The sequence below is a fragment of the Hyperoodon ampullatus genome (genome assembly GCF_949752795.1).
Source record: "Hyperoodon ampullatus genome assembly, chromosome: 6".
Classification (NCBI taxonomy): Eukaryota; Metazoa; Chordata; class Mammalia; order Artiodactyla; family Ziphiidae; genus Hyperoodon; species Hyperoodon ampullatus.
Window position 1 is genome coordinate 1,350,224 of NC_136919.1, and position 121,896 is coordinate 1,472,119.

The following is a 121,896-nucleotide window of genomic DNA, read 5'->3' on the forward strand; positions in this document are numbered from 1 at the left end:
CCCGACCCCCAGCCCAGGTCCTGGGCTCCTGAATCCCCGGAGACCGACTCCCCTTTCAGGCCCAGAGACCAGGAACCAGGAGACTTTCAGAGGCTCAGGGAAGTATTTTAATGTCTTTTAAAATCAGGAGAAAAAAACTGAATTTTTAAGAACAAGAAAATGCTTTCATATATAATATTAATATATTTGTCTTTAGACCAACACATCCATAAGATCTAATTTTCACTCTTTTTGTTTTTTACGGAGGAAGGGACTTGGGAAGGCAAAGGGCCTGGGCTCACCCAGGTCGCACCGCAACCTGGTCCCGGAGCCACCTGACCCCGGGCCGGCCATGCTGGCACCCTTGCCTGGGACCAGCCTGCCTGCCTAGACCCGGGCTCCCCTGGGCTGGACGCGGTGACAGCACCGTCCGGGTGCCGCTGTCCCACTGAGGCCCTCGAGGAGGCCAAGGCTACCAGCTACCTCCTTGCCTCTTCCTCCTGGCCCGTCCCCCTAAAGCCCGTGAGGGCCCCCAAGAGCAGCAGGGGGGTTCCCATCCTCAGGGGGTGGGCTGGAGGATTCTCCAGGCTGCTGGTACCAGGCAGGCTTTGAAGCAACCAGAGGTCCCGTAAACTGGGTGATGAGGATGATTAACCCCCAATAAACCCAGAAAGGAAAAGGGCCTCATTGGAAGCAGCCAGGGAGTGGCTGAGGGTGCTGGAGGAGGCTCCTGCTGGCCAGCAGTCCCCCAGGCTTGGTACCTGGGTGGGAGGGCATGCCCAAGCCCGCCTCCCCTGGGGCCTGGTCAGCCTGTGGGGTGATGGGGGGCGATGGCCCTACTGGGCCCAGTGTGGAGGCGGGCGGTGGTGTGTGTGGGGGGCTGAGCATCTCATCCATCTCCCCACAGCTCTATGGTGTGGGACTCACGAGCACCCCGTTTAATAGCTGGAAACCGGGGCTCCCCAAGTCACACGGTGCCCAAGCGCACGGAACCTTCGTGTGCCTTAACCACCAAGCCACACTGCCTCCTTCGGGCAGGGTCTGGGCACCCTGCCGTGGACCCTGACTTGGGGCTGGGCCTGGCCTCCTGCGGGGCTTTGCTGTCCCCAGCCTCAGCACAGCCCCTGGACACTCCAAGTGGACTTTCCCACGTCCCAGGTGTGGGCTGGAACAGCATGGAGGCAACCAAGCCCCGCGGGGGGGTGAGCAGCTGTTTCTCGGGCTTTCCTATGAGAAAGGGCTTCTCCGGCCATGCCCTTGTGCGCCGCTATCGGAAGCCAAACTCAGAGCTGGGGAATGTCAACACCGCAGGCACACCACCTGGCATCTGGTGCCCGCGGGAGACCCCTCCGAGCTGAGAGGCTCGTACTATTTATAACACCACCGGGAGAAGCGGGCAAATATTGTCAGCCCCTCCCCACTCCGTTGTGACCTCCAGCCATGTTTGAACTCTCGATGGGCAAACAGGCGGCGATAAGGCCCAGAGATTAGAGCTCCAAATAAACACAGCTTCTTTCCCCCCAGGCTCGGGATGCCCAGGCTCAGCTCCTGGGAGGCTCAGGGAGCCCGAGTTGGTGGCTGCAGGGGCCCAAGAGCCCAGGCTGGCACCCCTCCCACCTGGGGGCCCAGATCCAGCTCCGACACCCCAGCTCGGTGGTCCCCTGCCTCTCCCCCTGACGTCTCCCCCCGCCCCCGTGAAGCTGCCCCATCCACTCAGGGCAGCCCCCACCCCATAGGCTGGTGGTGTTGGGATCAGGTTGAGGTCTGTCTCCAGCACGGCTGACTGGGCTTCGGGTCAGACTGACTCGGGTCGTGCTGTGTACGTTTGGGTATCACTGACCCTGTCCGGCCCGGTTCCTCGTCCACAAAGCAAGGCGGGCGCGCTCCGCCTTTCGGGGCTGGCTGGAAGACAAGGTGGTGGAGGTGACACGCTGGCTCACACGCTGGAGGTGACATGGGTCCCATCAGGCTGAGCAGGCCTCCTGCCTCCGCACCAGCCAGCCTTGGCCCCCTCGGCTCCCCCAGGCCTGCACTCTGGTCTCCCTCCTGCATCCGCTCCAGCTGGTCTGCGGACCTTTGAAAGTGCAGGACCAGGAAGGGACACAGCATCCAACAGAGTGGACCGTCACCTTCCCGATCCCGGTGGCTGGCCTCTGCTAATGCAACCCAGGATGGTCTCGGTCTGGGGTCTGAGGAAGCAAAGAGCCAGGGGTGGACAAAGCTGGAGTTGGAGGTCAGCAGAGACGAGGCGGGTCTGTCTGGAGCTGGGCTGGTCTGTGCCTGGATCAGGGGCCGATCTGGTTGCGGTCAGGGGTTGGTCCAAGGCTGGGGTGTGTGCTCAGTTCACGCCTGTGTCAGGGCTCAGTCTGGGGCTCGGGTGAGCCGTCAACCTGTAACTGGGATCAGAAAGCAGCCTGTGGCTACAGTCAGGGGCATCTGCAACTGGGATCAGGGCTCAGCCAGTGCTGGGGCTGGAGCCCCGTCTGCATAGCCTGCGTCTGCCCCCAGCAGCCCATCTGCTCTGCAGCAGCTGAACTTTGCTTCCTCTTTGGATCAGAACGGCCTTGGCCGGCGCCCAGCCGCTGATTCCTGGGGGAGAGGCCCTGTTCCCGCCAGTCACATTCCCACGCCTGCCTGGGGGGTTGCCAGGGTGTCAAGGGGCTGCCTCCCGGGGGGCCTGCCTCCATCTCCCCAGCCTCCGACGGCAGCTGGTGACTTGCAGAAGGAGCTCTTAAGCTATGGGGCCCTTTCCCCAGAGCCCCACGCCCCATGCCCTCCAAAGGCCTGCACATCACGGCCAGGAAGGCCCGGGGGCCTCCGGGGGCCCAGCTTGGCTCACGAACCCAGCCGTGGGCTTGCACCTCCCTGGGCCTCAGTTTCTCCATGTGACCGCAGAACTGAGGAGGGTCTGTCCAGGGCGCCACTCCAGCCTGTCCCATGTCCCACTCTACCCCCGCCCCCCATTTCGCCGAGGCAAATGGGACAGGCCAGGTACTCATGCCACCCTCCTGGGGACCACCCTCGGCCTGGGTCCCCACTAACCCCACAGGCGCGGTGCCCAGAGAGGATCCGGTTTTGTCTTTACAACCAGAGGCCCACTCCAGGACCTGGTGGGTTGAGGGGACCCACAGGCCGGCCTGACCTCAAATGAAATGGATTTGCTCAGGGGCCAGAGTCTGTCACCAGGGGGTTAGCCCCTGAAGGGACTGGCTGGAGGCGGGGGCCCTGCTGGAGGAGGGCCTCCACCCAGCTCTCAGCTGGAGAGTGAGCCTCACCAGTTCTGGCCAGAGAGATCCGAGGTCTTGTCCCGGGACTGAGTGAGGCCTGGGAATCGGGGGCCATCAGGCCTCTGTCCCCGCAGTGCATCAGCCTCAGGGGCCCTTAGGAATTCCTGGCTTTCTGTCCCAAAGTCACAGCCGTGATGCTGCAAGACCCAAGACTCCCAAAGTGTGGATTTCTTGTTGGAGCCTCCCAGCAGCCCTGAGGTAGCTATCCTGACATCCCACTCTCCAGAGGGGAAAACTGAGGTCAGCACTGCTGACCACACCCCCAGGCTCCGACAAGGTGCTGAGCGTGTTGGTGCACATAGGTCCCCCGATGAACCTTTATGATCCTCAATGTCCTCAGTTTCCAACTGAGAACCAGAGGGGGGCAGGGCCTTGGCCCAAGCCCCTGGGTCCACCTCTAGGAAGGATGGGAACCCGCCTCCCCGAGCCCACCTATGCTCTCTGCCCTCCCCAGCTGGGGGTAGGTGCCAAGGTAGGCGGACGGACTGGGACACGGGCCAGGTGTGGGCTGGGCCCCCTGCAGCTGCTCAGCCGGTGTCGCAACCCGGCTCCACCACTCCAGGCCGCGTCTTGACTTGCAGTGGCCCCTGCCCCCAGGCCCAGAGGAAAAGCCTCGCCCACCTTCCCGGGATGGGGTGACAAGTCCCAGCACGCAGGGTTCGCCATGCCAGCTCTGAGCGTGAGAAAACGCTGGGCCGAGAAGGAAGGTGTGGCAGGCAGTGGGGTGTGGGTGTCAGCTGGTGTCCACCTTCTGCTGCCCGAGAGGAGGCCAGGCCACCTCCGGCCCCTTCCCTGGCCCTTCCCGGGACTGGCCTGGAGACCACGCCCACCGCTGGCCCCTCCAGGGCTGACCCCCGGCTGCCGCTCCCTCCCACCCCATCGGTTGTCTCTAGCAGGAGCCTCAGCTGGGCAGCTTGGCCATGTGGCCGGTGGGGGTCTGCAGACAGGAGAGCTGCTGGAACACTTGCTTCAGGGTCACTAAAGCCCGAGCCATGCCGGCCCTTGGGGACAGGTCTGAGAGACGCCCAGAGGCCCTTCGAGAGACTGTTGCTCCCCGGCACAGGGGAGGACAGTCCCCAGGCTCCCAGCAGTAACCTTGAGGCCCCGGCTCATGGCGGTCTGGTTTCTGGGTCTCTAGTTTGCCGGAGAGAAGGAGGGAGGAAGGAAGCGGGGGCCCAGAGCCAGGAGGGTGTGACCTGTGGGTGGGCACCTCCCTGACCCTGACTCCCAAGGGGGCATGAGCCAGCGGCGGGGCAGGAGTGCCATCCTCTGAGCCGCCAACTGCAGTGGGCCCTGCCCGGGCATGTGCCGGCTCTCAGCACCTTGAGCTGCGTGGTGGGAACGGGATGGGGGAGACCCAAGTGCCCAGCGGGGTCAGCGAGCGTGGGCCCCCCTAACGGGCCTCCTGAGTGTCCCGGGTTTCAAATGTCCCGAGGGTCCAGCCGGGACCCACAAAGGCCCCTCAGGGCTCCCTCAAGGCAGGTGGGAGATGCGGGCTCTTCCCATCTTCCCAGGACCTCTGGGGGGTGGCCCTTGAATGCCAGCATGACTTTCGAAGGGGGCTGAGCTGCTGCGGAAGCAGAGACGCACCTGAGGGATGGGGCACGGCTGCACCAGCGGCTGGGGATGCTACCCGGGCGGGGGCACGTGGAGGGGCTTGGGGTCCTGTGCAGAGGGAGGGGTAAGGCCCAGAAAGCCTGGGCTTTGTGTGAGGTGGGAAGGCGGGGTTCAGGGCGGCGGGGCAACTGGGGGCTACATGGGTCCTGGGGGCTGGCAGAGGGACACGGTGCCCTCAGTTCGCTGGCCCTGGCACTGAGCCCCTGACCAGAGGCTCCCCTGCGCCCGCCAGCTTACTCTATGCCCCGGTCCTGGGTGCCTTACCAGCAAAGCCTATCTCCCACGGCCCCAGGCCCCTCCCGCCCCCCTGCCTTCTACAGACCTCGGTGGGATTCCAAAGTGGTTTGATTCCGGCCCTGGCAGAGCCCACAGACCAACGGGCCGGGATGGTGGAGAGAAAGGTGTCCCAGGGACCAGGAAGTGGCAGCATGGTGTGACCAGGGTGCCAGTGGGGAGGGCAGAGGCAGCAGGAGCACAGAGCTCGCAGGGAAGGTGAGACCCAAGCTGAGAGCCACGGTGGGGGGGGGCGGGCAGCGGAGTCAAGCTTCATCCCTTGGGGTGGGGGTGGGGGGGGCATGAGAGGGTGCGTTGCTCCGGGTTTAAGCCAGCCCTTGAGGAGGGGCTCCCATCCGAGCTTTAGGAAGATGCCTCGTGTGGCAGGACCACTGCCCTGACGACTCACAGCCCCTTAGCAGTGCCCAACCTGCACACACACGCAGGGCGGCCCTGCCCGCTTCAGAGCAGGGAGCAGCCAGAGGGGCCTGGTCCTGGTGCGGAGAGGAGACTGCCTGCCTTTAGGAGGGCTCTGGCCGCAGAACCAGCCCCCTCCTCCGCTGAGCCCACCCGTGAGGACCCTGCTCTGGCAGCTCCCCACAGGGAGGAGGCCCGTGGCTTGTTTATCCCCCGTCACCACTGCTCCTTCACCATCTGCTGCAGAGGAAGGAAGGCCCCACCTGCGGTGGCCAGTGCTGGGAACAGGAAGCCAAGGGTATCAGGCCACCTGCCCACCTGCCCTCGGCCTGCCCACCCCCCCACCGCCCAAGAGGAGCAGAGGGGGAAGACGGCTGGGCCTGAGGCTGGACGGGCCCGGGGGGCGTCCAGCTAGAATCTAGGGGCCCCCAGTGCCCACTCACCCACCCAGACCTGCTGCTTCTTCCCAGCTCTGATCACGCCAGTCCTGAAGAACTTCCTACGGCCTGGACATGCCTGAGCAGGACCCACCATCTCCCCGTGGCACCCAGGGTCCCCTTCCCACAGACCTCACGGAACCCCTCCTCCCAGGAGACAAGAGTGGGGCCAGCACTGGAGAAGGCAGGACCCGAACACCCGCCCAGCCCCGGGGCAGCCCTGGGCTCCTGGCAGAATCGGGACAGCTCGCCCCTCTCACCTGGGGAGCAGCGTGGCCCCCATTCTCCTGCAGGAGGCCGGGCTGGGGGTGCCAGCCCCAGGCATCTGACGAGGGTCTTGGGCAGGCGTCCCGTTTCCGGATGGGGAAACTGAGGTGCGGGGACTGGGTGGACTTGCCCAGCTGCCAGAGGGTCAGGGGCTGTTTCTTCCACAGCCCTGGCCGGCTGGCGGGACAGAGGCCTTTGCTGGACGGCTCCGTGCAGAGGGTCCCGTCTCGGAGCCCCCTTACCTGGGAGGCAGGGCCGGGGCAGTGCCCACCGCTGCCCTCCTGAGAACCTGCAGGCACGAGCCATGAGTCTCCACGGGGTCTGGGACCGGCGGCCCCACCACGGAGAAGAGCTTAGTGGGATGGGTGGCGGGGGCACGTCAGGGCCTGAGCCCGAGATCGGATTTCTGCGCAGCCCGCACGCAGTGTTGCAAGAGCTGGCAGGAAGGCTGGCCGCGGGCGCTGGGTGGGCCTGGGGTGGGGGCCCTGGAAGGCCCTTCGCGTGGGAAGAGGGGCTTTCTGGGATCCTATTCTCCCAGGAACCCCTCTGCCCTCACGAGGCCCAGGCCGGGCCCCAGGGCCCCGGGTGGGCGTGAACAGGTGTCTCCTTCCGCCCCTCGCCCCAGGCCACAAGTCACGCGCTGGGCCTGGCACAGGGTAGCCCCTGCCTGGGGCACGGGCTCGGACTGGCAGGTCCCTGGCAGGGCCGTGCAGCCCTGGGAGCCCTGTGCAGGGGCGCGCCCGTGGCGGCGAGCACATCCCCTCCGTCCTTCAGCTCCCTCCAGAGTGGCGAGCATGCAGCCAGGCCTGCAGACCATGTGGCCTGCAAGGCAGAGGCCATCTGAGGGTCCCGGGAGGAGGGCACTGTGGGCAGGAGGCCGGAGTCCGAGCCCCAGTCTAGGCTCTGCTCAGACACACGTGGGCGCCAGGCAGTCCACGCCCTCAGTTTCCTCTCCATCAGGACCCTCAGACTCACCCCGACAGCGCCCGCTGGGCTGAGCGTCTCCACCAAGTCCAGGGCCACCTCCCGCTCCCTTCTCCATGGCCACTGGGAGCCGCCCTGCGGCGCGTTCCCAGCATCTATCTCCTCTCTGGGCAACTATCTCAGGCCGGGCGAGGCCGCTCCAGATACTGAGTACGGGGGCGTGCTGGGAACGCCTCAGGCACCCCCGCCCCGTGCCCAGCCTGGGCCTGGTGAGGTCAGGGCTCAGTGGCCCCTGATAACTGGCCTGGCTGGGGGCTCTGGGCTCTGTATCCAGCGCCCTGCCAGGGGATCCGAGATAACCAGGGTCCGACCAGCCCCTCCCAACCCCAGATCCGAGCTGGCCTGGGCCTGGGTGTCCTGGGCGGGGGTGGGGTTTGCCGCCAGGAGCTGTGGGAAGAGCCGTCCTGTTATCCCCGCATCGCCACCCCTGTGCCTCCCGCAGCCCGGCCTTCCCTGGCACACGCTGGGCCGAGGCAGGCCAATTCCTCACCTGGGCCCATCTCCTGTTGCCCTGGCCTTTGCCCGTGGCGCCCTTGGCCTGCAGTGGCCTCTGCGGCTCCTCCCATGCATGGTCCACCCAGAGACACGCCTGACCCACTCCCAGCCCGCCTCTCCGAACGCAGCCCCTAGGGCAGTCCCGGACCGGTGAGTGGAGCCCTTTGTGACCCCCGTGTACAGAGCGGGGGAAGGGTTTTGCTGCAGGGTGCACTTGGAAGAGGTGCTGACCAGGACTGCAACCCAGGGCCGCTCGGAGACCAGAGCCTGGCTCTGACTGAGGGCCAGGCCTCCTGCTCTGTCCTGGGGGATCGAGGGCCCAAAGGGCAACATGATAGGGACCGGGCTTGGACAGGCACCCTTGGAGGGAGGACAGTGGCCACTTATGCGTGGGTGGGGAGGGTGGCCTAGTCCCTGGGAGCCCCCAGGGAGAAGGCACTGGAGCTGGGAGGGGGATGGTAAGTGTGGGCCTCAGTGTTCAGAAGGCAGTGGCGGCTGGGGTCCCATTGGCCGGCTCAGGTGGGGGACCTGTGGTCGTGGCTCGCCTGGGCCACCTGGGCTAGAGGGCCGCCTCCTGGGTGACCCCTCGGCCTGCCCGTTGCGTGCGGCCACAGGCAGCCAGCTTTCCGGACCCCAGGTTCATTGCACAAGCTCACGAGGTCATCGGCACCACGGACTGGGTTGCACCACTCGGTTCCCAGCCTGGCTTCCTCTTTGCTCTGCTGACAGCCTCCCAGAGGGTCAGCGGCTGTCCCGGCCGGGAGGATGTGGACCTCCGAGCCCTTGGCAGGTCCCAGAAGCTGCTTCCTGGGCTCCTGAGACGGGAGTGGGGGGGGGAGGCGTGCAGAGCACGGACCGGCCTCGGTCTGCCCAGGGCTCAGCCTCCAGGTCACCAGGGTTTACCAGTGAACCCTGGAACACGACGACTCTTGGGCCCATTGTGCAAACGGGAAACAGAGGCACACAGAGGGGGCAGGAGCCCTAAGACCTTCTTGTCCGTGAGCTCATCGGCTCTGTTCTGAGAAAAACAAACAAACAAAAATCTGTTCAGCCAACGAGACAAGCATCTTCTCTCCATTTCAACGAGCGGGGGAAACGGATGTCAAGAGAAGTGCCTAGCCTCCCAGGGCCCCTGAAATTCTTCTTCCTCCTCCAGGAAGTCTTCCTGGACTACTCCACCTAGAAGGGGTCTCAGCCTCCTTAGGCAACAGGGAGTCCTGCCCTACCTGCTGCTACCCCCCCCCCACCAACTCACAGCCACCCCTGGGCCCTCCCAGGTCCAGCAGTGGCCCCTTTCGGGCTGCTCAGGGACAGTGTGTTCGTCCAGCTCTTTCTCTTTTTCCTCCACTGGACTCAGCACGCATTAAGTGGTCCCTAAATGTTTGCTGGTTGCCTCAGTTTCTTTACCTGTGGGAGGGGTGATGGCTTCCCTCGAGGGCTATGCCCGTCTGTGAGCCATGGGCACCCACTGAGGCCAGGCCCCAGCCAGGCTGGGGTGCAGGGGGAAGGCTCTGGCCCAGGAGCCAAGCCTTGTTGTCCCCGAACACTGCGCCCTGAGCCCTCAAGGGGAGGGGTGGGTGGCGCCGGCCTGCGGCTGAAGCAGGACAGGTAGCACTGTGTGGGTCTCGGCCTGCCCTCAACCAAAGGTGCCTTGTTTACAAAACAGCCAGGCTGTACTGCTCAGCGCACACACACTGGCAGGTGCACGGTAGGGAAGAACGGAAAAAACGTGGTCGGGCGGGCAGGCCTGGAGCTCCACGCTGTGGGCACTGATGGCTGCTCGGGCCCCCTCCTCCCCCCAACCCAGAGCCACCCTGGAAGGGACACTTCACAGCCCGCTGCCTTTTTCCCATCCTACGGCAGGTCCTGCACATCTTGTCTGACAATAAAACTGTGTTCACATCATCTTGTCCTTTAGAAGGTTGAATCCTCGTTCAAACCAGGCCCTACTCAGGCTTCTCCCCAGAATAATTGGCCAGGCAGCGCCAGTGCCCCCATGCTCTCTGCCCTCCCGCCTGCCCTGTCCTACCTGGGAGCCCCGACAGCAGACCGGCTCCCCCGCCCCACGCAGCTTCTCCGCTCGCTGCCCGTGGGCTCCAGGGTGGGCGGGGCTGCCCCAGAATAGCATTGCTCGGGGCCGAGCAGGCCTGGGCATCGCACCTCCTTTCTCACATCCCTTTCTCCTGGTTTCAGCTGGTGGGGAGTTTACTGCCCTGAAGTACAGGTTCTAGCCCTGGCCTGCCTGTATCTGCACCTGTCCGGGGGCTCTGCTCGCCCTCCACATCCAGGGCACCCCCAGAGCAGGTGAGTGCCGGGGCCCAGGCTCCTGACCGCCCCAAATCTGGCAACGCCCTCACAGCTGCTCCCAAGGCGCAGCTCATCCACAATCTCCTTTCCTTTCTAGCAACTCAGCGTTCTGTTCCCAGTTCACAGGCGAGGCTCTCAGGACCGGCGAGGCAGAGACTTGCCTGAGATCCCCCGGCTGGGCGGGGCTGCCTTCTCTCGGGAGCCCTCCCCACCCAGCGCCTCTGCACTGAGACTCACACCGAAGCCCTACAGTCCAACAGGGTCCCCACCTACCCGAAAAGCACCTTGACAGCCGGCCCTGGGACCTTGGGCTCGCCCCCCCTGCAGCTGGGCCGTCGGGCACAGGGCCATCCCACAGCAGGCCTGCAGCGGGGCCCGATGCCACGGGCTGGGAACCTGGCCAGCCGGGCTGCCCTGGGGCGACCTCTCCCTGCCACCCCACCCCCGAACGTCCCAGCTGCCTTGTCCCGTCTCTAGCCTTTGGCTCAGGAACCTCCTGTCCTGGCACCTTGGGTTCCCCCACTCGTTGCCCCAAGCCTACCCCTCCCAGACAGGACAAGCCCTCTGGCCCAGGTGCCTGCTGAGGTACTTCTGCACCAGCTCGCCTTGGTGAGGACTCCATTCCCCACCCAGATCCACAGCCCCGGGCCATGTGCACTCTCCCCTCGGGACCATCCTGAGCTCAGAGCCACCCCCCCAGCACTTCGGCCTCCCCGCTCTGGCAGTTGTGTCTCCTGGACCTGTCTGGGCCCAGACCCAGGGCTCGCCTAGGTCCCCACCCTCAGGGCCTGTTGCACCTCAAGGCTGAGACTCACTCCCAAGCCCTCCCATCCTTCCCCTTCCCCCGCACCCCTGTGGTGGCCCACGGCTCGCTGACGTCTCTCAGCGTCCGCCACCCCTTGCACCCCTGAGGGTCTCCCCAGACCACCCTCTCCGGCTACCTCTTAAAGTCCAACAACGGTGACAAACCCCTGAAACAACAGGGCTGGCGGGGGGCTCCCGGGCAGGATGGGTCCCTGAGCCCCCTGTTTGGGAGCTGGGTCAAGCAGCCTCCCCCGTCCAGGTCACCCTGCAGGCACGGGGCGTTTAGACAGCTGGGAGGGCCAGAGCCAGCCCGCGACCTGGCCCCGTTTCATTTTTAATTAGTCTTTTTGGAAGCGAACATGGGAGGAGGCCGAGCAGAGGAAGTCACCTCCATCAGGGAAGAATAACTCAGCTGGAGGTGGAGGAGCACCCCCCATCCCGGGGGCTGCGGTGGGGTTGGGGGGAAGGGAGGCTCTGGAGAAAGCTCTGGAGCTGGCTGTCAGCCAGGATCCAGGAGAACTCCCTCCTCAGGAAGATGCTGGCAGGGGGCAATGTTTCCGTGACCCAAGAACGAACGCCCCCCCATCTTCCCCACGGCCCTCCCCCCGCAGGAGAGCCAGGACAGACACATGTGAACAGCTGTGTGGCTGAGAAACTCCTGCTCTTAGCCCTGGGGTGTGGCAGAGAGAGGGGCTCCTGGGTCCCCCGCTTCCCGAGGCCGGGGTTCTGCAAAGCAGCAGGGGGTAGGGATGCTCAGGGGAAGATGTGAACGACCCTGCACTCCCTCCCCCCAGCCAGGACCCAGCACCCGCCTGTGCCTGCGCTGGTGAGGCTGGCAGGGGTCAGTTCGATAGGGCTGGAGGGTGTTCACTGTGTGACCACCACTCTGACCTGCTGTGCCTCGGTTTCCCCTGGGTGCACAGAGCTCCCTGCAGGCTCAAGACCTCTGTGGGTGCTCAGGGCTCACCTTGCCCCAGTGGGGCCGGGTCCCTGTGGGGAGACGGTAAGCACTGTGACCTCTGTCTCCTGGTCTGGTGACAAGGCCCACGCAGCCCACCCTCAGGTATGATGCAGGCCAGGCATGACTTCTGCCCTGACTGGGGGCGACCCTGAGGCTGGCATCCCCCGCTGCCCCAGACAAGACACAGCCCACGGGGCACGTGGCCCAAGCAGCTGCTGTCTTCTCAGGGCGGGGACAGTCCTGATACGGGCTCACGGCCGGGCTGACGGGTGACTTGATGTCCCTTCCCAAGAGGAGGCAGGGGCCATGGTGGTGGCCGGGGTCCCTGGGCTGAGCAGGGGCAGGACAGGCTCTCGGAGGAGGTGGGGGTGGGTGGGATCGGAGTAGGCTGAGGTCGGGGGGGGGTCTCTGCCAGGGAGGGCGTCCGCAGGGGCAGGCGAGGGAGGTAGCCAAGCTGGCACCCCTGCCCCCGCTGGCCCCAGCCTCTCCTGGCTCAACGGGAGCTTTGTTCCAAGAGCCTCTGAGGTCCCTCCGGCTCTGACAGTCCAGTGGCTGCACTTCCTGAGCACCTGCTGTGGCCGGGCAGGCAGGAGCTGGTGGGTGACCGTAACGCTCCCACCACGGCAGGCGCCGCCCCTGCCCTGTTCATCCTCTAAGTGGCATTTCGAGGCAAACAGCTCCATCCTACCCCAGGACGTCTCAACTCAGAGAGGTTGGGTAACTTCTCCGAGGTCCCACAGCCCGCGGTGGCCGACTTCCCAGATGGTCCCGGATCCCAGAGCGGAGGTGGACACAGAGAGGTGGAACAAAGCCAGGGCTGAGGTGGAGCCGGTGGGCACTGGCCTGCAGGACGGATGTGTTCCCAGGGAGGGGTGGCGGGACAAAGGCTCAGAGGTGGGACTGGGCGAAGGAGGTCTGGGGAAGCTCAGCCGGACGGCAGGAGTGGAGGGGATGCCGGGAAGGCAGGGCCTGTGCACCGCTCGACTCTCCTGGGCCGACGAAGCGCCCTCAACTCCCCTCACAGCCTGAGTCTGCCAAGAGCAGCTGCTGGCAGGGGAGGGGTGCCAGGCTCCGCCCTGGCAGCCCCTGCATCTCAGGCTGGGAAGCTGGTGCCAGAGGGTGAGAATGCTGGACCCAGGGTACACCCCTCCCCACTCAGGACGAAGCCTGCCAGGCCCAGCCTTGTCCCCAAGGCCCCTTCCCCAGACCCCCCAGCCTTTACAGGGATCAGCAGGGCCAGTGTCATCCGGCCTGCTTAGCGCAGTGTTCGGGCCCTGCTCACAGCCTGGGCCAACCCCCAGAAGGCGGAGGAGCCTCATTTTTCGAGGACCTGGGTTTTCCTGCTTGCCTCTCCTGAAAATACCCCTCAATTAGCATCTTCTGCTCCCTGGAAGATTCCAGCACGCTGGCAGGAGAGGGGCCTGGAAGCTGCTGGATGGGATTTAGATTCATGGGGCCTGATCCTAGGTTGCTGTGTGGCCTTGAGCCACCTGCTTCCCCTCTCTGGTCCCTTTGGCACTCACGTCCAAGGCCGTAGTGGGGGGCCAGCTGGGTGGTTAGGGGATTACAAGCTGCTTCTCCCCTGCCTCCTCTTGGCTTCCTGGGGTACACCCTTGGCACCTGGGAAGCCCCTGCTCTCAGTCCTGTGGCCACCTTGACCTCCGAGGCCCAGCCTGGCCCCTCCTGCTAGCTCAGCCGCCCAGCCTCCTTTCCAGGCTTGTCTGTCTGCTCTGACCTCAGGGCTCCCCACGAGCTGCTCCCTCCGGGAAGGCCCTTCCTGCCACACAGGCCCCCGAGGGGCCTCCCTCCTCCTGCCCCAGGCCCAGCAACCCCCTCCTCCCCAGAGCTCCTGTCACCCCTCCAGTTCAGTGAGGGCTCTGTTGGTTGCTGATGGGGACCTGCCCACCGAGCCCCTCCCACCGAGCCCCGAGCCTCTCAGGTCAGGGCACAGAAGGCACTCAGTCAACGCTGAGGTCATGCGTGAACGGCTTGCTCTGTGGTTCAAACTGAGGCCCAGTGGTCAGCTGGTGCGGCTGGACAGGAGGCAGCCACTTCCTGGGCTGGCTGGTGACTCACAGTCCCATTTCTGGGAAAACTACCCCCCCCACACCAGATCTGATGGCGCAGGGCTTGGCCTCGTGGGGGCCAGCTGTGGGAAATGTAGCTGTGATTAGGGGCCGGGGTCTGGGGGAAGGGAATTGGGCCCGGGACAGGGATGAGATGCTTGTTGGGATGCCTCCCACCCTCCTAGGCAACTGGGCTGTGCTCCCCAAGCTGCCAGGCTGAGGCTGAGCTGCCCGGGCCTCCCCAGCCATTTTTATCCTAATGATAAAAAAAAAAAAAAAAAGACCACACACACTTGGGGGTGGGGGACGTCAGGCCCTGGACAGCCGATGAGGCTAGTACCCCTGGGATCCCCCGGCTCAGAGAGGCTGAGAAGCAGCAGAGCAGGCTCTGGCCAGGTCTGGGTTGTCCGGAGGAAACAGGCGGCTGCTGAACGGGGGTGGGATATGAGATCCGTCCCCATGAGGCTTCCAGGCCAGAGACTAAATGCCATTTGCTCAGCAGGTCCCTGGAAAAACATCCTTCTGGGAAGGTCTGACAGGGGCGGGACGGGAGGAGGGCTCTGGGCAGGTCAGGAGCAGGGCCCAGGCCTCCTGAACAAACAGCTCTCGACCCACGGCAGCCCGGAGCCGGGCCTGGGCCTCCGCTTCCCAATCCCATTTGGCCCCTGTGGCTACCCGCCCTCGTCCGCTGCAGGGGACACAGCAGTGGCAGAAGGCACGGCCACTGCTCCTTTGTGTGGAGTCCGGGCTGGCACCCTGCCCAGCTGAGGACCCTGGGCAAGTCTTTGTTTTAACAGCGTGCTTGGGATAGAATTCACGTGCCATCCACTCTACCCATTTAAAGTGTACAATTCAGCGGTTTTCAGTGCATTCACAAATACGGGCGGCCGTCACCACAATCAATTTTAGAACGTTTCATCACCTTCAGGAGAAACCCCTCATCATTTACGTGTGCCCCCCCCAGGCAAGTCACCCTCCACCCTAAGGAAGCCTCTTTCTGCTTCCATGGATTCCTCAGTTCTGGGTGTATCCCATGAGTGGAATCCGTACGTGACGTGGTCTTTGAGGCTGGCCTCTCACTCAGCATGACGGCTCCAGCCTCATCCATGTTAAGCCCACGTCTGTTCTCACCCCTCTTTATGGCTGAGTGATGTTCCACAGTCTGGATGGACCACGTGTTTACCTGTTGACGGACACTTGGCTTCTGGCTGCTGTGAACGTACGTGTCCAGGTGTTGTGTGGACATGCTGTCATTTCTCCTGGTATGTATCCACCCAGGAGTGGACCTGCCAGGCCGTCTGGCAGCTCTGTGTTTAATCCCCCGAGGAGCTGCCACCTGATTTCCGAGCGGCTGCCCCATGTCACCTTCCCAGCATTAGTGTCTGTGGTTCTGATTTCTCCACGCGCTCACCAGCCTTCCCTGGACAATCTGGGCTGCCCTCCTTCCATGGGCAGCCCAGCTGGTGGCTGGTGTGAGCGCGAGGGCCCGACACGCACACGCACCGGCGGTCACTCGACGCCCGTGAGACTGGTCCGAGGAGGGTCGGCCCTGGGAGGCAGGAAGGCCGGGTCCCCATTTCGCAGCAGCGCACGGGCTGGGAAAGATGGCCCGCCTCGAGTGGGGGGCCCCCGGCACGGGGGCGCAGGCCGCCTGGCCCGCCCCTCGCTGGGCAGCATTCTCCAGGCTTCTGGGCGAGGCAGGAGTTCGGGGAGCACCGGTTCCCCCACCGCTCACCCCGGCCCTGAGCCCCACGCTTCACCTGCTCCGGGCTCGAGCCGGCCATTGGGCCTGAAGCCAGAGAGTCCGGGACCAAAGCACATTCAGGCATGAGATACTGGACGGCCCTCGTGGCCCCCAGAGCTCCCTGCGTCACCGTGGCCAGCCCGTGAGTGGCCGCCCGGCGGTGGTCCACAGCCCCCTGGGCTCTCCCCTCCCCCCCAGGCTCCTGTGGACATGCACAGGGTGTGGCCCCTCCTCCCGCTGCTGCTTCCTTTCTGCCTGACCTCTCTGGTCCTGCGGGAGCCCCCTGCCCGCCCTGGCCCCTGGTGGCCCACACTCGGTCCGCTTGCCGCCCCCTGGATGAGGCTGGCGGGTGCCGGGGGCGCCGGGATGGGGACGCCCAGGCCCGGACGCCGCGCTCACGGGGAGGGACCCTCGCCACCCTGCCCTGGCTGGGCTGAGCTGTGGCCCCGCCCCCGCAGGAAGTGCCGGTGACCCTTCGGGCAGCACCGTCTGCCCACTCGCTTCCTAGAAACCGCCGTCCCTGCCCCAGGTGGTCTCAGGGTGGTGGTAAACGGCCAGAGGGACATGCCAGGCACCCTGGCCTCTGGGTCCCTAGAAATCTCCGAGGGCTGGTGGAGTCGCCCACACCAGCTGAGCCTTCTGGCGGGCTCAGGGGCGGGATGGCACCCTGCCCCTCAGCTGTTCGTGGGGTCAGGTTTCCACAGTTCCCCGGTGAAGCCTTGTGAGGAGGCGTCCGCAGCTGAGGCCACAGCTTGGGGTGCGGGGGAGAGGTGCCAACCCCAAATGCCATCTGTTCCTCCCAAGGCAGAGACCGGAGACCCCCGGGACCCCGTGCGTGGGGCCAACAGACTTCTGGTGGTTCCGACCGCTGTCTGTCACCCCCTGCACCCTGTGTGCTTCCAGGCCTGTCAGGGTGGCCACCACCCCAACTCAGAGCCCCGTGGGGACAGAGTGCCCAGTCGCCTTGGCTTGCCCTCACCTCTCGAGAGGCCCGACAGAGCGGACGCTCAGAAGAGACTTGCTGAGTGAAGGTCAACCTCCTGGTGTCCAGGCCCCAGAACCCCGCTATGTCCCTGAGGGTGGCTCTCCTGGGGTGGAGCTGGCCCCCGTGCCGTCACCCCCAAGCCCAGGGCCAGCACACGGTTCAGGGACTCCGGGCGGTTGGTGACAAGAGGCCCCGCGAAGAAAGCCCCCTCAGAGGGGAGAAGGCTCCAAGAAGGGATGGGCGTGTGCGTTTGGGGCCACTGCCCCGAGAGGAAGGAGAGCTGGGAGCGGGGCTGGGGCGAGGCCAGCCCGGGGTGGGGGGAGAGGGCGGCTGCAGGAAGGGGCCTGGCCCTGCCCGGGAGGCCTTGGGCTTCCCACAGTGGGGCAGGGAATGGGCTCCATCCAGGCGTGGCGACCCCGCCCATCCGCAGGACCCCCTCCTCAGGGCGTGGGCACCATCGGGCCTGCCTGGCACCGGGCCTGACTCCGTCTCTGTGCCCGCAGCCCGCTGCAGCCCAAGGGGAAGCCTGCGGCATGCCTTTCCGGCCCCCCAGGAGGAGCTTGTGTGGGGCGGGGGGCGGGGAGGCCTAACCACACACACCATTTGCTGAGGCTGCTGCCCAGCTGTCGGGCCTCACCCCCCTGAACCCCCCCGCCGAGAAGACAGCCTCGGCCCATTTGGCATTTGTGCCCCCGACCGACCGAAGAGACCCCGTGGCTTCTGGTTTCCCAGGGAGCAGGCTGATGCTGGGAGGGGGAGGGGGAGAGAGAGGCTGGGGGAGAGAGACTGAGTGGAACAGGACAGGGGCCGGCCGGCCACGCCCCACCCCCCCACCCAGGACGAGGCTGCCCGCCGAGGGGAGGGGCCAGGGCCAGGCCGCACCTGCTCCCGGCCCTGCCCTGCCTGACTCCAGGGGAGGGACAGGTGAGTCAGGAGCGGCCAGGCCTGCTTGCCAGCGGGCAAGGGACAAAGACCCCTTTGAAATCGAGATCAAATGCTCAGAGTTTTATTTGAGCTCCTGGGAGAGGCAGCGGGTTTCGGGGCCTCACTGTATAATGGCGGGGGGGACAGTTGAGGCTGGAACTGCTTCTGGAGGTCCACTTCAGAGGCCTGTAGGATCCTGGGAGGACTTCCGCAGACCCGTCCCTGGCCCCGGGGGGCCACCAGGCTGGAGGGAGCTGGTGCTTCCACACACAGGGCGAGGCCAGCAGGCAACTCCCGGATGGGCAGAAATGTGATGGGAGCAGCGGCTCGGAAACTGCACGTGGGGTGATGGCGCAGGGCTTGGGGGAGGGCTCCCGGGTCAGGTTGGAGCCGGGAGCACAGGTGGGGTTTGGCCTGGGGGACCCTATCAGTGCAGCGCAGAGACGAAATCACTTCCCCAGTTCTGGACGCTCAGGGCAGGCCCTCCCTCCCTGGCATTCCCGGCCCACAGCCACCTCTGCTTGGCATCCCAGCCCCAGCGAGCTGGCTCCTGGGCCAGCACTTGCATCTCTCCCTTCTGGCCTCCTGGGAACCATCCAGCTGCGTGGTCCATGGGGGACTGGCCAGCCACCCCCAGGGTGGCGACGTCAACGTCCCAGCCCTGCCCACAGAGCCTCTCTGGGCACACACTGGCTTCCTCTCTCATCGGCCACCCGTTCCACCTGCCTTGATCCCTCTCCTGGGAACGCGGGCTCTGCCTTCCCCACACCCCTGGGCAGCTCTGGGCATCCTGCCCCCGCCTCTTGGCCCCCTGCCCCCCTCTCTGGCGTGGCTCCGGCCTGGAGCAGCACTCCCCCCAACTCCCCGCCACCAGCTCAAGGTGGCTGCATGGTCTCGGGGGCGCCAACTCTGTGTGTCTGCCGCAAGAGGGCCCTGAGGGCAGGGCCTGGGTAAGGGGCAGCCCAGGGCAGCGTGTAAAGCAAACTCAGGATGGACCGAAACTGGCAGAGCCACAGGCAGTGGGGGGCCCGCTGCATGGGGCTGGGGGGCAGACTCCGGAGAGCAGAGCTTCTAGGGCCTGTGCATCGGGTGGGGCTGCTTGGAGGTGGGCGCTGCTGGGAAAACAGCAGGAGCGGGGGTGAGGAGCAGGCCAGGCTCCCCCCTCACCTGTCTGGGCTGGAGCATCCCACCCCGCTAGGGCCAGAGGAGCTGGGTGGACAGGCTGGGCTGGGCTCCTGGGGTGAGCACCCACCCCATCAGCATGGCCCCGGCCCAGTGAGCTGGGCTCTGGGTCAGAGCCCCCGGGGCTCACAGAAGGATGAGGCTCCCTGGCTGCACCCCGACCTCCACCCTGGGACTGACGCTCCTGCGAGATGCCACCCCCAGGAGGAGGGGAGGCCATGAGGACACCCAGAAGCTTTCCCTCCCTGCCTAGGGGCCAGCGGCCTTTGAAGTGGGGAGGTTTTGGGCAGGGAGGAGGAGAGGGGCCAGTGCATAATTAGAGACGGAGGTTTCACTCTCCCACACGCGGAGGAAAACCAGCCGCCGATCCCCAGGACGGAGCCTTTTTGCCCAGACAGGACCCTGGACAGGGTCTCTCGGCTCCATGGCCACCTGGCAGGCAGTTGGACCTGCTCCCCTGAGGACTACCTACCTGTCCCATCGTTGAGCAGGAAGGGAGCCGGCAGAGGGGGAGGGGTGGCTCCTCGAAGCGCTTCTTTCCCTGCTGCTGGGGTCAGCGGCGGGGGGCTTCCTCCATCTCTCAGCATCCTACCACCTGGGTGCCCCGATCCTGTTTCTAGAAGAAAGCTTGGTGGGGGGAACCCCTGGGACTTTCCATGCATCCATCCATTCACACTCATCCACCCATCCGTGCCTCATGTATCCACTCATACACTCTTCCACTCACTCACTGCAGGTTCATGGGGCACCTACTCTTGGCCAGGCTCCGCTCCGGGGAAGAGATACAGAGGAGAGAACGAGACAGCACTGTGGGAGAGATGCTCTCAGGGGCCTCCGGCGGCAACCCTTCCTGGAAGGGCCATCTTAGCTGGGCCTCTGCAGGGGATGCTGAGGCTGGGGCTGGAGAAAGGGCTGGGGTGAGGTTCCCGCCTGTCCCAGCGGCCACGGTCTGGAATGCTGGGCCTGGGCCATTGTTCCAGGGACAACGGGGCCTGCCAGCACAGAATGTGAGGTCACCTGCAGTACACCATTTCAGGGAATGACCTAGTTATGGGTGTGGGAGGGGAAGTGCACATACACACACACACACACACACACACACACACACACTCCTAATTTCTTGCACCTCCTCCCTCCCAGACCCAAGCCCAGCACCCAGAACTGAGTGTCCAGAGCTCTGGGGAGGCGTCTAACCACGCACTTGGTGACTGGGCCCTTCAGATCAGCGTAGGGGCAGGGTGAGGGGCAGGTTGAGGGCCAGGGCTGGGGCTCCTGTTCCCTTGAGGAAGCCCCAACTCCACCCAATGGCTGCGAGGGGCAAGTCACCAGGCGGTCCCCCTTCCTCTGACAGTACCTTCCTTCCTGGCCCTTCTGGCCTGTCCCAGCACGGCTGCCAGGAGTAGCGGGCACTGCACTGGTCAGAGCACGGGCACGTCGGGCGTCCAGAAACCCCTTGCCCACAGCTCCCGCAGCAGCCCTCCAGCCTCAGGCCCCTAGGGGGCAGGGGAGGGGAAGGGACCCCACCCAGGACCTGTGTAGCTTCTACAGCCTTGCACTAGGACATCAGCCCGGTATTAATCAGCTCGTTCTCGCAGGCCGGGGGCCGGGGGCTCGCTGGACGGCAGTGATGGCCTCCAGGCTCAGGGTCCAGCGTGGACCAGAAGAGCACAGATGGAGCAGGGCCGGACAGAGGGGTGTGCAGCACGGGACCCCCACTTAGTGGCCTCCCTGGGAAGGGGGTGGAGGAGGTGTCCGGAAGGCTTTGGTGGGGCCTGTCTCAGCTGAGGTGTAAAGAGGGACAGAAATTTGTCAGGTGAGCTGTCAGGGACAGGGGGAGGAAGGGGAGAGAGCAGCTCAGCGTGAGGACCTCCCCCCGGGCGGGTGGACAGAGGGGGACCGAGGTCCGCTGTGGGCGACTGGGAGAGCTGGGTCCCGGGAGGTTGGAGCAGCACGCTGTCCCCGGGCCTGGGCCCCGAAGTGTCTGCATCAGCCACCCATGCAGCCGGCCCCCAAGGCCCCTCTGTGCCTCTGGGCAGCCATCAACGGCCAGAGGTCCTGCCTGGGGTCCGGCTCTGACTTCCAAGAACAGATGTGCAGGGGAGGGGCGTGGAGCCTGATGCCCCTCGCTGCCCTCGGCTCCCCCACGGGCCCCGACGCCATGACTCCAGCCACACTGGTCTGTGGGGAGATACTCCCACCCCCAGACTCGCATCCCCGAGATTGCCCTGCGGGGGGTCCCCACAGGGGCCGATGCTGGCAGGGGTCAGCACCTGCATACAGTAGAGTTTTATTAATTAAGAAATATTTGTTAAATGAATGAATGCAGAACCAAGACGTGGAGATAGACGTGAACAGTTTGGGCTGAGACGGTCTGGGGTCAATCCCCCTGGAACCACTCAGCAGGCGGGCACCCGGGGCCGGGGACCGTTGGGAGCCGCAAGCTTGCTGGGTGCCCTGGCTCCCATCTGGGTAAGGTATGGGGCACCTCAAGGCCCTTGGGGACCGATGGCTGTGGCCCTGCTGACCCTGGTCTGACCAGGTTGCTGCAGCCACTCCCCGGCCCGTCCCTGATGCCCTCTCAGGCCCCCAGGGCAGCCGGCCAGCCCCAGAGGCACTCGAAGCCAGGGCCACAGTCACCGTTAACTGAGGGGGGTTGGGGGGTCTCAGCGCAGCCTGGAGGCGGGGGGGTCCTGAGCCCACTTCACACTGGGCACCCGGCACTTTGCCTATGGGTGCTGCAGCCACCAGCCCCCACCCCACGCCCTGGGTCAGCAGGGACAGCAAAGCACTGGGTGTCCCTGGGACTCATGCGCCCTGCCGACCCCTCCAGCCTGAGTCGTGTAATCCATGGGGTGGGGCTGTGCCTGAAGGGCAGGTCCCTGGGCCTGGGAAGGCCCCCAGGCAGGCGGCAGGCAGGGGAAGGAACTTGTAAGTGTGGCCTGGGGTCAGGGCAGCCAGAACCTGGAGATGGAGCCTGGGGGGACCCAGGGAGGGGAGGGCAGGGCAGGTGGAGCTTCCCAGCAGTGCTGGACCCCCAGGTCCCTCCAGCCCCGGGCCTCTCTCTGAGCCTGTCTGGGGCAGCAGAGTGTGCCAGGCTCAGTCCAGGAGCTCGGTATGGGGTCTGACTTGCTGGGAGACCCTCAGAACCTAAAATGGGAAGAAGGGCCTGGCCACGCCCACGGGTGGATGGTCAATCAGTGCCATCTTCCTGCAGGGGGAGGCATTTCCCTGGCCCTTTAAGATGACAGAGGAGGTGGTTCTAGGTGTGGAGTTGGGGGAGGCCAGACTCGGGGCGGGGGCGGGGGGGCTGACTTTCAGGCGGGGCTGCCTGGATCTCATGAGCCAAGGGGAGCCATGGACGGCTCCTGAGCAGGGAGGGCCTGGGGTTTGAGGCTGATAAGGCCCTATGGGCATGGCTTGCTCTCTCTCTTCCCAGGACCCGCCCAGCAGCTGATCCGGGGGCTTAGGAGAGTCCTAAGTGATGGGACAGGGGCCGCAGGGACGCAGATTTCCTGTCCAGGAGCCACCCTGTCGAGGGCCCCAGCCAGGCCCTGGCTCTGACACACACTCCCTCAGGAAATCCTGGCTCCGGGGCGGCCCCCACCTCAGGGAGGTCGGAGCCCCGAGGGATACCCCTGTGGGGAAACGTCCGACGGTCTTCCATCCAGCGCACCACAACTCCCTTGCCCCCTGCACCGCATGACCCCCGTCTGCCCACTGTCCTCCTGACCCTCCATCCTCCCTGTAGGTGCCTCTCATCTGCACCGTGCCCCCCACCACGGAGCGACTCCCGCCTTGAGGTCCCCCCAAGGGCCCCCGAGCCACAGCCCCTGCCCACACCTCTGCGCTGCCTCTGGGGCAACTCCCCCAGCTGCTGCTCCATCTTAGGGGCCTGAGACACCTCAGAACCTGAGCCCCTCCCTGGGGAAATGCACAACTGCACAGAATTTCATGCCCAGTTTTCAGAGTCAGAGGATTACAGACCCCGGGAAGCTCAAGCTCAGACCTGAGGAGTGCGTGGGCCTCAGGCTAAACCCTCACCAGGGGAGGAGGTGGCCCTCCCACCTGACAGGTGGGGAAACTGAGGCGGGGGGGACGGGGAGGGATGGGGACATGAAGGTTGTCCCAGGGGTGTGCAGAGCTGGGCTGGCTGGGCCGCGGCCTGCTGGCAGAGAGAGAGCCTTCAAGAGGGGCTGGAAGCACAGATGTTCCCCACGGCTACCCCACCGGCCAGCCAGGTGGGGTCCCCAGGCTGCTCAGAGGCTGGACTTGTACAACCACACCAGTGGGCCTGGAGACACCGGGCCAGAGGGCAACCTCCAGCGGGCGGGCCTTCCAGAGCCCAACAAGCTGCAGCTCAGGCTTCCCCAGCCCTGCCCGGCCCCTGCCAGCGTGCCCAGCATAGGTAAGAGCCTGGCTCTGGGACCCAAATCCCAGCTGCGACCCCCAGTTGTCAGAAGAGACTGGGGTCATGTGTGGTGTCCCTTGGCCTCAGTTCCCCTGACTCACAAGACCCAACCCCATGTACCTGCCGGAGCCCTGGTTCCAGGTGATTTTACTGGGGACAGTGAGTGACAGCCCCAAGCACACACCCTGGAGCCCGGCCCACTGGTGCAAACCCCACCTCTGCCTCTTGTCAGGTGGCTGCCCTCAGGAGCTGGCTGACCCGCCCAAGCCTCAGCGTCCGGCTATAACGTGGGGAGAAAATGCAGGCTTTTCAAGTGCGCGAGGGCTGGCGGGACTCCTGTATACAAGCGGTCGGCGCTCTGTCGGAGGGGCAGCCGGCCATCCCCGCATCCCCTTCCCCACGCTCTCCGTGGCCTGTGACCCTCCGCCAGGAGGCCCAGGGCTTTCTGGGTGAGGGGGCCACGGATGGGTGGTTCTGGGCACGACTGTGACTGTGCCTGTGCCTGTGCCTGTGACTGTGACTGTGACTGTGACTGTGACTGACTGTGACTGTGCCTGTGCCTGTGCCTGTGACTGTGACTGTGACTGTGAGTGACTGTGACTGTGCCTGACTGTGACTGTGCCTGTGCCTGTGCCTGTGACTGTGACTGTGACTGTGCCTGTGACTGTGCCTGTGACTGTGACTGTGCCTGTGACTGTGACTGACTGTGACTGTGACTGTGACTGTGACTGTGACTGTGACCGTGACCGTGACCGTGACCGTGACTGTGACTGTGACTGTGCCTGACTGTGACTGTGACTGTGACTGTGACTGTGACTGACTGTGACTGTGACTGTGCCTGTGCCTATGCCTGTGACTGTGACTGTGACTGTGCCTGTGACTGTGACTGTGACTGTGACTGCCTGTGACTGTGACTGTGACTGTGACTGTGACTGTGCCTGTGCCTGTGACTGTGCCTGTGACTGTGACCGTGACTGTGACTGTGACTGTGACTGACTGTGACTGTGCCTGTGACTGTGACTGTGACTGTGACTGACTGTGACTGTGACTGTGACTGTGACCGTGACCGTGACCGTGACCGTGACCGTGACTGTGACTGACTGTGACTGTGCCTGACTGTGACTGTGACTGTGACTGTGACTGTGACTGTGACTGACTGTGACTGTGACTGTGACTGTGCCTGTGCCTGTGACTGTGACTGTGCCTGTGCCTGTGACTGTGACTGTGACTATGACTGTGACTGTGACTGTGCCAGGAATTCGGGGGGGCAGCGGGGGTGCATCAGGCCCCTGGCAGGGGTGGAAACAAGCAGAACAGTTTTGCTGACGTGGGAGTGCGGTAAGTGTGCAGACAGAGCCCTGGGGAGGGGTGGCGGGAAGCCGGGGGCAGAGCGGCACCCCCTCCCCTGGGCCTCCGTGGTCGGAGAAGGGGCTGAGTCTATGGCCGCCACCCTTTCCCCAGGACAGATCCAGGGGCGGGGCCTAGGGGCTCAGCTGAGAAGGCCACAGGCTGGAGCTCAGGAGGTAGCAAGCCCACCTGGAGGCCTGAGGGACCCCTGGCCGCAGATGCTCCCTCCCTCCCTCCCCCCGCCCCCCCACCCCCCCGCTGCCCTGCCCCCACCTCCTCCTGCAGGATCAGACACCCAGGCGAGCTCGGTTCCCACGTTCCCAGGCTTCGGTGGCAGGTGTTCCTTTCCACCTGCACTGCCCCTCCCTGCCTGCCTCTCCCAGGGCCCTGGGGACAGCCCCCCCTCCCCGTCCCACCCACGCCCCTAAAATCACTGCCCAGAGACACAAGACGCTGCAGGCCCGGCGCCGGTGCACTGCCACCACTGCCGGCACTCAGAGTGCGCGGACAGAGGACAAGAGGGCCCTCCAGAGCCCCTGGCCCAGGTCACCAGCCACTCAAGTCCGCCTGAGCCCAAGGGGGCCTGGGAGGACTGCTGGGGGGTTCCTGGGGCCTCCCCCTCCAAGGCGACTCCTGGGCCCTTTGGGTCCATCCTCATGCCGGCTTCCAGGAGAGGCTCTGTCCCCACTCCCCCAGTGCCCATCTTAGGGTCAACCTTAGGCGAGATGTCCTGAAGCCCCCAGCCTGGCGGTGCGTCCAGGACACCTGGCAAGAGCAGGCCTCTCCCTGCCACCTCCCCTGGTCCTCAGCTAGGGGGATGCCTGAGGGTCTCGGGAGTCCCTGGAGGGGCCAAGCTGCAGCTGAGGTTCCTTACTGACCAGGGAAGCCCAAGGGGCTCGAGGTCCAGGGTGGGAGAGGAGGGAACGTGCCCAGGAACCGTTCGAACCAACACAGGACGCCAGGACAGGAGGAGCCCGCTGCGGAGCATGCGGGGGAGGGCCGCCCTGGCAGGTGTCTCCACACGGACCATCAGACACATTCCGGACACGCACACACCCCTCTGTGGGCGCACACACGCACATGCACACACAGAGTCCCTGCCCACCCTGGGCTCTGGCCTGCCCCCTTAGCCAGAGGCCTGGGGCTCCCTGGGCTGTGGCTCTGATCCCCGGGGTCTGGGCATTGCCCTGAGAGCACTTTGAGCGGCTGTGTCCCGGAGGAGGAAACTGAGGCCCATGGGGTGTGGCCTCCACCAGGCCCCTGGGCTGGCAGGACACGGGGTGTGGAGGGCAAGCCTGTGAGAGGAGAGCAAGTGTGGGCCTTGGACAGGGACAGAGGCTCGGTGGCCGGGCAAAGGGCCCTCTGTGTCCCCACTGCTTGTCCCCACTGCCTGTCCCCCTGCCAGGGCTACGGTAGCTGAGCGAGCCCCCTGGAGGCAGCCCCCCACCCCTCTGCGGGCCAAGGCACAGAGCGAGGGTTCAGTGGCCATACCATGCCCCCCACCCCCCAGCCACCCTGAGCCCGAAAGGCGGCTGGCACTGGCGGGCAGTGCCAGGCCCTGAAGCCCCGCAGCCAAGGCCCCCAAACCACGCTGGGCTCTTACCTCTCCTGACTCCCCCGCCCCCCACCAGTAGAACCAGTGCCAGAGCCCAAGGGTCCCAGGAGGTCAGGTCTCTGGGGCCAGAGGCTGGACCAGGGACACTGGGAAGCCGGCAGTCCCATGGGATTCTGTTCTGGGACCTGCGGCTGGAGGACTGCCCAGAGGTCAGGGCAACTCCTCCGAGGGGTCTTGCTGTGCCCCTGCTGAGATGGGCAGGCTCCCCGCGGCAGTGGGCTTGCACAGGGGGAGGCAGGGGAAGTGGGGGGAGAGAAATTGTGGGGCGTTGGGGAGGCCCTGTCTCCCAGGCTCACCCCGGTCCCCCTGCGGTGACCCTCTAGGCTGGGCGAGGCGAGGGCGTGGGTGTCCGACACCCCTTGGTGTGTCCTCCACTACTCCCCGCCCCTTGCCTCGTCCGCTTCTTGGCTTCTTGCCTGGAGGCAGCAGGGCCAGGCCGCCACAGCCTGCTGGACCCCTACGGCTGACCCCTCAGGACCAGGACGGGGCAGGCTGCATCTGGGGGGTCAACAGGGAGCCGGGAGCTGCCTGGAGGGGAATGTTCTGGGAGCACTCTGTGGTCAGCACTCAGGCCCGGCCTGTCCATCAGGGCTCATCCGTGGCCCCCATGCACCTCAGGCACCTCTGGCGTGCGCACCTGCGGGGAGGGGCAGAGGGGGCTGGATCCCCGGCCCCGCCTCTTACTCAGGGTCCAAATCGCACCGTGTTGGGGCCCGGGGCCCCTCTCTACTCAGTGGGGTAATGATGTCACTGCCCCCAGGCACAGCAAGGACTCATCAAGGACACTCTGTGTCCTGCCTGGTCACTGAGACAGACGCCCCTCCAAGGGACCAGCGAGGGCTGCCCGGCCAGGACTCTGGACATGTACACTGAAGGGGGTGTGGAGAGTAAAGCTGAGCAGAGCAGGGCCGGGCAGGAGGGAGGCTGCAGGTGAGCAACTGTAGGCAGAGGAAGGAACTCATCCTCTGTCCCCTCTGCCCAGTTTCAACCCAGCCTGGAGGTCCCCGGCCGCTCAGAGCCATCCAGGAAAGTGGGGAGACGGTCCCGGCCCTGGAGGCAAGAGAGCAGGGGCTGGGGCTGCCCCTCAGAGACTTCCAGAGGCCTTCAAGGCAGGCCTCCTGCAGCCCCCGGGGCCTCACGAGGAGCCCCAGGGTCATGAAGACTCAGCACAGCCCTCCACGGTGAGGGAGGAGACTCGCCACCCCAGTTCCCAGGTCCGAGCAGGGTGGGGGGACCCCAAGTGGCTGAGCACAGCGGGGACACCAGCAGGCCCCGAAGGTCGGTGGTCAGTGGAGACCGCCTGCAGCCCGGCTGGGCCCCGACCCACCAGTTTTGTGGCCACTGCAGGGCCCTTAAGCCCTGTGAGTCCAGCTATAAGACAAGGGCCACTGAGCAGGGTCAGGGCCAAGCTGGGAGCTTTGCATCCCCAGGAAGAGACTCACAACACGGCTGGGGGTCTGGGGGTCCATGATGGGGATGGGGTGACAGCTTCGGCCTCAGTCCTTTATCAGCTCATCCTGCCAGGAGGCCTGACCCAGATTACTGAGGGTCACAGGGTGTCCTCCCCTCAGGCCCCGCCGACAGGTGTCCAGCCCCTGCGGAGGGCAGGACAGGGGATCTGGAGAACCTACCAGGCCCAGGAAGCGTCCAGCTTGTCCACACCCCCGGGACAGCCCCTCCTGCCCAGGGGGCCCTGCTTGCCTGTGTGGCACCTACCCATCCCACACCCCCACCCCAGGCCCGCAGGCCTTTGCACCCATACACACGCACACGCACACACGCGCTGTCTCTGCTCTGAGCACTTGGGACGATGGTGGGGTCCATCCATGTGCCCAAAACATGTTGGGGTGTGAGCACCAGGTGAGGGCACCCACAGGCCCTGCCCTGGGCGCTCAGGGCAGCGGACAGACAGGCCCTGCACATCTGCCCGGAGCCACGCTGACCAACAGCGTGAAACCAAAGCTGCGAAAACGCCCTAGAGAAAGGCTCGGTCCGAGTTACGAGCAGGAGGAAGATGAGCAGCTTTGGGCTGCTCCTTGTCCCGCCGGCCGCTGTGGCTGCGCTGGGGGCTGGCGGTGGGAACCCTCCCTCACCACCCACCTCACCGGGCCAGCTCCACTCTGGCCTCGGCATCTGTGATGAGGCAGCAGCGGCGTCTCAGCGCCCAGGCCGCCTCCAGCTCAAATGGCCTGAGATTCTGCTTGGAAGTTTCTGGGCCTAGAAGTGAGGCCCGGGCGGCAGGGGAGGGCAGGTGGTGACCCAGGAAAGTCCATGGGGACAGCCCCAGGCCCAGCGGAGGGTTCACGCTCTCCCGCCAGCCCCACCCCTCCCCTCTGGTCTCACCTCCACAACCAGGAACCTTTAGGGCCCCAATCTCCTGCCACCTGGGCCTCCACCCCTTTCCTTCCCAGGGCAGGAGGGGACAGCAAGTGGTGCCTGCCAGGGGGCAGGGCAGGAGTGGTGCCCTCGGAGGCCCACCCTCCCAGCTCGGGGCCACCCTGCGCCCACGAAGACCCTCAGACGGCCCCGGGTTCCCAGCCCGGACAGAGATCCCTCCGGCAGAGAGGGGTTGAGGGGGGCGGGTTCCCCCACACTTAGGCCTGCTTCTCACTTTCACCTGCACTACCGGCCCGAGGTGGCCCCTCCCCCGCAGATGCCCACTGCCTCCCTGGGCCCCGTCTGGACTGAGGGCTTTGGGCTGAATGTGGTCCAGGCCCGTCCAGACTTGCCTCCATTCCTGGAAATGCACGTGTCCCCAGCAGCCCTGCAGACCCAGGAGCCCGGCCTCTGGCACCCCCTTCCCTGGGAGCTTTCTCAGGAGCCATGGGGGAGGGGAGGCTGATGCTGGGAGGGGCCACAATCTTGGACAAAGTGAAGACTGAAACTGGGAGTTTCAGGTACGAGGCTGGGGGAGGGCCAGGTGGGCAGATGAGCCAGGTGGGCAGGTGAGTGTTGCAGACTGGTTTCCTAATTCCCCCTCGAGGTTTATCCCCCGATGCCGGCCTGGGTGGCCCGAGCCCCCTTTCTCTGATGTCATCCCTTTCCCAGGGCAGGGAAGGCCCGCCTGGGACCCTGAGAGAGTGAGATTCAGCAGGGGTGGGGCAGCTGCCCATCCGCCTCAGCTTCCTTATTCCTTATCTGTAACTCGGGGCAACAGCGTCCGATCCAGCGAGGCTGTTGATGGTCTCCCCTCCTCTCTCCCAGCTAAACTGTCAGCTCCTGGGAAGGCTGCTGCCTCCTCCAAGAGGCCCACCAGGACCTGGGTCTGGAGAGGAGTCCACCCCCCGCCCCCACCCTCCCAGCCACATGGAAACAAGCCAGTCTGGGCTCGGACTCCCGCTTAATCTTTTGCTGAAAAGATAATTTCTTTCTGTACCATTGCCGGGCACTGAGGGGGGGGAACAAAGGGGCTTTTGTGAAGGCCCCCCTGGTACGACCCAGCAGGCCCAGCATTTTCCCTCCGAATGTAAAACCCTGTAACGGGAAGTTTTTCTCATAACCCTCTCCTTTTCTCAAGTACAGAATCACTTTTGTTGCAGAGGGCCAGCACATGGCAGCAGGGGGGGCCCTGGGTTTTCCTTCTCATCCCTTGCAAAACGCCCTGCATCCTGAGCTAGAGCAAGGGGCCTGGAAGAGGGGAGGGGAGAGGAGCTGCAGCGAGCCCCTTCCCCTGGGTCCTCCCCTGGGTGGGGAGGGGTGGAAATAAACACACACATTCCTCAGTGCCTGAAGCCCTGGGCTTCCAGCACCCACCGCACTGTCCCTGGGGTTGGGACTGTCCCTCCTTATGATCCATCCATCCGTCCATCCATCCACCCCGCCTGGCAGGAGGGCCAGAGGGCACAGAGCTGTGACTCCCGCACGACTGCCCCCTGCAACCCCGCACAGCCGTCCGTCAGCTCTGACCTTTTCTCCCACACGTTCACTGCAGCTGTTTGGGAACGCAAAAAAAAAAAAAAAAAAAAAAAGGCAAATAACCAAAAAAACGGGGTAAGGGGGAATTGCACAAAAAAAGAAGATAAAAAATCAGCAGTTATTCCTCCTGGCAGGGGCAGCTTATCAGTATCTGGGGCATATCCTTCCAGGTTTTCTCTACACATTTATAATACGTGCCTTGCTTCACAAAATTGGAGGCGCTCTTCATTCATCCATTCATCCATCCATCCATTCATCCATTCATCCATCCATTCATCCATTCATCCATCCATCCATCCATTCATCCATCCATTCATCCATCCATCCATCCACTCATCCATCCATCATTCATTCTTCCATCCATCCATTCATTCATTCATCCATCCATTCATTCATTCCACAAGTAATTATCCAGCAACTCAGGGCCCAGAGCTTCCCCCAAACAGAAGTGCTGTTGCAGATGAGCATCACGGGGGCCCTACCTTACGCTCCAGAAGGTGGGACAGTCATCGGGCAAACACACTGGATCGTCATCTAATCACTCTTTCTCATCTGACAATAGATCGTGAGCACTCGCCTCGACCACTAGACATGTTTCTGCAACTCCCTTTTTAATAGCGGCACCGGGTCTCACGGAAGGCATTGTTCCATGGTTTATCAAACATGCTTTCAGGGCAGCTTAATTTTAAAGCTGCTGTTTGTGTGCCAGGCGCTTGGTGAGTATGGTTTCAGAGGCCCCGCGGATCAGGTGCTGTTATGAACCCTGCCATGCAGATGAAGAGACTGAGGGCCAGAGAGACACCCTGCTGTGCCCATCAATGGGAGCTCGGGGTCTGTTTGACTTGGCAGCCAGCACTCCCTCCCAGCCTCCCGTGGGGGGACCTTTCTGTCCCTGGGCAGAATCAGTCTTATCTGGGACAACACTCCCCCACCAGGCTCTTGGCAGCCTAAGCAGGTGCTGTGGCAGTGAGACTGTGGGACCAGGCAGGGCACTTTCTCCGCCACCATCGCATCATCTCAGGAGACTCCCACACCCGGGAGGGCTCGCCTCGACCACTGACCATCAGATAGAGGAGGAAACCCTAGCTCAGGTGGCCCGGCTGGGTCTGGCAGCACCCTTGCCCTTGGGGACGGGGTCCTGGCTCCCCTAAAAGAAGCACTGGGCTGAACTGTCCGCTCCTTGTTCCCACTGCCGGGATCCCCCAGCAGACGAGTCTGAGTCGTCTTTGGACTGTTTCCGTGAACATGGCCACTGGGACCTCATCGAACGGGAATCATACAGTATTCGTCCCTCTGTGACCGGCTTATTTCACTCAGCTCAAGGTCCTCATGGTTCATGCATGTTACCGCCTCTGTCGGGATTCCCTTCCTTTTTAGGGCCGAATGGTATTCCAAGGTTTGCATTGCCCATGTTTGGTTTATCTCTTCATCTGTTAGGGCACACTTGGGTTGCTTCCACATTTTAGCTATTGTGACTAATGCAGCCGTGAACATGGGTGTGCAAATACCTGTTCAACTCCCTGTTTTCAGTTCTTCTGAGTAAACACCCAGAAGTGGGATTGCTGGATTGTATGGTAATTCTTTTAAAATTTATTTTTATTTATTTTTATTTATGGCCGCACCGTGCGGCTTGCGGGATCTTAGTTCCCCAACCAGGGATGGAACCCGGGCCCCGGCAGTGAAAGCACTGAGTCCTAACCACTGGACCACCAGGGAAGTCCCCTTAGGGTAACTCTTATGTTTAATTTTTTGAGGAACCGTCACAGTTTGCATTCCACCAGCAGTGCACACAGTTTCCAATTTTCCCACATGCTCACCAACACTTATCTGCTGTTGGTTTTGTTTTTATAATGCCATGATAAATGGATGTGAGGTGGTACCTCACTGTGGTATTGATTTGCATTTCCCTAATGACTAGTGATGTTTCGCATCTTTTCATGTGCTTGTTGGCAAACCATATATTTTCTTTGGAGAAATGTCTATTTGTGTTCTTTGTCCATTTTGGAATTGGGTTGTTTTTGTTGTTGTTGAGTTGTAGATGTTCTTTTTTTTTTTTTTTTTGCGGTACGCGGGCCTCTCACTGTTGTGGTCTCTCCCGTTGCGGAGCATAGGCTCCGGACGCGCAGGCTCAGCGGCCATGGCTCACGGGCCTAGCCGCTCCGCGGCATGTGGGATCTTCCCGGACCGGGGCACGAACCCGTGTCCCCTGCATTGGCAGGCGGACTCTCAACCACTGCGCCACTAGGTGTTCTTTATGAATTCTGGATATTAGCTCGTTATCACGTATATTATTCCATGGACTGCCTTTCCACTGCCTTGATAGTGCCGTTCAAAGTGCAGACGTTTGTTTCATTCTGATGCATCTGTTCCCTCTGTGCAGCTTCTTTATCCAACAACAACTGGAAACTGCATTCTCCCGGGACATCCTGGGGTGGGTGGTCCTTCCCTGAGGTTCTCCCCGGGGCACACCCGAGACGGAGAAAGCAGCTCCGGGTGAGGCGCAGGAGACAGTGCTGGGCAGGGGAGAGATGCAACTAGAGGTGGGTGGCCGCTGAGGGTGCACTATTAATCCTCCCCCCTACCCCGGGATGGGGGTGTCACCCCCAGGGAAACTCACGGAGGGGAAGCAAAGCAGTGGGGCAGCACAGGCCCCCAGCTGGGTGCCCGCTGGCAGGGGCCCAGCCACACGCTTCCTCCCAAGACCTCCCATTACAGACGAGGAAACCGAAGCTGGCGGGAGGCTGGCTTCCGGTCAGTCATTGCCCAGGGGCTGCCCCAGGGCCATTGACACCCTGGCACATTATTGCCCAAACTTAGGACTTGGTGGCCAGGATGGGTAGCCCTGATCACAGTCACTTCTTGTCTCGTGGCCAGCGCTGTGTGAGACTCCTGGAGCCTCCAAAACAAAGGACCACAAACCGGGGCGCTGCAAACAATAGAAATTGAGGGTCCTTCCTGCCTCGTCCAGCTGCTGGTGGCTCCGGGGTTCCTTGGCTTATGGCCACCTTGCTCCAGTCTCTGCCTCAGCTTCCCAGGGCGTCCTCTGTGTCTGTGCCTGTTTCCTTTTCTCTTTTAAGGGCACTTGTCAGTGGATTTAGGGCTCTCCCCAATCCAGGATGATTTCATCTCAAGATCCTTCACTAATTACATCTGCAAAGACCCTATTTCCAAATAAGGTCACTTTCTGAGGTTCCTGGTGGACATGGATTGGGCGGGGGGGCTACTTGGCCCCTGCAGGCTCTCAGCCTCTGCCAGGCCCGGCACACCAGGGACTGCTCCTCCCGCAGCGGTGAGGCCTGCTGCTAGCAGATGTCTGGCCATAGCCCTCCGGCCGGGCTTACCCAGTCCTTTTATACACGATGGCTCTGGCTTCCTAGGGTCTCCCGGTCCTGGCCCATGGGGCAGGGAGGCCTGCCTCACAGCTCAAACTGGCTGCAGACACTCTCTTGTTCTAGACCCCACTCAAAACTGACAGTGTTCTGTGTCCCCCAACCAAGGAGGGTGGGGCAGTGCCCAGGGGCCTCTGGAGCGCCTCTCGGATCCACAGTGGCAGCCGGGGCCATGCTGTCTCCTGCACAGCAGGGGCAAGGGCACCGTTGGCCCCGCCCTCGGAGACCAGTGGTCCCTTCCAGTCTCAGAGGGCGACGTGGCCTCTGCCATCGGGTCCAGCCCACCAAACCTCTAAAATATTTCTGGCAGGGAAGCCCCTGAATCTCTGCAGGGCTTATCAGCCACCTGGCACTTCCTGGTCCCCCAGTCAGATTCCCTCGATGTTGTCAACACGTGGAGCTCGTAGGACGCTCTATGGAGAGGCTCTGTATGAACTCATCCCAAGTCCCGCTGGAGGGGCTGGGCCACGAGCCACTGGGGTCTCCCAATGTCCTCCCTTGGGTGCCCAGGTGCTCTGGGAAGCAGCCACAGGCCCCTCAGACGTGGGCAGAACCGCCACTGCACACCTTGCTTTGGCATCACAGGGTCCTTCCTTAAGGGACCCGGCCTCCACTTCAAGCACTGGGCTCCGGGTCTCAAAGCTGACTCAGGCCCAGAACATGGGTGACAAATGCTTCTATGGTAGCAGCTGGCGCCAGCTCTGGCTCACCTGTCCTTGCCATGTTTGGCTGCACAAGTGGGATAATCCCCTGGCCAACTGCCCACCCATGTGCCCCATCAGCCCCGCCCTGTGACTAACTGACCGGAGACCAGTGCGGCCTATACCCGTGCCGCAGGTCCCCGGGGCAGGACACCCTGGCCGCCGTCCTGGCTCTGCTGCCCCTGCCAGGATTCTGCACACCTGGCCTCTGCCCTCTGACATGCCCCATCATGGGGGCTTGGGGTGCTGGGAGGCCGGTTCCTGGCAGCGTCCCCTCCTGTTCACCTCGGCCTGCAGAGGATGGCCACCACGGGGCCTCAGCAGTGCCCACTCCACTGCGCTTCACGCTCATGTTAGCCAGGGTGTCCTTTGGGCCCTCGGGGGAGGCAGAGATGGACAGAGGGTTCTCTGGTCCCTTCCAGCGCTCACCTTGCACTGCCCCGCCCCTTGGCTAACGCAAGCTGCGTCCCAGAGCCAGCTCCACGATCAAATCCTGACTCAGGACACAGAACTGCGTCTCAGCAGACTCTCCCCATCCAGCTATGTCCACAGCCCCCGCCCTGACCCGGCATCCTCAAGACCCCCCAGGTGTGGGGGAGGTATCAGTGGGTCCTGCGGCCCCTCCCTGACCAGTCCCCCTCACTGCCCAGCTGGTTACTGCAGCCTGGCCTTGGGAGTGGCTTCGAAGGGAGGGGGCAAGTCCCATGGGACACGGGGTGCTGTTGACCCCTAGCAGGGGGAGTCCCCTCCTCGGACGCCCCCACCCCTTAGCCCCACTCCCGGTCACAGGGTCCCCTTCTTCCGGGTCAGAACCCTGACCCCTCCCCAGGGGACTTGCTCTGCCTTCCCCGCAATGCGGTGAGTCCACTGAGGTCCTGGCGCCCAGAGTAGCCCACCCCAGCTCTGGCCGCCATGTAAAACCAGAGGTCTGTATGACCCTCCCCTCTCATGGGCGGAGGGGAGCTCAGGCTGAAAACCAGGCCAGACCCAACTGTGACATGATGGCCCCCCAGCCCCTGGGGTCTGGGGAGACCGCGTGGCCAGCATCCCCTCCAAGATGGCCATGGCTGGGAGGGTCTGCACACCTGCGGCGTTCTGGGTCTGCTACCCTCGCCGCTAGAACAGGGCTCTTCAGCCACCCGGCTGGATGGCACTCAGGTTCCAGAATCCCATCCTGAGCACCCCCTCCTGGGGCCTCTCCGGTCCCAACAGACCTAGTGTGGCTCTCCCAGGGAACAGACCTGATGACCAGGCCAGCTCAATCTGCGGGGGAGCTGGGGGACCACACAAAGCATGCCCCAGGGGGCTTCCTTGGTGGCTCAGTGGTTAAGAATCCACCTGCCAATGCAGGGGACACGGGTTCAAGCCCTGGTCTGGGAAGATCCCACATGCCGCGGAGCAACTAAGCCTGTGTACCGCAACTACTGAGCCCGCGTGCCACAACTACTGAAGCCTGCGTGCCTAGAGCCCTGCTCTGCAACAAGAGAAGCCACTGCAAGGAGAGGCCCGTGCACCGCAACGAAGAGTAGCCCCCACTCGCCACAACTAGAGAAAGCCTGCATGCAAAAACGAAGACCTAACACAGCCAAAAATAAGAATAAATAAAATAAATTAAACAAACAAACAAAACAAAACGCGCCCCAGGACTCCCAGCCCCCCAGCGCTGTCACCCCTGGGGAATGTGGATAAGGATACAGGCGCCAGCGGCTGGAAGTGAGGGGACACAGGCAGAGCACCCATGGACTGGGGTGGGAGGGGAAAGGAGTGACAGGCAGAGTGAACAGCCAGTGTGCGGACCAGTGGTGAGTCAGTAGGTGAGGCAATCTAGGAGGGCTTCCTGGGGGTGGCCAACACAGGCTTCACCCAGGAGGCTCTTCTACTGAAGAGGCCACGGGGCCTTTGGGGCCCAGCTCCCATTGAATGAGCCCGTTGTTACCTCATTCAAGGGCACAACCTCATGGGGGAGGTGCCATCACCACCCCCACTCTCTGGGTGAGGAAACCTAGCCCAGGGTGGCCAGGGGCACCACAGGGCCGCCCACAGCCTCCTCCTTCCCCTCCTCCAGCCTCCCAGGCAGCGAAGTCCCCGTGCCCACAGGGTCCCCTCTCCTGGAGGACTGGCTGCAGGGCGCAGTGCTCAGGCTGAACCCTCCTCCAGTACGAGCTCCTGGGAGGCCATGCCAGGTCCCCGGCTTTGAAGGACACGTGTACCCCGAGTCCCGGAGCTGCGCTTCCGCCCACCTCCCTCCGCCTTTCCACCGGGGAGAAAGCAGGCCTCTCACACTGGATGCCCACACCTGCCCCTTAACTTCAGTGGTGCCCCAGAAACTGCAGGTCCTGCTGGCCCCTCTCCCGCCCCACGTCACCATCCACCAGCGTGAGCTTCTAAAAAGTAATCGTGAACCACAGCATCCCCAGACTAATCCCCTTGGGACTCCCGACTGTAGCCAGATCGAGCTCCAAATGCCTCCCTGTGGCCTGGGAGATCCTGCGGGAGGGGCTCTGTCACTGCCCTGATGCCTTTCCTGCCCCCGCTCCCTGCAGCCTCGGTCCCCTCCTTCCTGTTTCTTGGAGGTGCCAAGTGCCTGCCTACCACAGGGCCTTTGCACAAGCTGCTACCTGGCCAGGCCGCTCAGCCCTCGCTCTTCTCCAGAGGGGCCTGACACACGAGGACGCACAAGGCTGCTCTCCAGCCTGTGCCGTGAGCTCCTGAGAGCAGAGCTGGGCCCTCACACAGTAGGTCCTCTGCGAACGAGTGAGCAAGGCAGGGAGAGAGCGCGTGACCCACGTTCCCCACCCTCGGGGAGGCGCTGGCTCACCCGCCACGGCCCAGGACGGGTGTTCCATCCACCCAGGGGTCCTGGGACACCCCTGCCGGACTGCAGGTTCTGAGGGGGACAGGGTGGCCGGGGGCCCAACGAGGGGCTCCCCATGGCAGGACCCCCTTCTTGCCCTGCCCCCCCTGGGGTTCGGAGGGGCCTTGGGGGGCAGACCAGACCAGCCTGAGAGGAAATCCTTGTATTTTTTGAGGACAAATGGAAACAAACCGCTTCTTGTTTATTTCCTGGTGAATTGTGAGCAGGCAAGCGGGCTGGGGGCGGGTGCTGGGATTAACTCTTTCTCCTCTGGATTTAATTGTCCCCCCTTCCGGCCTGGGCTCCTCCGAGGCTCCCAGAGCCTGGGGAACCGCTTTCCTGAAGCCGACTCCAAGGGGGAGGGGAGGGACTGAAAAAACACACACAAATCAAAGCCTCAGCAATAAATAAACCCCTGGCCTGTGGAGTCTGAGAACCCGGAAACGCCCCCAGGTCGGCCCCCATAACCGGGGCTTTGGGGCCTGGGGACCTGGGGCACCTGACCAGGAGCCCGGGGCTGGGCTGGCCCTGGAGTTGGGGAACCCTCCCTACAGCTGGGAGGAGCCACGCTAAACCTGTGGGCGTCTTTGGGGATCCTGAGCTGGGGGCCCCTCTGCGGCAAGTTTTTCCCATTACCTCACCCGGAAGGGCTGAGCCGGAGGGGGTGAGCCGCCCCCCTGGAGCCGCTGTCAGGCCGGCCCTCCAGACGGATGCTCCTGGCGTCTTCTTTGGCCAGGGTGGTGTTGAGCCTGGGGTAGAAGCAGACCCAGTGTACCTGGGGTCCCTGCCCCCCACTGCCCTGGCACCCACCTGCCAGGCAGCAGGCCAGCTTGGGGGGCAGACCCTGCAGGGAGGACCAGACCCACGCCCTCCCTCCCCTGTGCAGTTCACCCTGCAGCCTCGGATGCAGAAACTGATAAAGGCCGAGGGAGAAACCCACAGGCAGGGATGGGTTGCACGCCCGGGATGCAGGTGGCCCCGCTGCAAGAACGGACACTCTGGGCCAGGCAGGGGCCGCCTGACCTCCCAGCCTCGTCTACAGCCTTGAGGCCGCACCAGCAGGGTCATGCCCACCCTACGGAAGAGGAAACTGAGGCTGTGGGAAGCTCCACAGGGAGCGGGGCCAGCCCCTGGGGAAGGCCTGGGATGGACCTCGCCCCTCACCTCCCACTGTCTTGAGGGGGATTTTGCAGTCCAGGGCCCCTCCTTGGGAGAGCCTGCAGAGGTGGTCTCCCACCCACCGGCCTCCGGCCCCTGCCAGGCTTTGGCCTGACGGCCTCCCCTTTCTGATCCCCTCCCCGCATCAGCCAGGCTAGACTCCGCCCCCGGACACGCTGGTTCTCACAGTCCCAGTGGTGACACTCCCACACTGTCCCGCAGACGGGCCCCTCCTGGCTCCCAGCCCCCGCCCCCCAGCTTGCTGGAAACGCCAACCAGATGTTGGGACTGTGGCCCGGGGGGGCGGGGGACGGGGAGAGGAAGTGGTTGGGGGCTGTTGGCCTGGAGTGCAAGCAGGGCCTGGCGGGACTCAGGCCTGTGCTGGGGCTTGGCGACATGGGCCGGCACTGTCAGAGAGACAGGGGCAAGAGCCCACACTGCCCCCATTAATCAGATGGGGATACTGAGGCCCGAGAGACCCCAGGGCGGACCCGCCCGGGCCAGGGGACTCAGGCCTCCTTTGGGGTCTCTGCCTTGTTGTGCCTCAGCCGCCCTGAGCCTCACTGTGGGCGGGCCCCGCGGGCACTGGAGAGCGGGGGCCGTGGAGGCTCCGTGCCCGCAGGCCCCCGTGACCCACGTGGGTGCCCCCGCCTCCGCCCTGGGCCACCACCAGCCTAGCGCCTCCCCTGCTGCTGTGCACCTCCCCGCGCCTTCAGAGGCCCCGCCTGGCAGAGCGCTGCCCACTCTGGGCCACACCGTGCACACACGTGCGCATACGCACATCCAAACATTTACGTGCACACGTTCATCCACACACACACGTGTGTGCACACATGCACTTGTACACTCAAGGGCACCCGCCCAGCACGCACACCTGAAGACAAGCACACGCTCACATGTGCACACATGTAAGTGGGTCGCCCAGGCAAACAAGCTCAGGCTCACACTTGCACGCACGTGTGTACACAAACATGCACATGCAGAACACACACAGCATGCGCTCGTGACGTCGTGTCCTCGTGCAAGTGGTAACACACTTGCACGTGGACGGGGCACACCTGCGTGCACACTCACACATGCGTGCACGCACCGGGTACAGCTGGCTCCCCCTCTTGGTGGCCGCGCAGCACCAGGCCTCGCCCAAGCCCGCGTCTGTAAGGCTCTGGGACCCGGGTAAGGAGCTGGCGGGGTCGGGGCCGAGGGCAACAACACAGCTGTGTGATGCCCGTGGGGAAGTGGGGGGATGCTCTCCAGGAGGACGGGGCACCGGCCCGCAGGGCCCCTGAGCGGCCAGAGCCAGGACGGCTCCCTACACAGGGCGCCAGGCCCACCACCTTGGGGACCTCCTGCCATCTGGAGCCCCAAGAACAGGACCCTCACGTCCCGGCACTCAGCCCACCCCAGGCTCTTGACTCAGCCCCATGTGTCACCGGATAAACATTTATTGGATATTTCCTGCCCGGCCCCAGGCCTAAGTGCATGACTCCGCCATTAGTGTAAGGGGGTGGGTGGTGAGTGTGTGCAGGCCAGGCCGTGTAGGAAAGTGTGTGTGGCAGCGTGCGTGTGCACCTGTGCTGGGGAGCTGGCCCCTATGGCCGTGGGGGGAGCCGCTGGCTTGCACCAGCCCCCCGTCCTGGTCTGGGGTGGGCAGGCCCTGGCCTCCCCCTTGGGTGGGGGCTCGGGCCTTGTGGCCCTGCCCTGTTCCCCCCCGTCCTCCTGGTGCCTGGGCTCTGCCACTCCGTGTCTGCCCCTTTCCGAAGCGCCCTGGGCCTCGCCTCTGGATCTTTGCCCGTGTTTGTCCCCGGGAGTACCACCTGTGCCCTCCGTTGGTTTATGGGACCCCACTCATCCTCCTGGCCCCAACCCCCACCCCCGGCGTCTCTGTGGACCCCCAGCGGTCCACAGGGCGGCCTCCCCTGAGGCTGAGCTCCCAGAGGCCCCACAGGCCCGACTGACCGTGAGTGCTCCGCAGATAACGCCAAGGATGGAGGGGTGGGTGGATGGAGGAACGAATCTCTGCTTGGCTGGGATGAGCCTGAGGAGGCTGGGAAGACAGTTAGCGGCCCAGGAGGGGCCCTGCCCAGCCTCTCTCCCCGCCCCGCCCAGAAAGGCCTTCCTCTGCACCTCGTCCAAGTGCCACCCTGTCCTGTGGCTGGCCTCTCTCCCCACCCTACAGACGCAAAGACCAAGGCTCAGAGAATTGGAGGTACTCAGCCAAAGTCACTCGAGCCCAAGTCTTTAACTACTAGGGTGGGGGCAGTGGGGTGTCCCCTCATGCAGCACTTGCGTCGCGTTCGCTGGTCCCAGGAGGGACTGCGGGGAAGGGACAGAGACTGAGTCACAGGGAAGTGAGTCAGACCCCCGGTGTCCAGGCCCAGCCTGTCACTCACTGGCTGTGTGACCTTTAGCAGGTTGCTTGCCCTCTCTGGGCCTGCCTCACTTTTCCCTCCTCTAACCGGCTGAGCGTCAGCCCCATCAGGCTGTGAGCAGGTGAGGGGGCCCTGGCTCCTGGGCTGTCCCTGCAGCACTTGCCCAGGACCCTGAGACCCAAGGCATGCAGGTTGGGCCCAGTGAGCAGCTCGCCTGCCCGCCTGCCTGTAGGAAGCAGCGGGGTGAGGTGGAAGGAAGGCCGGCTCCAGCCAGCCTGGGGGAGGGAGAAAGCAGGGACGCCCAGGGAGCCGCTCATTGTGACCAGGGCTGTGGGGGAAGGAGGGAGGAAGCTGGGGGGGGCCCTGCAAACCCCAAGCAGGGAGAGGGAGGGGCGGGAGCTGGTGGGGCCAATGCCAGGCTCTCCAGCCACCCAGGCCACCCCCTGGAGACTAGCACCTCCCCGGCTGCAGCCCGGGGACAGTGGCAGCTGCTGAGTCCCTGCTGTCCACCCGGCTGGGAGGCAGGCACTGCTATCAGAGAGGAGGGGACACACCCGTCCCGCTGCAGGAGACTCCCAGCTGGGAGCCCTACAAACCCGGGGTGCTGGGGGCCCTGAAGACACTGGGGGCACAGGAGGCTCCAGCCGGCCGTGCCTGGGGGTGGGGCATCTGGTGACACTATTAGTGTCCCTGGGTGGCCATGACAAAGGACCACAAGCTGGGCAGCTTAAAACAACAGAAATTTATTTTCTCCTGGTTCCAGAGGCCAGAGTCTGAAATCACAGCGTTGCAGGGCCGCGCGCCCGCAGAGGCCCTCGGGGAGGGTCCGCCCCCTGCCTTTCCCAGGGGCTGGCAATCCGCTGGGGACCCTTGGGGCTCCTGGGCTTGTGGGTCCACCGCTCTGACCCCTGCCTCTCTCTTCACACGGCCTTTCCCGCTGCGTGTCTGCGTCTGTCTTCTCTTATGAGGACGCCTGCATTGGCTGTGGGGCGACCCTAACCCAGGAGGGTCTCACCTCGAGCTCTTTACTGCATTACATCAGCACAGACCCCAAGTCCAAATAAATTCACCTCCGGAGGTTCCAAGCGGACATATCCTTTGGGGGCCGCAATTCTACCCACTGCAAACACCGTGGACCCTCAGTCCAGCACCGGACATCCAAGCAATCCCTCCCCAGATGCTATCTTCAGTCCCAGTGCCTTCTAGTCAGTTAGCTGGGGGAGGGGCGGCGACAGTGCTCCTGGCAGAGGGAGCACCGTGGGCAAAGGCCAGGACGCAGGACCGGGGTGCTGGGGCCCAGGCCTGGGAGCAGGGGGCTCTCCCTGCCCTCTGGTGACTGTCAGCTGGGCTCGGCTTCCTGGCAGTGCATCTGCCTCTCTGCCCGCCGGTGGCTGCTCTCCTGGCTGTGGAGCTGGGAGGCCGTGGGCCCTGCAGCCGGGAGCTGGGCCAGGCCGGGGAGCAGAAAGGGGACACCTCCTGTGGGCCCGAGGGCCTGGGAAGCCTGCGGCAGGTGCGTCCCCAGCCCCCGAGGCCCAGCCGGGCCAGGCTAAGGTTTCCCGAGCTGGTGCCGAGGCTGGGCCGGGGCCTCCCCAGCACGGGCCAGCCTGTGGCCCGACTCCCAGGGCGCTGCAGAAATGTCCTTTTGTTGGCCGAACAAAGCAGCTTTGAGCCGGGCCCTTATCTCAGGTGCGGTGAGATGGGACACCCAGCCGGCCAGCCTGGATGGGGCCCCAACCAGGAGGGGCAGGGCAGGGCTGCCGGAAGGGTCTGGGGGATAGGAGGTGAGCTGGGACTGCCTCCTGCTACCAGGGGCCTGCACGGGCTCACGAGGGGCATAGCTGGCCCATCAGATAAGGCCCAGGTAGACAGGCAGGCACAGCAGGCAGACATACACAGGTGGGCACAGGTGGGTGCAGGCTGGTCTGGGATGAGGGTGGGGTGCCTCTCTATGTGGCAGGTGCCAGTGGCTCAGGGGCTGCTCCCTGGCCCGTGCCTGGGTCCCTCTGCAGACAAAACCTCGACCCTGGGTGCCTCCAGGGCAGATCCAGGAAGTGTGTCCTTCAGGGGTCCCCTACACCTGGCCAAGCCAGCCGCCCAGTGTCCCAGGGAGCTCAGAGGCCAGCTGGAGGGTGGCCTGGAGGAGTCACGAGGTCAGGTCACCTCTGTCTCTGCCTCGTGTCTCTGGCCAACTTGGGACTTGCTGTTGCCTCGGCCTCCATTTCTTCATGTGTGTGTACAGTGACCCAAAGGGCTCCAGGGAGCCTCAGCCACCCTGCCCTGCTGGCTCGGGACCCACCTGAGGCCTCCTTGGGGGTGGGGCCACCAGGAGAGACCTCAGTGGAGAAGGATGGGGATGGAAGCCGGCCTGCTCCCCACTTGATAGGCAGGAGACGTCGCGGTGGCCTGTGTCTGCACAGCCTGCGGGGCACTGGACGCGGACGCGGGCATTTGGCCCTCCCGGCCTGTGCCCTCTCTCCCTCATCTCTGTGTCTGGGGCTCAGAAAACATCTACTGAATGAATGAATGAATGAATGAGTGAATTAGTGGGTGAGTGAGAGACAGAGAGAAAATAAGAGGCAACAGGCAGGCCCACCAGCCCAGGAACCCTGGGTGTATCCAGCAGGAAGTTCTCTCATCAGGCCCAGAAGCTGCCCGGCCTTTCCGGAAGACCAAGCGGGGAGCTCAGGCTGGCCACCCCCTCAGGGCCGCAGGATGGGGGAAGGGAGAGGGCGCTCCCAGCAGGAACACATCCCTTCTGACGGCGGGTTTGAGGCTGGGGGTGAGGGAGTTTCCTTGCCTGGTGAGGGTGGGTCCTCGTCAGACGCCCTCCCCACACACCCCCAGACGCCTCACGGGGCTGCCTGGCCACAGAAAGTCGTCCTGACAGCTCAGTTGGGCTGGGAACGGGCTAGACCACCAGTGGGCCCTGTCTGGACAGGCTTATTCCAGTGCCCGGGGAGGGGGGCGGGTGCAGGGCCCCCACACCCTCAGCAGCTATAATTAGCCCCTAGTTGGAGGTGGGCCCTGGAAGGACCAGAGTTCGTGCCGTACAGAGCCCCCGGCCCTCTGCCCCCTGGCCCGAGCCCCTGGAGCCTGGCCAGGCCGAGGGAAGTCCAGCCTCGTCTCCTCTGGCCCCCCACGTCGCCCCCACAAGGCCTAGAGGCAGGATGCAGCCTCGCTGGAGTGAATGGTCCCCTTCCCGCCTGTGATCGGGGTCTTCGGGGTCTTTCTGTTTCCTTTCCTCCCACCTCTCCCTGACTTTCCCACAAACATTTCTGAGCATAAAAATAACTTCATTGGGAATGACAGTCACTGGATGCCTCCTTCTGAGCCGCCCGCCCGAGGGGACCTCACACACAAGCTCTGGCCCAGGACGGGTCTCTGAATATCAGGCCTTTGGCAGCTGTATTTGGAGAATCTTTCTCTAACAAAAATACCCAGGCTGGGTTTATTTATAAGCAGCCTGTGTCTGGGGGTGTAAAAGTGGGGCTGATGCCAGGAGCCTCTGGGGCAGGGCGGGGGCGGCCTCCCTACGTTTTCTCCTTTGATGCTGTCCACTTCCACCAGGGAAAATGACTTTTGTCGTTTAGGCCCTTTGCCAAGCCATTTAGAATCTTTATTTTATTGGTTGGGAAAACAGTCTTCATACAAAACTTAGCCCCCGCCCCCTAGGAAATAACGGTTCCCACGGGGCCGGGCCTCGGCAGCTGTGGGTGCCCGGGCTGTGGCCTCCGTGGAGGTGGCTTTTCAGAGAACATCCTCACCGCATCACCTAAGGACAGAGTCAGCCGGCCCCAGAGGTGGGGCTGGCCGGGGGCTGGGAGCCTGACACAGTGCCCTGTGGCCCCTGGGCACCCTCTGAGGTTCAGTGTGCCCAGGCCAGCAGGGATCCCCATGGAAGGCGCTTGGTACTGGGTCGCTGTGCTAACACACAGCATAGCTTGTACCATCACACAAAGGGAGAAAGGATTCCTTCCTGCACTGACACCCCCTGGGCCACCTGGTGCCCTCGGCCCCGCTCAGTGTTGCCACCTGAGGGGTGGGCTGTCAGGGTCTCCTCAGCCCCCTCGCAGAGGCCCTTTGTTCCTACAAGGTTCCCCTCAGGGTCTGGGATTGTTTCTCTAGGTGTGCGCTGAACAGGGCCAGCTGTTTCTGGAAGACCGTGGACAGCTTTATGGGTCTCGTAACCTAACGGACCCGTTGCCGATGCCGCCAGCGCGTCCCTGGCTTTCCGCAGCCTCACCACCGGCGGTCGGCGGCCCTCCACCCAGGTTTTGCTCACTCAGTTTCTGTGTTTTAATCTCACCCCTCTGTGCGTTCATTGTCCTGCAGATATCTGTGAGGAGAGAGCCCACGGCTCGACAGGCCCCGTCAGGGTGCCGGGGGTGCCGCAGTGCGAGAGAAAGATGACAAAACCTCTGCCTGCGCGGAGCCCGCCTCGAGGGGGCGGGCAGGGCGGCTGGAGTGCGGGCAGTGTGGGCAGGGGGTGCTCCTAGTAAAGCAGGGGGCTTGTGATGTCCTTGGCAGGTGAAGGCCATGAGGGGCCAGCAGGCGGGCGTGCGGGAAAGGGTGTTCCGGGCAGAGGGAACAGCCGGCACAGGTGTGGAGGCAGGTTGGCAGTGGAGTGAGGGTGAGGGCCGGCGGGAGCGGTCTGCCAGCCTTGGAGGTCACTCGGTGGCTCTTCAGGCTGCAACGAGGCTGCCCACGGGTTTGAGACAGAGGGGTGACTTGTTCCCAGCTGCATTCTGAACATCTGCTCTAGTTGGCAGCATTGAAAATAGCCTGCAGGGCGAGGGTTGGGAGGGTCCAGTAAGAGGTCCCCGGAATAATCCAGGGGGAGGGGCGGGGAGTGGGTGCATCCCGGCTTCATTCTGAAGCCCCCGTTGATGGGATTTGCTAACAAACTCACAGTGTGGTGTGGGGAAGGAGGGGGTCAGAGTTTCCAGGACCTGGGGGGCCAGAGCTGCCACTAGCTGAGGACACAGAAAACTGCTGGAGCCCTGGGTCAGGGGGAGACGGGGCTCAGCCTCGGAGCTGTGGGGTCCAGGCGCTCACCTGCCACACTCACTACGACAGGGAATTCCGCTGGAGAAGCCTGGCCGCCATGTGACCTGTGGAGCCTGAGGTCGGGTCTTGACCGAGGAAGCAGGGAGAGAGGAGCAGCAGGAGAGGCCCCACCAGGGAGGCGGAGGGGCCGCAGAGGCGGCAGCAACCAGGACAGCGTCCTGGAGGCTGGAGCAGGAATGTCCCGGGGCAGCCGAACAAAGCCAGAGTCCACAATCCAGGTGCGGCAGGGCCGCGCTCCCTCCCGAGCCTCCAGGGAGGCTCCTTCCTGCCTCTTCCAGCTGCTGGGGGCCCAGGCGTCCCCGGCTTGTGGCCGCGTCACCCCGGTCTCTGCTCCGTCCTCACGCGGCTTCTCCTCTGTGTCTGTCTCTCCTCTTCTGTAAGGACAGCGGTCACTGGATTCAGGGCCACCCTCATCCAGGAGGACCTCATCTCAAGATCCTTAACTAAGTATTGGGTTGGCCCAAAGTTCGTTCGGGTTTCTCCATAAGATGGTACAGAAAAACTCCGAGCGGACTTTTTGGCCAACCCAATACATCTGCAAAGACCCTTTTTCCACATAAAGTTCCATTCTCAGGTTACATGCATCAGGAGGTGGGCCTGTGTTGTCCACCATTCAGTTCACTGCACCAGTGAACAAAGGTTCCCTCAATTCCTCGGGAGCAGAGGTGAGCCCCAGGGGAGCCCTGCCACTTGAGGGCAGGAAGGCCACAGGTGAGGATCGCTGTGTCCTTCAGAGTGGGTGACGGGGCACTGAGGAAAGGATGAGGGTCGTGACCTGTCTGGGCAGCTCCACCAGGCCCCCTCCTCTTTGATTCCACCCCCAAATTCTTCCCCAAATGTGACTGACCTCCCGCTGTGAGCCCCTGCCTGGCACAGCTGCTGCTCTGGAAGAGCTACCTGGTAAAGTCCAGGGAAGGGGGCTTCCCTGGTGGCGCAGAGGTTAAGAATCTGCCGGCCAATGCAGGGGACACAGGTTCGAGCCCTGGTCCGGGAGGATCCCACATGCCGCGGAGCAACTAAGCCCGTGTGCCACAACTACTGAGCCACCAGGGAAGTCCAGAAATGGGTACTTTTAACCGAACTTTACACTAGAATATATAGAAAATGTAAACACACCAGTGCCAGAGAAGAAAGCAATTAGCGTGACCCACCCGCTTCCCACCAAAGCACCGGTTGCGAGCAGGATTCCGGCAAACCGTCAGGAAGGAGACAGTTCCGATGCTGTTTAAGTTCCTTCAGCCCACAGAGAAGGAAAAATTAAAAAAAGAGGGAAAAAAAAAAACGCTTCCAATTTTATTTTATGGAGCCAGTATAGTATTAATATCAAACCCAACTAAAATTGCACTAAAATATATGAAAAACTGTAGACAAATTTCACCTTTGGAAATCAGTGCAAAACTCCTAGGCAGCTATCAGCTGGCAGAACCCAGCAGTCCTAAAAAGATGAAGCCCCCGCTTCTCCACCCCTGGCTGGGCCCTGGGATGCAAGACTCTGGCTGGCACCCTTGCAGGAATCACCCGCTGAGGCCACAGGCGGGCCTGGGGGAAGGACGAGGGTGGGTGAGGATCTCAGCTTTGCTGCCTCCCCCTCTGCGGTGGCTCATCCCTCCACCAGGGTCACGGTACCTGCCAGGCAACCTCTCTGCAGGTTCCTGTACTCACCTGTCCCTGCCCTAAAAGTTGGAGCTCATATGGCCCTCAGGCTGCAGGACCCCTTGCTGTTTCCCTAATCATTGCCCCCACCTCTGTAAATAGTCCCTTTACTAAATCTCCTGAAATTACCTCATTTGAGCACACCATGTTTACTTTTTGCACTCTGCATTATATGATTATATTTTACCTTTGAATAGCTCAAAAGAAAAAAAAATTCATCTCCACTGATGTCCAAAAAGGCATTTGACAAAATTCAACATCTAGATTTTTAAACAATCATAATAAAATATGACTAGATAAATATTTTCTTAACTTGATAAAATATCTGTCTTAACCCCAAACCAACATCTTGCTTAACATGAAAATTCTAGAAGCATATCTATTAAAGTCAGGAATAGGACAATGGGGTCCACCAGTATCTAACACTGTTCTGGAGGTACTGGCTAGTGCAGTTAGATAAGAGAAGGAAATAAAGTTTTAACTACAGGAAAAAGAGGAAATAAAAGTGTCATTGTTTGCAGACAATTTTATTAAATATCTAAAAAACGGAAAGGTTTCAAACAATAAAAGAATTCCTTATGGTGGCTGGGAGCAAAATAAATACAGGACTCTCAGTACCCTTCATATGTACAAATACTAAACCATTGGGCAATATATGAAAGAAGGATCCCCTATATGATTGTTATAAAATTATAAAGTATTTGGAAATCAATAAGAAATATTCCAGATCCATATTAAGAAAGATTTTAAATGCAACTGAGGGATGTAAAGGAATATTTAAACAAATGGAAAGGCCTAACTTTTAAAATATAAAAATACCATAAAGACATCAATTCTGCTTAATAAATCCATAAATATAATGATGTTTCACTTTTTAAAAACCAATAAGATTTATTTTTAAATTAAACAAACTAATTCTAAGGTTCATGTAGAAAACCAAACAAGCAAAAACAGCCAAGAAAATTCTGAAAAAGAACAAATATGTTTCAATAAGAATTAGGTTTGGTTACTATAACAGAGACCCATATTCAGAGGCTTATTCTGATGACTGTTTATTTCTCTCTCCTGTAAAAGGAGCCTTGAGCGAGGCAGGCAGTACAGGGCTGCGGTGGCTCTGTGGTATTCAGGACTCAGGAGCCTTCCATCTCTCCACCTTGCCCTTCTGTTGTGTGATTTCCTTTCCAAGTTTGCCCAGTGGTGCAAGATGGCTGCTGGAGTTCCAGCCATCACCTCATATTCCAGGCAGCTGGGAGGAGAAAGGGAGGAGAAGCATTCACGCCCTCCTTTACAGGGAAAGTCCTTGGAAGCACTAAACCTCACTTCTACTTCCCTCTCACTGTCTAGAACCTAGTCATGTAGCCACACTTCTTTGCATTGAAGCTGGCAGACGCAGGTTCTTAGTGCTTTTCTGCCTCAAATAAAACCAGGTTACAAAGGAGAAAGGGAGAAGGTCATGGATGTTGGGGTGGGCTCTTGTAATCTCTGTCAGTGTAAGAAGAGGAAACTCGCCCCACCAAGTATCAAAACGGTTCTAAAGCTACAATCATTAAAACAGTGTGATACTAGTGCAAGAATAAACAGGTAGATTAATGGAACAGAATAGAGCCCCAAAGCAGGTTCAAACATGTAAAAGAATTTAGCATGTGACAAAGATAGAATTTCAAATCAGTGAGAAAAGATGGATGGTTCAAAGACCCACCCATACCTGGGAAGCCATCTGGAAAGAATAAAGAGAGAATAAGATTGGAGCTATATCTCACACCTCATACCCAAATAAATTCCAGATGGGTCAGAGATTTCAAGGTGAAAAATAAAACCACAAAGGCCTAGAAAGAAACAGTAGAAATTTCTTTATAAATTTGAGGTGAGAACTTCCTAAGCATGACATAAAACACAAAAACCAAATTTACACAAAGGAGTGTTTTGATCAATTCAAATACATGAGATAAAATTTCTACATAGCAAAAACCACCCAGAGCAACATGGGGAAAATATCTGCAAGCTCTATCACACAAAGGGATCATTTATCTTATATGTAAAGTTCTCCAACAAATCAATAAAACGGTCACCAATGCAGTATGAGAAAAAATGAAAAAGCAAAGGATATGAACAGAGAGTTCACATGAAAGGAAAAGCAAATGGCTCATGAACAGAAGAAAGATGCTTGGCCTCACTCTTGGTGAGAGAAATGCCAATTACCAATGCACCGATGGCATGTGTACCTATCAGATGGGCAGAGCCTCTGATGACACGCTGTTGGCAGTGCAGTTGAGGATACAGGGACACGCACATATTACTGTAAATTATTGGAAATGGTTACAATCACAGCAGGGGGCCATTTGGCAAACTCTCTCAGAGTTACGAATGCACATCCTTTGACCCAGTGGTCCCACCTCTAGGAAGGCATCCTGCCCACAGTGATCTCAGGTACAAGGTCATGGTTCCTGAGCCGTCCAGAAAAAAACCCTAAATGCCCATCAGTGGGCTGTAGGAACCATATGGCAGAATATTCGATGGACAAAGAAAAGAGTAAGGAAGAGGGCCTTCAAGTTCTAATAAGGGGCCATTTCTGTGTGTCGTGTGTGAAAGGAGCGATGCCCAGTGGCATGCGGAATGGGTTCCCACCTGTGTCAAGGAACAGAGCAGGCTGGCAGAGAGATGAGCGCTCAACGTGCCTGCAGAATCTGGTCTAAGGAAGGACCCACAGACACGACACCTGCCGGCCCTCAGGAGGGACTGAGAGCCGGGATGGGTGTGGAAAGCTTTCCTCAGTACGCTCTTTGGATCCTTGTTGATTTCGGAACCAGGCGAATGCATTCCCATTGGAAATGCGAGTGCAGAGGGAAGCGTCGGCAACAGCCAGGGAGGGGGAGCGAATGAGGGGCTGGGGTCCTGTCACAGCCTGGCCCCCTGTTCCAGGTCTGAGTCGGGACTCTGGGTGCGTGGGAGGAGTTGTGGGAGGCTGACTAGGTTGCTCATTCATTCATCACGCATGGCTGCTGGCCCCAGAACTCAGTCCTGACCAAGCAGGCCCTTTCCTCTCCAGCTCAGACCTCCGCCGGGGTGCCGGAGCACCACTGCAAGTGGGCAATGACAATCCCGTGTGGCATGGGCTGCGCTGTGGAGGGCCAGACCCCGAGGAGGGGTGCCCACCAGGCTGGGGTCCCAGACAGAAGGAGGAGAATGTGTAAGGCCGAGGCGGGAGGCCGAGGAGCCGCCCTCTACCCCCAAGGAATTTCCAGTGGAGGGGCTGGAAGTTGAGCCCACAGATGGGGCAGGGGCGGGGTGGGTGAGCCCTTCCCTCGGGCTGGGGTGGGGCAGCTCCCAGGACTCAGTTGCTCGGGAATCCTGGCCCAGGTTCATCAACATCTCATTTGCATGGCCATTCATCCTCCCCTGCATTCCCAGCCACCCCAGAAACCCCTTCCTGCCTTGGAGAAAGGGACCGGGCCCGGGTCCCCCTTCCAGTGCTCCCCACACCGCCCCTCTCCAGAGGGAAGGACAATGGTGTAGGGGGGAGGTGGAGGAGGGGGTCTGGCTGGCCAGCCAGGCTGGCGGGAACCATTGTGTGTGGGGCCCTGAGTGTTTGCATAGCAAGTGCCTTGGCTGCTGAATGGGGCACAAGCATCCCAGGAATGCTGCCTGAGCCACCAAGAGGCCACGGTCCCAGCACTTGGCAAGCCAGGCACATCCTTGTCAGGCTTCTGAGTCTTCCTGTCACTCACACCTGTCAGGCAGAGGGTGGACAGGGAGAGACTGGCCAGGTTTAGGCACCAAGTGGGAGTGACCACGGGCTGCCAAGCACGGTGGTTCAGGTGGTGCACTGCACAACACCAGGGTACGCCATTCGCCTGGGCAGCCACAACTACCACAGCCCTGCAGCCTCCCTGTCGACCTTAGTGATCTCAGCAGTAAAATGGTCTCAGTCCAAGGTGGGAAGGAGAGATGGCGCAGAAGGGAAGGGAAGAGGGAAGGAAATCCGCTGAGTCTGTGAGAAGGGAGAGGGCCCTTGTCTGACAGGCTGTGGGCCGTGCAGGAGCATGAGGGGCTGCTGTGGGCCGTGTGGGGTCCCGGACGCTGCGGTGGAGTGCCCCCTGCAGATCTGGGGTGATGGCCAGCAGCTCAAAAGTTACCCCTGCCCGCTGTCTGTGAAATGGGGGAGGCAGTAGGGATGGGGTCTCCCAGGGAGCGGGAGGTGAGTGGGTTGGTAAGTATCAGAGAGGCTGCCCAGTATCAGCTCCCCAGAAATCATGGCCGGTCTGATTGGCATCGTTCCCAGAGACAGAGGTCCTGTGCTGTGCTCTCTGGAGAAGGGGGGGTACGGGGGAGGGTGCACCTGGCAAAGGGAGCCAAGGGCAAAGGTCAGGAGGTGGGAACAGGCCTGGGGTGTGACCAGGTGCGGGGAGGGCTGTCGGTGACATCGGTGATCAGGTGGGTCACGGTGGGCGGGGGAGCTGAGGAGGACACGGGAAGGGGGGCTGCCTTGAAGGGAAATGAGGCCAGAGGGGCAGCGGGAGGCCCAGGGTGCGGCGGTCTGTCCCCTCTCTGCCCCAGCCGAGGGACGTGCCATTCCGGAAACAGGTGGTCAGTGGATGCCATAGAGAGCCTGGGGTGTGGCAGGGCCCTGACCAGCCCTGTCCTGGCATCCACGGCCCTGGCAAGGGACGCCGACAGGCAGCAGGCCAGCTGGGGCCAGGAGACGGATCAGGCTGGGCTCCTGGGAGGCCAAAGCTTGGGGAAGGGCAGCCCCTATGCCCCTTTTCAGTGGGAGGCACTGCCGTCCGGTGGCTTCCCTGGGGACTGGACAGGGAGGGACGGACATTCTCACCTGTTCCAAGGGGAGGTGGCCCCGCTCAGCCACACATCTGCTGTGTGGTCTTTGGCCAGCGGCTCCCTGCTCCCAGCCACAGTTTCCCATCTGTCAAATGGGGATGGCCACTGACCTCACCGGCCAGGGCTCACTGAGGCTCTGACTGGCTCCATGGAGTTGGCCGAGGGGGTTCCTGTTGGCATTGGAACAAGCCAGGAGGGCTCCCTGGTGGAGGCAGCACTGGGAGTGGGCACATGACCAAAGGCAAGTGGGCCGGGGTCCCCAATGCTGGGAGGGCCAAGTTCTCACCGTGAGGCTGAGGAAAAGTCTCTGGGAGTGGCAGGGGCTTGCCAGGGACGCGGATGGAGGGAGGGAGCGATGGACAGGGTGGGCTCAGGAACCTCTGGGGGAGGACAGGGGACAGAGAAGAGGAGGGACAACGAGGCCAGGAACGGAAACGGGGGCCTGAAGGTCTGGGCCGTCTAGGGGCCTCTGGGGGGCTCGCGGGGTGGGCCAAACCTGGGGCAGGCATCAGCGAGCTAGGGCTGGAGGGGCTGGGCTGACGGCCAGCAGCAAGGAGCCTGTCCACCTACAGACCCGAGAAGCTGCCTCATCGGAAGAGCCTCTCCCGGCCATACAGGGATCCTGACCCTGGCCAGAGGCCCCGGTGAGCTTGCGTGCCCGCTGCCAACACTCGGGAAGCCGGGCCTCGCCGCGGGGGAAAGGCGCTGCTCCTTCCCGGCCCGGGGATCTCCCCAGCAGCAGACGTCAGCGGCCCAGCGAGGCCGAGAACGCGGAGCGTGCCCCACCCCGACACGCGCGCGCACACACGCATACACACCCGTGCACGCAGGTGTACACTCGTGTGCAAACACACACACGTAGAGCTTGGGACAGTCACGGAGACCTAGCTGGGTGCCCGAAGAGTGCAAGTCAACGCCTCCCTGCCCTAGGAACCCCCGCCTGTGAAGTGGGAGCCCAGAGGACACAGTGGCGTGGGGCTGCCCTGACAGGTGGGAGGAGGAAGATGCGCCTTGCAGGGGAGGAAGGGCCGGGGGCTGGGCGGGGGTCCCTTGAAGAGGTGGCCCGGAGCTTGAGTGGGAGCCTTGAGGACAGTCTGTGAGAGCCAGGGTTGGGGTGGAGGTGCACGGGGGGGAGGGAAGGGCCCCCCGGCCTGCATCCCGGGGTTGTAAGTAACAGACCCACCCGGCCCTCAGCGAGTGGCCAGGACACCGGGTCAGGGCAGGGAGAGGGCACCGCCCCCTCCCAGGGGCTAAGGTTGGCCCCACCCTGGGCAGCGGTGCTGGGGGCCAGTCACCCCGTTTCAGGTAGGGTCCGAGTGCCAGGCAGCGATCCCGGCTCTGGCCCCTGGCATGGGGCCCGGGTTCAGCCCCTGGGCTCTGGCTGAAGGGGAGGTCTGGCTTGGGGCGAGGGGCCGAAGGGACGGGAAGGGCAGGGGCGGGAGCTGTTTACACGCAGGGTCAGGCCCAGACTCCGGCCAGCGGCCCCGGATGTGGGCGGGAAGGCGGACCAGACAGAGTCGAGAGTGTGGCCCACAAAAGGGCCGCCCCCCGGCCCCCCGCCCGCCTGCCCCCCAGGCCTGGTCCAGCCTTTCCTGCCTCCAAGGATGCCCTTGGGGAATACAGACTCTCGGCCCCCAGAACCGGACCTCACCTTGCCCCACGCCCGAGGCCTGGGCTTAAGAGGGGGAAACCGGGTCGGAGGGCCTCCTGTGTGTCCACTCTACAGCTAGGGACCTGGGTTCAACCCCACCCACCATGTGTGCCCTTGACCAAGTCACCTCCCTCCTTGGGCTGAGCTTCCTCACCTGGGAGGGGACAGTGCCAGCGCTCACCTCTGGGGCCAGAGTCGTGCCGGGGGGCAGGCGGTTACCTGGGGAGGGCACCTCCACCCATTCATGCTTTGGTTTTTTCACTTGAGATGAAATTCACATAACATAGAAGTAGCCACTTTAAGATGACCCGTTCAGTGGCATTTCATACATCCACTGTGGTGAGCAACCATCACCACTGTCCAGTTCCAGAACTTCCTCGGCACCCCCAGAGGAGATCCCTCCCTGTCAGCAGTCACTCCCATGCCGGCCTGCAGCCCTGGAGGCCACTGCCCTACCTGCGTTACCTCTCGTGAGCACTTCGTATCAACGGTGGCCTGTAGCACGTGCCCTTCCTGTCTTGTTTCCTCACTGAGCACATCGCGCGTAGACGTGTCAGGACCGCATTCCCCTCCTCCTTCCTTCCTTCATTCGCGCCCAGGGCAAAGCTCAGCCTGTCCCCACGAGGTCCCCAGAAAGCTCACGTAGCTGCTCCTGTCACCTCACGGCCCAGGAGGAAGGTAGCGCTGCCCCTATTTCCAGGTGAGAAGACTGAGCCTGGGGAGGTTAGTGGGGCTGGCATTGCTCCCAGAGACTAGGCCCTGGGCTGCACTTTTAGGAACAGGGAGGGGGTGGGGAGGATGCGCCTGGCAGAGGGAGCTGGGGGCAAAGGCCAGGAGGCGAGGCGAAAGCAGGACGGTCTGAAGTCAGACCAGGGCTTCCCTGCACGTCCCTGGGGCTGGCTCCCCATCGGGGGTGGGGGTGGGGGTGGAGGGAATGAGGGAGCCCCAGGTGCCCACAGGAGGCCAGCTTGGGCCCAACCCAGCCCCACGCTCCCAGCAGCGGCAGAGAGAGAGGTCAGCACCCTCACTCAGCCTGGTAATTACTTGTGTCTTGTGTGAGCGTCGAGATGATTAATGGTGAGAAAGCTGCCGTGCCACGCAGGGGTGCATCGGTCACCATGGGTGCGTGACCTTTCCCAGCCTGCTGGCCTCCCCGTTTTGCTCCTGGGTCACCCCTGAAATTAGGTCTTAAGTAGAAAGAACAGAAAGTATTCTGGGGAGATGTGTGCGGCCCAGCGCCAGCCAGATGGCGAGAGACTGTGGGAGGCTCCTCCCTGGCCAGCCCGGACCAGCTCCCTGGCTTTTCCCTTCTGCATGGCATGGGGGGCTTGGGGAGCCTGGTGAAGGCTCGGACCCTCTCCCCCAGGAAAACCAGAAGCTCAAAGTCATGCATCAGACTCCAGGGTGTCCTGGGAACCGTGGAGAAACGCTGTGGCCACTGCCAGGGTGATCGGACCCAATCCTGCCCTGCCTTCCCCCCTCCCCAACATGTGACTCAGTTTCCCCACTTTTACATGGGCCTTCCTCAAAGGACGGTCGGATAACACATTAGAGAGAGTAAAAGTGGTGCCCGCTGGGATGAACGTGGGCTACTGCTGTCCATGGTCTTCCAAGCAAGAGCCCCTACCCTTACCCCGGCCGGCCCCAGAGCCCAGCCCCTGGGCCCATGCCTGCCGCCTGCGGAGGTTAGAGGAGGGCAGTGCTCACTGTACCAAGGCCAGAGGTGCCGAGGGCCGCCTCCTGACCCTGGCAGGCCCAGCCGTGGGGTCCTGGGCTCCCTGGGACCCACTAGCCCTCAAGGGCTCACGTCCTTGTCGCCCCACACCCCATAAGGAGGCCACACGTGCACCCTCCCGCTCAAGTCCCCTCTGGAGACCTCCCTGCACCTGCTGACCTGAAGGCAGACCCTGGGATCCCAGCCCCTGGGGGCCCAGGTGGAAGGTCTCCGAGTCCAGGGTTTTGTAAGAAGCTCCCCACCGTGGACCACAGACCAGAGCAGACCGTGGCAGGAACCTAAACCACTCTTTCCCACCACCCGGAACCAGGGCGGATAGGGAGGACACATGAAATTCAGGGCTTCGTTCCGCGTGGCCCGGAGATGCTGTCTGCCACCTCTTCCACCCCCACCACATAGGAACCATTTCCCACGTTGTTGGAACTTTCCACAGGCATGAGTTCTAACAACTGCACATTATTCAATTAGACAGACACGGATGGTTTTCTTAGTCAGCCTCCCCGTACATCTGGGTTGCTTCCAGGTTCTGGCTGCAGCCAGAGAAGTCTCCAACCGGCCGGTTTTCTGGGTTTCACATTATTCCTCAGGTTAAATTCCCAGAAGTAGAATTACTGGGTCAAAAATATGAACATTTGATGCCCGTCGCTACACACTGACGTCAGAATAAATTCGGGACTCTGCCTGGCACCGAGACGGGACCCTGTGCTGAGCCATCCTCTGGGGCCGGGTCGTCCCTGGAACCGTCCGCTCGGCTGCACAGCCCGGAGGGCTGGGAGAGGAGCCTGGGCTTCATCGTGGGCGTCGGGTGGGCACCAACCTCAGCCCACGCCGTGGGCTCCCTGAAATTCCGACTTGGGACCCTGGTGGCCTCAGAGCTGTCTCAGCAGCTGGCGGTGGGAGTGAGGGGTGTAGACATTAAGAAGTCATCACTTCCTGCCTATTTCAAATATTTTGTGAAGCCCTATGACCCAGCCCTTCCCTTTCTCGCCGGGCTTCCAGCCCCCCTGGATATTCCTGTTTCCTGCACCCCAGATGCTGTCCTTGACCCAGCCCCTCTCCTCTGGGGCTGGTTCCCGAAAGGACTGTTCAATTCCATTTTCGGCCTCAGGCCCCCAGGTCCTGGGCAGCCAGGCTGACACCAGGCCACACTGTCCCACCCAGCAGAGGAGGGCCCTGCTGCGGGTTCAGGGCCCCGGAGCTGTGACGGCCGTCCGGCTGCCCATGGCCTGCGAGGCTGTGACCCCTGAAGGCCCAAACACAGCGCCAGGGCCGTGGGGGGCTTACTGAAGTAGGTTCTCCAAGTGTGACCCCAACCCGGAGCCTCAGAGCCTCAGGCCCACCCCATCCCAACAAACACATTTCCAAGTGGTCGGTTTGGTTGGGAGCAGGGTGGGGACCCTCACCTTCCAAACTCCAGGAAGAGCCCAGCCTGGGGGACGGTGTTGGGGGGAGGGGGCCCTAGTGTCGGAGAGACCAGGGTGCCACGGGGAAGGATCCCATGCAATAGTGTAGACAAACTGTGAAGTGTCAGCCTTGCTTTGTGGATGGTCAAACGCCCAACACACTTTCGGGCTGATGCCTCCCAAGTTGGCATGTGGTCCAGGGCCAGGCAGGTGGCCTGGCTGGAGGAATCCAAACTCTTCCTGATTATTCCAGCGTTTTCGCCGCCCCCCCATTTTACCTTTTCCAACCTTTGGCCAATCCCATGGGGTGAATAGGGTAGGAAGAAATATTCCCATTTTCCAGAGGAGAAAAGTAAGGCTCAGAAAAGTGAGGTGACTTGTCCGTGGTCACAGAGCTGGCCTGCTACCATCAGGTGAGGGAGGGGACAGTCCCCAGGGGAACATTTCCTGTCCCCGGTGGTCTGGCCTTCCTGGGGCAGGCCAGGACGCTGGGGTCAGGGGCCCAAAAGACCCCCTGTAGACAGCTGGCTGAAGACCCGAGTGCCAGGTGGGGCTGGGGCCCAGGAGCAGGGCACGCCTCCCAGGTGAGGCCCAGAAGACGCCCCACCTTCTTGGTCTGGCATCAGCCTCGGCGCCTCCCACCGTAACCCGAGCCTGCTCCTCTTTGGCACTGTGTCTGAGCCTCTGGCCACCCCTCTACATCCCCGCCCTGTGGCTCACTGCGGTTCTCTCTGGGGGGGGTTGTTGGCCCCACTTTACAGATGGGAAAGTTGATGCAGGAGAGCTGGACCTGCCTGAGGAAGAGTGAGGACCCGTGAGCCAGGGGAGAACCCAGCCCCATGGCTCCCACCCGGACACGGGCCCCTCGTGATCTTAGGACAGAAATGAGACTTGCCCAGCGAGGGCCAGGCTGGGCTGGCTAGTTGCTGGGGGACCAGCTCCTGCCGAGGAGGATGGGACCTTCTCCTAAGAGTCAACAGAAACCGTGGCCAAGCTGTGGGGCCTCCGGGGGACTCTGATTCCCGCTGTGAGGCTCGGAGGTTCTCTGAGCGCCTGGGTGCGGAAACACCTGCTCGCCCCTGGGATGAAGGCGGCAGCGGGCACAGCTCAGCATGAGAGAAAACATCAGGGTCAGGACGCTTCCTGAGTGGAGCCAACACCCTCCCCTCGACAAGCTGCCTGGCCAGGGTTAAAGAAGGAAGTGGGCACAGGGGCGGATGAAGGGCCCGAGCCTGAAGGGAGGGTGCCCATGGCTGGGCCCGGGTGGGAAGGGGGCTCTGGCACCCAGGTGGCTAGCGGTGCAGCCCCCGGCCGGGCCGGGTGACCTGGGAAGGAAGTGGGTGGATTCAGTATCTGCTGTGACAGGCTCTGAGCCAAGGGGTCTGCTCCAAGCCCTGAGGTCGCTGACCACAGGGGCCTCTCAGGCTGACTTGGCAGTGGTACAGAGACCAGAGAGGGCGGGGGCTGAGGGTGGTGGGCGGCGCTGGGTGGGCCTTGGGAGGGTTTCTGGCTGCAGTTTGACAGCCAGGCCTCCCAGCTCTGGCCAGGTACCAGGTCAGCTCAGGAAGCCCTGAGTGGTCATTCTTACACCAGCCCAACAGGCAGGCAGAGTGTGCCCAGCCAGGGGGCTTCTGGAGGGGTCTGAGGAGGGAGACAGGCCTGGACTCTCATCCTGGTTCTGCTTCCAAAGCCTTGTGCCATCCTGGATGCTGTCCTTTTCTCTCAGACCTCAGTGTCCCAACGGTCTTGCGGGCATGATAGCCTTGCCCAGCCTCCAGCAGGGTCGCTGAAGGTCAAAGGCAAAGATGAATATTGAGTTGCTTTGTAGACAGTAAAGCCCTGGAAGGATAAATGGGGTTTTTAAGAACAGCTTCAGGTAGGGAATTCCCTGGTGGTCCAGTGGTTAGGGCTCTGCGCTTTCACTGACATGGGCCCAGGTTCAATTCCCTGGTCAGGGAAGTAAGATCCCACAAGCCGCGCAGCACGACCAAAACACAAAACAAACAAACAAAAAACCCCAACAGCTTCAGGTATGGCTGGATCCAGGGGCTCCAGCAATGCCATCTAGACTTTGTCTCTGTCTGTCTCTGGGCTCCTGGGGTTCCACTCCCCACAGAGTGGCAGAGCTGGCTCAGGTGCCCCCTGCTCAGCAACTCCTGTGGAAGAGGGACTCTGCATGGTCCACCCGTGGACCCAGAAGTCCAAACCCACAGGCACATGTTTAGGGGAACAGTAGGTTTCCAAACCACAGCTGTCCACTGAAAGGGCTGACCATGAGCCAGACCCAGAAGCACTGAGCGTCCACTTAGCCCATTTCATGCCCTCACAAGGCCAGAGGTGAGTCCATCCTACAGATGAGGAGCCTGAGGCTCAGAGCAGGAAAGCCACCTGCGTAAGCCTACCCAGCTTGCTAGGCTGTGGCCAAGAGATGTGGATCGGGGGTCCTGACCCCAAAGTCTAAGATGCAACCCCCAAGCTCTCCCGTGGCCTTTAGGAGTGATCCTGGAACCCTTGGGAGTACAGAAGTCAGTCATCAGCCGAGTGCCAGGGCCTGCCCACCCCGTGTTCCTCCTATTTGGGGTTGATGTTTGAGGTGAAGCTTCTTGAACTGGGGCACTTGTCGGGCACAAGAAGAGCCAAAACCCATGGGACAAAACACAGCCTTTTTATTCTGAGCAGGGTCTTACTTAGGGGCAACTGGAAGGTATTGGGGCTGCTGTGGGTTCAGTTCCAGGCCCTGCAATAAAGCAAGTATCACAATAAAAGAAGTGCCGCAGTAAAGCCAGTCACACGAAATTTTTGGTCCCGGTGCAACTAAAAGTCATGTTTACGCTATAATGTAGTCTATTAAGTGCGTAATAGCATTATGCCTAAAAATAAACAATGTACAGAACTTAATTAAAAAATACTATATTGCTAAAAAATGCAGGGGTTGTAGTAGTAACATCAAAGATCACTGACCACAGTCACTATAACAAATGTAATAATGATGAAAAAGTTTGAGGGCTTCCCTGGTGGTGCAGTGGTTAAGAATCCGCCTGCCAATGCAGGGGACACGGGTTTGAGACCTGGTCTGGGAAGATCCCACTTGCCGCAGAGCAACTAAGCCTGTGCGCCACAACTACGGAGCCCGCGCGCCTAGAGCCCGTGCTCCGCAACAAGAGAAGCCACCACAATGAGAAGCCTGCGCACCACAACCAAGAGTTACTGCAACTAGAGAAAGCCCCGCTTGCTGCAACTAGAGAAAGCCTGCGCACAGCAACGAAGACCAAACGCAGCCAAAATAAACAAATAAAAGAAAAATTTTTTAAAAATTAAAAAAAAGAAAAAGTTTGAAATATTTCGAGAATTACCAAAATGTGACACAGAGACAGGAAGTGAGCAAATGCTGTTGGAAAAATGGCTCAGATAGACCCACTCAATGCAGGGTAGCCACAAACATTCAACTTGTAAAAAATGTAATATCTGAGAAGTGCAATAAAACGAGGTGTGCCTGAATTCTAAAACAAATGTAAACTCAATTATTATTATTATTTTTAAAATTTATTTATTAATTTTGGCTGCATTGGGTCTTTGTTGCTGTGCGCGGGCTTTCTCTAGTTGAGGAGAGTGGGGGCTACACTTCATTGCGGTGCGCGGGCTTCTCATTGCGGTGGCTTCTCTTGTGGAGCACGGGCTCTAGGCACACTGGCTTCGGTAGTTGTGGCTCGCGGGCTCTAGAGCACAGGCTCAGTAGTTGAGGCGCACGGGCTCAGTTGCTCCGCGGCATGTGGGATCTTCCCGGACCAGGGCTCGAACCCGTGTCCCCTGCATTGGCAGGCGGATTCTTAACCACTGCGCCACCAGGGAGGTCCCTAAGCTCAGTTTTTATATATGAACACACACACTCGTGCAACAGGACAGCTACAGTGGGCTTTGGCCTGGAGAATGCCCCACTGCCTCTGCTCCCGGCACCCACGGCACCTCGGGTGAGGCTCTCAGGAGTCTTCCCTCAGCTCCTGGACGCCAGGTCGCCAGGGAGATGCTGGAATAGAACACCCAAGGTCCAGGGAAGGGCATGGGGAACATGGGCCTCGGGGTCCCCTCCAGCCCACGACAGCCTCCACTGAGGAAGCAGTGTGTCTTGGGCCAGCCCCTGAGGGCATGGCGTCTCAGATGAGCTCCACCGTCCAAGGAAAATAGCACCGCCCCCCAACGTGTGCCCTCACTCACCCTGGCCATGGGGACTCTGACCATGGCCACAGCCAGGCCACAGGGCCCTCCCCCACAGCTGGGTCACAGGATGTCCCCAAGAGACTCAAGGACTTTGGGACACAGCTTGTCGTGGTGGTTTTTAGTTCCCTGTTCCATCCAGCCCGCCCAGAACCCAGAGCTTTCCTGACCTTGAGATGCAGAGGACCTGGGCTACAGGGGTGTGACCACAGGCCGGAGAGCGGACCACGGGGTGGGAGGTGGGGGCCGCCGTGCGCTGGCTCAGAAAGTCCCCAGTTTATACTTGCTCATAGGACTGGCGCTCCGGGATTGAGCGTCTACACTGCGTCAGGCTCTGTAGACCCCAGGCAAACGGTCCCACCCAAGCCCTGTCCTCAGGAGCAAATCCCGATCCAGTGGGTGAAGACTCATGAAAATAACCACGACGTCTAACCATAAAGGCGGGCCCAGAGGTCGGAGTGCAGGGTTGCAGAGGCTCCCAGGAGGGGAACCCCGAGAGTGGAGGGGCCTCCACCCCAAAACAGTCCACGCTGTGGACTCTAACAAAGGCGGAAAGAAGCCCCCAGATGCATTTAAAACACGGCTTCCAACATCGTAAATCAACTATACTTCAGTAAAAATTAAAGAAACAAAAAACAAAAACAAAAAAACCCGCGGCCTCTGCTGGGGTTGCCTGCAATGTAACTTCCTTCGCTACGCTTGTTGATTTTGTCTGAATTTTTGTGACGGGGTGGGGGATGAGGCATTTTCACTTGTGTGAAAAGATGTAACCAGTAAACACAAGCATTTTGTTTTTCCTCCACTGGCCTCGAAGTGAAAAAAAAATGTTGCTTTGCCACAGAGGCAGAGAGGCCCAGGCCACCCACGACCCGCCTACAAGAGTGGCCCCAGCCCCCGGCTTCTCTGCCTTGGTTTCCCCACTTGGGAAGCTCAGAGGCCGCCGGCTCAGCTGTGACCAAGAGGAGGATGCTGGGTCAGAAGACCTGGCCCTCCCTGGGCCTCTCCCCGGCTGTGCCCCTCCAGGTCCCTGGGTCCCCGGCCCCGGCCTGTGTGGCTCTCAGGATCACTGCCCTCCTGCCCCTGCTGTGTCTGGACGAGGGTCCCCAGGGGGCTGGGTCGGTCCCGTTGGAAGGGGTCCATGGAGTGAAGCTGTTTCCTGGCTCTGGGCTCCAAGGAAATGGGGCCTCCCGCTGGGCGTGGGGTGAGAAGGCTGCCCCCGCCCCCCCACCCCAGGTGCAGCTCCAGCAGAGACTGGCCTCCCCGAATCTCACAGCACCTCCCTTCTTGGGGGGCCTCTCGGGACACAGGCCAGGGGTGTCCATCACCCCAGGGCCCAGTTCAGGACTGAGCAGCACGTGAGGCGTGGAGGGTGGAAATCAGTGGTGCGGGGCGTTGACAAGGGCCTCGGGGAGACGGGTGCTGGTCCCCACCACCTCCCAGTGGGACGCTGGTCCAAATCTCAGGCCTGTCCCTCTGTCTCCCGGGGTCCCGTGCATGTCCTTGGGGCTGGTGCCTTTCTGGGCCGTGCACGGCAGGGGAGGAGGGCCCCTTCTTCCAGAACCTCCCAGACAGGCCCCCCCTGCCCCGCTGCGGGGTCTGCGAGCAGGGCCTGGGCCACTCCACGGGGGCCGCCTCCCTGTGGTCCAGAGTCTCCTTTGGAACCGAAATCGCCCACCTTTGCACGAGAAGATGAACTGACTGAGAAAAGGTCAAGATGTGGTCTCAGTCCCCGCTCACTGGGCTGGGACCCTGGGTCTCAGAAGAGCAGGCTGTGCGCCCCGCACCCAGCTCCCTTACCGCACCTTCAGTTAAATGGAGGAGTCGCACGCAAGGACCGAGGTCAGCCGCCTGGGGGCCCGAGCAAGGCCCAGAAGATTTGAGAAGCAACCGTTTTCCTCATTCTGCAGAAACAGGAAGCACGGCTCCTTTGAGGACCCCTCAGCCGTCTCCCTTGGGAAGAAACGCCCAGAAGAAAGGACTCAGAGGGGCCTGGAGACATGCTCCGTCCTCACTTTTCACCTGAGTCACAGGGAACGTGAACCCACCCTGATTTAGTTTCCACTTTAAAGCCAACTTGGGATGTTTGTAACCCACACGAATCCCTCTGGGTTGTTTTGTCCTTTCTTCGGAAACGCTGAGCCCACGGGCTTGGATGTACGCAGTGGTGCAAACACAGCACAGTTTGCCAGTTGGAGTCTGAGTCTGGGGACCGAGAAAGTTCAAGTTTCAGCGTCGTTGTCGCATTTTAGCAGAGTGTTCGCAGCCTGTGGAGGCGGCGGGTCATCTCCCGGCCTGAGGAGGGATAGGCCCGGCACCATGGACCAGTGGGCACAGAACAGAGCCCTTTAGCCACCAGAGAGCCGGGGGGTGGGGCGGACCAGAGCGGTGCTCTCCCCACCAACTGTGACAAGCCGAGTCCCACCCCACGATCTAACAGACAGCAAGGCCTCTCATCATGTTGTTTCATCTAAAGAGGGACCTGCTGTAGCCACGTGCCCGCCAGTGGGCGTGGAGGTGGCAAACCTCACTTGCTCCTTCCCGAGGAAGCGGGACCCCGAGACGCCCCCACTCACCTCGCCGCCAGCCCCCCTTTGGTCAACTTCACACAGCCTTGCGCAAAGCTTGTGAAGTTCAGAAACCATTTTTCTCTGAGTTCAAACCCCTTGTGTTAGTCTCCTGGCCAGAAGTCCGAGATCGAGGTGTCGGAGGCTCTAGAAGAGGGTCCTTCCTGCCTCTCCCAGCTCTTGCCGGTGGCTGGCAGTCCTCGGTGTTCCTGGGCTTGTGGCTGCATCACCCTGATCTCTGCGTCTGTCTTCACGGGGGCTGCTCCCAGGTCCAAAATTCCCTCTTCTCAGGACACCGGTCACTGGATGGGTGACACCATACTCCAGTCTGACGGCATTTTAACTTGATCACATCTGCAAAAACCCTATTTCCAAGTAAGGTCACATCCATGGGCTCCAGGAGGAAACTACCCGATGCATCTTTGGGGGACACAATTCAGCTCATAACACCCACGAGTGGCGAGTGACAAACGAGGAGCTGCTCCCGGCGGGCAGAGCCGGGCACAGTGAGGGAGACTGGGCCGGTGGGCGATGTCGGACTTGTCCGATTTTATTCCAAAGGCCCACCGTGGGCCGCCAGGCTAAAGGCACAAGCGAGCCCTCGGCACCCGTGGCCGGTCCCCGTGGGAGCAGAGTGGGGTGTGCTGGGGCCACTCTGCCCAGACGTCCCTCACTTCCTGGGGTCTCTGCGCCCGCCGCCCGTCGCCTCCTCAGAGAAGCCTCCTGAGCTGACCTCGCCCAGCGGCACCCAGCGCTCGCCTCCCGCCAGGCCCATCACACAACCGGGAAGGAGCAACGTCTTCTGAGCCCACGAAAGGCCCGCTCGCCTCCCCGGCCAGGGCACCCGTCTTCTCAAACCCCCGCTTAACTCCCTGCCATGGCATCCCTGTGCTCTGGGCGCTGGTCCATTTCTCAGCTGGGGGTCAGCTGGGCCCCGGGCCAGGCTCAGCCGGTGGAAGAGGGAGGGGCTCAGGTAGCCTCCTGGCGCTGACACCGGGTGTGTAACTGCTGCCTGCGGGTCGCAGCCCCAGCCCGGTGAGGGGCCCAGGCATGGGACAGACAGATGGGCGGATGGATGGACGGCACACCGCCTCAGGTCCTCTGGGACCCGCCGGCCCCCTGCAGCCGCCGGGGTCGGGCGTCGCGGAGTGATAAGGCCTCTCCCTGCCCCCAGCTTTGCCAGGCTCCCAGGCTGCAGGGGCAGAGCCCGGGGGTCTCCACACAGATGGCGTCTGCTTTGCATCACGTTTCTCCCCTGGAATTAACCCCAAGCCTTGCTCTTCTAAGTGAGGAACGGACGTTAGTCCAGGCATACTCAGGACCCCCAGCTCTGGGGAAGGAAGGAGGGACCCGCCCGCGAGTCAGGGTCCCCAGGGAGGGGCTGAGGCGCCCCTCTTACCCAGCGCCCTGCACAGCGGGGGTGGTGGCCGAGGGAGAACTTCCCCCACACTCCCCAGGCAGGGCACTAGCAGAGCCCTAGGCTCCTGTCGCCCCTTCTCAGCCCTGCCCACAGGCATGGGAACCAGCTTTCCTTCCACCAGATGCGTGGGAACCAAAGAGGGAAAAAACCCATGAGGCCCTTCACCCCAGCCTCACGGGTGCCCACGCAGATGCTCAGCGCACAGTAGACACCCCGGCAGGTCCCATGGAGGTGAGGAGGGGCGGTGCCCCCCCCCCACAAAGGACGTGCGCCCCTGGGAACCTGCAAGCGAATCCCATCGCGGCCTGCTGGTTCCCACAGCGCTGAAGCATGTTTATCCTCCCCGTGCCTGAGTGATCGTCGCTCTGATTTATGCTGTGCAAAGACCCTCCAGCGGCTGCAGGCCCCTGGGGCGGCTCCGACGGCTGAGCGGTCCTCTCTCCAGCTGCGGCCACGTGAAAGGCGGCTTTCCTTGCTGAGTTTTGAGAATTATTGCAATGAATGTTTACCCACGAGATGCTGATTATGAAGATAAGGGGGCTGGAAAGGCCCAAGAAAAAGGGACGCGAGAGGGGGTTCCAAAAGCCCCTCTGGATCGCAGAAGCTCCAGTCGCAGGCTCGGCCCACTGGCATTTGCCACCAAAGTGCCTGTTTTTATTTAAATGGCCCAGAGCAAGTCTCTGACTAAACTAACATTCCCACGCCAACACTCAGCAGCGCCTCTGGTTTTTGGCAAATTTTTTCCTTAGCTGTCAAGGCAGAAATATAGAAGAATTCTGGTCTTACTTAAGGATTGTTGGGGTTTTTTCCCTTCCCCCTGGAGACGTGAAAATAACTCACAGATGTGCCGTACCTGCTAATGCCTGTGCTCCGTTTACCTCGGGAACGCGATTCCCTGTGCTCCCTGTAACCCAAACCCTGATTTCCAGGCCCGTTTTCTTTGTAACAGGGGGCCGCTGGGGGGAGGATGGGGGAGGGGGAAGCCCTAGACATGTTTAAATGTGTCTGGAGCAAATGGGAAGAAACCCAGGCGGCCCTGAGAAACTTGCTGAGGGGCTGAGGCTCCCCGCGGAAGGCCCGCCTCGGGGACAGGGCAGCCGGTGGGGATGGGGGCGTGGTGCAGAGAGTGCGGGGGACAAATGGTCTGCGGGGACTACTGGCTTCCTTCCAGCAATTCCCGCTGGGGCAGAAAGAGTTTGCTGTGAGAAGCCTATACCTTCCCTGTAAAAATAAAAATGGACTTTTTTTAGAAGGTAATTTCCAGCTATTTTTAACCCCGGAAAGGAAGAAAGGAAGAAAGGGAAGGAGGGAAGGAGGGAGGAGGGAGGGAGGGAGGAAGGAAGGAAAGAAGGGGGGGGGGAGGAGGGAGCCTGGCTGGCTCTTCCCTGGGTGAGTGACTCAGGTCTGCAGAGGCTCCTACTGAAGCTTGAGGGATGGGGCCAAGCAGTTCCCCCCCACCCCAGCCCCCTCGGGGCCCTTTCTCTTTGGAGAAAGTTCTGAGCTGCAGCCAGCAGGGCCAGGCCGGGTGGAAGCTCCCCAGAGCCAGCCTCACTCTCAGCCAGGTCTGCAGGGGTCCCAGGATCCCCCTGGGGTGGGAGGGGGAGACCCAGACCCGGGCTGGGCTCCACAGCCCCCTCAGAGCATGAGTGTGCATAAAGCGGGCACGGTGACAGCGTCCCTGCTGCAGCCCCTCTGCCAGCCCCTGCCAGGAGAGGTCAGCTCGAGCCCTGCCCTGCCCCGCCCCACCGGGGTCCCTCCTTGATTTCAGCAGGCCCAGCCTGGAGTGCCCTGGAGTCTGGGCAGGCTCTTCCTCCTCTGAGGCCGGCTGTCCCTCAGGGGCACCCAGAGGTGGGCCACTGAACCCCGAGTGATCCAACCCCAGGCCCAGTTCCGCCCAGGCTCTGTGGGCAGCTGAGGGGGTCAGGGGGGCCTGGAGAGGTCCAGGCAGGCCTCTCCTTCTCAGAGCTTGGGAGACCAGGCCCAGGGCCCCCTGCCGTTGGGGTCAGTGCCCTGAGCAGTTAGTCCAGGGGTTCCTGGGGAGAAGCAGGTGGTCTCTGCCAGGGCCTGTGCTCCTCTGGCTGCCCCACAGCCCATTCCTCAAATGACAAGGCCCAGGGCCAGTCCTGCGGCCCTCGGAGCCCACACCAGCTGGGCTGCATCGGCTCACCTGCTCAGGGCAGCAGCTACCTGTCAGGGGACTTGCCTGGGCAACACGCTCCCCAGGCTCTGTGCCTGCCTCTGGGATGCTGACGTTCCTTCCTGGGCTTCGTGGGCAGCAGCGGGGCTCACAGCCAACCTGCTTCCTGGCCCTGAGCTGCCAAGAGGCCTTGGGGCTTCCGAGGAGTGACCACTGTGGGTGACAGATGGTCAGGACCCTCAGCAGGGCAGGGCCTGGGGCAGGGTCCCGCATTATGGAGCTGTCTGTTAGCCATGGGTCAGTCTGCATCTGGTGGAGGGGCCAGGACACACAGTGACAGGTCCCTACACCCGGGACCGCACCCCCCAAGGAATACCGTATGATGGTGCAGGAGTTGGGAGGCCCCGGGGCTCTGTGACAGCTTCCCGGAGGAGGAGAAGGCCGATGAGGGTGGGGTCATTTCAGCAGAGGACATGATACGCAGACAGCAGAGCGGGGAACTGACCCACTGCAGGTGGCCTGGGATGCAGGGCACCAGGGGGCCTCCTCCATCAGGCCTGGCAAAGCTGGCCCAGGGGAAATGCCGGCACCTGCAGGTGGCCCCAACCGGCCCACTCCCAGCACAGACAGGTGGGTGCACATCCGGGCCTGGGCGACAGTGGATCGCTGCTTGGGGGCGAGGGTGGGCAGGAAAGCAAACTCTAGACCCCAGCCTGCCCCTTCCCTTTTCAGGATGAGGGGAAGCCCTCCAACGTCGGCCTGAATCCCACCTTGGGCAAGAACATCGAGGAACTAGCGGAGCTTCCACGCGCAAGCGCACAGGGACGCCCAGCCCGGGGTCCAGCACAGGGGGCTGGGGAGCCAGCCCTGGCCCGTCCACCCGAAGCCACGCCACACAGCCACTGAAACCACGTCCGGGAAAAACGCTCAAACCTCTGGAAGTGTTCTGGCTTGGTTTCAAGTAGAAAAAGGTAGACAGGACTTTGGAAATCTCTTGATAGTGGAGGAGACTGAGCCCAGGGAGCAGTGATGGTCCCTCAGTGGGCCTGCTGGTCACAGAGTCCGGTGCCGGGCCTGGGCCTGGCTGTGGTGGGGTAGGAGGCTGGGCACGTCTCAGGCCCCTGGGCTCTCTCTTTGCAAGCAGTTCAGATACGTTTGACAATGAACTTCCAAAGGTGGACGAGCCCTACCCCTGGTGTTCTGGAATCGCCCCACAGCTGCCCTGGCTGGTCTGCCCCCCACCCGGTCAGGCCGGTGTGCCCATCACAGGCCCCCCACTCTCAGGCCCGCCCCCGAGCCCTCACCCCTCCTCCTGACACCCTGTCTCCTCTGCCTCAGGGCCGCCGTCACCCACACCAAGCTGGGAGCAGCACACGAGGGCAGGGCAGGAGCAGCCCTGTCGTGGTCACAGACAGCCTGCCACAGGCTTCCGGAGCCCATCTGCCTGCTGAAGAGCCAGGCGGGGACCTGGGTGACCCAGAACCAGTCTTGTCACAGCGTCTCGGAAAAGTCACGCGCATCACGCTACCCCGACCCCCGGGCTGCGGGGGTCACAGGGGCGCATCTGAAGTGCCAAGAACAACCACTGTAGGAAAGAGAGGAGCTGGGGCCCCGGGACCAGGAGTCTCAGCCTGGCTGTGCCTTAGAATCGGGGGGAGCTTTAAACATGCACCCCCACCCACCAAGCAGGCCAAGTCATTTTGGACCCCCTGTAGGAGGGGGCTCGGGTGGGTTTTCCTTGCGGGGCAGGAATGGGCCAACGTCAGCTCAGCCCATCCTGACGATGGCATCCCTGTATCTCTGGAGGCAAGAGACAGGGGAACTGACCCAGCTCAGCCTGGGGTGTAGAGCGTGAGGGCCTTCTCCCCCTCGGGGCCCGGCAAGCTGGACCCTGGAGAAGAAAGTGGCCGCTGGACACTCACCTCTGGGAGCCGGACCTGCAGCCTCACCCCCACTGGTCCCAGGTTCTTCAGACAGCTTGGGGGCTCTTCCTTCAGCGGCCCGTGCAGGGGACTTCCCTGCGAACCTGGCCCCAGCGCCCAACATAAGCCAGGCAGGAAGCCCAAAGTGGTGTCCCATTGCCGTACCCTGATTCAACTTCTGGCCATCCCAGGCCCCACCCTCCCACTGGGCTCTGGAAGAGGCCAGCACCCCAAATTCCCCTCCCCTCCCTGTTTCTCCTTATCTTCCCCAACATGCCCCAACCAGTGCTGCCCCTAGGCTGCCCATCCTGTAAGAGAAGGTCTCCAGGATCCAGGCCATGGGGACCCCCAGTCCTCACCTCCCTCAAACCCCGTGGCCTGGGAAGCTTGATAAAGAGAGGAGAAGGGGAGGCCAGAGATCCCCGGCCTAATCTGTGAATTTGTGAATGAAAAAGCTCCGTGCCCACTTGCCAGGGCCTGGAGGGGAGGGAGGCCCAGCCCAGGCCCTGTCCTTGGCCTCACACAAGCCCCTCCCCAGCCCCAGGCACTTCTGGCTTTCCCAGGGTCTCCTGGGGGGGGGGGGCCCGGTTGCCCATGGGATATCCCAGGAAGCAGGTGGCACAGGGCTTAGAAGCTTGGGAGGCCTAGCTGCGCTGTCTACCACGGGCTAATGAGAACGCCCAGCTCCTGGGCAGAGGCCCAGGGTACTGGGCACAGCCGGGCAGACCCAGGTAAGTCTCTCCTCCTCCCAAGCGCCCTCCGCCAGGGCTGCCCCTTGACGGAAGGGTGAGAACTTGCTCCCAAGCCAGGGCTGGGTGGGCCTTCACTTTCGGCCTGGGGCCTATCGGCAGAGACGCTAGCTCCGATGGAGGACACACAGGCAATGGCCCCGGAGGAGTGCCTGGCCTGAGGTCCTCAGTCCATCCCCGGGAGACGAAGCAGCTGTGGTGTGCAGAGCCCTGAGACTGTGAGCTGGAGGGAGGTATGGAGAGACTTCGCAACCCCCCTCTTCCTTCTACGGAAAATCTGCTCCTCCAGGCTGCCTGGCTGCCATTCTATAAACATCTCTGCTGTCTCCAGACGCCTCCTCTCCTGGGCACTGACCCCGAGAGAAGTTACCCCAGGCTCTGAGAAGCGCCGCCAGCTTCTGGGAGGCGGCAGGCCAGGGTGGCTCCAGTGGCAGCTGCCAGGGGGCCTGGACCGGCTGTCCCTCCTGTGCTCCCAGCAGCAGCCCAGCTGCCACCAGTGCCCAGCAACAGGTGTGCCAAGAAGGGCGGGTTGGGGTCAGGTGTGTGGTCTGCCCACGATCAGGCAACCCCACTCTGCCCACCTCTCTGGGCCTCCCTGGCAAGGGCTGCTTGTCAGCCAGCCTCTGGGATTTCTGCATCCCTGAGGGTTCTCCTGCCCCGGACCCTTTACCTTGCTAGGTCCCTCTCAGCCTTTAAGGCTCCCCTCTGGTATCACCTACTCCAGGAAGCCCCCACCCCGACCCCCAACGCAGGGCGGTGCCGTACCCAGTGCAAGGCTGTAAAATTTGGTTTAGTAGGGTCTATGGCAGGCATTTTGGACGCCCAGCACTTAACCCGGGCTGGCACAGGATGTCCAAATCTGGCATCGTGGTGGAGAAATAAATCATCTGGAAGGAGCACGTGGGAAGGGCCCAGGGCTGCGTGAGAACTAGCACCAGGTCTGCTCGGCCCACGGGTGCTTTGCCGGGCTCCTTAGGCTGGAGGCGCCCGAGAAGGGGTAGGACAGTGACCAAGGGGCGTCTAGAGGTGGGTCCCTCCTGGGGGAGCTGGTGCGCAATCCGCCTGGCCAGGCATCAGGCATTGGCCCCAGGATGCTTCCTTGGGGCACCCAGAGCACCCTTTGCAGAGGCTGCGGCCCTGGTGCCACCATCCCTCAGGGTCAAGTGCCCCGACCTTCACAGCCACGGGTGTCTGGGCTCGATCTCTCAGAGGCTTAAAGTTGTGACCACGGGCTCCTGAGATTGGAGCCCCGGGCCAGGGGTGCACCCAGGACTGTCGAGGGCGCGACTTCTCCCAGAGCTCGCCTCCCAGGGTCCCCCAAACGGGGCTTCGGCAGCTCCTCCCCACCTGCCGGGGCCCAGCTCCTCGCGGGGCACGGCCTCCCGCAGGCTCCCCTTTCCCCACTCGCCCCGCGCCTCCTCCGCTTTTGAGATGCAAATCGTTGTCAATTGTCGCCAAGCGCTGCTGAGGACAGAGCCGGATCCTTCCGCAGCCACGGACCAAACTTTTGGCCTCCGAAAACTTTCGAACGAGAAGTAGTCCCTAGGGCCGGGCCCCGACCCCGCTCCGCACCGCCGCGGCCCCCAACCCCGGAGGACCCGGGTTCGGGACGCGCGCCCCACCCCAAGAAGGCGCAGGGCTGGTCCAGGCGCGCGAAGGGGCGCGGCCAGCGAGGGGGCGACGGCTGCGGAGGGATCGGCGGGGGCGGGCCCCGGGGGCGGGGTCGGCGGGGCGGGGGCGGAGCGCACGGCTGCCCAGCGCCTCACTAGTGCCTCGGCCTTGGGAGGGATCGCAGGGGTGCGGGGTGCGGGGCGCGGGGCGCGGGCGCAGCGGAGGAACGATCGTGGGCGCGGAGACGGGCCGGCGAGGTCGCGAGAGCGCAGCGTCGCCCTCCAGCCAGGAAGGAGAGGGCAGTAGCGGGCCGCCACCGCCCGTGGGACAGTCCGGAGCGCGCGTGTGCGCCCGAGCCCCGCCGGCCGGGCGCAGGAGGCCGCCACCGGGCGCAGCGGGCAGCCGGCGGGCAGGCATGCCGCCTCTCCTGGCGCCCCTGCTCTGCCTGGCGCTGCTGCCCGCGCTCGCCGCACGAGGTAGGCGACCGCCCGCCGCGAGCCCGCAACTTTCCGCGCCTTCGGAAACTTTTGGCGGCGCCCTAGGCGCGCGCCCCGGGTGGCTGGGAGCGGGCGGCCAGGGTGGGGAGGGGGACCGGGCGACCTGGGGCAGTGTAGGGGCCGGAATCCCGGGCTCGGGGAGAAGGACTGACCCTCCCCCGCTCCGCCTGTCCCATCGGGGCGGACTCACGCGGCTTGCTCCTGGAACCGAGTTTGGGGCCGGGTTTGAAGTCGGGTTTGAAGCCGGGCGTGGGCCTCTGGGGGCCCGGGAGACCCAGTCCTGGGCTCGTCCTTCGCCAGCCGCGCGTGGGGCTCGCCGCCGGGGCGGGCGGACGAGCTGCCTACTACTTTTCGATTTGAATCGAGTCGGTTTTGGTTTCCTGTTGCTTTGGGGCCATTTATCTTTTCTCTTCGCCTCTTGCCCGCGCCGGGGGCGGATGTTGGGGCGTGGAGCGTGGGGTCCGGGGTGCCGCGCTGATCTTTACGGAGCCGCACTGCCGGACCCGGCCGCCGGGCGTGGTGGGCAGAGGGGAGTTGGGCGGGCCCGGCGGGCCCGGCCTCCTTCCCGAGTAAGAGAGTTTGCGCAGGGCCGGGGCGAGGGGCGCGGACCCAGTCGTCCCCGGGCTCCTGGCCGCCCCGCCCGCGGTGTCCCCTCCCCACACCGGGTCGCTGCCCCCATCCCGGCTCACAGTTTCTGGGAGGGGGCGTGTGTGCGGAAGACTGCTGCTGCTGGTGGGACTTGCACTTCGTGGAGTTCAAGTTTGGAAACCTTGCGGGGGGGGGGGGGGGTGGGGGGCGGCGTGGTGGGGGGGCGGTCATTCCTCTCTCCACTTCACATCAAGAGGATCTCCGAGGAATCGATGGTGATTAATTCTTCTCTTCCCCTAAAAGTTGGAGGGAGTATTAGCTCCCTGGTTCCTGAAGTTAGGGTTTGGTGTCACACCCCGCCCCGGCCCCCATGGGGGGCTTAATTTACATAGCCCTGGTAAGAGGGAGAGGCACGGGCTTGATTAGTTGACCCCTTCCAGGGAATGGGGTCGAATTCCTTCCAAATGGAGCATCTTCATCCCCCTCCCCTGGGTGTGTGTGTGGGGGGGGGGCTGCCACTGAAGATGTCTGCCCTGGGGAGCTGGTATTGGGTGTCGGTGGAGGCGCGGCCCGGTCCCCGGGGTGCAGTCCCGGTGCCCCAGGAGGCGGCCCTGGCGCGACAATGGGCCGCTCTGATTCCTCCGGGCCGGCGCTTTGTTGGCGGGAGGGGCAGCGGGCCTTGCAGCTGTCGCATTTTCCCACGGGCGGAGGAGCTGAGTGTGGCCAGGGCTGCCCACCCCCAACTCAGCGCCGCCCCCTCGAAGAACTTGTTTGAACAGCAAGACAATCCTGGTGGTTGGATAGGGGCCCCAGCCCAGCCAGGGTCCGCAGCAAAGACGGGGTGGGGAGTGAGAACTTGGGGAGTGTGGCCCGGGGTCATCCCAGCTTTCCTCCACTGCTGTCCCCAAGGCGTCTCAGGCCACCCCGCCTCCACTTGGAGCGTGACCTAGCCACCCGCCCCCCATCAGCGGGCTCCCCCTCCCTCCACTGCTGACCCCAGAACTCTGGGCGGAATGTTGAATCCCCTTGGGGTTCATGCCAGGCTTCCTGGGGCCCCCGGTCCCCAGCAACCCCATGACAGGAGGTGAGGGGTGGGCAGTGCCCCTTGGGGTGCTGGCCAGGCTGACATCTCCCTTTGCCTCTCCCCAGGCCTGCGATGTTCCCAGCCCGGCGAGACCTGCTTGAATGGCGGGAAGTGTGAAGTGTTTCCCAACGGCACCGAGGCCTGTGTGTGAGTATGCGCCCCTGCAGGGACCTGTTGCTTTGTCCGGAGCAGAGCCCCTGCCTTCTGCAGCGGGCCAGCGGGGACAGAACACTAGGCCATTGTCTTCTGGAGATGGCCCAGAAGGCTGGGCGAAGTCACGTGCTAGTTTTATTGGACAAAGTCTGGCAATTACTTAATCACCAGCAATTATGCTGCGTGTGGAGCTGGCCTGGCCCATAGAGGTTGGAGCGCTCCTTTGTGGGCCACCTCAGGCTCCCGGGGAGCTAGGTGGGAATCGCTGGTACCCCATTTCTTTCCGAAGTCCCTGTGAAATAATTTGACCTTCCGGGGAGGCTCTGGAGCATCTGTAGAGAGGCCCAGCCCTCACCGCCCTGCCAACCGGGAGGTGTACCTCTTCTGGGCAGGTGAGCGCCTCCTGGGCAGGTGATGCCTCTCAGCCAGAAACTGACCATTTCAAAGCCAAACCCACCCTTCCCAGCCCTCTGCCTCCCCTGCCTACTTCTCTCTGGCCTCAGGTGAGGTTGGGGAAGGGAAGTTGGAACTTGTTGGCTTGTTGGCTGTGCCCACCTCCGTTGGGTGCGGGGGTGGGAGTGCCTGCCAGAATCTTGGTTTCTGTCCTGGCATCTGCAGCTCTGGCCTCCTAACCGGCTGGCCCTTCACCTTCCCAGCCTTGAGTCCTCAGCTGTGAACTGAGGTCTGTGGTCGGGTAATCTGCTTAGAATCTACTGCCTGGCCGCCTGCCTCTGGGTACCAGTCAGCCTCAGCGAAGTTCTTCTGCTGTGGCTGATGCCCTTCAACTTGAGTTCGTCCCTGATGGGAATAATGAGGAGGTGCTTGGCGGCTGGAGAAACGCCCCCCTCCCCAGGCTGCCCAAGTGGCGCGCCCTCATTCCAACTGCTGAGGACCCATTCCCTTGACAACCCCCAGCCCGGTTCACGGCTGCCCAGCCAGTGGGCAAGCAGCCCCTCCTTCCACTGCCTCCCACCCTCCCCAGACTGAAGCCAATTAAGCAGGCCTGTGAGCAGTTTAATGGACAAAGCGCATTGTGTCTTTGTCAGACGCTAATGAATGCGCACTACTTTTTTTTTTTTTTTTTTGCTTTTTGGGGGCCTTTTTCTCCTGCAGAAGAGCCTCACCGACGCTTGATGCCCTAAATCTTGTTTCCTTTCATTCAGAGACCGACAGCTGGGATTCAGTGGAAGTGCAGTGGCTATTGTTGAGGAGGTGGATTAATGCTGGGTGATTAATTATGCGTGGCTTCCCAGAATGCAGACTCCTTCCCTGCCGCCCCTCAAGCTCCTGCTACAGCTTGGCCGCTCAGCTCACTGGGGGGTGTGTGTGTCTGTGTGTAGGGGCGGGGGGCAGCCTCCACATTTCTGCAGAGGGCTTTGGGAGGGTGGGGGGGAGTGCTGTGCTGAGGAAAGTGGGAGCAGTCTCTTCTTGTCTGACCGGGGAGCCGGGACAGCCCGGGGCCTCCCGGGGCCAATGTTCCAGCCGAGTGTTGCCTGGGCGGGGAAGGGGGTGCCTTGGGGTACAGGCTGCTGCGGCTTACTCGCTGGCCTCAGGGTGAGGCACTTCAAGGGGACAGGGGCGTGCTCTCCCGCTCTCCAAGCCTGGGCACTTTGGGAGTCCTGTCCCCCAAGACGGCTAGGGATCAGGGCTGTGGTGCCGGCCTTTCTCCTCCCTTGGGCCCGGCGCCCCGCCCCCCCCTTGGCGGGAAGCCTGCCTGTCTGGCCTGGCACCCGGCCGGGCTCGGCACACAGAGACCCCATTGTGCACACCCCACAGATTCACTTGGAAGACGAACGGAAGCGCCGTCCTCAGAGGCCGCACCACTGGGCACCCCGGGTGGGAGGCAAGGGTATCAGAGCCACGACCAGCCGGCCGGTCCCGGCTCTGCAGAGGCATGGGTCCAGGCTCCCCGGGCAGTTTGGGGGGCGCTGCGGTCACCCCGGGGCCTGTGCCTTCCCGCTCTCGCCCATCACCCACCGTTGCACGGAGGCCCCGGGAGGTCTGCTCATGGGGGAGGCCCTGCTCTCCCAGCTGAGAGGGAGCCACTTTCTTTCCTCAAAGGTGTCAGGGTGCAGGCTTCTGGAGCCCTGCTGACCTGGCTGTGAGTTCTAGCTCGGCAGCAGCCAGCCAGGACCCTCAGAAAGTTCCTTGACTTTCTTGTTGATTTGCTGGCTCCCGCATGGCCAGGGCGTGGGAAACGGTGGTGTCATTGTGCCAGGCGCGTTAATCGCAGGTGACTCATCTGTTTCCACCCCAAAGAGAAGGAACCTTCCCCAGAAGCTGCCAGTCAGGTGTCTGCAGGGCTCAGGGTGGGAAAAAGAGGTTCGTGTTGGTGTGAAGGCCCTCCGGGAAGTCACAGAGAGCCGCTGCCTGGCTGGCCAGTGGCCGCTGTGGGAAGGCTGCGTGTCCCCATGGGCCGAGTGCTGTCTCTGGACAGTGGCTGTGTGTGGCGGCCCGGGGGCTGCCAGGGGAGGCTGGTGGCCCGGGGGGCAGGCTAAGGCGGGTCTTTGCGACCCTCTGCGCGTCTCCAGCCCCCGTGCCGCCCCACCAGTGCTGAGGAGATACCGAAGTGGGCTCCCTCTCTTTCCTTTTGATTGGGGTGGCGGTGTGGGAAGGCCTCTGGGGGCTGCCATCTGTGGGGTGAGCGTGCGTCTGAAAGGCTTGTTGGTGGGGGGGGCTGCTGCTGGGTGCTGGGCTGGGAGCTGAGGCTCCAGGATGGCTCAGATGCTCCCCCTGCCTGCGAGAAGCTCAGAATTTTACCGGGGCGTCTTCCAGGTGATTGCAGAAGTGGGCTGCACCGTCGTCGTCGTACCCAGGGTACCTGGGAGGGAAGTCCGGCCAGCCAGCGTGTGGTGGCCCTCAGTTTTGGACGATCCTGTATTTGAGGCCTGGCTCTGCCGCCCAGTGGCTTCGTGACCTCAGGTCATCGGGTCACCTGAATCCAGACCGCGCCCCCCCCCCGCAACCAGTCTGTCATTCGGGGCTGACCCACGATTGATCTCTTGGTGATGCATAAGGTTGCGTAAGCGGGGCACGCAGCAGGCACAGGGCAAGGGTCTGTTTCCTCCCTGTCTTCTCCTTTTGAGTTGATGCTGCTGGTTTCAGGATCCTCATTTGAGAGTGTTTAGTTGGCTAATGAGTTAACTCAGAGAACCAGAAAGGTGCAGCCTGCTGGGCCCGAGCCGGCGCGCTGCCCGGGAGGGGCTGGCCAATTCGGAGGACTATCGCCCACGATGGCTCCCATCGGTGCCTTCCTTGTTTGCATCTGCGGTTCTGCGCGCCTGTCGTGTGCTGGGCTCTGCTCTGGACTTGGGCACTGTGGGCTCAGGGCAGACACAGCCCCTGTCCTCATGGAGTCCACTTTCCGGTGTGGGGCAGGAGAGGCAGCATGAACACGTGACGTGTCAGGTGGAGGTGAGCACGGCGGGTGGGGCTCGGAGCAGCCCCGTAACCATGGGGATCAGGCATGTAACGGAGCACAGAGAAGGTGGCACTTGGCCCCAGCATCACACAGCGCAGAGTGGAGCCCGGCCCTAGCTCTTTCTCCAGAGCGTGTGTTCCTAACCACTGCCGCATCCTGCCTGCACTGCCCCGGGCCCTTGCTGGCCATTCTGTGAGGAAGCAGGGCGGGGATGACAACTTCCCTTAAAAGAGGAGGTTCAGAGGGCTGGGTGGAAGTGACTGGGCTGCCCGGCTGCAGAGGGATGGAACGTTTTGCGTCTCTGTCACCTGGTCCGTCTGTTTCCAGTGAGTCACCTGCGAGCCTTGGGCGAGGCGTGGGGTGGGGGTGGAGGGAACAGGTTAATTCTCATCCTCACTCCTAGGCTGAGAGCGAACAAGGTCTGTACAGGACTTCCTCTGTTTATGCAGAGCCCGGGCTCCAAGGACGCAGGGTTAGAAAAACACACGGTAAACGCACAGCGTCAGCTAGAAAGCTTCACCTCCTGCCTCTGACTGCAGAGGGACATCAAGGAACACACGATCTCTGCAGGAAGGTGCCTTCTGGGGCCTGGCCCTGCCTCTGTACAGCAGCCAACGTTTTTTCCATTGAGAAAATAATAGTGACGTGTTTTAACAAAGAGAAAAAAGAAAACTGTGCCCTTAGCTGGAAGAGAGTGGGGCAGGGTAGATAGCTGATGGAGGAGAAGCTCTTCATCAGGACAGCTGAGTGGGGTCTGGGTGGCGGGGGGCGTGGGCTGGCTGCTGGGACCCCGGGAAGCTGGAGTGGAGGGGCGGGGGGCGGCTCCAGAGGGCATCACAGCTCCAGTCCCCGAGTGCTGGGTGGCAGCCCGAAGGTCCCATGAGAGCTGGGACTGGCTCTCTTCTTCACTGACCGTGACTCTGATGGGTGGCCATGGCTGTCGCTGGCAGGTGGGGCCCACTGGGCAGTGCCGGGCTGGGCTGAGGGGGTGCGCCCTCCTGGGGTGGGGAGGGCACCTTTCCTGCTTCGTGTCTTGTCTATAAATAGTGAAAGGATGTGGCTTTGCAGAGTTGATTGAGCATCCTGATTGCTTTCCTCAATAACGTAACGATGATGCCTCCACACACAGACAGCTGCTTTTATCCGGCCTCATAAAACCCCCGGCAGACTTTTCTTCACCAGGCTCATACCCCCTTGGGGTGGTGGCCAGCTCTGCTTTTTTCTAAACCCCCAGTTTCCCCAGGTTGGGAAAACTGAGGCTGAGAGATGAAGAGGCTGGGAAAGGGGGTGGGGATCTGAGGCCAGCTTGCATCGGCTTTTGCCTTCATGTTCGGGCATATCCAGAACTTTTCAGACTCTTTCCAGAGGCTTTAATGAGTGGCTGGCTTCGGGGCATCACGACTGTGGGTCAGGATGTGTTTGACAGTCCTGAAGCTCCCGGTGGGGCTGTCTCTGGTGGGCCCCACCTCGTGCCCCGCCGCAGACAATCTAGCAGATACAGAGCCAGCTGGCTCTGGTTTGCTGTGCCCCCTTGGACTCGCGTCTCCTTTCTGGGCCCCAGGTTCCTCCTCTGTACGTGAAGGTAGGGGGTTAGGTGGCCCCTGGAGCTCCCTTCCAACTGCATCCCCGCAGGACCCTGGGATGGGCCTGTAGATGCCCGGATGGTGGCAGTGGGCAGCAGCATGGTGGGAGAGAGGTGGAGAGGTGGAGTGCAGAGGTGCCCAGGAGTCAGACCTGGCTGTACAGCAGGGCAGCTTCTGCTGGTCTGGGGCCAGCTCTGGGCTCTGGTGGCCCGCTGGGTGGGGACACACCCACTGGAGAGGGAGCAGTGATTGACAGGTACTGCAGAGGAAGGGCTGGCGGGCAGACGAAGGCCCTTTGCCAGAGTGGCTTCTGTTGGCTTCTCCCCCGGCAGCTCCTTTCTCGAGGCCTTGCCACCCTCCCCGGCTCTGCTTTCTGAGAACAAGGGAGCTGCCGACTAGACTGGGGGGGGGATCGATATTTGCTTTTTGGTGGTCAGTTGCACATATCCTAAGTTTTATGATTTTAGCTGTTTAAAGTGTACATTTCAGTGGCATTTAGTACATTCACAAGGTTGTGGAACCATCGCCTGTATCTAGTTCCAGAGCTTTTTCATCACCCGGAACAAAATCCCGTACCCATTAAACAGGCGCTCGCCCTTCTCCTCCCCGCCAGCCCCTGGTGAGCACTCATCTACTATCTGTCTCTGGCGTTACCTGTTCTGGACGTTTAACACACGTGGAATCATGCCTCTCCTCTCTCTTACCCGTCTTCTTTCACTCAGTGTGCGTGTCCGTGCCTCGCTCCTCTGGGCGCTGGACTTGACCTGCCTGAGACTGTCAGGGACTGGCTGGCGGTGGCACCAGCGTCCTAGTCCTTATGTGGTCTTGGACAGAAGTCCAGAGGAGGTGGGTGCTGGGGGTGGTGGATGTATGGAAGGCTTCCTGGAGGAGTTGGTGCTCATTTCCGTGCCTGTGTGGCCGCCCGCCTGGCAGCCACGGAGCCCCCTCGAGTGGGGCCCGGCACATATTGGGTGTATTCGTTAGGATGGCCCAGTGTGCCCGCGGTCCCAGCCTGCTCAGGGCTCCACGTCAGCTTGCGGCCTCGGCTCCTGCCCCTGGGCCTTGGCTGGCGCCGGCTGAGCACCAGCGGGCCCAGAGGAGGGGCACACAGGGCTCCAGGGCCAGCGCCCCACCTGCCCGGCGTCAGGAATGCTAGGGGAAAGCGGACTTTTATTGAGCACTTACTAGGGGCTGGGGCTGGGGCTGGGCGGGCAAGGCAGACGCAGGCCCGGCCTGTGCAGGAGAAGGAGGCCCGTTGTTTCAGAGCCAGGCTTCAGGGCAGACGCCTTAACCGACTGCGGTGCGAGGCCGGTGCTGTGGGTACACCCCGCCCGGGTGCCCCAGGCCTGCCGCGGCCTTGGAGTGAGTCCACCGTGGAGACGGCAGGCAGATGGGCTGGGACAGGTCAGCAGACAGTGCAGCCGCAGGCAGGAGGCGCAGCTAGGAGCAGCGGCGGGCAGTAAGGCTCTGGATGTGAGACCCTCGGCCCCTGCCCACGTCATCTGCCTGCTTCCCGGCCTTTTCCTGGGGTGGGAGCACATCCTTTCCTGGACCCTCAGGGTCAGCTCAGAGTTACTGGGTGCACCCCTAGCGGGAGGCACTCAGCCTTGTGTGACAGGAGAGAGGGCCAGGGGTCTGGCCCTTCGCTCTTAGCCACAGATGGGTCCCCTCCAAGTGGCCCTCGGGGCTCAGGGAGGCTCCGTGTCTCCTACAGGGCACCAGAGGGGCCCGCGGGCCCTTGAGAAAGTGGCCCTCCTACGGTGTTAGCATCTGGATACCTGCTCGGCCCCAGTGGGGAGGGTCGAGCTGGTCCCCGTGTCACAGGTGGGGTAGCTCTCTACGCATCTCTGGGGTGCATGGAACTATGGGAAAAGAACCCCTTCCCAGGGTTTCACCACTGAGGGGTCCCTTCTTGCTGAGGGTCTCCTCCCCCCGCCCCGCACCCTCTGCCCCTGCGATGGAAGCATTCTGGGAAAGGGGGCCCTTGACCTCGCCGTCCACTCCCCCAGGCTCGGGGGCAGGGGTCATCATCCTGTCGTCCACGCTTTGGGGTGTATTAGGTTAAGCATTGCCTTCCTGACACCAAGCTGCTGCCTTGAGTGGGCACCCATCAGGTGGGGTGTGGACACCTCCAGAGGGCCCGGCCTCTTCTGCCAGGCAGCGCGCCCCACTCTGCGGCTCAGGCCTCCTGGGGCCCCCTGCCACGTGCTGCACTGGGGGGTCTTGGGCTCTCCTGGGCTGGGGCTGGGGGCCATCCTGGAGGTCTGACCTGGAGCCTCTCTCCGCCTGAGCGATGGTGGTAGCCCTCACGGTTTCCTGGAAGGAGTGCCCGGGGTCCTGGCTCCCAGCGGGCCTTGACGGGGGTGGGGGATGCCCTGGGGAGGCCTCACCTCCAATGCCTACACCGCGGTTCCCAACCCTGAGAGTCGCTCAGGCAGGCTGCCAGCCCCCGCCAGCCTTGATCTGGGAGTCCTCGTGGGGCAGGTGCCAGGCCCAAATGCTGCTCCAGAACCACAGAGCTCACCCCCACCCCACGGCTGCCCGGGGACAGGTGGGTGCCGGGTGGGAGCCGCTCTCACCGGCAGTAGGCCAGGCCCAGGCCCAGCTCTGTTGTCGGGATTTTCGCCAAAGAAACGGCCGCATTGTGACCCTGCCGCGCGCAGCCTGGCCTGGCTCCGTGAGGTGGGAGCCGCGTCCCCGCCCGTCCCGCCTGCTCCGTCTGTCACCGGGCTGGGTGTCAGTCGTGTGTCTCTGAAGGGCTTGAATTGGTTGCTCTTCTCAGCTGGGTAAACGGTCCCTTGTCCCTCTGTTGACACTGTGATTTGCTGAACAAACTCCCGCCGCACAGGTGGCACGAAAGGCCAGCCTCACCCAGCCCAGCCAAGGCCTCGTGCAGGCGGGTCCCGCGTCGTCACATGGACCTTAGTGTGAGGGCGGTGGGCCTGGGAGAGGGGCTGAGGGTCTGAGACACTCTGGATGGGGGACAGGCAGCTGGAGGCTGGGAAGAGCCCCGGCTCTGGGCGTGGTGCCAAGGTGCCGCTCGGGCCCGGGGCCGTCCCCTTCTCCGGGGATCCCTCCCGGCCTCCCGCCTCCTTCACCCCACGATCATGGGCCAGCACGCGTCACAGCCGAGCGGCGGCCCCTCTGCCAGGCCCCGGGGAGGCCCCCTGCCCCGTTTCAGCATCGGCCAGCCAGCTGGGCCCCAGAAGCTGCCGGGAGGTCATGGCGCTGCCCGGGACCCTGGCCACCCCGGCAGATCGTCGAGGGCCCACGGGGGGACGCGTGTGCGAGGAGGTGGGCGGCAGCCTCTGGGAAGATCTGTCAGCACCCCAGCAGCAGGGCCTGGGGCGCGGGGACCTGCCTCCCACCATTTCCTCTCTGTTTCGGTTGTTGATAAGCCGAAACTGCACGGTTACTGGAAATGAGAGGTTTGGGGGAGAAGCCAGAGTTTTGAGTATGTGTGTTTTTCCCTGAGAGCTTTTCAGTAAGAGCGATGCTGAGCTAAAGGCTGGGCTCAGGCGGGGACGGGCGGGGGCCTGGTCACACTTCCGCCCCTTGGGGCCTCCGTCTCCTGTCCGTCCAGAGGGCTGGCTGGGGGAGGTGACTACCTCTGGGCCTTCTGGGTCAGCCGAGGGTCTCATTACCCCGCTCCCCAGGCCGGTACCGGCTTCTAGGGGGCAGCCCCACAGGGCGGGGCTCCCCTCACTTCCTCCTCCGGGGTCAGGATGAGGGTGGCCCCAGGCCTGTCTGGTTGAGAGCCAGACAGGGGAGGCCAGGCAGGGCTGTGTGTCCCAGCATCCACCATGGCAGGGGCCCAGACCGTGGTGGCGTCCTCCCGGGTGGTCCAGGGTCCAGGGCCGGCACAGCATAGGCACTCGGCAGGTATGTGGCGTGCGCGCCTGGTTGAGGGCTGGAGCCGTGGGCACGGAACAGGGAGTGGAGGCAGGTGGGCAGATCCAGGTTTTGGGAAGGCCCGGCTTGCAGGACACAGGGAGGCTCGGTCTGAGCCAGTTGCCCAGCACTGGGCTTCCCCCGTTCCAGCACGCTGCTCCTGCCCGGCCGGGCTGGGGTGGTGCGGCCATGCATAGCACGGCCTGTGCTGGGCTGTGTGACCTCGGGCTGCTCACTCACCTCTCTGAGCTCCCCTATGAGAAGTATCACAGATCGGTCCCACGTGGTGGTCCCGTGGGTTGATCCCGATGGGACGTGTCGGCTTAGCTTTACTCCACACTGGAGCTTGTTCGTAATACTCTGAGGCCTCGTCCAGAAAGCTCTCCCAGAGACCAGCCAAGCCCAGGATTTGGGCGAGGTCACGCAAGGGCAGAAGGTCATGCCCCACCCAAGAACCTACTGCTTTCCCCACAGGGAAGAGCCCCCCAGACGGCCCTAGACCCACACCAACTGTCCCAGGATGCCCGGGTGGCCCCAGCGTGTGACAGTGCAGGCCTGTCCCACGCAGGCCTGGGTGCAGCTGGCAGGATTCTGTCTTCTGGTGTTTGCTGTGCCCCCCGGTGCCTTGGGGACTGTGCTGGGCCTGGGGTGAGAACAAGGGCTGTAAGTGGATGGCCAGGGATACCATGGGCCCGTGTGCAAGCCTGGGGGGGCATGGGATCCTGGGGGGGCACGGGAGCCTGGTGGTCTGCCTTGGGTGGGGTGGGTGGCGGTGGGCAGGTGGCCTGCCTGAGCTGGGAGAAGGGTCCAGAGAGAGGGGCGCTAGTGGGGGGCCCTGGGGTCCCATGGAAGCCTGCACCCTGTGCTGCGGCTTAGTCAGGGGCCGGCTCTCCTTTGGCCTGGCCTGGGGGTGGCTGGCTGTGGCCTCCGTCCCCTCCGTCCCCAGAGCCAGACAAGACAGGAAGGAAGGCCACGCAGGCACTGTGGGTGAGGGTGGTGACAGGTGTCCGGCACTGCTGGGACCCTCCTGCTGCCCGGAAGGGGTGTGGGGGGGCCGGGGCCCAGAGTAGTCCCACCCACCGGCTGGGAGCTCCCCAATTCCCAGGCTTCTCACCCAGACACCACCCCCCCAATCTGGGGTTTTGAGTTTCAGCTGATATTGTGGGGTTGTAAGAATGCATTGTCTGCTCCGGCCCTCCCGGTCTGGGGAGAGCAGGCGGTCAGGCAAGAAATCCAGGCTGCTGGGGGCAGGGGGCGGGGGACAGCTGGGGTGCAGGGGACCCACACATTCCTTCTCTGCCCAGGGAGCTCCTTCTGGCCCTTTAGCTGCCTCTAGGGGGGCGGCTGTGCTTGACTGTGCCCTGGTGGCCGGCGTCGGGCCACCCTTGGGGGCAGGAGAGGTTAAGAGCTGCATTCAAATCCAGGTGGTGCCATGGGCATAACCTGGCTGAGCCCTGCTTTTCTCATCTGTAAAATGGGCCCAGTGTGTCCTTGCAGGGCCGTTTCAAGAGTAAGACGAGATACAGCTGGCAGAGTCCAAGTAGGTCCGGGAGTGGGAGAGGGGTGTCCACAGTTTCTTCCTTCTGGGACCCATGTGAGGGGGACCTTGGTGTCCTCCCCCTGCATTCTCGACCAGACGCTGGACACAAGCGGGGCTGCCCCCAGCGTCTACCCTGGTCAGCGGGAGAGGACAGGAGCGCCGCCGGGCCACCCTTCCCTCTTCCCGAACCCCCGGGACGGCATCTGCTCCTGAGAGCAGAGGCGGGAAGTTGCAGAATGGTTTCTGGCTTTGGTGCGGAGCTCGGTCTGCAGTTGCTGACTTAATTAATCGAGTTTTGGATTAAGCCCTCCCCGTGGCGCCAGGCTGCGCGCGCATCCATCCCTTCATTGCATCCGAGCGTCTGGGGACGCAGGTCTGGCTCCGTCCTGCTTGGGAGAAGAGGCCCCCGGCAGCTGTGGGGACCCCTGGCAGTAGGGGCGGCAGGCTCGTCCACGTGGGTCTCAGGGGGCCGTTGGGGTGAGCTCAGGGAAGGACGCCCATTCCAGCCTTTCTCCAGCTTCAGGCTCCATCTTTTGGGGGTGGTTGGTAAATTCCCCCAGCAGAGTGTGGGGGCATGGGGGCCAGCAGGCTTTTCTCACACGCCCAACAGCCCCCGGGGCTCTCTCGGGACAGCTCGTTCCCGGGACACCCTGGCCCCGTTGGCTGTGCCTTTTGCAGTGTCCGGGGCCGGGGGGGCTGGCCAAGCAGCGGCCGTCCCTGCCCCATGGGTGGGTCTGGGTTGCCTCTGCCCGCTGCAGCTGGGCCATCTCCGGGAAGCCGCTTGACCTCTGCACCGGCCCTTCCCGTCCCTTCAGACGGGCAAGCCACTTCCCACGTCAAGGGTGGGGCAGCTCTGAGCGCCGCGGGGGGCCGTGAGCCACGGGCGGGCGGGCATTGTTTTCCCTGCAGTGGGAAAGGTGGCTTCCCGGGAGGATGGCTTCCGTCCCACACAAAGGGTTTCCCCGTGCTCCGGCACTTCCTATTTCCAGCATATTTTAAACCATCCAAAGATGCAACTTGGGAGAAAGATTCAAGACAAAGAGCGGAGAGTGCTGGGAGCAGCTGCTGGGGCCAAGTGCGCTCCACACCCCACCCCGCCTGGGACCAGGTTTCCTCCTCTGCCCGCTGCTGCCATTCCGGGCTGAGGATTACTGTTGTTCGGGGTTGGGGTCTGTCGGCATCAGACCTGGCTGGTCCCTTTCCAGGGTCCCCCATCCCTCTGCAGCCCTGACTGCGCTTCTCCTCCTTCCCGAGGCTATGGGAGCCAGGGCAGGGACCCCCCCCCCGCCGCCAGGCAGCTCTGAGCTGCCCCAGCCCAGCGGCTGCACAGGCCGGAGGGAGTCCACAGCTCAGCCAGGTGCTGGCTGGCCCCCTGCAGTCACTTCCTGGGGCAGTGGGGCGGCAGGTCGGGCAAGGGGGCAGCAGTCCCACACTGTAGCCTCCAGACCCATGGAGGGCCGACCACGCTCCGGGCTGACCCAGGCACACCCCACCTGACCCATGCCCTGGGTGGGTGGGTACCCCCTGATGCAGAAAGGGGCAGAGATGAGGGGAGCACAGAGGGCCATCTTCCAGTTGTCCCTCGGGCACAGCAGAGTCACAGCTGGGACCCAGCCTGTCCCTCAGACAGGTATCTGGACAGAGGATCCTGCAGGCTTGAAAGAAACCTGGGGACTTTGCCTGCTGTGGCTCTTCGTCCTGCGGGCTTTGGGGAGGTGAGGGCAAGGGGCCGTCGGAGTCACCAGGCGCCCTCTCACCCTGGCTCTCATGTCTCCCCGGGGGGCTCTGTTCCCCAGAGCTGTGCTGTCCTGGCTGTTCCCAGTGAGGAAGGACCCCAGAACCCCGGGTGGGCGCAGTAGGGGGCGGCCAGCAGACGTCACCGAACACGCCCCCACACCTGCCGTGAGCACATCATCCATTAGCAGCTGGTGCCTCCTGGAAGGTGTGACCCCTTGGACTGGCCTCTGCCCAAAGGAGCCCAGGACCGCCCCCCCAGGCCTTGGCCAGGAACACAGTTGGGCTCCTCTTGGGGAGGAGCTGGGGACCCAGAGTCTGGCGCCCCCCTGTCCTGCTCTCTCTGGGCCTCAGTCTCCCTGTTCAGTCTGCAGGTGGCCCCAGTCGCCTGGGCTGGGACAGGGGTCTCAGAACCTCCTGGCCAAGCTGCCCAGGGGTGGGCGGGCCTGCCTGCCTGGCAGTGGGCCTTAGTGTTCTTTGTTCAGCACCATGGACCACCGCTGGGGAGAAGTGCGGGTACCGAGATGAGACATCCATGCTCCCTGGCCCCCGTCATCAGGGCCCTGGTGACACTGTGGGTTGGAGGGTGCTGGGCAGAAAGCCTGTGGGAGGAGGCTGTGCTGGTGTGGGGAGAGGGCTTCTCGGCCGGAACCCACTGCAGGCAGAGCTGGGCCAGGCTATGGGGTGGGAGGGGCCTCCGGCTGTGGGACCCACAACTTGGGGACGGGACCCCAGGTCCTGACTCGGCCTCCCTGGGAGCAGGCAGCTTGGTGGACCCCAGCTTAGGGGCGGGTGTTTGGGAAGGGTAACCACCCCACTTTGTTGCTTGTGAGTAACCATGCTGCCCTCTGCGGCTAGAGGAAACTTTGGACTAAGGAGGTGGTGGGAAGATGGGCTGGAACGGATGCTGGTGGAGGGGCTGTCCCAGGGGCGGGCAGGGGGAGTCTGCCTTCCCTGCTACTCCGGGGACAGGTGGAGCCAGGTGAGAACAGGACGGCTGCAATCAGCCAGGGGCTCCTTCCCCCTGGGGCTTGGGATGCAGGCTGCCTGGTCGGGGGGCCAGGGCCCAGGGACCTGCAGAGCTGTCCCTTTCTGTGTTGGGTGGTGCGGCCCCTGCCCACCTTTGGGGTGCAGGCTCCGGGCCCTGCAGATGTGGCCTCCGGCTGGGGTTACAAGCTCATCCTGCACGTCCTGGCCCCCAGGCAGTGTGGGGTGGGCCGGGGCCCTCTGTGCCTGGGGAGCCTTTGTGTCCCTCACGGCTTTCCTTAAACAGGTGCACCTCCCCAGGTGCAGCGAACATGTTCCCAGGGACGCATCGGTGAATTGCGTGCAGATCAAGTCCAGCAGCACTGGCTAGAGCGAGTGTCTCCTCTGTCCACGTGGCCAGGTTGCCTCTGCGTGGGGACTTCTGTGAGCCCACGCAGTCCCCTCGACCCCTCCCCGCACTCACAGGAAACCGAGGCCCAGCCAGACGGGGCACACCGCAGAGCCGGGGCTGGCAGAGCGGGAGGAGCCCCCTCTGGGCCCCCAAAGTCCCTTTGACCGAACTGTGTCTCACCCACCCACTGGGGGAGCCCCTCCCTGGGGCACCTCTGTCCCTCCCGCAGGAGGAAGGGGGACAGCAGCACATCGCTGACCCCCGCCCGCCCCCCTCCCGGCCAGGGCGCAGGGCCTGTGCTCACCCCGGCCTCTGCCCCACTGGACCGGAAACTCCTTGAGGGCAGAACTGAGTAAATCCCTCCTCAGGACTGAGTCCCTCCCCCTTGGAACTGAGGGGAGGAGGGAGCTGTCATCTGTCCCCTGGGGGCAGCAGATGGCCTGCTTAACTTAGAAAGGAAAACAGCACAATTTAGAATTAGTCCCGGGTGAAAGGGTGAAAGGTCGAGGCAACATCTGCCTCCGGATGCTTCTTTCTGGGGTTGCATTTCTATGGAGCAGCGCTGGCGGGGTGTGGCAGGGAGGGCCGAGCGGACACAGTGGAAATTTTGAGGCGGGAACAAAGCTCCAGGCCAGCGGGACCACAGCCATTTGGTGTTCCTCCTGGGGGGGGGGCGGAGCCGCTGTGGGGGGAGCCAGCCCCTCTGCAGCCCTTCTCCTGGGGCCTTCAGCCCCACCTGTCACTCACCTGCCGCTGGCCAGGCGGGGCCAGGACAGGTCACCCCGCCCAGGCGGCCAGGCCGTGTGTGGGTGGGAGACAAGGCCAGCGGAGGAGCAGGTGCCGGGGTGACCGCCTTCCGGAGGGGAGCCAGGAATGAGGAGCCGTCGTGGGCCCCGGGTGCCAGGGGGGGTTCCTATCCGGTGTGCAGGAGGCTCGTGCCCCCCCGCCACCCCCCGCCCGTCTCGGGTTCTCCACATGGCCCCGGACGGCCCCTGGCCTGGAATCGCACGGCAGGTGTTGGGTGTGACTTCCCTCTCCAAGCCCAGGCACCTGTCCCCGCCAGGCACTTACACTGACCTGCCAGGACAGGTGTCAAGGACAGAATGGCCGTGAGGGGCTTTGCTCGCTGGTGCTGGTGGCCCTGGCCGTGTCTGAGCAGCCTCATGGGCCCTCCGCCTTCTTAGGGACGGGTCAGTGCCGTGGGTGCCTCCCCAGGAAGCCCAGCACTACAGCCAGGGTAGGAGAGAGGTGCAGACAGGTCCAGGGGACAGAGGGGACGTGGCTGGGGGCTGGCCAGAGCAGGGACAGAACTCGGGGGTGGGGGCGGGCGGGCGCTGGGGAGTGGCCTCCGGGACTGGCTGAAAGCTGCTCCGCCACCCCCCACCCCGCCCCAGGCCCAGACCCTGCCCGCCTGGCTCAGGGCTTCCTCCCTCCCAGCTGAGGCTCCAGGCCAGACCCTGGGCGTACCTCACACCCCATGAAGCACCTGCCTCGGCAGTCCCACCCCCGGAGGCTGCCCCTCCCTCCGGCCCTGCCCGTCCCCTGGCTGGGGTGCTGCTGGACGGCGGCCAGGCCCAGACCCAGCCCCGGAGCCAGCCCGGATGGGCAGCATGCCTTCACGGCAGCGTCCACCAGGCCTGGGCGGGAGTGGGGAGGACAATGGGCCCCCTCAGCTGCCGCCTTCCCCACAGAGGGGCCTCCCTGGCTCCTGCCCCGCCCACTGGGGCTGGCGGCCGCCGCGCCCGGGCCTGCAGCAGCTGCTGCCCGCGTACCCAGCCACAGGCACACCTGCTCCCCAGCCGCCCTTTGTCGGCGCTGCCGACGCCTGATTTACTGGGTGCGTTTTCCCTCTTGCTGGCCCAGCATGATACAACCTCACTGGCCGGGATGCTCCCGGTCCAGGCGGATTCTCCCACAGTCCTCCACGTTAGGCTCCCCATTCAGGATGGGACGGAGGGCGGTTGGTTCAGGGGCGCACTGCCCCATGGCTGGAGGGTCTAGGGTTGTGCGTCCGAGTGGGCCCTTCTGGTCCACTTGGGAACACGGCTGAGCAGGGGACTGCTCTAGTGGCGGCAGGCCCCAGGGTGCCCCGCCGCCCCGGGACCATTGATGCAGCCCTCGCCTACAAGAAGGACGGTGCTGGGCAGCCTCGTGTGGATTCCCCTGAAAGCCGTGGGGCAGGCCCGCCTCATCTTGCCCATGCGGGTGGGCTTCCCTCCCCTTGGAGTTGGCGGGATGGGGGCAGGGCCCAGAGGCGAGAGGGAGGCGTGGACAGGACTGGCTCCCATCCCGCTTTGATGACCTAGCACCCTCTGTGCAGCACCCACCGCCTGCCTGCTCCGTCAGTAGCTGGGGAAGAAAAAAGAGCCTTTTCTCCAAGCAGGAGCTGCAGCCAGCTCCTGCCTGACAACGGAGGGCATTGAGAGGTGGCGGGGGTGCTGCCTCCTGGGTCTTCCCCTCCCACCCCCAGGGCTCTGGGTTCCCAGTGCCACTCGGGCTGGGACCAGGCGGCCTGTAACTGGATCCACGCACAGTGGGGGTCACCCCGCCTTCCCCAGGCTCTGGGGTGTGGCCTTGCAGGAGCCAAGGTGCCAGGGCGCCAGCGGCACGGGGGCCGCGTGCTGGGGTCTGTGTCCCTCGCGAGGAGCTAGCCACCCCCCACTTCCTGAGCGGGCTGGCTCAGGCCTGAGTTACCTCCCCTGGACCCTCCCAGAGGGCAGCTGGTTTTCTTTAAGCCAGTTGGTTGGGGACTTTTGGCTTCTGGCAACAGATGGTGGGCCGGAGTGGCCATTTTGCGTCCTCCCCGCCTGCCCTACCCAAGCCACAGCCACAGATAAAAGGCTTCAAGGAGACAGATGCCTCCCAGGCCACGGCGACAGGGGAGCAGCCCAGCTGCTGAGAAATGCACAGACCCCGGCCGCCCCACACTGCCACCACCAGCCCTGGGGAAGGGCCTCTCCAGGGGCCGCCCCTCCCCTTCTTGCCTGTGCAGCTTTGATTTTAGCCCCCAGGACAGGCAGGTGGGGAGGGAGTCGGGGGCTGGCATTTGTTGGGGGCGGGGGTTCTGGTGGGCTCTGGAAGGTGGGATGGTCCGGGCTCAGGAGGGCCCTCTCTTCATCCAGGGGACCCCAGACTCCTGGCAGCACCCCCTGCTGCCCCGCCAGGTGGGAGGAGGCCCCGCCCACAGGTGCCCAGAGCTGTGGGCCCAGCGTTGCGGCCGACTTCTCAGGCTGCTGCAGGCTGGGGGCCAGGCCAGGAGCGTTCCACCTCAGAGGCTTTGCCGCTGGGAAGAGTGATGCCTGGCTGGTCCCAGAGCCTTTCCTGAGATTTTTCCTCGAGTGCAAGGCCGCGAGGTGACCTCGCGGGGGCAGTTTATGGCCCAGCCCCCAGAAGCCGAGGCGACAGGTGGCCGAGGGGGGCCCCGGGGTGGGGATGGCAGGCGCTGCGCCCTTCCCTGCAGGGAATGCGTGGCACCAGGCCTGGGGGCGGGGGAGACAGGTCGCCGCCCCCCTGGCTCTCCTGCCCCAGTCACAGCCTGGGCAGTGAGTACCCGGGGAGCGTGCCGGCTGGCCGGAGCAGTGGTCCTCCTGGACCCCGGCTTCTCCAGCTGGGCAGCGGGTGCCTCTGCTCCTGGCTGGCGTTGTGTGGACCTCTGTCGTGAAGCCTTGACTGCACAGTGGAAAAGCCGTGTCTGGGTGGTACATGTGGGGTGGGGATGGGTGCCCACCAGCACGGTCCCCAGCACATCAGACCCCTGACAAAGAACTCCACGTCGCAAAGGAAATGGGAAGCCAGGCCACGTCGTGTTGGCAGTCGTTTCCACGTTTGCTCTCCTATCGATGTTGAAAGAAAACAAGCTGTGAACTCTTTTATTAACCAAATAATGTACATTCATTACCGAAAAGCTAAAGGGGAGAAAAAGCAGGCAGGCCCCCGAAACTAAAGATTTTACAGACCACCGTTCCCCTCGGCAGAGAACGGCCGTGTCTGCCATGTGGTCCCCTCTCGGTGGCTTGCCAGGGTGCAGACGGTTGCCCCCGTGAGTTCTGAAACCTACGCGGCACCCATCGAACACTCTGGTCTCTAGTTTCTCCAATTAACATCACTTTTCTTTGTGGAGATGAAATTCACTTAATATAAAATTAACCACTTAAAAGTGCACAGTTCAGTGGCGTTTGGCACACTGGTGATATGGGCAACCACCACCCCCTCTGGTCCCAGAACTTCCCCTCTCTCCTCGAGGGGCCGCAGCCGGTTATGCCCGCTGCCCAGGGAGGGGCCCCACCGACGCCGGGGCTGGTGGCGGGCAGCTGGCTGGGGAGCGGGCACTCACTGCCCCGGTGTGTCTGCCGCAGCTGCAGTGGAGCCTTTGCGGGCCAGCGATGCCAGGCGCCCAACCCCTGCCTCAGCGCCCCCTGCAAGAACGGCGGGACGTGCCACACGGTGGAGCGCGACGGGCTGGTGGACTACGCCTGCCGCTGCCGCCTGGGCTTCTCGGGGCCGCTGTGCCTGACGCCCCGCGACCATGCCTGCCTCGCCAGCCCCTGCCTCAACGGCGGCACCTGTGACCTGCTCACTCTCACCGAGTACAAGTGCCTCTGTCCCCCGGGCTGGTCAGGTGAGGATGCCGGCGGGAGACGGGGCTGTGGCCCTCGAGAGGGGTGGGCAGGCCCCGGCCCTCCCCCCAGCTGCCCGCACAGCAGATGCCGGCCCCGTCTGTGTGGCTGGGGACGGCTTTGCTCGGCTGCTGGGGTCCGTGATCCAGAAGTGGCGCAGAGCCCCACCCCCCCGGAGGGTCCCCACGCCCCTCTCCAGCTCTGGAGGGCCCCACCCCTGCCTGCCTCTGTGAGCAAAGGGGAGACTCCCACCTCCCTCCTGCCAGGAGTGCAGGCCCCCCTGCAGGAGCCGTGGCGTCACTGCAGGCACCAGAGTTTAAGAACACGGGCTCTGGAGGGGCGCCTGCCACCGTGCATCCTGCGACGGTCACTCAGCCCCTAAGCTGTCGGGGTCCCGAGGTGTCGGGAGCCGACGCCGTGGGGTCCATCCCCGGCTGGCACCTCCTCCGTGGTGCCTGGAGGCCGCCCCCGGCTCTTGGGGCGGCCCGGCGCGGGGAGCAGGGAGGCCGGCTGACCCCCTTCGCCCCTCCCCCGCCAGGGAAGACATGCCAGCAGGCCGACCCCTGCGCCTCCAACCCCTGTGCCAACGGTGGCCAGTGCCTGCCCTTCGAGGCCTCGTACATCTGCGGCTGCCCACCCGGCTTCCACGGCCCCACCTGCAGGCAGGACGTCAACGAGTGCGGCCAGAACCCCGGGCTCTGCCACCACGGTGGCACCTGCCACAATGAGGTCGGCTCCTACCGCTGCGCCTGCCGTGCCACCCACACCGGCCCCCACTGCGAGCTGCCCTACGTACCCTGCAGCCCCTCCCCCTGCCAGAACGGGGGCACCTGCCGCCCCACAGGGGACACCGCCCATGAGTGCGCCTGCCTTCCAGGTACCGCTTGCTGGCCCCTGCCTGGTGGGAGGGCCGGCGGTGCCCAGGGCGGAGGGAGCACAGGGCTGGAGCAGGGCCGGCTGGGCCTGGGGGTGGACGTCCACGGAGCGTGGGCGATTGGAAGGCAGACTTGGGTGTGGTGTAGGGGCGGGGCTGGAATGGCGGCCGCCCATTAGGCACCCGCCCGCCCACTTCTGCCTGGGGATGGGTCCACTGTGACCAGACAGCTGGGCCTGTGACCCCTGATGCTCCCCACCTGCCGCCAGCCTTCTCCAGGCCACTCAGGAAGCCCCGAATCTTGAGCGCCCTGGGACCACGTGCTCGTTACAGAACTCTCCAGGGCAGCAGGGAGCACCCTTGCTCGTGCGGCCCCCGGGCTTCCCCTGTTTCCCCGAGGTGGGGACAGTGAGGCTGGGGCTTACGCGTCACTTGCCCCAGTGGTGGCCCTTCCTCCTGGCCCCGCTGGTCTCCCACCGGTGGGGCGACGGTGACGGGCACAGCCCCCCACCCCCAGCAGCTCCAGTCTCCCTGTTGTGTGTCCCAGACTTGCTACTGTAGTTTTCATTTGAGTCAGTTTTGCTGCTGGTGACCTAAAAATACTAGTAACGACAAAGCGGCTCGAAGACCTCTCGTCCGTCAGCTGCGCGCTGGCGGTTAGGCGGTTAGGCGGTTAGGCAGGAACGAGGAAGGGAAGGGTGTTCCAGGAGGGGGGCGGGGTGAGGAGGTGGGGCTGGGGTTTGGGTGCTGGAGGGGAGCCCAGGGTCTGGCTGACCCAGGGGTGAGCCGAGGGTCGCCCCAGCCCCCACGCTGCCGCGGCCCAGCTCGGCCCCTGCAAAGAGGAAGTGCTTGCCCTCCCACCGTCCATGAGCCCCGGGCCTTGTCACTGCAGCGGCCGCCTCTGCGTGCAGACGCCTGGCGCGTGCACTTCCTGCATGCCAGTGGCGCTTCCCTCACCGCCTGCCTGCCGCGGCGCTGCTGGCCGCCCGGCGGGGCTGCTCAGCTGTCCACAGGGGGCTGGGCCAGGCGCGTGCCCCCCGGTTCTGGGTTCAAATGCCTTTTTGGTGGTTGTGGGACCCCAGGCCTGGGACCTTGTGTCTGGCCACGTGGGTCAAGCGGGGCCGTGGAGGTGGGCAGAGTGGGGGGCCAGCCAGAGGACGCTGCACACCTGGAGCAGGTGTGGGCCCACCTGGGGGGGTGAGGTGAGACCCATCCTGCTTTAGAACTCACCCTCCAAGGCCAGGGAGAAGCAGTGCATCCAGCCCACCGCATACAAGGGGGTCTGGAGTGAGGGCTCCGGGCTCCCGTACGGGGGCCTCAGAGGGAGGGGCAGGGGGAGTCCCAAGGCACCCCGGGAGCAGCATTAATCAGTAACTGGCTGCAGGTTGGGCTATTGCCAGACGCCCCTTTCTGGGTTGATTATTGAACCAGCGGGAGTTGAATGGATTAATAGCTAACTGGCTGGCCGTGGAGTTGGTGCTGCAGAGGTGAGCCCAGGCTGGGGGAGGATGTGGGCCCTGCCCGCGCCTCTGTTCCTGGGAAGCCAAGGGCCACACCTGCCATCCCCCCAGGACTGCCCACCTGGGTCCCACTGTCTCCCCGCTCTGGTTCCCTGCTTGCGGGGGGGCCCAGGCCCAGTGCAGCCCCCGCAAGGTGGGGTATCTGTGGCCGCACACAGGGGTGTTGCAGAGAACCCCCAGCATGGGGCGAGCCAGCAGGCAGTGCCCAGTTACTGGAGCCACTACACGGAACGTCTTTTACAGCAGAGCCTCTAGAACCCTGTAATCCTGAGTCCCTGTCTGTTCAGCTGGCTCTTTACAAAATGATTCCTTAGAGAGGAATGTGTCGCCTGTCCTGGTCACAGGAGTGGGAAGGGTGGGGCGTGGACCCCGAGGCTTGTGAGGCAGCGGGCATCACAGGGTAGGCCATGGAGGGACAGCTCTCTGTCCAGAGTAGGGTGCAGTCGTGGGTGCAGCCAGGAAGATGCCAGAGGCCAGGTTGAGCGTGGCAGGGAAGGTGAGGGCCGGGACGTGCACTGCCCAGCCCTGTGGGGAGGCTTGACCGGGCCCCTGGCTCCCCCCTGCCACACAGGCTTCACCGGCCAGAACTGCGAGGCAAACATTGACGACTGTCCAGGAAACAACTGCAAGAACGGAGGCGCCTGTGTGGACGGCGTGAACACTTACAACTGCCGCTGCCCCCCGGAGTGGACAGGTGCATGCACGGGGAGGCCCGGGTGGGCACCACCACTGCTGGAGCACACGCACGTGGCGGGCCAGAGGGGCCCCGATTACCTGGTCCAGGCCGGGAAGGATTCCGGAGTGACCTGGGGCTGCCCTGCCGCGGGGCTCTCAGGCCTCCGCCCCAGCAGCCAGCACAGATGTGGCATCAGCTGGTCTGTGCGGGCCATTTGCAGCCTGGCCCCGGGCAGCCTTGAGCCAGAATCAGGTCCCCAGTTTGAGCCCAGCTGCTGGGCAGGACACAGGGACACTGGCCGGTAGCACGCTGGCCCCGCCCACAGACGAGTGTGGACCCCAGTGCACCTGTGCCTGCACAGCAGTCAGATGAGAGCCCCCTCTGGCGCCAGGGGTGCAGGGGAAGGAGTGATTCAGGCTGGCGGCAGGTGGAGGAGTCATGAGGGAAGGCTTCCTGGTGGAGGGGGCCTGCGCCCCGATGGGGAGGGTCTCGGCTGTGGCTGAGGGTCTGGAGGCGCCGCCCGGCCCGACGGTCCCGGCCCCCGCAGGTCAGCACTGCACCGAGGACGTGGACGAGTGCCAGCTCATGCCTAACGCCTGCCAGAACGGCGGGACCTGCCACAACGCCCACGGCGGCTACAACTGCGTGTGTGTCAACGGCTGGACGGGCGAGGACTGCAGTGAGAACATTGATGACTGCGCCAGTGCCTCCTGCTTCCACGGCGCCACCTGCCATGACCGCGTGGCCTCCTTCTACTGCGAGTGTCCCCACGGGCGCACGGGTGAGTGCCGATGCGGCGGGTTCTCGTTGCCCCCGCCCGGCCGTGGGCCCCCTCGGGTCAGGGCTCGCGTGCGTGGCCTTGTGCAGACACACGGGCTGCAGCTTTGCGGGACCTGTGAGGGTGACCCCAAAAGGGGCCTTTCTGGGGTGAAGGGGCTGGCGGGGCTGGGGCGTTGCCTGCCGTCAGGGCTGCTGGCGGCGAACCTCCCGGAGTGACTCGGGCATCATGGGATGCTCCACAGGGTCATTAGCTGTGGCACAGTGTGGGGGGACCCTCCCTGGGTAGCCAGGCGGGGGTGGACCCCGGCTGTGGGCAGCCCCTGTCCCCAGGCCAGGGGGCAGCGCCTCGGCTGACCACTGCCGCCCCGTATCCAGGTCTGCTGTGCCACCTCAATGACGCCTGCATCAGCAACCCCTGCAATGAGGGCTCCAACTGTGACACCAACCCCGTCAACGGCAAGGCCATCTGCACCTGCCCCTCGGGCTACACGGGGCCGGCCTGCAGCCAGGATGTGGACGAGTGCTCGCTGGGTACGGGCAGCCGAGGGGGCAGCCAGGGCGCTGGGGAGCCTGGTGGAAATAGTCTGATGGGGGAGGCGGCCACACCCCAGAGTGTTGTGGAGGCCAGAGCTCCCGGAGCAGCCCCTCACCACGCCGTGCCCGCCCCCCCCCCCCAGGCGCCAACCCCTGTGAGCACGCGGGCAAGTGCATCAACACGCTGGGCTCCTTCGAGTGCCAGTGTCTGCAGGGCTACACCGGCCCGCGCTGCGAGATCGACGTCAACGAGTGTGTGTCGAACCCATGTCAGAACGACGCCACCTGCCTGGACCAGATTGGGGAGTTCCAGTGCATCTGCATGCCCGGTATGCGGTCGGCCTCCCGCCCGACCGTCAGGGGCACCGCCTGACAGGCGGGGGTGGGGAAGCCGCGTCAAGGCCGATGGACCCCAGGGAGCACCCCGGCCGCATCTGCTCTGCCCCCGGCCTCCGTGCCCACCCAGGCCACGGCCCCGGCGGGTATCTGGGGAGACCAAGCCAGGCCCGTGGGGCACAACAGAGAGCAGGCCAGAGCTGGGCAGCTGGGTCAGCCCCGGGGAGCAGGTGTGGAGGGGGCAGGGTGTTCCTTTGTGCATCCCGAGCCCTCAGCTGTGGTGAGGGCCGCCGAGGTGGGTCACGGTCCCCTGCACCCCTTGACCACCCCCTCCCCCCAGGCTACGAGGGCGTGCACTGCGAAGTGAACACGGACGAGTGTGCCAGCAGCCCCTGCCTCCAGAATGGCCGCTGCCTGGACAAGATCAACGAGTTCATGTGCGAGTGTCCCACAGGTGAGGCCGGCCACAGCCGTGCCCCCCGCGCAGGAGCGCCCCGCCGTCCCTGAGGGCTGCCGGGTTGGGTCCCCCAGGGGCTGGGTGGGAGACTGCCGACTTTCACCTCGGGAGTGGGTGGGGTATTTTCAGGCTTCCCCCAATGGGCAAGGCTGGGTTGGGCAGGGGGACCTGGCCCCCGACCTCGCTGGGGAGCCCGGGACCCAGAGACCCTCCTTCCTGCTGGCGGGTCCCTGGGAGCAGCAGTGTGCTCGCCGACCCCTGAGGGACCTCGACGGGAGGAGGTCTAGCCTGCCCTGGCTGCCCGTCTCTGCCAACCCGAAGTGGACATGATGCCCAGGAGGGCCTAAGGAGCCTCTGGGGGCCCTAGTCTGTCCCAGGGGAGGGCTGGGGGCTGGGGGCTGGGGGACGCCGGGCCCGGGGAAGTGTTGTGGGTCAGAGCCTTGGATCTCCCAAGATGCAAATCAGCTGTTCCAGACACCGAGCCGGGAACCCGATTCTCAGCCCGACGAGGCTGTAGCCATAGCAACTGGAGTCAGTCTGGGGCAGAGGCCCCCGTATGAGGGAGCGGGAGGCGTGTGACCCGAAAGGCGGGAGCTGAAAGGGGCCGAGAAGAGAATGGGGGGCTGGCCCAGCCCCGGCCAAAGCACTCTCAAGGGGCCCTCCCAGGCATTCCCTGCCCTTGGCTGGCCGTGGGGCCGCTGCACCCATCGTGTCTGACCGCCGTCCCTCTCCCCGGCTGCAGGCTTCACTGGGCACCTGTGCCAGTACGACGTGGACGAGTGTGCAAGCACGCCCTGCAGGAATGGCGCCAAATGCCTGGACGGGCCCAACACCTACACCTGCGTGTGCACAGAAGGTGCGGGGCCGCCCGACGGCCAGGCTGAGCCGGGGGGAGGGAAAGCCGGCGTGTAGGGTCCAGGGAGGGGGAGCAGCCGAGAGCTGAGGCTGGGAAAGTGACCCCTCATTCTGGGGCCTCTGGTCCAGGGGCCAAGAGCAAGGTGAGGCTTTGACCCGGGCAGTGGGGGACGTCCCCAGACATCCCCAGTCTCCCCCGGCAGGAGCGCAAGTAACCCTGGGTTGGTTGGTGGCGTCCTGGGATGGGACGGCCGCGTGCCCGGGGAGCAGCCCCACTTAGCCTCTCAGCCCCCGCCCTGCAGGCTACACAGGGCCCCACTGTGAGGTGGACATTGACGAGTGCGACCCCGACCCCTGCCACTATGGGTCCTGCAAGGACGGCGTTGCCACCTTCACCTGCCTGTGCCGGCCGGGCTACACGGGCCACCACTGCGAGACCAACATCAACGAATGCCACAGCCAGCCCTGCCGCCATGGGGGCACCTGCCAGGACCGCGACAATGCCTACCTCTGCTTCTGCCTCAAGGGGACCACAGGTGCCTGGCCGGGGCTGTGACTGGGGGGCTGGGGACGGGGGCGGGCACTGACCACCTCTTGTCTCCCACCGCCAGGACCCAACTGTGAGATCAACCTGGACGACTGTGCCAGCAACCCCTGTGACTCGGGCACGTGTCTGGACAAGATTGACGGCTACGAGTGTGTGTGTGAGCCGGGCTACACCGGTGAGCCGCCTGGGGCTCGGGGACCCGCAGGGCTCTGTCCCCCCGGCCCTCGTCATGGCCTCGCCTCGGCGGCCCAGGCTGTGCTCACACCTCAGGGTCTCCGGGATGGGCCAGGTCTGGGGACCGTGGGGGCAGGATGGTGTAGGCCGCCCACCGCCCAGGGCCCAGCTGTCAGACCACCAGCTTTGGCAACGGTGGCAGAGACCACAGAAGGGTCGGGGCTCCGGCCGGCACTGGACGGGCATCCCTGAGGCTCTCGTTCCTGGTCACAGCCGGCCCAGCAGGCCCAGAGCAGAGCCAAGCTCCCGGCACACGTGCTTCTCTCCACGGCCCTCTGCCCTGAGGGTGTCCGGGGCCTCCTGAGCCTCAGCCCTCACCAGCCAGCTCAGCCCCTGGGCCCGGGGAGGGGAGTTTGTGTGGGTGGGAGCCTGCGTCTCGGAAGGACCTGGGGAGGGGCTTTCACAGAGGGGGAGACAGAGGCCCCGAGGGCTGGGACCCACTCACCGAGTCCCCTCCCACTCTCCCTCCTGGGGCGGTGGGCGTGAGTGTCTGAGCCGCCACCCCGTCCCACCGCCCGTAGGGAGCATGTGCCACATCAACATCGATGAGTGCGCGGACGACCCCTGTCACAACGGCGGCACCTGCGAGGACGGCGTCAACGGCTTCACCTGCCGTTGCCCCGAGGGCTACCACGACCCCACCTGCCTGTCCGAGGTCAACGAGTGCAGCAGCAACCCCTGCATCCACGGGGCCTGCCGGGACAGCCTCAACGGGTACGGGGCCGCCCTGCACTCTGCATCCTCGGGAGCTCTGCCGCAGGGAGGCGGCCTGCTCGGGGGCCGGCGGCTGGCGAGCCAGGGAGGGGCAGTCGCGAAGCCCCGGACTGGCCAGCAGTGGGCCCTGGGCTGAGTGGGTGGGGGCCCCTCAAGAACGGATCTGCCGTTGGTGGCCTGAAATGTGCCGTTGGGCACTCGCTCAGCTCCTGGCCTGTGCCCAGCGCTGCCCTGGGCTCTGTGGTCTCACGGGCCACAGTGTGCGCTCGGGAAACACGTTTGTGCCGTGGCCGCAGGCAGGGTTTCTGTGGCATCGCGGCATGATGAGATGATGTTCTGGTCTTTGTCCTGGTTCCTGAAATCACTCAGATCTAGAAACATGGAAGGAGTAGCTTTGGTTATTTGTCAAAGCCCCTTTCAAGCACACCTGAGGATGAGGCTGGGTGCCGGGGAACCGTGTGGTGAGGGGGTTGGATCTTTGAGCCCCACCCTGACCTCCAAGGAGGGGAGAGGGGCTGCAGGGTGAGTTAATCGCCAACAGCCAGTGATCTAAGTTGGTCACGCCTGTGGGAGGACCCCCCCATAAAAATGCAAAGTGCAGGAGTTCAGAGCTTCCGTGTCGGTGAACAGGCGCAGGGGTGGCGGGAGCAGCTCCGAGCCCTGCCCTGTGCCTGGCCCTGTGCAGCTCTTCCATTGGGCTGTTCCTGAGTCTCACCTCTTATAATAGACCACTAATCTTGTAAGTAAACTGTTTTCCTGAGTTTGTGAGCCATTCTAGCAGCAAGGAAGGGTCTGATTCATAGCTGTTCGCTCAGAAGTACAGGTGACAACCTGGGACTTCAGGTGAGTGTCTGACTCGGGGCCGGTCTTGTGGGACCGAGCCCTATCGATGGGGTCTGCGCTGACCCCAGGTAGTTAGTGCCAGAAATGAACTGTGGGATACTCAGCTGGTGTCCCCAGAGCTGGAGGATTGCGTGGTGTGGGAAACCCCCTACATATGTGGCATCAATATTAGAGTGTAGAGAAGCTTACTTTTAGTTTCTGATACCCATTATGTGCCCGGCACTGCTCTGTGTAGATGGGGCCATTGACATGGGCAGGGACCCCATGCCCCTGTTTGGCACAGAGAGGGCAAGCACAGCATTCAGGGCCACACAGGAGTGAATGGAGGAGGGCCTTCTGACCACTGCCCTGAACTGGGCACCGTGCCCAATCTAGTTTAACAAACCCTCACCACCTTCTTGGGCAAGGTGGGCTATTTAAAGGTGTTTAAAGGACTCCGAGGGGGCTTCCCTGGTGGCACAGTGGTTGAGAGTCCGCCTGCCGATGCGGGGGACACGGGTTCGTGCCCCGGTCCAGGAAGCTCCCACATGCTGTGGCGCGGCTGGGCCCGTGAGCCATGGCCGCTGAGCCTGCGCATCTGGAGCCTGTGCTCCGCGACGGGAGAGGCCACAACAGTGTGAGGCCTGCGTACCGCAAAAAAAAAAAAAAAAAAAAAAGGACTCCGAAGGTCAGAGCGGACCGGCGCCTCCGTCCATTCAGATCACAGGAAGGTGGCAGAGTGGGGAGTGCCCCCAGCCTAGGCCCTCCCCTCCTGGGCCACACCTGAGCTGCTGTGTGGTCACCTCTGCAGGTACAAGTGTGACTGTGACCCCGGGTGGAGTGGGGCAAACTGTGACATCAACAACAACGAGTGTGAGTCAAACCCCTGCGTCAACGGCGGCTCCTGCAAGGACATGACCAGCGGCTACGTGTGCGCCTGCCGGGAAGGCTTCAGTGGTGAGTGGGCGCGGCTCCTGGTGCAGAGCGGCCCGCAGGGCGTCAGTGGGGAGCCAGGACACAGGTCCAGCCACCGCGACCCGTGGCAGCTCCCTCCCTGGGGTGGGGGGGGTGCAGACCTGCTGGGGTCGATGCCAGGCCCCAGGCTCAGTGCAGGGCCCTTCCTCCGCACCAGGTGGGACCTGGCCACAGCACCCAGGGTGGCGGCCACACTGACTGCTATCCCTCCCTCTCCAGGCCCCAACTGCCAGACCAACATCAACGAGTGCGCGTCCAACCCATGTCTGAACCAGGGCACGTGTATCGATGACGTGGCTGGGTACAAGTGCAACTGCCTCCTGCCCTACGCAGGTGAGGGCGGGGCCTGGGCCGCCCATGGGAGCGGTGCCTGAGGGGTACGCGGTGGCTTCCGGGGCTCAGCGGGCATCCCGAAGGCTCTGCTCTGTACTTGGGCCTGGCCACGTTAGGGTCTCGCCCTGCAGGTGTCATTGCCAGATGAGCCCGCAAAATACCGGGTGCCTGGGAGGAAGTTTTAGTATAAGTAGGTCTCGGGTATTCTATCTGGTGAGGTGGCCCCCTTGGTGGCAGAGCTGGGAGCTGGGCCTGGGCTGTTGGCCTCCACGGCCCAACGTCCATGCTGCCTTGGGCCCCCGGGGGCCAGGCCGCCCTCCCCATCCGCTGGCCGGGCCTGAGGGATTCCTTTGATGGCGGGCCCTCTTGTGTGGGGAAACAAGGAGCCCTCTGTTCCCGCTGAGAGTGGCGGGAGACGCGTCCCCGGGCGTCTCAGCCTCTGCCACTGGCCTGGCCAAGGGGATCGCGAGGTATGGTCTCCTCCTTAGAAGAGATTTGCCAAGTGTTAAAAAATAAAAGTCCTCAACGACTAGGGCCACCAGCCCCACGGGAAGTGGGCAGAGGGTGCTGCCACCGGGGACGGCTGTGGCCCCCAGCGGTCCTGAGAGGGCCCCGGCGGGCGGGGTGGGGCCCGTGGCTGTGGTTCTCATGACATCGGGCGGCCCATGGCCAGAGCAGTGTTTTCTTTGACCAAAGCTGGGGAGCTGGACTTTCTCTCTTGCCCCAGTGAGGAAACTCTCCCCTGGTGGCCGCCCAGGGCCTTCCGCGCCCAGGGCGCACCCGAGTCCCTTTCGGACACGTTGACATCGGGGGGCCGGAGGGCCGGCGGGGAGGAGCCGGCCTGTGCTGACCTGCTTCCCGTCTGCCCGCTTCCTGCTTCCCTCTGCACAATTGTCGGAAACTCTAGCGAATTTCCTGCCTGCCCGGGTCGCCGTGGAAACCGATAGAAAGAAAGACTCTGGACAATCACACCCGAGGGCCGGGGAGATAATGGACCACGGGGAAGATAACGCTTCCTCAGTGGCCTCAGGACTCAGTCCCGTGGGCTGTAAACAGGAAGCCCTGCGTAGGGCTTTCAGGGAGGAAAAGTCACCCAGTGTGCATGGGGGTCTAGCCAGACGGCCATCCCCGTCCCAGGGGTCCTGACACCTCACCCGCTGCTCCCCTGATAAGTAGCCCGTGCTCGGGGCTGAGGCTGGCATGTCCCCGGCAGCGAGGGCTCGTCCCCTGCTGTCACAGCCTTTGTTCAGTGGCCTCCTGCGTTGGGCACTTGCTGCCCTTGACACGGAGCCCCTGAATTAGCTCCCAGGCCACCGGCTCAGTGCAGGGCCCTCTGCTACCAGGAGGTGAGGAGGGGGCATGAGGCTGGGAGCAGGTCCAAGGCCCCTGTGACGTTGCTGGGGGCATCGGTCCCAGCCCAGCCCTTGCTGCTGGCACTTTCAGTGGGGTGAGGCCCAGGCCGTGCCCCATAGCCTGTCGCGGGCAGGGGATCGTCTGGTTTGTGTTCGGGTCCTGACTCAGCCAGGCGCCCACGGGGGTTCCAGTGCCACACCGCATGCCCCCCTGCGGGGCAACCAAATGTGCTTTGGTGGTAGAACCACCCGCAGGCGGTGGCCACAGTGGTCTCTGTCAGGTGGTGCCACGGGGCGTTAACCCTCCGGGCCGGGGCTCCCCGCCTGTGCCTCTTCCCCTCAGGAGCCACGTGCGAGGTGGTGCTGGCCCCATGTGCCCCAGGCCCCTGCAGAAACGGCGGCGAGTGCAAGGAGTCCAAGGACTACGAGAGCTTCTCCTGCGCCTGCCCAGTGGGCTGGCAGGGTGAGCCAGTGAGCCCCGGAGGCGCTGGGACGGGGTGGGTGGGAGTTCGGGGGAGCTTGGGCGTCTGTAGAGCAAGAGGTAGTGAGCTCCCCGTCCTTGGAGATGAGCCGGCGGGCTGCAGAGCCCTCCCAGCCTTGGACGTCTGCATCCTGCTCGGCCCCACCTTGGGGGACAGCAGGTCGGAGAGCCCCTCCTTCCCGGGACGCCCCCAGAAGACCATCCCGTGGCTGCGGAGGCCCCGCCTCTGGGGGGCAGGGGAGAGTCCTGTGGGGCGGGGGCTGACCTGACAGCTCCCTCTCCCCCTCCCCCAGGGCAGACCTGCGAGATTGACATCAACGAGTGCGTGAAGAGCCCGTGCCGCGCGGGAGCCTCCTGCCAGAACACCAATGGTGGCTACCGCTGCCACTGCCAGGCCGGCTACACAGGGCGTAACTGCGAGACGGACGTCGACGACTGCCGGCCCAGTGAGTGGCCGCCCAGCTGCGTCCACCTGAGATGCTCAGACCTGCCTCCCCAGGGGGCTCAGGGCAGGGAGCTCGCCGGGGTCGGCTGGGAGAGTGGACAGGGCAGCGCCCGGGTGCAGGGTTGGCGCTGGCCAGCTGGACCCTCCAGGAGGGCGCCCGGTCAGGGGCTGGAGGAAGTGCTGGGGGGGTGGCTGCTGTTGGCCAGCGAGGTGTTCTCACGTGGTTCTGGAGGCTCTGGAGCCAGGTTGCCAGGCCTCAAGCCCATCCTGGCATCTCCCCACCAGACTCCAGGGCTCCTCCCCCAGGGCCTTGCCTGCCCCGGTCCATCGTGGCTCTTATTCTTGTCGTGACCCCCTGAGGAGCGGGGCTCTCAGACCCCTGGTTCATGTGACCTTGGCGTCCGGAGAAGCCGAGTATCTCATCTGGCGTCACTGGCGAGCAGGGAAGACTGACTGCAGCCTTGCTTGGTGTCACTGTTAAGCCCGGGCGTTCTCCCCGCCCTTGTGGCCTGGGGACCGGGAACACGTGGAGGGGTGTAGACCCCAAGCCCGTGATGCAGCCTGCCGGGTCAGGGGCTCCTGGCCGGACACCGTGGGGGCAGTGCCGGGGTCCCTGCAGCTTCCGTTGCCCTGGCAGCGGGGGTGGTGCCCGCCCATCAGGCCTGCCCTCCCTTCCCCTCCCAGACCCGTGCCACAATGGGGGCTCCTGCACAGACGGCATCAACACGGCCTTCTGCGACTGCCTGCCCGGCTTCCAGGGCGCCTTCTGTGAGGAGGACATCAATGAGTGCGCCAGCGACCCCTGCCGCAATGGCGCCAACTGCACCGACTGCGTGGACAGCTACACCTGCACCTGCCCCGCGGGCTTCAGTGGGATCCACTGTGAGAACAACACGCCTGACTGCACGGAGAGGTGCGTGGGGGCCACGGCCACCGGTATGGGCACCGTGCAGGGCGGTCCCGAGCCTTAGGCTGACGTGGGGAGGCAGATGGGCCACAGGGCCACGCAGAGTTTGGCAACCTGCGCACCGAGCAGGTGTCTGCCTGGTGGGCACACGGTGCCAGTCAGGTTGACTCAGATGCCGTTCCTCCTAAAAGAGCTATTGTCCATTGACCCGTGTTACTTAGAAGCAGGAACCCTGGTGGTTTATCCTGAAGAACTGGTGTTCCTCCTTCTTTCAGACCAAGGACCTTGTAACCCATCTTGTTTCCTTATTTGCCTTGGTTGCCAGCAAGCTCAGTGTTGAAGCTCATCCCTGGTTTCTGACATAACTGTCTCCCGTGTTGTCTGTGCAGTTCTGGTTTCGGCCTTTTTTTATCTTAACCGCTATATACCACGTGTGCAGTGAAGCTCCTCTCAGCGTGAGTTATAAGAAGGCAAAGGAAGGAAGTGTGACATGGTGTGGGAATCTGAGGTCCCTGGTCCTGTGTTGGTGACCTCCTGGGACTCCTGTTGGCTGGCCACAGGGAGGCTGTTCCTGGCCTGGCCTGGCACTAGACCCCGTTGGCCACACTGATTCGAGGGGGAGACGCCAGCGTGGAGGCACCTGCTTCGGCAGAGGGTCCTGCTGCCCCCACCCCCGCTCACCACCGCCCCCCTGCTGCCCACCCACCTCCAGCTCCTGCTTCAACGGCGGTACCTGCCTGGACGGCATCAACTCCTTTACCTGCCTGTGCCCGCCAGGCTTCACGGGCAGCTACTGCCAGCACGACGTCAATGAGTGCGACTCTCGGCCCTGCCTGCACGGTGGCACCTGCCACGACAGCTATGGCACCTACAAGTGCACCTGCCCACAGGGCTACACTGGCCTCAACTGCCAGGTGAGTCAGGGCCGCAGGGGTGCCCACCACTCAGCGTCACGGCCGCACCGCTGGGTCCCCCCCGCCTCAGCTCCAGCTGGCTTCACCACCCTGGGGTACGGGTAAGAGGGCCAGGCTCGGGGCGGGGGTGGCTCCTGGAGATCTGGGCTGAGCTGCCAGATAAGGAGTCAGAGGAGAACTTGAACTCAGGTAGCAGAGGTTTACGGAGCGAGAATGAGGCCCACCTGATCTGGGGGAAGATGGCTAAAAGCCAGTGTTTTCATAGGAAATATGTAAAGGTGTCGAAGGTTTATATTCATTGAGGATTTGCACATAAAACACCAGTTGCAAAAGAGCTGTTTACTTCTTAAGAAAAAGCTTCCTTCAGGGAAAGGGAGCTGGGAATTCCCTGGCTGTACAGTGGTTAGGACTCCGCACTTTCACTGCGAAGGGCGTGAGTTCAATCCCCGGTCAGGGAACTAAGATCCCGTAAGGTGCGTGGCGTGCCCCCTCCCCCCACCAAAGAAAAGGAAAGGCAGCTGGTGGTCCGGACTCACCGAGGGCCCAGAACAAGAGACCCGCCCCCCAGCCCCTGGCGGTTCCGCAGCCCCTGGCGGTTCCTGAGCAGGGGCGCCCGTGGGCCTCGGGGTCCATTTCTATAGGATGGGGTCACGAGCCACCTTGGGTGAGAGGTTCTCTGGCGCGTGTGTGTCCCCCTGCCAGGTGGGATGGGCCCCTTGGGAGTTGGCGGGCGGGGGCGTTGCGAACGAGGCTGCCCCCTGCCGTCCCCAGAACCTCGTGCGCTGGTGTGACTCCTCACCCTGCAAGAATGGCGGCAGGTGCTGGCAGACCAACGCCTTGTACCGCTGCGAGTGCCACAGTGGCTGGACTGGCCTCTACTGTGACGTGCCCAGCGTCTCCTGTGAGGTGGCCGCATGGCAGCAAGGTAACCGGCCGTGTCCCGACCTGGCCAGGGCTTCCCCACAGCCACCGGGCGTCTGTCCTCTGAGGTCAGGAGGTTTGCTGTCCGGAGGGGAGCCCGGCCTCACGCTGCGTCCACCTCGCCCCCCGCAGGCATCAACGTTACCCACCTGTGCCGGAACGGAGGGCTGTGCGTGAACGTGGGCAACACGCACCACTGCCACTGCCAAGCGGGCTACACGGGCAGCTACTGCGAGGACCAGGTAGACGAGTGTTCGCCCAGCCCCTGCCAGAACGGGGCCACGTGCACCGACTACCCTGGTGGCTACTCCTGCGAGGTGGGGACCCGTCCCTCGTGAGGGTGCGCGTGTCTGGTATGAGTGTCGTCGAGGGCTGGGCCCTGGGCTGGGAGCCGGTGCAGCAGGGAAGACCAAGCCCATAGACGTGTACAACTTTCAGTCTTATTAAGGGAGGGCTTGGTAATCAGGAAAGACTGCCTGGAGGAGTTGTCCTGGGGGGGGCACCTGGAAGAGGAAATGGGACGGGGTTTCCCCTCCCCCAGATTTGCCCCAAGGCCCCCACCTCTATGCTAGGGAACTGGGTGTAATACCCACCTTGGCCAGTAAACTGCAGCTTACCAGGGCCCTTCCCCGGGTCTCCATCTGGGTCCGCCAAGTGGGAGGAACCCCCAGCTTCGCTGGACAAGAGGGCAACTCGTGGGCCCCATCAGCCTGCACAGGGAGTTGGGGGGCTCACTGAGCCACAGGCCCGCCCCCTCGCTGTCCCCCTGCAGTGTGTGGCTGGCTACCACGGGGTGAACTGCTCCGAGGAGGTCAACGAGTGTCTGTCCCAGCCGTGCCGGAACGGGGGCACCTGCATCGACCTCACCAACACCTACAAGTGCTCCTGCCCCCGGGGCACACAGGGTAGGCAACGCCACACCCGGGGAGGGAGCGTGTGGGCCCGTGGCCGGCGTCCATTTCCTGGGCGTCTGGGCTCCCTGGTCCTGACCACTGGCCGAGGGGCGCACCTGTGAGAGGAGCGGGGCCAGCGAGCAGCCGCACGGGGTCTGACGGTGCCTGGGCCTGCAGGCGTGCACTGCGAGATCAACGTGGACGACTGCAACCCCCCCATCGATCCCGTGTCCCGGGGCCCCAAGTGCTTTAACAACGGCACCTGCGTGGACCAGGTGGGCGGCTACAGCTGCACCTGCCCGCCCGGCTTCGTGGGCGAGCGCTGTGAGGGTGATGTCAACGAGTGCCTGTCCAACCCCTGCGACGCCCGCGGCACCCAGAACTGCGTGCAGCGCATCAACGCTTTCCACTGCGAGTGCCGTGCCGGCCACACCGGTGGGTGCCGCCGGCCGGGGGCAGGGAGCGGTGCCGGGTCGGGGTCAGCCCCTCACACCTGCTCTCGTCCCCAGGGCGCCGCTGTGAGTCGGTCATCAACGGCTGCAAGGACAGGCCCTGCAAGAACGGGGGCAGCTGTGCCGTGGCCTCCAACACCGCCCGCGGGTTCATCTGCAAATGCCCAGCGGTAGGTACAGCCGGGCAGGCGATGGGAAGGGCCCTGTGCGGCCAGGAGGGCTCCCTGGTCTGAAGGTGACAGGAGTACATGCCCGCTTGGCACACCTGGGGTACTGAGGTGGCCAGAGAACCCCGCCTCCCCCCATCCCACACACGTGCCGGAGGACCAAGGGTGGCTTGAGTGTCTGGACTCCAGCCTCCTTGTTCCCCTCGAGACCGTGTGCTTTGTGTCAATAAACTTTATGTTTAGAGCACTTTTATAGAAAAATCGTGCAGAAGGAGGGTCCCCACGTACCCCCCCACACACACACCTAGTTTCCCGGTTGTCAGCAACTTGCCCTCACGTGGAACACTGTTACCGTTTACCACCAGCATCAATACATTGTTAAATGATCAGCACTGATACACCGTTAGGTCAAGTCTGCTCTCCTGTGGTGTTTGGGTCTGACACACGTGTAGTGTCACACGTCCACTGTTGCAGGATCACGTGGGTTTGTTGGTGCCCTAAAACTGCCCCACGCTCCCCCCTGTGCTCCCTCTTCCCTCACTCCCAACCCCTGGGAACCCCCGAGCGTTTTATGTCGACTTTCTTTAAAGGGTCCAGCTGCCCGGGGAAAGGGGGATGGGGGATGCAGAGGCACGGCCAGGCCTGGGCGGGTCCCTGGGCATCTGGGGAGCCGGCCCACCCCGACACCCCCCGTGTGGCCCCCTCCCGGCAGGGCTTCGAGGGTGCCACGTGTGAGAATGATGCACGCAGCTGCGGCAGCCTGCGATGCCTCAACGGCGGCACCTGCATCTCGGGCCCGCGCAACCCCACCTGCCTGTGCCTGGGCCCCTTCACCGGCCCCGAGTGCCAGTTCCCTGTCAGCAGCCCCTGCATGGGTGGCAACCCCTGCTACAACCAGGGCAGCTGCGAGCCCACGTCCGAGAGCCCCTTCTACCGCTGTCTGTGCCCCGCCAAGTTCAACGGGCTCCTGTGCCACATCCTGGACTACAGCTTCGGCGGTGGCGTGGGCCTCGACATCCCCCCGCCGCAGATCGAGGAGGCCTGCGAGCTCCCCGGCTGCCGCGAGGAGGCCGGCAACAAGGTCTGCAGCCTTCAGTGCAACAACCACGCCTGCGGCTGGGACGGCGGCGACTGCTCCCTCAACTTCAACGACCCCTGGCAGAACTGCACTCAGTCCCTGCAGTGCTGGAAGTACTTCAGCAACGGCCGCTGCGACAGCCAGTGCAACTCGGCCGGCTGCCTCTTCGACGGCTTCGATTGCCAGCGCGCAGAAGGCCAGTGCAAGTAAGGCCCACGGGGACGGCCGCTCTGCACCGCGGGGGCCCCGGGGCTCACGGGGCAGCACGAGGGAGCCGTCCGCTCGCGGGCAGGGGGAGGGCAAGGGGCGCGGGCGGAGGAAGGACCCCGAGCTCACGGGCAGGGTGGCGGGAGGGCAGGTGCCGGCCGAGGGTCCCCGGGGGCCCGGCATGGAGGGAGCCCTGAGCGTGCCTTGTGCCCACAGCCCCCTGTACGACCAGTACTGCAAGGACCACTTCAGGGACGGGCACTGCGACCAGGGCTGCAACAGCGCCGAGTGCGAGTGGGATGGGCTGGACTGCGCGGAGCACGTGCCCGAGCGGCTGGCGGCCGGCACGCTGGTGCTGGTGGTGCTGATGCCGCCCGAGCAGCTGCGCAACCACTCCCTGCACTTCCTGCGCGAGCTCAGCCGCCTGCTGCACACGAACGTGGTCTTCAAGCGTGATGCCAGCGGCCAGCAGATGATCTTCCCCTACTACGGCCGCGAGGAGGAGCTGCACAAGCACCCCATCAGGCGCTCTGTGGACGGTGGGGCCTCGCTGCTCCCGGGCAGCGGGGTCGGGCGCCGGCGCAGGGAGCTGGACCCGATGGACATCCGCGGGTGAGTGCGCTCCCGCGGGGCCCCTCCCACCCCCGCAGGCCAGGCCCTCCCTGACCGTCAGGGCCCCCCCCACCCTGGGGCGTCAGCGCTCTTCCCACTACATGGTGAAAGAGGCCCAGGACTTACGGGGCCTGTGAGGGATGAGGGGCAGAGACAGCATTCCCCCCGGGGCTCTTCACCCCATGGCCCACGTCCTGGAGCCTGGGGTCAGCTCTCGGGGGAGGATCAGGCTCCTGACATCTCTTTCCTTCCAAGATGAGGAACAGGGATGCTCGCGGCACCCAGGGGAGCCCCGGGGCCGGGGTTGGGGCGAGAGCTCTCTGGGGAGTGTCTGAGGAGCAGCCACGTGTGCCGTGGTGGGCGGGCAGGGGCGCCGGCCACCTCCAGGGTTGCTCCTGTCCAGACCCAGCTCCCCGCCGCCCCAGGCTGCCCCCTCGGGTTCTGGGAGTGCCTCTGCCCCCGCCCATCAGGGTGATGCCACAGGGGCCAGAGCTGGTCCCTGGAGGCAGTGGGTTGGGTGGGCGCAGGGAGGAGGCTGGGGTCCGAGCCCCCTGACCCTGGTGCGCCCCCAGGTCCATCGTCTACCTGGAGATCGACAACCGGCAGTGCGTCCAGTCGTCCTCGCAGTGCTTCCAGAGCGCCACGGACGTGGCCGCCTTCCTGGGCGCGCTCGCCTCGCTGGGCAGCCTCAACATCCCCTACAAGATCGAGGCCGTGCAGAGTGAGTGGCCCGCCCTGCTCGCCCAGCCACACTCCCTCGGGAGCGTTTGCGTGTCCTGGGCGGGGTCCGCCTGGGAGGGGCCGTCTCCCGGCTCCCCTCCTAGGTGCGCACGTTCTTCGTGCCATTCGCCACCCACGGGGGTGTCACGCCATCCAGAGTTTCGGGAGCGCTCTGCTGGCATTTTCCGCCCCGCACTCTCTGCCTCCCCGCAGTGACAGCTGTCAGCGAGGCTGGCCCAGGGGAACCAGCACATCCACCAGAAAGTGGGAGCCTTTTTCTCGCCCCACCCCTTCCTCCTGATTTTTCTTTGTTGGGTATTATTTCAAAATCATTACAGCTTTTTTAAAAAAAAAAAAGGAGAGAGAGAGAAAAGAATTGATCGGTGTCATGTGAAGTGTTGAAGTTTGTATCTCGAAAATCCCCCTAAATCCTTTGTCTTAACAGCTCAATGCAAGTGCAGTGATTTGAAGTTGGCTAATCCTTCTCCCTTAAAGGAGAAAAAAGTAAAAGCCGTCTCCAGATAGCCGGCTGGTGCAGGAGAGAATTTAGCGATAGTTTGCAATTCTGATTCATCGCGTAGAAAATGACCTTATTTTGGGGGGCGGGATGGAGGAGAGTGGGCGAGGAGGCGCCCGGCCGCGGAGCCAGTGCGCTGCCCCCGGCCGCCAGCCTGCCTGGTAGCTCGGCCTGATGTCCGGGCGCCCGCCCGCGGCCCCCGTGCCCGCAGGTGAGACGGTGGAGCCGCCCCCGCCCCCGCCGCTGCACTTCATGTACGTGGCCGTGGTGGCCTTCGTGCTGCTCTTCTTCGTGGGCTGTGGGGTGCTGCTGTCGCGGAAGCGCCGGCGGCAGCATGGCCAGCTCTGGTTCCCCGAGGGCTTCAAGGTGTCGGAGGCCAGCAAGAAGAAGCGGCGGGAGCCCCTCGGCGAGGACTCCGTGGGCCTCAAGTTAGTGGACGTGGCCGCCGCATCCGGGGGACTTGCGGGAGGCGGGGCTGCCCCCTGTGGACCCACGGGCCCCACCTCGGACGCCAGGCGCGGGCAGGGCGCCGGGGTCTCCCGGGAGCCCCGCTCAGTCCCGCCTCCCCACCCCCCCACCCCCTCACCCCCAGGCCCCTGAAGAACGCCTCGGACGGCGCCCTCATGGACGACAACCAGAACGAGTGGGGCGAGGAGGGCCTGGAAGCCAAGAAGTTCCGGGTGAGTCGGTGCTCCAGGGCCCCGCCCCCGCCCCCGCCCCTCCCGGCCCCTTAGGACGTGGCCCTCTGTTCGACCCTCTTCCTTAGTTCGAGGAGCCCGTGGTCCTTCCCGACCTGGATGACCAGACAGACCACCGGCAGTGGACCCAGCAGCACCTGGACGCCGCTGACCTCCGCGTGTCCGCCATGGCTCCCACGCCGCCCCAGGGCGAGGCCGACACCGACTGCATGGACGTCAATGTCCGCGGGCCGGGTAGGTGCCGCCGGCCCCCCGCACCACCCTCCAGGGCTCCACCCTGGGGCACCTGGCCGCTTCGGGCAGCCTGCTCTTCCCTGACCTCGTGACCCGCCTGCCCCCCTCCCCTGAGCCCTCGGGGTCAGTACCTGGAAGCTCAGCTTTGGGGGGATGAGACCTTGGAGTGGGTGGGGACCCCAGGGAGTCGCTCAGCCTCCTCGCTGGCTCCCGCCTCGGGGTGACGGTCTCAAAACTCACTCCGCCCTCCGAGTTAATTTCTTGATCCGAAGCGCTTCTTTTGAGACACCCAAGGTGTTGGGTTTCCTAACCACCCATTTCTTACGCGGTCTCTCTCCTGGGTGGGCTGTTGGTGAAGGTCTCGGGCAGGTCAGGGAGCGGAGCGGACGGCGTCTCTGTCGCCCACCAGCCCGTTGGAGCTGGACTTGGCTCTGCCCTCGGGGAGCCTGGATGGGCTGCGTTGGCCCCAGGCAGGGTGGCCTCCGTGGGCCGCGTGTCCACAGGGCTGCCCGCCTGCTGCGCACGGTTGTCACAGTCCCCGAGCAGCTGCTGGGGGCTGGCCTTCCTGACCAGGCCCCGCCCCTGTCCCGCCCCTGCAGACGGCTTCACGCCCCTCATGATAGCCTCCTGCAGTGGAGGGGGCCTGGAGACGGGCAAGAGCGAGGAGGAGGAGGACGCGCCCGCGGTCATCTCGGACTTCATCTACCAGGGCGCCAGCCTGCACAACCAGACGGACCGCACCGGCGAGACCGCCCTGCACCTGGCTGCCCGCTACTCGCGCTCCGACGCGGCCAAGCGCCTGCTGGAGGCCGGCGCTGACGCCAACATCCAGGACAACATGGGACGCACCCCGCTGCACGCGGCCGTGGCTGCGGACGCGCAGGGTGTCTTTCAGGTGGGCAGCCGTGCCCGCGCCCTTCTACTAGCTTGCATCCGCCTTCCCTCCTCGCGGGCGGCCCCAAAGCCCTCATTCGAAGCGTGGCCAGAGCAGGGGCAGCTGGCGTCTCCCCCACTTCCCCATCTCGAGCCTTTGCACCCTGAAGGGGGCCCGAGGCCGGGGAGAGCATCAAAGCCCTGTGTCGTCCTCGCGGGGGAGCCCGGCTAGCCGCGGTCCAGCAGGAGGCCGTGGGGACCTGCAGGAAGCAGGGCCTCCTCGCCTTCACCCAAGACAGGCTCCGTCCCCTGCGTCTGCCCCTCCCGCCCTGGCCCTCCCTCCCTGCTTTGGCTGGAGGCGTCGCCTCTGGCGGTGGGGAGAAGGGCTGGAGGCTGCTGTTTGCTGCCTGCAAACTGGGGGCTCTGGCCTTGCTGGGGGTCTCAGGACCAGGGTGGATTAGGGACTTGGATGCCTGGGCCTCTGGGGAGTGTCTCTGGCAGAGGGTGCTTTGAAAGCCGCCGGCTGGTCCCCCTGCCACAGACCAACCAGGCTCTGGGCAGTGCTGCTCTGCACAGACGGGCAGGTAAATAGGGCACAGACGGGGGTTTTAATTTAGTAATTTTTGACGTGTTGTCTTTCTATGGAAGTAAGAGATCAAGGAGATTTAAATGAGCCCCTGGAGGCAGGCCCTGGCGAGTTTGCTCTGGCAGCCTCTCTGGCGCTTAGAGACATAAATTCCCACGGGCGCTTGTTTCACAGGAGTTAGGCCCGTCCCGCACATGGCTTGGTCCCCAGCTCCCTTCACCCACCAGCAAACAGTGACCGTCCTTCTCACGGGTGCTCTGGCCCCGGCCCCTCTAGCGGTGGCTGGTGGTTCCCCCCCGCCGCCCCAACTCCATGGCCGTCCAGTCTCGCTGGGGCCACTTAGACCCCAGGAAGGGCTGCTTCCACATCAGGGATCAGATCCCAAGCATTTGTCCCAGGTGGGGGCCTCGCGCTCACACTGGCCAAGCCTGAGACCTTCCCTGTCGCCTAGATCCTCATCCGGAACCGAGCCACGGACCTGGATGCCCGCATGCACGACGGCACAACTCCACTGATCCTGGCCGCCCGCCTGGCCGTCGAGGGCATGCTGGAGGACCTCATCAACTCCCACGCCGATGTCAACGCCGTGGACGACCTGGGTGAGCCAGGCTGCGCCCAGCCCGTGGGGGTGCCCACGGGCACCTGCTCCTCCCTAACCCGCCCTCTGCTTCCCCTGGCAGGCAAGTCCGCCCTGCACTGGGCCGCCGCGGTTAACAACGTGGAGGCCGCCGTCGTGCTGCTGAAGAACGGGGCCAACAAGGACATGCAGAACAACAAGGTGGGCCGGGCGGGCAAGTCACGTCCCCTGACACCCCTCTCTTCCGACGGGGGGACCCCCAAGCCGGTGACTTCAGTTCCTGGGCCTCAGCTCCCTAACCTGTAAAGTCCCAGGAGGACCCCCTGGCACACAGATGGGGACCCCTCAGCGAGTGCCTGTGTGTCGTCGGCTCTCCCTCCCTCCTTCCTACCGTATTTACGGGTCCCCTCTCAAGCGCAGGGCGTGCATCCCCGCATAGCGAGTAAGCAGCTGCAGCTCTCCGCTCTCTGTCACTGTGACCTGGACCTCACCCCTGTCCTTGGCTGTCCCTGGGTGGAGTGGGGTGACCCAGATGGTCCACGTTGAGTCAAGAGGCTGGTGGGCTCCATGCTGGGAGGCCCCCAGGGGTAAACGCGAGTGGCCACCTTCTCTGCCTGGACCTCCCCCTGGTCTCCCTCAGCGTTGCCACGGTCTGTGCCCTGAGGCTAAGGAGGCACTTTCCTTCCTCCCCAACCCAGTCTGACCCCACGTCTCCTGAACTTGTCACTGGGCTCCTTTGTGGGGCTCCAGCCCCACCCCATACTTCACTGACCCCCGGTTGCATTTCAGACTGTCCTTGGGGAGGGGCACAGGGGGCAGTGTTGGGCCCAGGAACTCCTGAGTCCGCGGTGGGGCAGAGACGTGATCCCACCTCCCGTTGGGGAGACTCAGCCTCGGAGACGGAGGGGCTGGCCGAAGGGACTGCCGTGGCGTGGCAGCGTCCGTGGCCGAGGCCTGTGTGTACCAGGCAGGCACCATCAGGCTTCACCCCACACACACACAGCAGCCTCGGGGGCATATGCGGCATGTCCGCTGTACAGATAAGAAAACCAAGACCCAGGGACAGAGCTAAGATGTCAGGGTCCCTGGGGGACCGTGTGGTGCCCACGGATGCACTTTAGGCATCCCCAAGCCCCTGAAATTGTGGCAGGGGTTGCGTCTGTGCAGGTTTGGAGGGAGGGGAGAGGGGCCACAGTCTGTTAGATTTCCTTTGGGGCCTGTGACCCCTGGAAAGGTGAAGCTTTACTGATTTAGAATTTAGGATCCCACAGACCACCTCTGGGTGGGTCTCAGAAGATGTATTTAAGACCCTTTTTGTTAAGACGTAACAGGCCAGGTAAAGGTAGCATGCTGGGGAGGGTCAAGATGAGCTGCCCCCCACCCCGTGGCCGGGAGGAGGGGGCCAGACCGCCGGTCCCTCTGGTGACAGGTGACCTCCTCACCTGCCCCCGTCCATTCCCCCAGGAGGAGACGCCCTTGTTCCTGGCCGCCCGGGAGGGCAGCTACGAGACGGCCAAGGTGCTGCTGGACCATTTCGCCAACCGGGACATCACGGACCACATGGACCGTCTGCCCCGCGACATCGCGCAGGAGCGCATGCACCACGACATCGTGCGGCTGCTGGACGAGTACAGCCTGGTGCGCAGCCCCCCGCTGCACGGCGCGCCCACCCTGTCGCCCCCGCTCTGCTCTCCCAGCGGCTACCTGGGCAACCTCAAGCCCGCCGTGCAGGGCAAGAAGGCCCGCAAGCCCAGCACCAAGGGCCTGGCCTGCGGCGGCAAGGAGCCCAAGGACCTCAAGGCACGGAGGAAGAAGTCCCAGGACGGCAAGGGCTGCCTGCTGGACAGCTCGAGCGTGCTGTCGCCCGTGGACTCCCTGGAGTCCCCCCACGGCTACCTGTCGGATGTGGCCTCCCCGCCCCTCCTGCCCTCCCCTTTCCAGCCATCTCCCTCTATGCCCCTCAACCACCTACCCGGGATGCCTGATGCCCACCTGGGCGTCAGCCACCTGAGTGTGGCGGCCAAGCCCGAGATGGCAGCGCTGAGTGGGGGTGGCCGGCTGGCCTTTGAGGCAGGGCCGCCACGCCTCTCCCACCTTCCCGTGGCTTCTGGCACCAGCGCGGTCCTGGGTGCTGGTGGCAGCGGGAGCTGCGGTGGGGCCGTGAATTTCACCGTGGGTGGGGCCGCAGGCTTGAACGGCCAGTGCGAGTGGCTGTCCCGGCTGCAGAATGGCCTGGTGCCGAGCCAGTACAACCCGCTGCGAGGGAGCGTGGCGCCGGGCACCCTGAGCACGCAGGCCCCTGCCCTCCAGCACGGCATGGTGGGCCCGCTGCACGGAGGCCTGTCTGCCACCGCCCTGTCCCAGATGATGAGCTACCAGGCCCTGCCCAACACGCGGCTGGCCGCCCAGCCTCACCTGGTGCAGCCTCAGCAGCAACAGCAGAACTTACAGATGCAGCCACCGAACATGCAGCCGCAGGCACCGCAGCCACACCTCAGCGTGGGCTCGGCCACCAGCGGCCACATGGGCCGGAGCTTCCTGGCGGGGGAGCTGAGCCAGGCGGACGTGCAGCCCCTGGGCCCCGGCAGCCTGGCGGCACACACCGTCCTGCCGCAGGACAGCCAGGTCCTGCCCACGTCGCTGCCGGCCGCGCTGGCCCCGCCCATGACCACCGCCCAGTTCCTGACGCCCCCCTCCCAGCACAGCTACTCCTCCCCCGTGGACAACACCCCCAGCCACCAGCTGCAGGTGCCCGAGCACCCCTTCCTCACCCCGTCCCCGGAGTCCCCCGACCAGTGGTCCAGCTCATCGCCACACTCTAACATCTCCGACTGGTCCGAGGGCATCTCCAGCCCGCCCACCAGCATGCCGTCCCAGATCGCCCACGTTCCTGAGGCCTTTAAGTAAACAGCCGGCTGCCCCCAGGGACCCTGTGCTTCCTTTCCCAAGCCCTGCTGGACGTTCGCGTGCACTCCGTGGATGTCGGGGCCGACCAAAGGAGCTTTTTTCAAAAAATGCGTCTTTATACAAAATAAGAGGACAAGGATTTTTAATTTTTTTTTTTTTAGTATTTATTTATGTACTTTTATTTTACCTGGAAACACTGTCTTTTTATTTATATGTACTGTTTTGTATATCACCAGGTAGCAACTTTTATCTGCTCCAAGAAAATAAACTAGTTCTCAATCATGATTTCCCTGCTTAGGATAAAGATTCCTAGGTGTTTGTAAAATATAAACAAAGATTCATGATTTCCAAATGCCATTTATTTATTGATTTCCTTTTTTTTTTTTTTTTTTGATCCGAAAAGAAATGTCAGAGAAGGGAGGTTTTTGAGCCAGCATTGTTCAAAGAGCTCCCGGGGTGCCTGGGCCTGCTGCCGTTTCCCCAGAGAGCCCCCCACCCCTCCTCCAAAGCCGGACCACTGCCCGACCCCCGCTCCCAGGACCACCTGCGTTTTGCGAGAAGACGCATCTAGAGTTAGAAAAGCAGACCCTTTACTCCTTTGGCACATGGGTTAATTTGCATCTAAAGTAGGAAAGTAACGTGAAATGATGTGGTTTATGCGTTTTGGTATTCTTTTAAATGACTTTTTAAAAACATGCTTTTAAAAATGTGTTCTTGGGGTATACCAAGGGTACATTTCATGGTACCAATCATGAATCTTTGTTTCGGGTTCAGTGTTATGTGGTTGTTCGTTGGTCTTGTGAGTTCTTGTTCTTTCCGGAGGCTCCCAGGCCCCCACCCCCACCCCCGCTGATATTTAAGCATCATGCGGAGTGAGAAGTCAGAGGTGTGGTACCCACCTTGGACCCCACGTTAGGGAGGCCTACCCCTTTCTGGGGAAAGACACTGCCTGGGCCACCCCGTTGGAGGCGTCTCAACTTGAACTGCATCTCCCAGGTTCAGCGGAAGATGGACTGGTGCTCCTGGGGCCCGAGCGCTGATGGGCCCTGTCTTTATAGGAGACTTGGAAGAACATGGTTGTGTGCAGCCTCACTGCTCAGAGACCCTCGTGCCAGGGCCCGGCGAGGCTCAGTGGGGCGCTTGGGGTGCCGGGAGCCTGCTTGCGGGCCACCCCTCCCGGTTCGGGGGGGGCGTGTGCCCGGGGGAGGGAGCAGATTCTTACATTATCAAGTATAAGCCTGTGGCACAGTAAATGTCTGTAAATACATTTCTAAAGGGGGATTTTGTTTAAGAAATCTGATTGAACAAATCTGTCAGGGGTCATGTTGGTAAGGGATGTCAGAACCCAGGCCCCACGACCTGACCTGCAGCTGCCGAGCCGTAGCTCCTGAGAGCAAAGCCAGGGAGGGTTCTGCTGCCCACCGTGCTCGGGCAGCTGCTCGGGCCTCGCCGGGCACAATGTTGGGCCACCCCTAGTGGGCATGACCAGACACTTCCTAAGATGTTGCTTCTTACTGTGTTTTATAAAATAGAGTGTAGTTTACATGAAAAGGAAACTTTTTAAAAAAGTTATCTACATGCAAAACTGCAGGTGATGAAAATGATGTATTTTTTTTCATCTTTTTTGTTAGCTGATTTGCAATAAAAATGATTCTGATGGTCGTCCAGATTTTGCTAAACTTGGCTGTGGTGCTGGCTTGCTTTCTGAGAGCGAGGATGAGCAGGGCAATCTGCTCTGAAGTACCTCCTGACGGGAGAGCGGTGGTGAGACCGCCCAGCCCTGGCCCGTGTCACTCTGTCCGCTTGGAAGGTGTCCAGTGTCCCTGTCTACCACGGGGAGGCAGACACCCCACAGGGAGCTGGGCACATACAGCCCGACACCAGGCTCTGGGCTCTCCCATTTGTCTGGGCCACGGAGGGCGAGGCACCACTGACCAGCCTGGGGACCACGGCCCGGGGCCGCTGCAGGAAAGAGGGGCACAGGGAGGGGCCGGGAAGCCACGGGAAGGAGTCCAGACCCTAGCGTGAGGTCAGAGGGAGCCACAGGAACATACGAGCAGGGGCACCATGGGGGTGACCCCAAGGGGTGCAGGCTGGGCAGAACCATTGGCTTAGGAATCCTGAGTTGGGCCATCAGATGCCCACGTGGGCCTCTCCTCGTCCCTCCTGCCTGTGCCCCTCCTCCCACCTGGCCTGGGCCCTCCTCTCACCTGGCCCCACCTCTTCTCTACCTGAGCCCACCCCTTCTCTACCTGGCCCCGCCCCCAGGCCAGTGGCTTCAAACCAGATTTTGTTTTAATGAAAAAAAAATTTTTTAAACTTTATTTTTTGTCTGTGTTGGGTCTTTGTTGCTGTGCGTGGGCTTTCTGTAGTTGTGGAGAGCGGGGGCTACTCTTCGTTGCGGTGTGTGGGCTTTTCATTGTGGTGGCTTCTCTTGCTGCGGAGCACGGGCTCTAGGCGCGTGGGCTTCAGTAGTTGTGGCTCATGGGCTCAGTCGCTCCGCGGCATGTGGGATCTTCCTGGACCAGGGATCGAACCAGTGTCCCCTGTATTGGCAGGAGTATTCTTAACCACTCTGCCACCAGGGAAGTCCCCAAACCAGAATAACAGAGAGTCCGGTGACCCCCTTCCACTACAAAGTGCCGCCTGCCCCTGGGCCTGGCCTATCCAGGCACAAAGGTGAACCCAAGATTTCCTCACTGAGTTCAGATGCTTCGTTCCTGGGACAGGAGGTTCTGGGAAGTGGAATATGGCAAATGGCTGAATTTTCATCTTCGGGGGACGGTACTCAGCCTGAATTCTGCCCAAAGAACACCCACACCGCAAAATTACACTCCTAGGTGTACACTTGACAAAAGTGAAAACAGACTCACACAAGTGCATCTACACACGTGCTCACAGCAGCCAAGAGGTAGGAACAACCCAAATGCCCATCAGCTGCCGAATGGATGAACCAAATGTAGTAGGCCCACATTATGACGGTTAATTTTATGTGTCAACTTGGCTGGGGGGACATTTGGCCAAACGTGAGGGTGTTCCTGGATGAGGTTAGCACTGGAATCTGTGGGCTGAGTAAAGCAGACACCCCCCCCATGCGAGTGGGTCTCACCCAATCAGGTGAAGACTTGAATAGAATGAAAAGGTTGAGTAAGAGGTCCGCCCTCCTGCCGACCACTAGGGCTGGGACATCAGTCCTTTCCTGCCTTCGGATTTGCACCGAAGCATCAGCACCCCTGGTCTCGAGCTGCTGACCCCAGATCTGGGGGCTTTGGAGCCCCCAGATCGTGTGAGTCAATTCTTTGTAATCAGTTCCTTTATGTATTGATACATCCTGTTGGCTCTGTTTCTCTGGAGAACCCAGACTAAAATACACATATGATGGAATATTATTCAGCCATGAAAAAGAATGAAGCTACCGACACCTGCTACAGCCCAGCTGAAACTCAGAAACATCACGCTGAGCAAAAGAAGCCAGACGCTAGAGGCCACACACTGTATGGCTGCATTTGTATGGAACATGCAGACTAGGTAAACCCATAGAGGCAGCACGCAGATGAGTGGTTCGCAGGGCTGAGGGCAGTGGGGGATGGGAAGCAACTGCCCAGTGGGGCTGGGGTGTTACGTTGGGTGATGAAACGCTTTGGAACTTGATAGAGGTGGTGGTTGCACATTTTTAATGTATTAAATGCCACTGAATTTGCTGTAAAATGATTAATCTTATGTTCTATGAGTTTTACCTCAATCCATTTTTTTTTTTTTTTTTTTTTTTTTTTTTTTGCGATACACGGGCCTCTCACTGCTGTGGCCTCTCCCGTTGCGGAGCACAGGCTCCGGACGCGCAGGCTCAGCGGTCATGGCTCACGGGCCCAGCCGCTCCGCGGCATGTGGGATCTTCCCGGACCGGGGCACGAACCCGTGTCCCCTGCATCGGCAGGCGGACTCTCAACCACTGCGCCACCAGGGAAGCCCGTGGAATACCAATCAATTATTTTTTTAAAAGAAAGAACTCCTAGCAGTGTTTGAACTCCCAAGAAGTTCAATGGGGCTGTGGGATTCCCACAGATGCAGCAGGACGGGCCTCAGGGGACCCATGGGTCATGAGGAGCGCCTCTCTGCTACCCAAATCTTTGGAGCCCTCAGCAGCAAGGAGAAGGCTGCCATCTCATGTTTGAACGGGGCATGCCTGGAACCTGGCCCTGCCCATCACTTTGCTGGCAAGGTCCTGGGGGGAGGGGCAGCTGCGGCCACAGAGCAAGGGCTCTGCCCTCCCCTGCCCGAACCTCCCCTGACCCTCAGGTATTCAGCCCTCAGCCGCCCCCAGGCTCGGAAGCACTGGCAGAGGTTCTGCAGACCCCAGGGTGCCCACCGGACGCTGAGAGGGAGTGTGCAACCCACCCGTTTGTCCCACTGGGACCTGAACCTGCTCCCGCTGCCCCGGCTCCCCTGCCGACTGGCCTCCCTCCAACTCGCCCTTCTCATCCTGGACGTACAGCCCGACTCGGCCTGCTCTGCCGGCCCCGCCTTTGAAGGACCCCCGCCTGGCCACCATGCACCTCCCAGGGAGGACACAGCCCCTCCCTCGGAGCTAAGCTCACCCAAGACCCCCCTGGCTTTTTGGGGGGTCTGTCCTGGGATGAATTGTGTCCTCCCAAAAGTCATATGTTGAAGGCCTAGCTCCCCGGACCTCAGAACGTAGCCGTGTTTGGAGATGGGTCTTTAAAGAGGTGGTTAAGGCAAAGTGAGGTCGTTAGGGTGGCCCTTAGCCAATGTG

The 121,896-nt window shown here is 63.1% G+C and overlaps 1 protein-coding gene across 1 annotated transcript; it reads left to right on the top strand.

Annotated features, from left to right (window-relative positions):
• Positions 1-71,857: 71,857 nt before the first annotated feature.
• On the top strand, positions 71,858-117,410 carry NOTCH1 (notch receptor 1; the record flags this gene model as incomplete). Its single annotated transcript, XM_079705794.1, has 34 exons — positions 71,858-71,918; positions 73,677-73,758; positions 91,667-91,929; positions 92,466-92,804; positions 94,893-95,015; positions 95,545-95,778; positions 96,153-96,308; positions 96,455-96,640; positions 96,988-97,101; positions 97,847-97,960; positions 98,262-98,495; positions 98,571-98,681; positions 99,262-99,454; positions 101,088-101,233; positions 101,471-101,584; positions 103,280-103,399; positions 103,711-103,863; positions 104,547-104,775; positions 105,482-105,683; positions 106,455-106,608; positions 106,737-106,921; positions 107,377-107,509; positions 107,675-107,932; positions 108,007-108,119; positions 108,829-109,400; positions 109,618-110,013; positions 110,586-110,734; positions 111,462-111,678; positions 111,843-111,930; positions 112,017-112,182; positions 112,782-113,077; positions 114,093-114,240; positions 114,322-114,419; positions 115,683-117,410. 34 exons carry the CDS (start codon positions 71,858-71,860, stop codon positions 117,123-117,125), a joined length of 7,590 nt encoding a protein of 2,529 aa, XP_079561920.1. The 3' UTR covers positions 117,126-117,410.
• Positions 117,411-121,896: the final 4,486 nt, after the last annotated feature.